This window comes from Mastigoproctus giganteus, chromosome 2, assembly GCF_048544385.1.
Source record: "Mastigoproctus giganteus isolate SK-2022 chromosome 2, ASM4854438v1, whole genome shotgun sequence".
Taxonomy (NCBI): domain Eukaryota; kingdom Metazoa; phylum Arthropoda; class Arachnida; order Uropygi; family Thelyphonidae; genus Mastigoproctus; species Mastigoproctus giganteus.
In genome coordinates, this window is record NC_143576.1 from 213945685 (window position 1) to 214089863 (window position 144179).

General features: G+C 37.0%; 2 protein-coding genes across 4 annotated transcripts; both read left to right on the forward strand.

Annotated features, from left to right (window-relative positions):
- Positions 1–4640: 4640 nt before the first annotated feature.
- LOC150090069 (uncharacterized) lies at positions 4641–20692 on the forward strand. The gene is made up of 6 exons (XM_090389742.1): positions 4641–6847; positions 13779–14021; positions 15785–15982; positions 19494–19841; positions 20079–20279; positions 20379–20692. The coding sequence occupies exons 1-6, from the start codon at positions 4906–4908 to the stop codon at positions 20570–20572; spliced, it is 3126 nt and encodes a 1041-aa protein (XP_090245868.1). The 5' UTR covers positions 4641–4905; the 3' UTR covers positions 20573–20692.
- Positions 20693–21310: 618 nt separating this feature from the next.
- LOC150090070 (ninjurin-2-like) lies at positions 21311–105912 on the forward strand. 3 transcript variants are annotated; one of them, XM_090389743.1, is made up of 3 exons: positions 21311–21412; positions 85424–85618; positions 105631–105912. In XM_090389743.1, exons 1-3 carry the CDS (start codon positions 21314–21316, stop codon positions 105892–105894), a joined length of 558 nt encoding a protein of 185 aa, XP_090245869.1. In that variant the 5' UTR covers positions 21311–21313; the 3' UTR covers positions 105895–105912. The 3 variants fall into 3 exon arrangements, with proteins under 3 accessions (XP_090245869.1, XP_090245871.1, XP_090245870.1); XM_090389745.1 differs by lacking the exon at positions 21311–21412 and adding an exon at positions 38915–38987; XM_090389744.1 differs by lacking the exon at positions 21311–21412 and adding an exon at positions 59192–59431.
- The last annotated feature ends 38267 nt before the right edge of the window (positions 105913–144179 follow it).

Sequence of the window (144179 nt, forward strand, 5' to 3'; positions counted from 1 at the left end):
ACAAATTAATCAGCTATACTTACTGGCCAAAAATTTAGAAACCTTTTGCAATTGGCATCAATAGATACTTAAACGTACGGTATACAAATATAAATTGTCACATGATATGATCACAAGTTCCTTGTTATCAGATGTTATGCTTTCCTGAGGCTTCTTAGGAAACCCGATCATGGGAAAGACAGGTGATCTTCCCGATTTTTCAAAACAGTGTTATTCTTGGAGCAATTTGAGCAGGAACCGCAGTTGACAACGGAAATCACTTGTGTGTCAAAAGTAATCATCTTAAAAGTACACAATGAGCTGAAGACGAAAGGAGAATGCAGCTGCAAAAGTAAAAAAAAAAACCGGCAGAAACTTAATACTCCAAGAACGAGACCGCAGGAATTGTAAAGCAAATTGTGTGTCAGAACAGAACGTCCAGTGTCCAGTAAATGACTGAAAACTCACATTAGTCAAAGAAAGACCAACCGAATTATGTGGGAGTTCAAGAATCTGGAATTTGGTAGTTGAGTACCTATATAAGTATATAAAACCACATCTTTCTACAAAAAATCAGAAGATTCGACTGGACTTTGGAACAGTGTAAAAAGATCATGCTGTCTCACGTCTCGATTTATTCTTTGTTGCATCAGTGGTAGGGTGAAAATGTGGCGTGAACCTCATGAAGCCAAGCATCCAGTCTGTCTCGTGTTCACTACTCAAGCGGCTGGAAGTGATATCATATTATGCAGTATGGCCTAGGTCCACCCAGACTGCAATCGATTCTTTCCAGACAACAACGCAATTATCCACCGTGAAAAAATTGTAGCTGAATGGTTCGAGGAACATTAGCATTATGCCAAGATTTCCGAAATCTACTCTGGCCGCCTAATTCTCCAAATAAGAATCCAATTGAGAATGTCTGGGATAGGTTGGAAAGAGCAGTTCAGCTTGGCAGTTCTCTACTGATTAAAGTACAGCAGCTGACAAATATCCCGATTGGAAGATGATCAATCTGGTGCTAAACTCCCTCAAGCACCTAGTGGAATAATCTTGTATATTCTCAAGCAAATACCTGTACTGGCTGTAATTCGGGAAAAAAGTGGCCCTAGTAGATATTGAAAAAAGGTTTCTAATTTTCCCAGTAAGTGTATTTTTAAGGCAAATATTAATAACAGTGATGATTAGACTTATTTGATTTATACTAAGGTGTACCAAATACGAGTGAGATTTTATCTTTATTGCCTGTTCATAAAAACAAGTAAGAATTCAAAGCATTTAATGTCAATAATGATAACAAAATATCATATTTGAACTACCATCGTAAATTATTAGAGGCTTGATATCGAAAATCTAATCTTGCTTGCAGATACAAACTTAACCCACTGCTTTTTTCGTTCCAGCTGTTCATTGTCAGCCCATGTCATCGACACCAGATGTCACGATGTACACCCCCTACAAGCAAGTATTTCAAAACTCTCATCCCATTTCCACATTACATCCGTTAATTTGCCGAAATGGAAGCATAGCAGATACAAACCTCACTGCGATATGCTTAGCATCAGGTCGATGGTCACATGACTTGCCAAATTGCGAAATAAGAGGTAATAATCTGATAAAATATTATAATTTTGAAAAATAACTTTTTTGAATAAATATTGGGTTTGTTTTAAACATCTGAAAAGGTTTGCCAGAATTCAAATACAAAGAGAACGTTTGTCTTTACAGGCTGTTCGAGACCGGACATTACAGATCGAGACAATTTGCTGTTAAAACCCGACAAGATGATTTACGAATATGGCGAGACTGTCAAATTTCGCTGTACAGGAAGGGATTTGACTTTGACAAGGGGTTATAAAAAAATACGATGCAAAAGCAATGGTACTTGGAGTCGAGATTCATCAGGCTTTCCGTATTGTTTATAAACATTCCAACAAGCAATGGATTTCAAAGTGAAGGGCCCTGTATGTAGAAAATACTGTCTTTGTAACTTTCAGTTGAGAATTGACACTTTTTGTTAACTCCTTCCTCTCCCCTTCTGGAAATATTTTTCAGTGAATAAAATACTTACCATGTTTACAACCATAAATAAACATTTTAAATAAAAGTAAAAAATATGAAATGGGAATTGTTTATGAACCTCCTCTAGGTACCTATAGAATATACGCTGAAAATTTGGTGGCCATGGATGCTTCTGTACCATCAAAAAAGATGGTACAGATGCATCCATGGTCAGTTCCCACTTTTAATTCGTTTTCATAGATACACACTCATTAATGCAAGGATTCAGGGAATCAGCGAAAGATTTTATTATACTTTGCATTGTGGCAAAATTTAATAAAATCTTTTCTAATGAAATATCGTGATAGTGCATTATGCATATGGTGTTTATATATTGCGAGCATCACTCTTTTGTCTGTTTTAAGGAATGAAAAACCGAAGTTTCAGAGAGAACACAATACGTACGATTCCTACTATGTTCCCAAAATGTCTTCGGGGTAGTGTACTGATTATACTCACCGGCTGATATAGAAAATAACCAAATTAGAATCCCGTCAATGATTCCAAGGACTTTATGGACTTTTTTTCACTTCCTGGCTGAGTTAGTTTTCCTCAGGAGAAGATATTAAGGTTGTTTCTCGCTGAAAATCGGGTTTTTCATCCCTCAATCTTTATGCGAATTAGATATAGCAAAATACAAAACTGACCAGAGAAAACACAAAATTTAAAGATATAATGCACAATTTATATAAGGTAATTCTAGGATGGCCCTAATATAACAGGTTTTTAGGTTTTTTTTAGCATTTCTAAAGTTCATCTGATGTTATTTTTGATCTTCGTGAAATGTAATGACGACTTCTTTAAATAAAACATTTTTGTCAAAACGGTGTATATTATCCGTATCGATATTGTGGCGTACCGAGTACATGGGTGCGTCCAAGGTCAGGACACTTTGGAACAACTTTGTTTATACGAACTTCTTCCCTTATTTTGAGCTTCTGGTTGCACGTTGTGAAGTCAAGCCTTGTATTACTCGTGTGCAAAATTTACACAAAAAAGGCAAGGAATATTTCAGGGAATTGTAGAAAATATATTACGCTTTTTTTAACCATTATCTAAAATGTGTTTTTATGTAAGTGAATGATAAAGCTAGAATGATATGTTGGAGTAAGGAAATGAATCAGCGGAAAATACGATTTGAGTATTGCAGTGACATTCTAAAAATGATTAGATAACTCCTCAACTTACAAGCATCCGATTTGCAAAGGTAAATAACTAAGCAAATAATACTATAGTATTTTATTTACACAAAGACACCAAGTTATTAGGTACGAATATTTGATCAATATGTTTAAACCTGCAGGGCTCGAATTGGAAAATTTTACGAAACGGAAGCTCGTTGGGACAATAGAAAAGAAGGCAGTTAACGCATTGCTTTGTCCATTACAAACCAGGAACAGTTACTTTGTTACTTTGCCCATTACAGGCTCTGCTTAAAAGTTAGATTTGCACGTATTATTAAACAAAAATTTAACATTTTGAACTCGTTAATAGGTGCTACCTATACGTGAATTTAAGTAAGTCCCTTAGCTCAGTGGCTAGGCGCAAGGGTGCATAATTACAGGCACTGAGCAACACTGGTTCAAGCTGCGTGACTGCTAAATACTGTGCTGTTTCTTGTATTCTCTCTTGTTAATTTCTCTGAACGGGTGGTCATCCCGGAGTATAAACAAAATATTAAATAGATAAATTAATTATTTCAATTTAAATTTATAATACTGTACTGTATTTTGCGGTGCTTTTACGAATCAGTTGGTGTATATTATCATTACACCATCAGCATAAGAAGCAAATTATCCTAGCGGATAGCACAGTGATTATGATCTATCTCCTTGGGATTTGCAATCTGTGGCCACGTTAATCGGTCACTGGACAGGCTCATAAGGTCTATTCTGAAATATTTAGGTTTTTCATCAATTAAAGCCAACCAACCATGGAATAAAATAACGTTCACATTTTACAGTGACCACGAGTTGATTTTACTGTACATGTGTGGTGGAAGCACTATATACGAGTGGATATTGACAGTCGCGATTGCAGATTGCAGATTGTCCATTATACAGGTAATATAAATCAAGGAATAATGAGATCCTTAGTTCATTTTTATGGTGAGAGAGGTAGAAACAGCAAATCGTTCTAAACACATGTGGCTATAAAATGTTTTTATATAAAAAAATAATAAATAAAATGCGTAGAACATTTAATCAGCAGAACGGATATGAATGATTCAGAATTCCGCAATGTCACTGCTACCTTACGATGGAGATAAGGCCAAAATAATGACACAATATAACTCTAATCTCCCATTTCAACCAATATTTACTAACTTTCTGAGAACATCACAGGCAATCCCTTCACATCTCACCCCCTAATTATTTCATGCACAGCTTCCGCTCTCTGACCGAAACCTCTTAGAAAATATCTCATTATGTGGCTTCCTGCTGTCTACAACACACCACTACCCGGGTAAATACGTCACTGGAGACAAATAAAGACACCATTTTATCCCCTGCTTGCCCAGGAAAGTGAAGTATCACATTACACATTTAAAGTAAACGTGTCTTACATCTGTCAGCATGATGATGAAGAAGACGCGCGTGCCAGATACAGCAAGCCGATAAAGTCTGCAAACAGACCCGTATAGTCAGTAGGGAGTGATAATGTTTTGCCAGCCGTGAACGAACGATGTATACAGAAAGGGTATTTTGGAGTATCCTCAATCAATTCCCTATTTGTGTTTCAGTCAGTCTGAGAAAAGTTGCTTATGTGTGAGGAAGCCGCTTGGAAGTTCTTGAAAATTTCCATCTGGTATATGTCTTCTACCAGCTTTGAACATTGTTGCCAACTCGCTAGTGAATTTTTACGATGATTCGAAAATTAAGAATTTATTTCCTTGTGAATTTTGTGATTTGTCTTGACGTGAATGTTTCACAGTCTTTAACACTTGACGATCACTGTAAATGTGGGATGTTCATGTCGGAACTGCATTCAGTTGTGGTGAAATCCAGTTGTGGGTCTGATCATGTAATTGACGCACTATCGAAATGTGTGGCGAAGCAGTACGAAGTGAAGAAGTTGATGGATTATTCGTTTCATCTTGAAAAGCGGTTAAAGGATATTGAGAATAAAATGAAGCACCTAACATCAATCAATAGAGTGGAGAATTCCAAACAGTTGTGGCCACGAGACGAAGGGAATGAAGTTTCAACCCAAAACGAGAACTACGACCTAAAACGTAATGTGTCTTCTCTTATGGAGAAAGTTTCTGAAGAAGAAGTGATGATTAGCGCTCTGAACTCTGAAGTCGAAGTACTGCATATGAAAAACGATGAGCTGAACAGAGAACTAGAGGTAGAAAAAAGAGTTAGGAGATCACTAGAGTTTAAAATGGTAACTATGGAAGAAGGACTCAACGAAACCAAATCTTGGGTACCAGTAATGGAAGAAGTGACAGAAAAAGTACATCAGTTGGAAGGAAACATGACGAAAGATGGAGACAAGGTTAAAACACTAACAAAAGAATTGGGAACAATTCAGGTGAAGTTTGCAGAATTTGATTCACTGAACGCGACTCAGCTCGAAACTCAGATGAAGACAATGGAATACCAAATAGACCTTGTGACTGAAAAAGAGTCGAAAATATCTGAAAAACTAAAAAACATCGAAAATGCAACTACTGTTTTGTCCGAAGTTGTTGACAATGGACTTTCTGGAAAGATTCAACAGCTAGAAAACACTTTACAACTGAATGATGACATTGTATCAGTTTTAGCCGTTCAAGTACAAGCTTTAAATTCTACTCTGGAAGAAACAGTGGCTGATGTGATAGCCGTTGTAGAAGAATTGAGAAATGATGAAATTGAAGTGAACAAAAGTCTCTCTGCAGTTTACGAACAGCTCGTTAGCCTCAATATAACGTGGGCCAATAATTCAGTTGCTGTTGAAAATGCCTTAGCAGCACTCATAACGGATGATGTCCAGATGCAAGAACAAGTAGAGGAAATGACCAGAGACCTTGGAGATTTAGCACGTTTTGTAGTCTACATCCAGGAAGGAAAGAATACCAGCGAAATCCTTCTCAACAACATCAGCGTTATAGTTGATGACTGGATGCAGGTCAAAAATACGGTTGAAGAAATTGAGTCTACCTTGAACAGCACAGTAACAACTGTTGATCTAGAGATTTTAACTAAGAAGATGGAGGCCTTTGGTAATAACACAATGAGTTCTCTTTTAACAAATTTCTACCAAAACGTGTCGAAATCACTGAATTTCCAGGTGGAAGAAATGGATTTCCTCAAGGAGAGCATCGAAGGCGTATATTTCAACATAAGCAGTGGGCAGCAAGAAGCCAATGACCTGAAAAGCTCAATGAGTAAACTCAAAGACCACGTAAAACATATAAAAGAGGAACTATCGCGGAATAAAACAGAAGAATTAAAAGAGTTAACCTCCCTGAAGACAAATGTAGAGAATCTGCTGGATACTGTGTACACACTGCAGACTGATGTGGCAGCCATTGAAAGCTTACGAGAAGATGTAGAAGGCGTACGGGCGAAAGAAATCGAGAAAAACGAATTGCTTAACAGTATACGCACCACTGTTGATAGTTTCGTTGCTCGTATGAATGCAATGAATCACTCTCTAACTGAAGAAATTGAGTCCAGCAAGCAACAACTTCAAGAACTAAAAAAGTCCCAGGAAGACATATTAAAGTATTCTCCCGTAACGGTCTCCCCTATAGGGAGTACAGAGAAACTGTCAAATCTGTCGAAGATGAACGAGGTTGAAGATGACGTCGAAGAAGGTAAGTAATTTACGTATTTATATTATCAAGTAGCTTGAATATCAGTGCGATCTCGATGAAATGCATTGTGGTAATTTCAATTATTTACTAAACGACGCCATATTAAAAGAAAAGTCAACATAGAAGTTGAAGTTCAATTTTCTATGAACACCACTGACATTCACCCAAAATTATTCTGTTTAAAAATGTTTGTTCAGATTTTTTTTATATACCAATACATTCTATTTGAACTGGCATATGTACAATATGCCAAAATATGTAAAATTTGATTACACTTCACAATATCTTATCGTCTAATAGTCCACTGCATTGTGGGAATATCCCTGTAAAAATAACCTTTTTTTGCAGAATCCTCTAAGTTGTCTCTCACAGACCACTGCAGTTTGGTAGTATTATGTCAAATCAATCAAGATGATTAGCATCATTTTGATTGATTTGACGTCTATTTTAGCATCCTAGAAGAAGCTTAAATAATCAGTGAAGATCACAGTTTTGTGCACTGGATTTATGAAGCAAAATCTAGAGTATCAGGTGTGTTGTTCTCGGAATCTGCCTCCTGTATGCTTTTTGTTTGATTAATTTCTTCTTGTCAATCTCCAGCGTGTTGATAAATTCCATCGTGTTCGCTGGAAACATGCACTTTAGGTAACATAGTTTATTCAAACTGTACCTTAGTAGAGGTAGCTGATTGATTTGGTTTCTGTACCAAACTCGTGAACCAGTAACTAGATCATTTAGGTTTGGCATATCAAGGCATACGAGTAAATCTGCCATTTATTCAAGCGTGAGGATACATATATATATATATATATATATATACCCTCCTACCCAGCAGCAGCAAATGATAGCTATTATTCGCTGCTGCTGGGTAAGTGGGTGTTCGTATACCCGATCTAGAGATATTGTAGGAGTTTTCGGACCCTTTAAGGAGAAAAAAAACATTTAGTTGAATTTATGGGGCTAAGAACTGAATTAGACACCAACTAGTCATACAAAAGTAGTAATACAACTTTGAGTTGGTGGTGGTTTAACAAAATACGGTTGATGATAAATATTAATTGTCAAATTAATGTTTTATAATATTTGACAAGCGAGCTCCAGCCAAATTTTACCATATGTTTTATTTTTCGGGTACGGTTAAATATTGCTTGAGGAAGAATCCCTTGATCTGTATAATCCTAAACCTGTCTGGATCTTTACCCTTTTCAAGGAAAATTAGATCACCCCAACTCCTCGTTCCTGTTGTTTCTGGAATTTCCAAGATACGTTATGCTAGAAATACCGTAAATATTTTTCAGCTCTAAGGTGAAATCGTTAACGTGGCTGATTAGTGTACAGCCACTTCTGATTAACAATTTTGGCCTGTGAGAACTCGAAATTCCATTTAAATAATGAAATAAGCATGTTTATAACTTAACTTTTGGAGATCACCATAGATTAAATCTGAAAAATCCTATATATGAATGCAGGGCGTTCGTGTATCGAATTGAACAGGGGCTCACCGTTTGTCAATGCCTCATCAAGAATTTTTTTTTTGTTCCAGATCTCAAAGGGTAGTACTTCCTCTGGAATTGCATTGTGCAACAGAATTTCAATGGTCCCCAAATTAAGGGCTAACAGACCGTCACATTCACCAAAAAATATAAAATAATATGAATATGCAGTAAGAGAGTAAGAATAAAAAATTTAATCTTGTTTTGCTCAGGTTTCGTAATTACACTTCAGGAAGTCAAACAGACGTAGCAAAGCAATGATCATTGTGAATAAAAGAGTAATTCTCACAGAGCAGTTGTATTCTAAAGTGTAGTCGGGTTTGATGGAGTGTAGAAAGTTCATTGACGTTTAAATCTGACTCTAGTAATTGCGGGATCCCGCGCAAAGTAATTGTACTGGGTCGGCGATTAGGATTCAAATATCCTTTTTTTAAACCAAAATAAATAAAAATAGTAGAATATTTTTATTTATAAAAAATATTCTAATAAAACATTCAAAGCCTTAAACGGAATCAGACAACATGCGAGGTTATCTCATTCCGGTGTTTAAGGCTTTGAATGGATTGAGCAAGCTCAATGAAGGAGCATAAATTCATATTGAGGAAGGATGGTTGCAGAATAGACGTGCAGAAGTTTACTCTCAGCCAGCGGGTGGTTGAGTGTTGGAACAAGCTTCCATCTGTTGTGTTTGAATAAAATCAGGAAAAAAAATCTACAAACTATCAGATGGGATGGACAGGTGATGTGGAAAGATTGTTTTTTTCACTGATGCTGCATAAGCTTACTTTCTTGCATAATTTGCCGCTATTAGTACTAATACTATTTTAACATATTAATATCCCCCAAAAATTAAATGTGTCTTTCAGTAATCTTACGAACTGTGTTAGTAAGATTACTGATTCATTCGATGGTGGCAAAATTATTTTAGTTACAAATCCCATATCACCTATCCATGTTGAATTTATTCAGATTACCACTTCACAAGAACAGATGGAAGTTTGTCAATCAAACCAGTTGGCTGAAGGCAAACCTCCGTACATCTATCCTGTAAACACCTTTCTTCAATTTGAATTTATGCACCCTCATGTGCGTAGTCTGAGCAAGAGGAAGAAATGAACTTCCTACAATCCAAAAGAGTAAGCTACTCTTTTGGATTGTAGGAAGTTTTCTTTTAGCCAACGAGTCGTTGATTGCTGGAACAAATTGCCGTCGCAGGCAGTTGAGGCTGACAGTTTGAATAAATTCGAAGGTCAACTGGACAGTTATTATCTAAATGAGGAGTGAAGCATATAATTTGTATATTCTTATCTACTGTTTTTTTTTTTTTTTTTTTCAGTGCAGCAAAAACCTGTGGCTTCCTTACACTATATGATGAATACTATTACTATTACTACTCATTCCATTCAAGGCCTTAAAGCATCCCAATCGGATCACCTCACAGGTGCCTAGTCTCTAGATACTGCAATTTATAAAACCGAAGCCCTTCTTGGTGAGACCACCCCCTTTTGTTCCCTTCACCAATCTCGTTGCCCTTCTCTGCACCCGTCCAGCAGATCTACATTCTTCCTGAGATGAGACCTCCAGACCTGCAGGCAGTACTGAAGATGCGGCCTAACCATTGCCTTGTACAATGGGATAATCATTCCTTATCCTGCTAACAAAGTTCTGTATATCATTAAAAAATTCACGAGCTATCCTGGGAGCCTATCTGCATTGCTCAGAGAACTTCATGTCTGACATCCATTCAACTTCCCCGAGTGTAGTACCACACAGTTGGTACGTTAATATCGGATTACTGATACCCATATGCAGTCCCTTACATTTGTCAGTGTTAAACTTCAACTGCCATTTCTCAGCTCATCTGCCTAATTTTCGTGCGAATGATATCAGCAATTTAATTGGCAATCAAACTGTCAATCAGCCGGATGTCTCACTAAAATTAACAGAATCTGCATGACAAAGTTTTATTTTTAAAAATCTTACTGAACTAATGTTTTTATTTCAAACGCCTTTTTTTATTATTTTTTTCAAATATTTCACTATCTCACGTAAATAAATTTTTTCTACTTATTCAGGTCAGATTAAATGACCTTTTTGTAGCGAAATTTCAAAACAGAATCCTTCTTTCTGCGAAATGTAATCTAACCCAGCTATTAGCACAACTTGAAACAATAAACCTAATAGAGCCGAAATTTCTGGAAAAATAATCATTTTTTCTATATGTGGTTCTCATTATTTGGAATACTGAGAAACATGCGGAAAAAATACGGTTCTTTTTTCATAAATCCAAAAGGCTAACTGAATCTAAGATAAGCTTGTTCTGTAAGTGGATATTTCTCAATGTTTAAGATCAGATGTTTGTCTGCGATGACCGCGATTTCAATAGAATGTCTGTTCTTCGTTTATTTCTATTTTTAAAACAAGCGGACTCTTGTTACAAAACACTGGATATCTCTGAGTGTCAACTAAATCATCGTCTTGAAAAGGATTTCATATGATAGCTGCTTAACACTGTAAAGAAGAAGTCAGATTTTTTTAAAAATAAAGCTTCTAGATTTTTTATCAAAGCATGTGACTTACAAGTCAGCTAAAATAATTTTCTTATTGAAGTTCAAAATAGGAGTGGATGTGAAAGAGCATTTTATTCTGCAAATGTTTAAAACTTAAAAACTTGCAAACTACTGAAAAAGCATTACTTATCTGAAATGAATTCCAGAATAGTGCATAAAATAAAATGATAAAATGACAAAGCACCAGACTTTAAGAGATAAACCATGCTTTTCGAAGCTACCCTCTTTTTAATATAATTGAGTTTTAGCGGGATTCAGCTCAAGATTTCAATATGTGTAGTGTTCATAATCTGGTAATTTTGTCTAGCTTATATAGATCATAGAAGCTTTGATTCATAATTGTCATAATTGATTCATAATTGTCAACTATAAAAATTGTCATAATTGTCAACTATAAGAGTAGAACCTCACTGGCTATAATGCGAAAAATGCAGACCTGCAAAGCCCTTGCAGATAACACAGTGGTTATTATCACCATCTTCCTCACGTCAGGTGAAATAGACTTGGGTTCGAATCCCTTCAACGACGCGAGTAACTTTTATGGGCATTATTCACATCGTGGTTGAGTTAGTCGGTTTCAAGTGATATTACAATTAAAAACATATTTTTAACAAAACCGCTGATCTTGCGTCTGTGGGTTTGCGGTAGACTACCATGCCTGTGGTCTTGTCAGGGTTGTGGTAAAATCTTGCTTCAAAGTTCTGTAGAGTACTGCTCTTGTTGATTTCTATTTTAAATTTGATATCCTGATGTTGGTTGTTCATATTGGGGAACAGGTCTTCCAACCTCTTCAAGACATGTTCACAGATCAATAAAATATTATAAATGAATCTGTCTGACCAATAGCTTGGAAGAGGGAGAATAGAAAAGCTGGCAACTGTAGAAGTTCTCTATTTTGGAAACTAAAATCTCTGAAAGGATAGAAAAGTGTGGGTTGCTCATGCTGAGGCCTCTGATTTATTTGTAGTATTCATCCGGAAAGGTGAAGGCCAACAGAAACCCAACAAAAAGTCTATTGAATCAATAATATCTTCTACGGATAGAGAGAATATCCTATATGTATTTTGTTCCTATCAGGCTGTGTAGACAGTTTTAGCTTCTTGGAGCGGGACGTTACTGAACATGGCTTCAGTATCGAAGCAAATTAGAATGTCACTGTTTTTTCTCTATTATTGAATACTATAAATTCTGTTCAGGTCATTGGAATTCTTTAAAGTATTTGGATTACTGGGAAATATACTGGAAAATTGGAGACCAACCACTTGGCTGTTGCTGATCCAGGTGATCTTCACCGCTTAAATTGGGTCTCATAAAAAAAGTTATCTTTGCGAATCTTGACATTGACGAATACAATGGGGAGGGAAGCTTCGGAGTTGTTGGCAATAACTAACTATAAGTACGCCTCTGATACTAAATAACCTGACCAAAAAAAAAGGTAAACTGCAGCCATTATCAACCCACTGTAGGATGCAAGCCTCCTCAGCAATTCATGCTGAGGGAAATGGACCATAACCTGCCACGCTGGTCCAGTGCGGGTTGGCAGATCGACCGTATTTAGCAGTCAGTGGCTTGAACTCCCGTCTACTCAAAGAGCGTGTGCTATTGCACTCCCGCTTCTGACCACTCGGCCACGGAGACTATACCCTTCTTTTATGATCATGATGTGATCATGAGGAGGAGCAGTGGCTTGGAGGAAAGACAAGAAATTCGAGAGTAACTTGACTTCATTTGTTATTAAAATGCTCAGAGAGTTTCTAGTACATATCTGATGGAAGTTTGTCAAAATGCATCAGAGATTTTGTAAAAAAATTAATACTTTGGAAAAATTTTTCTTTTGGAAAGTTTTCTTTGGCTCACTCGCTCTGTCTATTCATAGATTGCACTCTATCTATCAGGTTTTCAAGTACTCGTTTCTTCAAGTACCTTCAAGTACCTTCACGTACTCGTTTCTTCTCCTGTGTGTTTTAATGATCTCCTATAGGAACCATCCAATCCATAATTCTTCCAGTGACAGTATTCTTCTTTCCAGTTTGACGAACTCTGTTTTGCACAAACAATCAATTATTCCAATATCTAATATCTATCACTAGTTCCTTACATGCGAGTTATTCCCTGATAGAAATGGTGGGGGAGGGGGTAATAACTTAGTTAACTTAGATAATATAAGCAGTGATACACTAAAAGTTACGCATTTATTTATGAATTCCGAATATGGCGTTAGTTTTTATATGGCATCAATGATTTTTCTAGAAATTAAATAAATGTAAATATACAATAATTCTTTATCTGATTTATTTATGAACAATATTTTAACTTCTGTTCAGAACAGAGAATTAATATTTGCTTCAAATAGCAGAGCAACAAGCTTTAAATCACAAATTTAAAATCAGAAATCCTCTTCGAGTTAATCAAAAATATTTTCTTAAAAATGCACGTCTTTGTCTCTTGTTGTTAATCATCCCGAATCCAGATATCCAAGATCCAGATATTAAACAATTTATACGTGCTTTTCCATTTGCTGAATTTCTGGTAAGCACGAATTTTAATAGCAAATTACTCTTTAGTTAAAAGATCTCTTGTTACATCTCCAAGTTCCAAATGTCACGCTTTAATCTGTGTCTGAGGAAAAGAAATTACTCACGGTGTTTAATTTATTCAACCATTTTAATTCAACCGCAAATGCCTAAATCAGGTAATGTACATAGGATTAATCTATGTCTACATTGGATTAATCTTCTCGCACATCTCTGTATTCTTTACAGCAGGCAAGTGTTGGGGCGAAATTTCAATTTATTATTAGTCTTTGTTACAAATAATAATAATAAATTATCTTTCTGTTTCTTTCCTCCAAATACCCTCCATCCCAAGGCATGTCCTGTTCAACGGTGAAGATGAAAGCACACCAAAATGTGATAGTTTCGTACCATGGAAGGCCAGTAGACCTCAACAATCTACCTGCGACTATTCCTTCAGGGGATGAACTAGTGTTCCGCTGCGTACATATAGGAAAGTTTCTGTTAGAAGGCAATTCCAGGATAACCTGCATCAATGGAAAATGGAGTGGCAGTTCCCCTATATGCCAACCCCTTCAGGATGAGGCAAAAATTAAAGGTATATTTATTATCTATTTACACTTACCAAGAGAGTAAACAGCCAATCTGCCCACTGATTCGGTTGCATTTTTTTCTAAAGAAATTTTAACTACTTGCGTCTCACTTTACTTGTTTCTTCTTATTTTTTTCTTTTTTGTTGTTGTTGTTTTACCATCTGCACGAGAATTTTGCACATTCATCCATTTCTTAAGAAAAGAAGCTCATTTCTCATTTCTAGTTACCACCCCATAAAAATTCTAAAGTAATGCATAAATCCATTAACCATCCTCTATGATAAATGGTTGACAATATGAACTCCATCAAAATCGATCCACAAGAAATCTTCTCTACTGCAGCATCCAGTTATCTTCAATTGCATGTGTTAAGTTAGCAGAATCTCAAACTGATTCCACCGCAGAATGAAAAGTTTATAAATACTCGTATCCTTTTTACTACGATTTTTTTTTATTAGCAATATAGAATTGAAATAAACAGTTAACTCAAAGGGAATATACACTGAGTGATCATTGAATTATGACCACCTACCACAGTTCGTACCGATAACAGCCGCTATCCGCCTAGACATTGACTCCACTAGATGTCTCAAGACGTCTGTAGGGATCTGAAGCCATGCTGCCTGCAAGGCTTTACAGTGTCGGAATAGATTACGGTTGCGCGTGTCCATACGCCTTACTTCCCGTTCCAAAACATTCCACAGGTGTTCCACAGGTTCAATTGGGTTGAGGCCAGACGAATTTGGAGGCCAATCAAGACAGGTGATTCAGCGAATCACTTGTTTTCGTTTCTATCCGAGAAAGAATGAAATATGGCAAAATGCACATGGTCTCCTAAAAGCTGCCTGTAGACCTTATTAGTCAAACATTGGTCCTTACGCACCAGAAGTTTTGCCCAACATTAAGTCAAACATTGGTCCATACGCAGCAGAACATGCCCAACATTAAGCAACCACCGGCACCATTATTTTAGCCAGCTAGTTATAAATTACTGGAATAAGTTACCTACATGGGTGGCAGAGGCTGATAGTTTGGGAAAATTCAAAGGTCAGTTGGATAGTTATTTACGGGAGGAGGAAATTCGAGTGGTTGATCGAATCCCTTGTCAACAAGAACTTTCGTGAGCTTTTTTCACTCCTGGACTGTGTTGGGCGTTAATTTTTCAAAACAGAAAAACCGACCATAGAAAATACATACTGACACCTCATGGCTTTAGTTCCCCTGCACTTATTCTAAATAACTAAGTCTAGTTCATCCCGTGATTTGCTGGGTGGTAAGTTTTTTCTCCAAATGCTCACTGAAAGCGATGACAGATGTGTTTCTTTGCCTTCAAACGTCTCAGCTGGTACTGGAGTACCTGAAATTGTGTTCCTGGACTTCCTCTTACCTTGTATACCAATAACCTTCGTTCATGGACTGACAAAACCCTACCACGGTTTTAGTAATAATTCACATTTACGTTGATGATTCCTGTTTCAGTTTCTTTTAAATGTATATTTGTTGGTATCATCTGATTAGGATTAAATCCAATTTTGCAAATGATTCTGTTACATTTTAATTGACATTTAATAACTGCAGTAAGTGAGATTATTAAAAACCAGAAGTAGAACTATAATCTATAAGCATATCAGTGATAATTAATTAATAGTAAAATACACATCTTTCAGTTTTGATATGAAAAAGCTGCGTGTTGAAAGACAATTGTTATGCGAAGTTTGTAAAAAGCTCACGAGAAAGTAACCTAATCTTAAAACTTTATTCGTTTCAGATTATCTAAATTTCAAAACTCAGCCATGCCCATTCCCTCAAGGGCAGTTCCCTCATCCAGAAGACTGCACCAAATTTTATAATTGTTGGGAAAGTAAACCTTACATTCAGGCATGTCCAAACAGTTTACATTTTAATCCCACTACCAGAGAGTGTGATCTCCCTTCGGTTGTTGATTGTCAACCTTCTTTTATTGGAGGTAAGAACCGTAATTTTCAGCATTTTTTATTTCCTCTATTGCAATTATATTATATTTTTTAAAAATATCAATCAAAATTATATTACAAAAAATAGTTTATTAAATAGAACAGTACACTGCCCTACCATTAACATTTGGACACCCATTCATGGATGGGAAACAGGTTCCATGCATACAACACGTCACAGAACCTGCTATAAATATGCACACTGGGCTTCGAACAGACAATTGCAAAAGTGGGCATGCAAGATGACGCGTTCAACAGAATTGCCTCAACAGTTCAACAGAATTGATCACCTCAACAAATTCTTGCCGCCGATTAACATGGTGTAGCATGGTGTAACGAGGACTGTAGAGCAGTGGAAAACAGTTCTATGGACAGACGAGTCGAGGTTCGCACTCTACCAGTCTGATGGCCGTTGCTGTGTGTGGCGAATTCCAGGGGAACAGTTCCTTCCTGATTGTATCCTCCCTACAATAAAGTTTGGTGGAGGCAGTGTCATGGTATGGGGTTCCTTTCATGGGCCCATTAGTCGTTATCGACAAAACCATGAATGCTGTGCAATACCAGGACAACCTGGACAATTATGCAACTCCACCATTATGGCAATACTTCGGGGAAGGCACTTGTATCAGCAAGACAACGCGTCATGAAATTCTGTTCGAGTCATAACAGAGTGGTTTTACGACATGGGTGTGGAAATGTTGGATTGGCCAGCCCAGAGTGCTGATCTGAACCCTATAGAGCATCTTTGGGATGTATTGCATCGTCAGGTACGTGCACGTGGAGATCGCCCAAAGAGCAATGCCGAACTGATGGCTGCGTTAAAGGCCGAGTGGAGGAACATATCGGGGATAAACAGAAAAGTAGCAGAAAAGATCTTACACCTGGGTAGCAACAACACCAAAATAACTTATATTTTAGGAACAGTTGAGTCAAAAATACTGGAAAGAGTGTGTCAAAGAGAGAGAAAGAGAGATTTGAGGTTAAGATCCAAGTAATGTTAAGCAGTCCGTTAAGTGTAACAGGAGGTAAGGAGAGGCAATGTCTTTCCATGATTCATCGAAGACTTGCTTGTAGTGAGAGGGAGGACAAAATCCTACTTTATAAGGCAATGGTGCGACTCAATTTGGAATATTGTGTCCAAGTATGGAGACTGCACCTAAAAAGAGATATCGAGTTCTTCTTGAAAGGATCAAAAGACGGGCGACATGCTTGGCGAAGTCAAAAGAGGGCCTATATGTGCAAAGACTTCGAATATGTAGGTTACAGGACTTGCCAATTTTATAAGAGGAACATTGAAAGGTCAACTGGATTAGGACCTACGCAAGAAATTGAACATGTAAGTTTTTTGTTTATTTGGTAAAGCAGCAAAAGGTCGGGACATATTTGCACCGTATGACTAACGATATACAAATTGGTTATAGTTAAAGTTATTTCTAGATATTCCTGTATTTATATTTCTATCTTTCTTTAGAAGTAGTGATAGAAAGATAATTTTTTTTTGTTTGATGTCTTGAAATCTTCATCGCAACCACACAATTTATTTACTTTTTTCATTGCAGCACTGAATGAAGTGAAGTGTCACAAGGATAAAGTGGAATACAGATCGGTGATTCGGTTTCTCTTTCTGCAAGGGAAAAACCCAAAACAATCCACGAAGAAATAGTCGCTGTTCATGGAGAAAATTGCCCAGTTTGCAGTGTTGTTGTTGTACATTGATATAAACAATTCAAATGTGGAAGAACTCAGTGCACGATGAAGAAATCCCAGAATGCCCAGCAACTGCTGTAACAGAAGAGTTTGCAAAAACTGAGGCATTCAATCTGGAAGATCACTGTATTAGCGTAAAAGAACTAGCTGCAGAGTTCCAAATAAGTGTAGGGCCTGTGAAGGAAATCTATCAACAGTTGCATATGAGTAAAGTGTCTGCTAGATGGGTTCCCAGACTTCTGACCCTTACCAGAAGACGGAAAGAGCACAATGTGCACAAGAAACGACAGGCATTTTGTCGATGTGCTAGGAAAAGCAAGAGGAGTTTTATTCAAGGCTAGTCACCGTGGATGAAACTTGGATCTATCACTATGATCCTGAAACTAAACAAATGCCAAAACAATAGAAGCATGCAGAATCACCACCCCCAAAAAAGGTAAAGGTGCAACCAAGTGCTGTAAAGTTGATGCTTTCAGTTTTTTGGGATAAGCATGGTGTAATGCTAACAAATTACCTTCAAAAGGGCTGCACTGTGACGATGAAGTATTATTTCAACCTCCTTATAAAGCAACGTGCTGCTAAAAGAAAAAACACGGAGAAAGGTGTCAAAAGATGTGCGCCTGTTTCAAGACAATGCCCCTGCGCATTCCCCGCATGCTGCAGTAAGGTGTGCCCATAAATATGGGTTTGGAATATTGCTGCATCCTGCTTATTCTCCCCGATCTTGCACCCCTGAACTTGCGGGGTATATCTCTCTCTCATTTTTTTTTTTTTTTTCGGCTTCTTTCTTCTGTTTCCTGCCATCCGTTCTTTTACTCCCCCCCTCCTATTTTTCTCTTACAGAATGATTTCTTTTTTTTTTTTTTTTTTTTGTGGGGAGGTGGTTTTCGTCCACCCGCCACCCCACTCTTCTCTCTGGTGAGGCACTGGGCATGCCACACTGTCATCAGGGGCCGTCTTCCCTATTGGCCCCTTTCTTCTGTTTCCTACCCTCCAGTCTTCTGCCTTCCTCCCTTACTTTTCTCTTGCACAACGTTTTTTTTTTTTTTTTTTTTAGTTTATATATATATATATTTATATATATATATGTGTGTGCGTGTGTGTGTGTGTGTGTGTGTGTGTGTATATACATATATATATTTATATATGCACACACATACCCCACAGGTCTAAATCTAAAAACATCAAAATTACTGCCCGACCTATTTGGCCCTAGAACAAGTTATCAGCGAACAACCCTACGCTCTGTTAAAATTACAACCGTTGCTTAAGAAACAGCGATCATCTCATTCTCAAATGTGGTCCTAGCCACTGAAATCCCAGGAAAGTAGGTGGCAGGACCCGCCAGAGTACTCTAGCTACAGTGGTACACCCGGTCAGCCTCCCCGTGGCATGGTGTGGTAACGTCGGGTCCCACTAGGGGCTCGGCGGCTAATAGACCGGAGGAACAAAGGGCACAACACAATATACAGCACATGACCCCCACACACTTCAAATCTCTGGCCCCGATACAATGTACACCCGCGGAGATGGGAGAAATCCCAGGAGCCGTTAGACACTAACATACCTTATACCTTATACTCTCGGATTTCTTCCTTTTTCCCGTCGTGAAGTCTTTTCTTCGTGGAAAAAACACTGCTGCTGAGGATGAGGTGACTTCAGCTGCTGAAGAAATTATTAACTTATTGTTAAATCGTTATTGTTATTAAATTCTTTAACGTAATTAAAGCATTTATTCAGGACTCTTTTTTTAATTATTAATATGTTTTATAATAAGTTTTTTTTTCCCTGTTACAGCTCTTCATCAAAACATCCCTCCAGCCATTGACTTCGATCCGTCTCCTGATATTCCATATACTTTCCTAGGGGTCAGCGATGATGGAGCCCTGGTGGTTTATCCAGGCACTACATTCACTCTGCTATGCTTCTATCCTCGAGATGATGGTACCCCGGCGTGGACATTTAATAACAGCGGAACTCCACCCGCTATAAAAAAATTTAAAACATCGTGGCAACCAGAGCCACCTGGTGAGAAACTCTTCAGGTACCGAATTATCGTAACCTCTGCAACAGAAGAAGACAGCGGAAGCTACACGTGTTTAACACCCACCAAAGCGAAACACACAATCAGGGTCTCTGTAAAAGGTAAGAAAAGAATAGCAATAATTACAGGCAATTTTAAAATAGAATAGAATGCACCTGATGATGATGAGGTTAAATGAACTCAAAACGTTAACTTAGCCTTAACTTTAAGTTTAAATGTTAACTTACTGTTATTTATGTTACAGAGAGAATAATAATTGGATTATTGATCAGTATTAGTGACTGATCATAGACGCAGTTAGATTTAAACTCTACTAATAATTCTTTTATGTTCTTCAGCTGTCCATTGTCCGTCCATGTCCGCATCGGATGATGGCTCGGTGAAGTTGATCCTCCCAAAAGAAATTTCAACCAACATCGCGGTGTCCACGTTAGGCATATTTGCCTGTACCGATGAGGGCATAATAGAAGGATCCAATAACTCAACTTGTCTAGCATCCAGCCGGTGGTCACATGATTTCCCAACTTGCAAAATAAAAGGTGGTTATTTTTAAATCCTCAAATATTTGTATTTATCTACGCGTATGGAAAGGTTTAATCAAAAATGAAATAAATGTTTTTTTATGGTTTTTTTTGTAGGTTGTACAAGACCAGACATTACACATCGGGATAAATTGCTGTTATATCCGGAAAAAAGTTTGTACAAGTATAGTGAAACCATCAGATTTAAATGTTCAGGAAATCACTTAGTGAATGGGCCTGCCATGATTCGATGTATGAAGGATGGTACGTGGAGCAAACAACTATCAGATTATCCCCATTGTGTACGGTAGAGCTTGTTGATTTTTCACTCAAGATCTGTAAAAAGCATTCTTTAGGAAGAATCGTCTACCAGGCTATCAAAATAAGCGTTGTAAATAGAAACTTTGTTGCTAAACAACTTATGAACCTCGAGCAGGCCATGTTTGCTGTTAGGAATATAGTGGAACAAGGGTTTTTGAATAAATTGGATGCTGTTGGCTCTTTGCACGGTTTTATCAATTCTTTTAAGGAAACACACACAGGATATAATTTGTACCAAATGCTATAGCTTTCAGGTTAAAGCAAATATTTTAATTTAAATTTTCCTATGATTACAACAAGATTTCCAATGATCTACAACAGTTCTCCCTGGTTTTACATACACTATGCAAATAATAATAATAAATGCTTTCTATTAGGCACTTTTATTGATAGTTTGAGCTGTTTTAATTTATTAAAGGGTTGCACTGAGGGTTTATTTCAATTCTCCTTTTGCCACCTCAATACAAAGTTGCTTTCTTGACAAACCAGTGCAGGTGTTAGCGCATTAACAATTTATAAGCATCGAAAAATAAGAGCGTTTTATCCCGTTGACATTCTCTTTCAACCACGTGATTATTAACCACACCGCCACACCGTAACGCCAAGGAGAGAGAGGAGAACTCTAGTGAACACTCAAGCGCAGTTAACACGTCAATGGGCTGGCTGTTGACACCGAGTTGTACCAAGACGCTCCGTATGTTTCGTTGTCGACCATGTCAGAAGTGTATCCAATGGAAGAACGAGCCAAATCACCTTGGTTAGACGAGAGCTTCCATAGATACAAAGGATACTTGGTAAGGAACATGGGAGACAGGGACAGTAGATGTGCGGTAAGTTTTTATGTCTTTTCTTAGCTAGTAAATCTGACCATACACTTTTCACTGAATACGGTAGCTGTTTTTTCCAGAAATTGGACAGTTAGATATTGTGTTTATGCCGGTTTAGCTTCATATAAACAGATCGATATATCGGATGTTGCATGTTAAATCTCTCTCTCTCTCTCTCTCTCTCTCTCTCTCTCTCTCTCTCTCTCTCTCTCTCTCACGCTAGTTTCTAAATTTCACAGGCCCTCGATTGTAAACCGTAGATACCCAAATATGTTAAATTATTCATTGAAATCCAAATCGTCCATGATTTGTGATTAAGATTTGATGTTATGTATTTTATATTCAACTTTCTCTTTTCCTTTTGGGCACCTCTGAGCTCAGGGCCCAGGTGGAACTCCAGCACTTAACTTAAGACGTCAACAGAGATGCGAACAATAAAAATTGTTTATAACAAAACTGGGCGAAAAACCCAGTAAAACAAGTAAATTTATGGGAGAGGGAAAAAAACCTTACGGAGTGAAAAACGCCCATGCATGTTTTTTCCCCCTCATTGATGGGATTCGAAACCGGTCCTTTTCCACCCGGTGTGGAGAGGATGTTGATTATAATCATTTGCTATTCTCGAGGACGTTCTTGTGTAGATAATGAGTTTTTAAAGTACGCTTCTAGATCTTCCGAGTGATGTTGCCACTGCAGCAGCATTTTGGAAACATGTGCTCCGTCACCGCTTAATGAACTCTCGCTTAATGAACTCTCAGTTGGTATAAACACCGGCCTTTTCACACCAGGTGGAAAAGACTTCGGTTTTAATCCAGTCAATGACGAGAGAAATTTTTATGAGCCTTTTTCACAATGTGGGGGACTTAGAAGGTCTCATTGATGGTAGCGTGGTTTTTCCTCCCGGAAACTGGGATACAGTATTTCGTCCAGCAAACAAAAAATCGACCACAGAACACACGCAATTTAAAAACACATTGTATTCGGCCCAATATGTCTTATTTTCTGATGTGCTTAAAACCTTACAACAACAAAAACGCATATAGACATTATACGGCTCAATACGGTCTAAGTATCTGATTTGCCTAAAACTCTACAGCAACCGCTTCGCGAGTCAACAAGCTCCGTATGATATTCCATACAGTGGTTCGCGAGAAACTTCAGAGTTTCGAAATCAGTCTAATACGAAGTCCAATAAGGTACGCAACTACTTTTTCGGGGCCGAATTCGCTGATCTCAGTTCCACGTGGCATTTCGCTTGAAACTGAATTCTGCAGTTCAATTTATTCACGTGTTCCTCTGTATCATTCACACAACCGATATTTTACATCCCATTGTGTTCCACTACTTTGTTAACATCGTGCTATGTTGAATTGGTTGATGGGAAATCATTTAAAGTATTTGGTCACATGTTACAGAATCGAATATTAAGGAAAATGAGATATTGGTGGTGATCAATTCATTCTTTATAGAAAGTTTGGATGCTGTATTGACGAACACGGAGAGAGGTTCCGTCAAGATCTGCGATGGAACAGCGTTATCAGGGCATATTTTTATAAAGTAATCTTAAACTTCAAAAACTTAATTAGATGAATTTTGAATTTTCGAGAAATGGTGTCATGAATCCTTTTGATGCCACATAAAATCCGTAAGTTGATTTCATTAACTGAATGATAAATGGATAAGGGGTAATTTTGGGCCAATTGTTACTGCCTCTCAAAGATCTCCTTGAGGGGAGTACAGTGGTTATAACAATCTCCCTACACCGGGTGGAAAAGGGCCAGATTCGAATTTCGTCAATGAGGCGGAAAGCCCACAAAAGTTCCTTTATGGGCTTTTTCCAATTTGTGGCTGAGTTAGTCGGTCGCAGGCAAGGATAACAAGATTCCCCTCTCCCCAGAAACTCAGGTTTTCCGTCTAGTTGCTCGTACCGGGACCAACTTACAGCGCCGTATCATCCTATGGTACAGGTGCTGCAAAGGTCACGAGAACCTTCTGTGGTCTTTAGCATTAGTAGTGGCAAATGATTCAAGAAAGCAAGCTTATACAGCATCAGCCAATAAAAAAGACAACTTCCATTTCGCCTATTCATCCCCTCCAATAGTTTGTCTAGTTCTTCCTTGAATTTATTTGAGCTAACAACTTCCACAACTACAACAGATGGAAGTTTATTTCAACAATCGACCACCTGCTGGCTAAAGGCAAATTTCTGTTTTTCGGAAAATTTCTAAAGGCAAATTTCTGCACATCTGACCTACAGCTGCCTCAATTTGAATTTATGTCCCCCTCAGGTGCTTAATCTGAGCAAGAGGAAGAATCCCATCAGCATTGAGCTTGCTGAAACCATTCAAGGACTTATAAACTCGATCAGATCACCTTGTCTCCAGACGTTACAATTTGCAGAACTGAAGCCTATCTTGGTAAGAGTATACCTTCGATCCCCTCACCAATCTCGTTGTCCTTCTCTATACTCGTTCCAGCAGCTCCATATCCTTCCTAAAATGAGACCTCCAGACCTGTACGCAGCACTCGAGATGTGGCATGGCCAATGGGATAATCACCTCGTTGTCCCTGCTTTCAAAACTCCTGTATATCATTGACAAAACCCCATGAGCATCCGGACGGCCTGTGTACATTGCTCAGAGAGCTTCAATATGTGTGGTGGATGATAGTGGTACTTTACTCTTCCATTACTCATTTGTATGGCGTACGCTGTCAGCAGTTGCACGAATCGACAAGCCAGCAATGTGACATCAAAAAATAGCCAATAACTTCCCTCTCCAAATCATTCGGCTCAACTCTACTTGCCATGGTGAGAACAGCTAACATGTGTGGTTCACACGCCTTCCTTAAACACTGGCCCCAGTCACTGTCCTTAATTTTTCAGGGCATCCTTCTTTACATAGTCTTTTAGTTTGCGCGGGTAGCCCAGTGGTCTCGTCACCGCCCTCCCCAAACCGGGTTGAAAAGGCCCAGGTTCGAATCCCGTCGATGACGCGAGTAACTTTAATGGGCTTTTTTTCACTCCGTGGCTGAGTTAGTCTGTCTCAGGCGTAGATAGCAAGGTCCCCCCCCCCCCCAAAAAAAAAATCCGGGGTTTTTTGTTCAGCAAAACAGACAACTCGACCATAAAACACACGCAATTAACAGACATTAGACACACAGCACGGCATATGAATTTAAATATTCAGGTGGCCTAATATAATAGTTTGGTTGGTTGGTTGGTATATAGTCTATTGAATCCTCCCATACCCAGGCAAAGTTCAATGGACTATGAATGAAAATAGAGGTTTCCTGATATTTCTTGAAGGCTGCTGTAGTGCATATCAACTTTTTAATGAAACTTCGTTGCAAAGTAATACTTCCAAACACTCTTAAAGTTGCCATAAACGTTCCTAACGCGATTCTTCTGCATAAAAAATTGATTACCACGCTTTTTTTTTACTCTGACAAAACTGCTTTGAATCTTTAAGAGATCTAAGAACATATCTTCCATCACTAAAATGGAAAAAGGACTAATTTTCACATAAGGTTATTTCTTATTTGATGAAAGAATTCCATCAATGTCAAGACAATTTAAGGTATGTGCATTTTATTATAAACTGTATGTTCTAAGGCTCATTTGCCTCTACTAGATGAAAAACCTCAATTACCCGTATTTATAATCTACCCCTTTCCCGAGACCGTATAAATCGGCCAAGTAGGTAAAAAGGCAATAAAGGTTTCTTTCATCTAGATAGAACTTGAACTCAACACTTTCCTATACTGTACAGTGTAGAAGGATGGAGATTGTAGCCACTGTGTTTATCTGTGACAGTCCTGCACAAGGTCATGTTGAAAGGGAGGAGTAATTACAGTAACTATCCTTCCCTAAGATTAATCCAAAAGTATATTTTGATGCATGTTATGTTTCCGAATTATCTACAGCATGTGTAGTTTTAAAACTCTCTTAAAAACCCTGTTGTTGTTGTGGAGTTTTAGGAGCATCAGCGTCTAAGGCCATATTGCTCCGTGGATATTGTATGTAAATTGCGCGTGTTCTGAGGTCGATTTTCTGTTTGTTGGACGAAAAACCCGATTTTCCGGGGAAAAGTCCACGCAACCCTCGCCTGAGACCGACTAACTCAGCCACTTTGTGAAAAATGTCCATAACATTTCTTCCTGTCATCGACGGGACTCGAACTCAGGTCTTGTCCACCCAGTGGGACCCACGAGGGCTTAAGAACCCTGATTTCAAATATCAGCTTTTTATAGAATTGAGAAGTTTTGAAAATGGAATGCTTTTTATCGATAGTTTGGCTAAATAATACAAGTGTCTTAAACGCAAAGATTTCAAGGCTGAAATTAACCGTGACCCAATGAAAAGGAAAGGTTGCACACGAACAACCATCGCTCAGCAATACAACGCTTAATTTATTACCCGATCAATGATGAGCGCCCAACGGTTCTATCCCGTTCCGTGTTCTACCATCGTTTCCTTGGAGACCACGATAATGGTCAATAAAGCCTAATTAACTCTCAGTGTTTTCGTGTGGTAACTTCTGTGGTCTTTGGAAAACACGCCACTAAAGACAACCAAAAAAAGACAGCTGCCACATGAACGCAAAAATAAATATAGTAATTGAGACGCTACGCCTTCCAGATTGATCATTCATCTAAAAAAAAAACATAAAATAATTGTCCTAAATAAATTTCAATTGATAATATTTTTACTGGCTGTTAATACTTTTTCTAAAGAATATCTGATATTACTCTTTGGGCAGCAGGGGTCACTTCCCCACCCCGCCTCCAAAATAACACATTTTCTCCTACGTACGCAACAACATTAGTAAATATCGATAACATTTATTGAATTTTACTTCGATATCAGTTTTCGTAGGAGTTGTGGCGCCATCTGCTGTTAATCGTTTTCTATAAGATTTTACAAAGGAGGTTGTATATTAGCATTAGTTGAGGCATATAATGCAAGAACGACACCTCCCATTCCAACTATTCATCCCATTCAATAGTTTGTCTAGTTCTTCCTTGAATTCATTCAACTTCCACAACAGATGGAAGTTTGTTCAAGCAATCAACCACCCGTTGGCTAAAGATCAATTCCTTCACGTTTATTCTGCAACCAACCTTTCTCAATTTTTTGAATTTGTGTCCCCTCACGTGTGTAGTCTGAGCAAGAGGAAGAATCTCATCATCATTGAGCTTGCTCAATACTGATGAGATTCTTACAATCCATTCAAAACCTTAAACACCTCTATTAGATCACCTGCGAGGTGATCCGATTGAGGTATAATATAATACAATATAGCACGTAATATAATACAATATAGCACGTAATATAATAATATCATAAATCCTAAAATGCGCAAAGAAATATTTGAGTAGGAGATACGTTCACTAAGAATAAGTAATATTGTTTTAATGTTGAAAGTTAATTAATTAAGCAATTCTTCACACGGTAATTAATGAAATGTGAATAATAATAATTTATTAATTAAAATACTTAATTTTTTTTCATCTATGATATTTATTTCGTTTTAAGTTCAATGAAATAAAGCTACATAAAACTAATTACACTGTGCTGCCACTTTATTAGGTAAACCCCTGCTGTGCACACAAATGGTTTGTCCCACAACGTTGCAAGTCACATGACCACAGTTGTGGATATAAATGCAGCAGAACAACCTTTCTAGTATCAGTTAAGCGTACAAACCGTAGCAAGAATGGGAAAAGGAGTGATCTAACGGACTTCGAACGTGGCATGGTAGTAGGTGCAAGACGTGCTGGACAAAGCATCTCTGAAACGGCAGTTCTCCTGAACTTTTCACATGTTGATGAGAGAGGTCAGAGGAGGATTGCTAGAATTGTGCAAGCAAACAGGCGGTCCACAATGTCGCACATCAAGTCAGAATAAAACCTTGGTGCGCAGAACGAAATATCGCAACTGACTACTAGTCGCACTTTGTTGCGAATGGGCTACAACAGCCGACGGCCACATCGCGTACCTTTGTTATCAATGAAGAACAAGAGAGCACGCCTCCTGTGGGCACAGCAACACCAGCACTGGACTATCGAGGATTGGAAAACAGTTGCTTGGTCTGACGAGTCGAAGTTCCTGGTGCATCATGTTGATGGAAGGCTCAGAATTTAGCGAAAACAACATGAATCCATGGACCCGTCATGTCTGACGACTACTGTGCAAGTTGATGGGGCAGTGTTATGGTGTAGGGAATGTTTTCTTGGCACACGTTGGGTCCATTGATACCCCAAGATTCACGTCTGAATGCCACATCGTACCTGAACAACGTTGCTGACCACGTGCATCCGTTCATGTCGACAGTTTATCCTCAGTCAGATGGTTACTTCCAGCAGGATAATGCGCCGGTGAACAAAGCCCGAATCACTATGGAATGGTTCCAGGAACATGACAATGACTTTTCTTTGCTGCAATGACCCGCCCAGTCCACGGATCTCAATCCTATTGAACATCTTTGGGATGAGCTGGAAAGGGGTGTTCGCTGTAAGCCTACACCTCCGTCAAATCTCAAGGAACTGCGTGACACACTCATGTCTGCATGGTACTCCATTCCTGCACAACGTTTTCAGCATTTTGTTCCATCCATGCCTAGACGAATTCGGGCTGTTTTGAAGGCTAAAAGAGGCTCAATATGCTACTAGGTAGGTGTAAAGTGGCAGCACAGTGTATGTCCTATGTCGAAACCCAAATAAATTATTCACAATACAATTATGTTGTCTTTTAAAATATGTATTTATTGGTCTTGAGTGATTAAATTTATTAATATATTCTTGTATAGTCTTATATTTTTAACTTGAAGGCTAAAAGAGAAGAAAAGAGAAACATGGGTGCTGTTTTCATTCAAAGAATGAGATTCTAAAAATATCTTAATTATTCTTAAAAAAGTAGAATTTTATGATTTAATAAAATGTGATTCCTATTGTTTTGATTGTTCTATGTAACTTTACCATAAATCGACTTAAATATTCTTTATATTACTTTATCAAAATGTTTCAAGTCTCATAGTTGTCTCAACCCACATATTTACAGAATAATTCAAAGTTGAATCTATGAAAGCAAATTACATTATAAAATTGGATCTCTAATACAACTGAAGGGCAAGACCACCCAGCCTAAGCATCTGGAAGTGCTGCCTGCACAACTGCGCTAGTGAAAACCCAGGAAGGAAGAAGAAACCAAAGCATGAAGTGGAGCATCAAAATTAATATATTCATCATGAGAGCATACTATGAAGTAGGGAAGCTAGAGACAGACATGACAATGTACAGGAAGAAATTACACAACTAGTTGTTGGAACGGTTCCCGTCTGTTGAAGTAACCAAATAGCGAATAGCAGACCAGAGACGGACCATCGTCAAGAACAACCTGATAGCTCCTGCAATGTTGGAAAAAACCAAGCAGGATGTGGGCGACTAACTACAAACAACAACGAATACGGACACAACAGAATCAGAACTGGAGGAGGAGGAGTTGGCAATAGCAAGCACAAGCACTACAACCCGGAGCAGTCGAAATCTAAAATAGAAGAAAAGTGGAAGAAAGTCCTCACAGAATTCGAAGAAATGGACCTCATATCATAGCCTTAGCTAAACTTATACAATGGCCCCACATCATACTGAAGCAGAGACCAAACAGAACCCTGTGGCAAGTTAAAGGTCACCTCAACAGGCGAATAATACCGAATTATCTCAACAACAACGAAGTAAACTAGACATCATCCGCACAGCCATTTACTGTGCCGCTGTAGCAACCACCAGGTGAACGGAAGGGAAACCAGAGAACAACATAACACAAAAGGCAAAGACAAGTAACCACCAGCCTGGGAAAGAAGGCAACAGCAGAAGATAGTAGAGATAAGAGTGAAGATAGCCACTGATCCAGTACTAACGGGGTAACAGAAGTAAGAACATGATCAGAGAAGTGAAGGCCATCCTCAAGAAAGACAATATACACAGCAAACACAAGACCTGCAATCAGAGGATTGACGAATACCTTGACACCCACAAACAGAAACTCCCGGCACTCAGCAAGAGACTTCGTTGTTGCAGTGAGAGTGCTCAGAGGAAAAACAGACAACAGGATATTGGATGAAAGCCAAAGAGCGTTCTACAGGAAAATCGGACAAGTGAAGAAGGAAGATAATGGACCCCCCCCCCCAAACAGAAGCCAATAAAGGAGTTCTGGGGAAATCTGTGGAGCAGCAAAGTTAGCCATAAATGCCATGCCCCTGGATATATCTAGAAAGGAAGAAAACCAAGAACGTATAAGAGATGACAGAATGGAGATTCGGGAGAAAGAAGTACAACAGTCATCAAGAAATCCCACAACCGGTGAACTCATGGAATAGATAACATTCACAACTACTGGTACAAAAAGTTCAGCTGCACACACACAGGAACACAGCAGAATAGTTCTGCCCACCCAGATAGTAATGCACCCTGGCACAATCCCGGAGTCTCTGACTCAAGGAATCACCTACCTGAAGGTTAAGGACAAAGGCACTACAAACCCCGTAAAATATAGACTAATCACCTGTCTCTCAACAAGGCACAAGATCCTGACTAACTGCATAACTAAGAAGATATCATATCACCTGGAGAACAAGAACATCAGGGCAGTGCAACAAAGGTATGTAAGCAGGTGATCAAAGGATGCAAAGAGCAATTGGCCACTGACGCTGCAGTTATGGAGCATTTCTACAAGGAGCACCGCAACCTGTACACGCCCTACATCGACTACCGCAAGGCCTTCGACTATGTGCTCCATAGTCGACTGATAGAGACAATGAAGATCTACAAAGTCAACCTGACACTGATGTACTTCCTAGAAACAACCATAACAAAAATGGAGGACCACCATCAAGGTCGAGAACATTACGACGAGACCGATACCCATCAGAAGTGAAATGTTCCAGGGAGATTCCCCGAGCTCACTATGGTTCTGTCTAGCACTCAACCCACTCTCCACCATGCTCAAAACAACAAGTACGGATATACCCTAAAAGAAGGGAGGAAGAACCTATTCACCCTCTCTCACCAGATGTACATGGATTTGATTTGGCCTAGACAAATGCAAGACCGTGGATGACATGAAGTCGGACTAAACTACCAGCTGACGTCTGGTGAAGAGATCGAAGCCATGACAAAGGAATAGACATACAATTATCTGGGGATGATGTAGGCCAATAAGTTAGAATACAAGGAATCAATGCGCGCCTGACTGAGAAATACCAGCAGAGACTGAGAAGTTAAAATCGAAGCTGAATGGCAGGAACACGGTCACAGCCATAAACACTTACGCAGTGCCAGTACTAACAGACTTCTTCGGGATCGTAGATTGGACCAACTCCGAGCTGAAGGAAAATATGAGATCGACGGTGAAAATGATGACCAAGAGCCGCCAACACCTCCCAAAGTCGGCCATCGAGAGAACTGACCACATCCTGTAAAGAAGGAGGGAGGAGATTGACTGACCCCATTTAATAAGAGAAGAAAGCGATTAAGAATATACTCGAGATTATTTCCAAAAAAACACAGAACCAATCTACCAAACCATAAGAAAGGTAAACGAACGGCGGACAATACTCAACCTCAACAAGGAGACTACACTCACACCGACAGAAAAAACAAAGACAGAAAAATGGGCGAAGAAGACACTCCATGGCAGACACTACTATGACCTCCATCAAGACTACATAGATTAGATGGCTTCCAGCCTTTGACTCACGAAAGGAAAGCTCTTCCCCGAGACCGAAGGATTAATGATCGCCATTCAAGGTCAGGTAATTAACAGCAGGAACTACAGGAAATTCATCTCCGAGGACCTCGGAGTAAGAGATGGTACATGTCATCGATGCCACCTGGCCCAGAAACAATCCAGCACATTACGGCAGGATGCAGGGTGATCACCCAGACAGAGAACACCCACAGACACGACCAGGCGGCCAGGATAATACATGAGAAGCTAGCAAGGAAATACAAAATTATGATATTACGGTGTAAATGATTACAGTTACCCATATATTTATTGTCTTTAAATTGCGTGTGTTCTCTGGTCGATTTGCCTCTTTGCTGGACGAAAAAACCCCAGTTCCTGGGAAGAAAAACCTTTCTATCTACACCTGAGACCGACTAACTCAGCCACGGAGTGAAAAAAGCCCACTAAAGTTCCTCGCGTCATCGACGGGATTCGAACCCGGGCCTTTTCCATCCTGTGTGGGGAGGACGGTGACGATAACACTGTGCTACCCGTGCAGACAGCAAGGAAATACCAGCTGATCAAAGAACTTTGCCTTATTACAAGTACGAATCTTAGGCCATACTAGTGACCTCTACTCACAGACTATACTAGGACTTTGCCATAATAAGTGCCAAAGGCGATCCCACATAGCATTCCAGACATAACCCTCATCGAGAAGAAGCAAAGGGTCCACCGCCAGCAACCTCCAGAAAACATAAGAGGAAAATATCAAGAAGTACTAAGACCTAACACAGGCAATCAAAGAAATGCGACATATGGAACAAGTAATTATTATTAACTATATGCTGCAAGGAAGCCTGAGGCTTATGCTGCACCAGCCAAAAAAAAAAAAAAAAAAAAAAAAATTCCTCTGTTACCCTGAAAGACAGAGAGTCAAAAGTAGAAAGGATTCACCAAGAAAGAGAAGAAAGATGATATCTAGCTCAGGACCCTGGGTTTGCCAAGTCCATACTCACCAGATGTGAACCCCTGGGGTGGTGACCATCTCGATCACCGTGTCAACCACCTGCATGGTACCAAAGAGCGTCCCTAAGAACCCAGCAACAATGGGCCTCCAGGAGAACACTTACATGGAACTCCAGAAAGGCGAAATCCTAAACACCTGTAGGATAGTCACAAAGTTCCTCGACCAATAGTAAGTATAATAATAACAATAATAACCGGATAACCACCCCATGCACTTAGTACCAGTACCGGTCACGGGACGGAAAAAATCCCATAATCCCATTTTAAATAAAGGAGAATTTATTTATTATTATTTTTTTAATCTAATAATAATAATAATTCTCTTGGCTCGATTTCACCAAAAGACAAACTGAACTGGCAACCATAATTTGTGCTGCCATCTATCGGGAACAATATGCACTAAACTAATGCGATTTTGAATTTTTTCTTATCTATAATTATTATCAAGCGAATAAAATCAGTAAGGCTTGTGAATATACAGTCATCGGTTCTATTAGAAATAATTAATTTTATATTGATCGAACCAACTTCATATTGATGCAGTCACACGGCAATCACAGCACAAATTTATTAAGGGGTGGGGGGTTTTCTCTGACCAATTTGATTAGCTGCTATGATACTGTCAGAAATAAACTGGATACAAATAATAATTTTGATATTGTTGCGCATAAAATAATCTGTATAAACTGGAGCAGTGTCGCGTTAAGGGCAAGTTGCTGCTATCAATAAAGGGATGGTTGAGTGGGAGAAGGCAGCGAAAGATGTGGATCTTTTGGAAAGTGTGCGGAGAAGAATAACAAGATTAGTCAAGGACATAAAAGGGCAGAATGGAAGCTTTTCTCTTATCAAGAAAGACTTCAGTTCTGCAAATTTCAGCCCTTAGCTAAAAATTTCAAGAATAAGGCATATAAAAAATGAAATTTGATGTCTGTAAAAAAAGGCAAGCAGGCTGGATAGATTATCCATGCTACTTATTTATAACACCAATCACGCTGATGCGATACATTAATATTCTGCTGAAAGAGAAATTAAAATTCTCATAAAATTTCATATCTGCCCTTATTGGAATTCCCAGATCCCTTTCCTCCTCCACTGTTTTTACTTCATCCCACCAAGTGTATAATCTATTTGTGGGTTGCTATTTCCCAAGGGTAAGACCTCGCATTTAGCGGAATTAAAACATAGATGCCACTTCTCTGACCATCTCTGAAGTCTGTAAGTCATCCTGAAGGAGGGATGCTTGGCACTGATCATTATCGACTCTGCCAATCTTTACGTCATCTGCAAATTTTGACATCATCCCTTCGTCTACGTCAAAGCGGCAGAAATACCTCTTATTAAAAATGAAAATTTCACCTTATACCATTGTACTCACAACCCAACAAACAAGAAGGCATAAGCTTATGCGTGCAAGTACAATGCATGTTTTCAAGTAAATCATTATCAATGCAGTAGTTGAATTTGAACAGCTTTTGTCCATGACTTTCGCCTAGTACTTTGAGTGTTCCCCAAGGTAGTCCCAGCTGTTTAAGTGTTTTATCTATTTTCTAATCAATCAAACAGTGTATGACGTAATGCGACAAAAACAAAGATTACTGGGAAAAAAGCACGCCATGTGGCGTTCTTCCACTTAGCAACCACTCTTCAAACAAATAAACATTGTTCGCTTTAAGGACATCAGTTCCAAGTTCGCACTTGCAACTGTGAAAGCTAAATTCATCAATGGCGAGTGCTCCTGTTCAATGCAGTGACATTTCTTTCTTTACCGCCCCCTATTAGGCGAATTTGCTAACTGGATAAGTTTGTATCCCATTTGTCTGTCATGCTATTGGACCAAAACCTGTCATTTCAGGACCATCTGAAATATTTCCGTGAAAAAATAAGACGCTACGCAGGCATGGTTGCCAGGGTCACGCGTAAAGAATGGGGCTTGAAAAAGCGAGTCCTCCGACTGTTCTATAAAACTAATTTCACTCCGATCGTCACCTACGCATCCGGCGCATGGTTTCAAAAAACTACAACAGCAGTAAACAGACGTATCACAGACCAAATTCACAGATCCATCCTCCTAACCATCGCCCACGCTTGCCGCACGGTGAGCACTCATGCCCTGTAGGTGCTCGCCGGCACTCTCCCGCTGGACTTAGAAATCATACAACGCGGCCTGCTGTACTACCTAGACAAAGGTACCCCACAGACTTTTCTGGGGTTCACTATTGACCTAACCAGCAACAGAAATGTGGAAAAGAAGAGGATACAAACTCACCTGCAGCAGGCATGGCGGGAAAGGTGGAGCACCTCTCCAAAGGGAGACATCACAAAGACGTTTCTACCCAATATTGAACAAAACTACCCAACCTCACCAAACTGGTTCTCCCCAGGTCTACGGGTAACTTACCTCTTAACTGGACACGGCGCGATTAATGCCTAACTGTCTCTGCTTGGGATCCAGGATGATCCAACCTGCACTTGCGGGGGGCTGGAGAGGTGGCAGCACCTCATGTATGACTGCCGGCTCTATGAAGACCTACGTGGTGTTTTATTCATCAGGATCCACTACTTACCACAGGTACAAGAACATCACTTCCTAGACACGGAGGAGTATGAAGCCTTCTCGGATTACGCACAGACACTGTTCGCGAGGAGGAGAAACCAAATCGCCGCAGCCCACAACCCACTACCATTATAACCAAAGAACATCTGTTCTTCAGCTCGCTTGGACTGTGACACCAGAAATGACCCACCCCCAAGAATTAGAAAACTCAGGCAACAAACCATACCAAAGTAGACTAACATGGACGGGACCCATGTCCCATGAATTACAAATGGAGATGACTACCAAACTTAGACATCCCACCAGTTGGGTCTATGTGAACAAGACACATTCCTGAGAACTGGAAGGCTTAGGAAATAAACTACACTAAGGTAAAGGACTAACACGGACGGGACCCCGGTCCCACGGATGACAACTCGGACATGACACCAGATTGGACACCACCAGCAGGGTCATTATATAGTTTTCCTGCAGACGCCTGTTGGCGATCGCACCGGGCTCCCTGGCCTGGTGCCTTTCCACCCCTTTCCCCTGCGCCGGTAGTGGGACGATCCCCCCGGCACCCTCAAATTTCTCCTCAGTGAGACAGGCCCATGCCTCACTGACTTCTGGGGTTGCCTACACTATCATCCCCATATTTCTACCTTAACCCCCCAGCCTTCAGTCTCCCACCCACTCTATCTTTATGCCAGCGATTGCCTCACACACAAAAACTTAATTATGTCAAAATTACCCATAAATTCGCTCATATTTTCGGCCTTTATTATGCAAGCGGTATCCTCCTCACGTAACGACCATCAAAACGGACGATGATGGATATATGTATCGCATATATATGGATCTGTCTGTACGTACGTGCATATAAAAGAGCGCGCGCATTTTTTTTTTAGGCCCTAGCCACTGAAATCTCAGGAAATTAGGTGGCAGGACCTGCCAGAGTGAAACTAAAACTACTGGGTTCCTGGTCTGCCTCCACGGGGCGAAGGTGGGGCAACATTCGGCCTCAGCAGGGGTCCAGCGGCTAAATGACCAGATGAACAACGGTACATGACACTACACATATACAATATCCATACTCTTTTAAATCTCTGGCATTTCCAGTGAACTGGTACACTCACAATGAAAACTACGCGGAGATGGGGGGAAATCCCTGGTGCCGTCTGACACTAAATACACCTTGTCTGCCATGCTACTCCTTGTCAAACTCACCTTGTGCGCTTCGTACATTTTTTACAGTATAATCTCAGAGTGGTTCCATCAACGCTTCGGCTGGTTCCATCAACGATTTGGTTGCACAAGCTTTGAGATTATACTAACTGAAGCTGGACCGATTCCATCAATTGCTGTTTGCGGTCTCCATTGTATCCCGCGCTCCTTGGACTCAATTCTATTATTCGTGCATGGTGTTGTGATGACCTTGTATTTTTTTTTTTTTTAACTGAAGTTTATTTATGTTTCACAGGGAAATTTGACGATGAATATCGAAGACCCGGAGGCTTGTAAACTATTCATGAACAAAAGGAAATAAAAGATGTTTTACAGAGATCATCGTGAATTTTATAAAATATAGAGTATTCCATAAATTCTTTAAAAAAAAACAAAAAAAAAACACATTCTTCAGAAATATAAATACGGTATAGAAAACATAACTTACAATTAATTTTCAAGTACTTCAAATGTTGTTATTAATAAGATTGTACCTTTCTTTTTTTGCGCAGAATTAATGAAAATTAAATTTTAGTGTAATGTAGTATGTTTTTTCCTTCTTTTTTAAGTCCCCAGTGGACTGCTTATGGAAACGTTTCTAGAATGAAAGACTTCAAATCATGAAAACGTTGTCAAGTCATTGTTATGGTCCCTTACCTTCTCCTTTTTAAATGTATTATTATTATTTAAAACGCTTTCTCCTTTTATGGAATGTTTTCCGTCCCCCTCTTTACGGATATTGGAACCCATCAAAGGGTGGTTGGTTGTGTTCGGTTACTATTTTTATCGTTATTACTATTAGTGGAGGAACTCTCTTAGTGTCTTACAGGTGTTCAGGATCGCGGCTTTCTGGAGTTCCATGCAAGGGTTCTCTGGGAGACCTATTACCAATAATTATGAAGACTTTTTGAAGGCTTTCTTATGAAGGCTTTCTAGCACCATGCCGGTGGTTGACACTGTAATTGGGATGGTCGTTACTTGTTCCATATGCCATATTTCTTTGACTTCACATCTTATGTCTGTGTACTTCCTGACCTTTTCCTCGTACGTTTCCTGGAGGTTGCTGGTGTTATGCCCCGTTATGTCAGCCAGGTAGGCAGCCCTTTTCTTCTTGTCGATGAGGATTATGTCTGGTCTGTTGTGCGGGCTTGTCTTGTTTGTTAGGATGGTACGGTCCCAGTATAGTTTGTGAGTAGGAGTCTCTAGTACAGCCAATGGTTTGTACTTATAATACGGTAAACTTTCTTTGATCAGCTGGTATTCTTGCACTAGATTCTGATCCATTATCCTGGCTACCTACTGGTGTCTGAGAATGTACTTCGTCTTGGTGGTCACTCTACATCCCGCGGTGATGTGCTGGATTGTGGTCGATTTACCTGTTTGCTGGACGAAAAGCCCTAGTTTCCAGGAGAAAAAAAAGTACGCAGCTCTCGCCTGAGACCGACTAACTCAGCCACTTTGTGAAAAAAGTCCCAAAAAATTCCTCACGTAATCGACAGGATTAGAACCCGGGTATTTTCATCATCTGTCAGGAGCACGGTGCTTATATGCACCGCGATACTCCTTGAATTTCATTGCATATATTGATGTAAATGATTGATCAAAATACAATTATTTTTCAGTCCTTCCATCGACACTCCTTTAATGCTTGGGTTGCTATGCAGGCTGTGCCTTTCTTTATGCAACATATATCAAACGATTCGTAGCAGAGAGCAGACTGTTTTTTATTACTGCAGCTCTTCCCTTAAACTATGCAAATTTATTCACTTTTGGTCTTCTTTATTCTCTTCCGCATCCTCTGCAATATGCGGATGTAAATGAATACCATTCATCCATACGCTTATTCCAGACAAGCCTCAAAACAGAAACTTTAAATGGCAACACCCTGTACATTTGAATGTGCATACACTCCACAATAATATCGACATTACTCTAGGATATATGAATTATTAATTAATTTCGATTTTAACCAGATGAATTTTTGCGGAGGTCTTAGAAATTCATGAGGGTGGAGTCCTTTAAAATACAGTTGTTGTTGTTGAAGGTTTTGGCACAAGTGCAGCTCTTTAAAATACAGTATATACACAAAAATTGTTCAGATACAACTGACTAAACCTTTTTTTATCAAATATCATATTTATTCAATATTTTAAACAAACTGCATCATATATTTCAACACAAAAATGCTCTTACAGAGCGCAATCATATATTCTTCAGCGTTTTAAGGACTAATCAGAATCACGTGGGCGAAAACACCGCCTAAATGCAGCGATACCACACATATCAGCTGACGAGTGGGTGATTACCTATTTTAGTAAAAGCTGCTAATTTCTCACTCATTTTAAACGGTAGTGGATGATCAAATCATTGAAAAATGGCCTTGAACAGAAAGGTGACAAAACATGATGCATCAAAACAACTCTATTTATATTCGTGGTTCATACACAGCATCATTTAATCTCTAATCAGATATATTTACTAAATAATTACTATTTTTCATTCCTCCCATCAGACTTCGTATGCTGCTGCAATTCGCGAGTTCGAGCATACATTATGCAACAAATACGTGGTAAGCGCTCCAGCCAATGGGCGTATTTTAAAAGCACACCTGTGTTTTTTTTTTTTTTTTTTTAAATTATATCCTTTGAGAATACTGTTCTTTCATTTAGGTAACAAACTCTATTTGTTCGATCATGTCTCAAAGTATTTTGATATCTTTATCAATTCTGATATGATTATCGACAGCCTGGTGATATCAACTGATGGACTGTGAACGTATTTAATAGTATTCTCTAATAGACAGATTACTCTATGGTTGGTTTTGAATGCAATCATCTGTTTTCTAAGCGAGAAGTGGTCGTGCTGCAACTCAATTAACTCCTAGATTAATTTCATTTGTATATTATTACTGGAAAGTCATCAAGGACTCATCGAACTACAAAATGGATAATTTTCGAAGGTCTAAAGAAGACGAAGCCGACCGAACAGTTGCTCTTCGTGACTTCAGCGCAGACAACGATGATGGGAATGATCCAGACAAGGACATGTCAGAAGACAAAGAGGTAAGATCGTATTTTTGAATTTGGAACGATATCCAAGACATGCGTACCTCCCCCATAGGTGGTAGTTAAACGATAGCGTGGGATGTGCACTCTTGCTCTGTATTTCTCTGTTTATCATTCGACTGTTCTGTTACTATAGTAACCGAGTGTTGTCCAATAACGATAAACTAGGTGCGTGTTAGATTACCTCCACCCCTCTCAAACTTTTAGATCTATAAAGTAATGGAAAACTCAAGGAACAGCTATGTTTTCATTATATATAGCCAATATTCGTTGATGGAAGAATTGGTTTTGTATTGTGATGGTCTCAGAATAGAATACAACATTTGAATTCGTGGAACTGGAATTGATTCATCTTAGTTGGCTGTCATGGAAAGAAGACCGTATTCATACTTTTTAGGAGATTTTTTTTGCGCTTAATTAATGTTTTTCCGGAAATCTTTTGCGTCCTACCACCAAAGGGATGTACTTCCAGTATGTAATGAGAATCAAAGGACATTTATTCAAAGGACTTAAATTTAACAGTGAAAAAAAAAAATAGAAGGAAGCAGTAAAAGTCTTTTGTTTTCTATTTAAAGAAATACTAGCCAATACAAACTGTACAGATGATGGATTAATCCATCTAGACACTAGGGGGAATGGAGTGGTAGGGTTGAACTCGAAAGACACGCACACAGAGAGACTGCTTTTTTTCTTCTTCCCCCAGGTGCTTTCTTCAGTTCATACATTTCGCATGACACTGGAACATTGCACGTGGACTCGCAATACGTACCTTTACGCCACACCCCCATCGGAATTTTAAAAAATAACGAACCATAGAGAGCATTCTCTTGGTAGTTACAATCTAGACCTGATCCACGATGGATTCTCTGTTTCAAACTCCGGTAAGTTGTGTTGTATATATTAACCAATTAAACACGAATCCCGGAAGGGCGTAGTTGATAAAATATCATATGCGTGCTCGCGTGTATGCATCCTATTATGAAGGTGTATAGATGGTACGGGAAACTCGCAGGTCCCTTGAATTTCAACAGAAAATGAGAGCTATTAGAGTATTGGCTACCAGCGGGATGCAAACGATTCGGTTATTAAGCTCCACAACAACAGTCTGGAACAAGGGATGGGAGGCAACTTCCCCCTTCGTCTAATTTTAATAGGAACGCAATTAGCGAAAACAGGGGTTTCGCTAATAACGCTAACTAACGCAGAGCACACAATTATACTGAAAACTATGTGGTGACGTCACAACATAGATTTCTGTTTGTAGAAATGGCCGACGATGGTAAACAGCTTCTCCTTCTATACGTCTACTGTCTGTTTAATATTCTTGTCGATTCTTTTTGGGTCTTCCTTTTAGTGTGCTCAGAGACTCGCGTGAATAATATAAATTGGATGCTCACAAATCAAAAAATTAACAGTTCTTTAGCGTGAGCATCAAATATTCTTCCATGGACATTTTAACTCGAATATCCGCATCAGAAGAGACCACTAATTAAGTCCTCTCGTTCTCTGTAAGCGCGTCACTCGGGTGTAGTTCCATGAGAGGAAATGGTAGAAGGGGTGCAATGGTTTCAATTTTCATTTGTGACGTAACATACGAGAATGTTGTGACTTGTCACATATGCGTCACCCAAAATGAGCTCGTGCCGACACATGGGTGGTTTACTCACTGCTCTAAATAGTGACAAGTAATCAGTCTTCCGACATAATTGACCCCACCACTTAGGAATGTGGTAAGGTCACTCTGAGCGGTTTTGTTTCATTCATTATTTTTAATAATTAAATAGCAAACAGTAAGATGTAGAAATTTATTCCTGTTGTTCAACAGGACAATCGATCAAACCAGATATAAGCAGATATGGTGTTCAGAATATTATTGTTTGATTGAATATTCGTGTAAAATTAAGTATAGTAACGTATCTTCACCTTCTAATTTACTATGGTGATTAAAATATTTGCGAAACACGGTGGACACAAATCAAAATCTCCTTCTCCTCAGAGATATTACTGAGAATAATCCATTAGTATTTGCCATCGAGGCAGTGTTAATGGATTGTTTCTGAATAATTCAGTGGCTGTGGGCTGTTCTGCAAATGTACAACACTGGGTTTCTATGTGACAACATACTTCTGATAGTAGCGAAATGGTTAGTCACTTTATTAACAATACTAAATAAATAAACATAATGGACTAGTTGTGTGTTCATTTATCGAAAACAAAAATGCAAATATCAGCCAAAATTTCGATATTCAGTCGGGTGGTTATGTGTAGATCGAAAATATATAACTAAATATTACCAAAACTCGACCTTGTCTGGTCCACGAAATCCTAGATCACCATGTCCATCCGTCTGACCGTCCGCATGTAAAAACTCGATTCTGAGTAGAAGGATTTTCATGAAATTTTATATTTATGCCTTTTATGTATTTAAAAAAACAAAAACAAAATCTTAGTTCTTTTTTTTTCACAAATAAATGAAATAACGAACTTATTTCATTTATTTGTGTCCTTAAATTTTATTTCGTCTTGTAGTTTCTTTCCTGCTGGGTTTATTTCTTAAATTGAGCAAGTATTTCAGAAAATACACTTGTTTGAATTAACAGCTGTTGCTAACGGTGATTTTTGGCACCAAAACCCAGCGTAAACACTCAGTAAACATTCCTTTGTGTAATTATAAACAATAACTTCACGTAAGTTCGTTTATTTTTCTGTTTAGCTAAGTTATGCCTTAATATTAATATAACTTTTGTTATCGGTAATTTTTCCTGGAAATACACATCGATGACAAGTAAGAATTCTCTTGTGGAGAATTCTTAGTGAGACTGACGCATTTATTGTGGTAAATTGGTTGTAAAACATAAGATCATGTTGAAGAACGTGTCGCGAGATAGGGCAAAATGTTCTGCTTCTGTAATTCTGTGGATGAACCCTAGGCTTCAGGAACTCTACAAGGCTTAAGGATGAGACTTAGACTCTCTCGACAAGAATGGTACCTTGAATAGATCTCAGCATGGATTCGTTAAAGGGAGATCATTCTTGACCAATCCGTAAAATACTATTATCAGTTTATTTATCCACAAAAGCGTGGACCACCACGGGATGGCCATATAACAGGAGGGTGTGCTATTTACAGACTGTGGTACAAAGGTACCACATGTACAATGGATTACAAGTAGAGTGCATGCGGGCTCGACCCGGGATATTTACACAGAAATTTATTTATATGTAAAAGGTTGAAATGATATACAAAGTTTGAAATTATACATATAGTCTGAAGTTGAACAAAATTATTTGTAGAAAGGCATTCATTGGCCAGGTGCAAGTGTCCACCACAGATTCATCAGCTGATAACAGTTCTCTGGGGGTGTTCTTTCTGTAGAGCTTATATTCGCACAATTTATCTGGATGGATGTCTAATTTATTGAAGATGGCAAGGCTATTGGCAGGCAACATGTCCCTCAGAGAATTAAGATATGTCAGAGTTTTCCGCAGAGAAGGCAAGAATCAGGGTGATCTCGCCTAGCCTTCTTTGGACCGAAGATTAATGACGATACAGTTAGAGCATATATTCGCCTCGTGAGGGCATTTCTGGTATTCACCAATGTTTTCAAGGAGTGGTACCCAGATTTGCTTGGAGGATGGATTTGGAAATAGTAAGATGGTTGCCCATCACGCTGTTGATCTATCTTAGCAACCAATATTCCAATCCGAAGTACTTGTTTAGATAGGAAGCAGGAGCAGAGGACTAAATTTCAGAAGCGTGGAGCAGTATAGGTGTAATACACTTCAGGCTGTACTGGAAAATCAACGCTGGATTATGCACACCCATGAGCTCCTGTTGTACCGCCCGTACTGTTGCATACGTCCTCTTTCTCATCTTGTTAAAGTGAGCCCTTCATCCCAGGTGAGGCCATGGATTGCACTCGTTCACCGCTTACAAAGATTTGGATATTAGTATTAGTATTAGTATTAGTAACGGCCGCATGGTGCATGAAAGCCTATGGCTTATGCTGCACCAGCCAAAAAAAAAAAAAAAAAAAAAATCCGAACAAAACAATGATAAAAACAAAAAATAAATAAATAAAATAAATAACTAAATAATAATAATTAAAAAAAATAATAAATAAATAAATAAATAAATAAAATAAAAAATAAATAAAATGAAATAAAAAATAAATAAAAAGGAAATTAATCCTATCATCCTATGCGCTTCCCTTACCCGAAAGTACTATCCAGATGACCTTTGAATTTCCCCAAACTGTCGGCCTCTACCACCCATGAAGGCAACTTATTCCAGTAATTTATAACTCGCTGGCTAAAATAAAACTTCCTGCAGTCCAATCTAAACATTTCCCCCCGTTTTTAACTATCGTTTTTAACTCTTTTTTTTCTTTTTTTTTTTTTTTTGGTATTCGGTATTTGAGCTGATTTTGAAGGGTGACTGTAATATAGTCATTAAACCAATTGGAGGCAGGTAACAATTTTTAAGTTACATACATCTAGATTTCAATAAAGCTTTTTGGTACTGTCACTCATTGATGGCTACTACATAACTGGAAGACAGTGGAACTACTGATAAAATTCTCGCTGGATTTCAGGCTAACTGACAGATAGGATACATAGGGTTGTCTCATAAATGGTCAGTGTTCAGTGTGGAGTAGCTTGACAAATGGAGTCTTTGAAGGATCTCTGTTAGGGAGCCTCCTATTTCTAATCTTCATAAATGATATTGACGAGAATATCCAAAGGAAGCTATCAAGGTTTGATGATGATTTGAAGGTGGAAATGGTGGTAAACAATCAAGCGAATCCGTGTTACTTCAAAACACTTGGATCGGTTGCGTACATGGTCCGAAAAGTGGCAACTAACGTTTAAATCTTCTGAACGTAAGGTTGGGCATTGGGGAAGAGAAATCGTGGAGTCAGGTATAAGCTAGGGAATGAGGAGCTAAAGTGGTTCAAGACATCAAAGACTTAAGTGTAACGATTCAATCTGACAAAAAAATTTTCATGCAGTGTAAACAGCCGGCAAGGAAATTGGTGTGCTGTTAATGATTTACTGTATAGGCCCTTTGCTAGTAAGGAGGATGTAAGTATCTCTCTCTGTACAAGACGATGGTTACACCGTATTTGGAATATTGTGTTCAGGTCTGGAGATCGCACCTAAAAAAGACGCGAAACTTGTGGAGAGTATTCAAAGAAGAGCGGCAAGATTAGTGATGAGGGCAAATCTGCGCATAGTTTGACAAGTAGACATCTAAGGGGGGGGGGGGTACCTAATTGAGTTGTATATGAGACGAAAGGTGCTGTAAAGCTTGAGTGAAATTAATGAGGAAGGTGTTTTCTCATGGATGAGACACGAACCAGCGGTCACAAATATAAAATCTCAGGGAATAACAGAATATTGGATCTCAATAGTTTACCTATGTGCAGAGGTTTGTTCATTGTGATGAAAAAGCTAAGAAATTGTCTTCTCTTCGAACTAAACACCAAATTTGTTTCCCTGAGAGCTAAATTGATTCTCGGGATTATGAAAATCGGTCGAAAAATTTTTTGGATTTTTTTTTTCTTAGTTTTACTGCTGAAAATAAAACTTACTGCTAAAGGAATGAGGTCAGAAGCTTCTTTAATCTTTGAGTTATTCAAGTTCAAAGAGCTTTCCGGGCAAAGAGTCTTAATCAAATTATTGTATAGATTATTTCATTTGATGTTATTTTTAGCAAAAGGTACTGGTGCAGAAAAAGTTCGCTTCCTTGAATCCTTTCCGGCCTTATTAATACCATACCAAAATATGCGAAAATATAATGAAATACTTGTGGAGGTTTAAATTTAAAGAAGTTTAATTAATACTTCCTTTTTAAATGGTGTTACAACCACCAATTTCTAACTTGAAACTATTTGTAAGTTCTCGGTAATTAAGCTAATTAAAGTGGTTAGGCTGGTGTAGAAAGGAGATGAAGGAAACAGTCTGGTTTAGTAATTAGAGCGAGAGACAGAGATTAGAGTGTGAGAAAAAAAAAAAAAACTGTTATCTCTGCCTCGTGGGATATCCAGGTGGATGTACATACACACACATGCACTCACTAAGGACTGATAATGGCTTGACAAGGGACAAACATGCACGTCTTATAAATAAGTTTACTAATTTAATCGCTTAAGCGTTCAGAGGTCTCAAGGATGCAGGTGAGAGATAATCAGCGTTCAGTACAGTTTTCAATTTCCCTAATGACATTTAAAAGTTCTTAATTGCAGTACTTGGAAATATTATTTCTTGGCGCTGTTTAAGAAGAGTAGTAACCAAAAATCTCTATAACGTTCGACTTCCAGCATTGATTTTCATCAATTCATATAAAAATTGCACTTTGCTAATACGCGTACCTTACTACCCTGGTACTCAATAACCCAAGGAATGAAAAAAAAAAAAAAAACCCACAAACACACAAATATAGGAAGGGCGTTCAATACGCTGTCCACCTTGATTCTTATACATAAAAAAACTGTAGCTTTTATCATACTTCAATAGATACTTTCATCTCATTTGCTCAGGTCCAGCAGAGTACAGCGAAGTACGAAAGTCTAAGATTTAAAGGAGCAAACCCAAAGGAAACCATGAATGTCACGAAACTGGAGCATCGAGCCATCATCAAATTTTTGACAAAAGAAAGGAATGGACCAACATTATTCATCAACACATGACAGTTGCATATGGTTTGCCCATTCTGAACACCAGAAAATTTTCAGTCTGATATCAGTTCCAATAAAGCAAACTTATAAAACATCAGTCAAAAAAATTTTTCGTACATCACCTGTCCATTAATATGTCTAGTTCTTCCCTGAATTTATTCAAACTACCCTCTTCCACAACAACCGTTATCGTTTGTTCCAACAATCAACTTCTCGCTGGCTGAAGGCAAACTTCCGCACGTCTATCCTGCAACCATCCTTCCTCAATTTGAATTTATACTCCTTCATGTATTTAATATGAGCAAGAAGAAGGATTCCATTAGCATTGAGTTTGTTCAGTCCGTTCAAAGCTTTAACAGCTGAATCAGACTACCTCACAGAAGCCTACTCTCCAGTTGCTCTTGATTTGCCGAAATGAAGTCTTTCTTGGTAAACCACCGTTTTGTTCCTTTCACCAATCTCGTTGTCCTTCTCTGCATCTGTTCTAGCAGGCTACAGCCTTCCTAAAATGAGATATCCAGACCTGTATGCAGTATCCAAGATGCGTCCTAATCATTTCCTTATACAATGGGATAATCATCTCCTCAACCCTGCTAGCAAACTTCCTGTATATCATTGACAAAACCCCATGAGCTGTCCTTCCTAGTAACCTGTCTGCACTATTACTCCAAGTCTTTTTTCATTTTCCACTACCCTGAGTCTAGTACCACATAGTTGGTACGTTAATTCTGGGATTGCTGCTATCCGTATGCATTACCTTCCATTTGTCAATGTTAAACAATTAACGTAGGGTCCTGAATCTGAAAGATGGCTCGTCCTTGGGTCAAGCAAGGGCAACTCAAGAAATGTGCTAAAAATTGAAGACTGGTTATACAGGATAGACGTATTAAAGTGAGTATGATTGCCAGAGAACGTGATATTTCTGAGAGGTCGGTGTACTGACTATCTTCCACGAACATGGCCATATCAAAGGAAAGTTCACGAGTGCCAAGTTAATGTAATTATCGTCATCCCCGTCAACAGGGTTAAAGGTCCAAGTTCGAATCTTGTCAATGACGCGAGCAATTTTTATTGGCTTTTTCTCAATGTGGCTGAGTTAGTCGGTCTCTGATGAGGGCTTCGTGTTTTTTTCTCTCGGAAACTTGGGATTTTCGTCCAGCAATAGGAAAATCAACCAGAAAACACTCCGCAATTCACAGATGTATTATATACGGCACAATATGGTTTAAGTCGCTGATGGGCCTAAAACCTTACCTTACAACAATAAATTCTGAGCGAAAAGAATGCCTAAATCATTTCAGAATTAATGCTGGGTTCAGATTTGTGAAAATTTGCACATGCTTCATGTATATGCACAAGAGTTTCTTTCAAGGATTGTAACTGGTGGTGAAAAGCAGTTGCATCACTTGGATCGCAAAACAGGAATTCATATAACTGAAATGCCATATAGTCATCACCGCTCAAAAAATTTAGGACTCAACCCTCTGCTGGAAAGATCACAGCTCACACTTTTTTGGAAACTTGAAAATTGATGCCCACGCAGGCGTTTTTTTTTTTTTTTTTCAGATTTCTGAAGAGGAAAATAACTGAGGAGGGGACGGGGAAGGGTTGTAGGGAGGTAGTTTAATTTTGGAATCCGAAATCTCTCAGAGCAGCAATTGCATTATGGGATTTGTGTACAGAAGCATTGTCATGAAGAAGCAAGACACCTCTTGTCAATTTTCCTTTAAGGATCCTTATATTTTTTAAAACAGTAGCATAGGTATATCTAGTGGTTTTCTCATTTGACGTGAGCCATTAAAACCGAAATTAATCATGGATCAATCAGTCTTATATAGCATGTCAACTATCAAAAGAATTTTTTCCATGTCCGAAAAAAATTTTTAAAAAAAATGTAATAAAGGTCATAAAGGAACATAGAGGAGAAAAAAATCTAAACTATCATATTAGGATCACCGGGAAAATTACTTCAACTACCCATGTGTATTGTGTCTGTAAATTGCAAAACCCCCCAATTCTTTCAGGGGAAAAATCCTTGCTATCTATGCCTGAGACAGACTAACTCAGCCACGGAGTTAAAAAAAGCTCATAAAAGTTCCTCGCGTCATCAACGGGATTCGAACCCGGACCTTTTCCACCTGATGTAGGGGGACAGACACTGTGCTACCGCGCAGACCATAGAAGAGGGAAGTTCGTTGGTGTTTCGTAATATTCATAATACATACAAGTTGCGAGCTGGTGGTGTATGTTAGAAACACAGCTCGTATCTTTAAACGCTAAGGAAAATAAAACCAAATATTCGTCATTTATGAAACAAAACAATCTCTGTCTGACCCTGTAAATAAAAAAGAGCGCAACCTGTTCCAAAATACAAATCCAGCAATACCAGATAAAAAAACAGCCTGTTTTCAGAACTTCTGTATTTCGTGATAGCAAGATAGCAATCATTGGGAATTGTCAGAAAGACAAGGTCTGAATGATTCTTTGGATGAAAATCGCAGGGAAGAATGAACGCAATCTGATATTCTGGTAGGTAAATTAAAAATCTGTGCGAGGTCATTAATAATTGTAAACTCCTCAGCATCTTGACCAGCTGGGTCCGTGTGACTAGAAAACGGAAGCCAACTGCAGTTGTGAACATTCAGTTCACTAAGGAAAATTGCTTCACTGTTAGGAAAGTTGGACTGGAGAAAGTCAAGTTTCAAAGAGCGATATTCAAAGAGTTCCAAGTGTTTAGTGAGGTTGGGAGAATGATGGAGGCAACAGATGAATTTGACAGAATGTGGTAGAGAGATCTGAAGCCAGAGAAGAACAAAAGGAGGAGGTTCCAAATTATTAAGTCTCTGACAAGGAATATCAGAACGGATATATGCACAAGCACCAAATTTCAAGTGAAAGGAGTCAAACAGCGAATAATTGGGGCAACTGAGATGAGCATATGAGATGGTTGAATGAACTGCTATTTGGGATTTTGTCAGAAAACGTAAGCGGGGTTTGGTAGAGTGTAAGTGGAAATGGACATCATTGAGATTGTAACCAGGTAAATTTGTGAAATGAATGAGGAAGCGTTTGGGAGATTTAGATCTTTTTACAGATACGTTTGTCCGCTTACTTTGACTAATTACCCCCCAGTACAAGAACCGGTAATACTTTAAAACTGCATAGGGATTGAAGGCTGAGAAGACAGAAGATACTTGTTGAAATCACGCGAAATAATTGTAAGGTAGCTTAAAGAAGGTGTGTGTTCAGCATCAAAGCAACTAAGGATATGAGGCATCAGTATTATGTGCAACAGTATCAAAAGTTTTGCTAAAATCCAAGTATATTATATAAAAATTATTTTTTGGATCTAGTTCCTTTGTGATCGCATCGTAGTATCCAATCAAATTAGTCAGACAAGCTTTCCCATTAACAAACCCACGCTGTGTCTGAACTAGCATTAGCATTAGTAGAGGCATATGATGCAAGAAAGCAAGCTTATGCAGCATCAGCCAAAAAAAAAAAAAAAAAACACTCCCATTTCACCCCTCCGTTCGTTCGAAATACCTGTCCAGCTGAGCCTTAAATTTATTTAGGCTATCAACTTCCACGACAAGGGATGGCAGTCTGTTCCACCAATCAACTACCCGCTGGATAAAGGCAAATTTCCGCACATCTATCCTACATCTGTCTTTCCTCAATTTGAATTTATGCCCTCTCATGAATCCCATCAGCATTGAGCATGCTCAAACCATTCAAGGCTTTATACACCTCTATCAGATCATCTTGCCGGTGCCTAGTCTCCAGACACTGTAATTTGCAGAACTTAAGCCTTTCTTCGTAAGAGCAACCCTTTGTTCCATTCACTAATCTTGTTGCCCTTCTCTGTACTCGTTCCAGCAGCTCTACATCCTTCTTGAAATGAGGCCTCCAGACCTGTATACAGTACTCAAGGTGTGGCCCGACCATTGCCTTATACAAGGGAATAATCACCTCCTTATCCCTGCTAGAAAAATTCCTGTATATCATTGACAAGACACCATGAGCTACTCTTGCAGCCCGTCTGCACTACTCAGAAAACTTCATATTTGCCTGCACAATTACCCCCAGGTCCCCTTCATTCTCTAACAATGTCAGTGTAGTACCACAGAGTTGATACGTTGCTCTGGGGTTGCTGTTTCCCATATGTAGTACTTTACATTTGTCAATGTTAAACTTCATTTGCCACCTCTCAGCCCATCTGCTCAACCTTTCCAGATCCTGTTGCAGCAGCATAGCGTCAGTAGTGTCCTTAACAACCCTGTCAACCTTTGTATCGTCTGCAAAGTTGGACATTAAGCTTGATATACCATCATCAATATTATTTACAAATACAGAAAACAACAATGGACCCAATACTGAACCCTGGTTGACTCCACTAATAACGTTAGTCCACGATGAGCAGTGTCCATTGATTACCACTCTCTGTCTTCTCCCCCTCAACCATCCCTTTTTCCATAGCAGCAATTTGCCTCGAATGCCACACTGCTCCAATTTGTGCAGCAGTCTTCAATGTGCAACAGTATCAAAAGCCTTTCTAAGATCCAAGTATATAATATAAAAGTTATTCCCTGCATCCAGTTCCTTTGTGACTGCATCATAGTATCCAATCAAATTGGTCAGGCAAGACTTCCCCTTAACAAAACCATGCTGTGTCCGAGCTGTAACTGAAGTCTTGTCCAGATGATCCTGCTGTGCTTCTTTAACCAGTGCCTCCATTAATTTTCCTGGAACAGAAGTTAAACTAGCAGGTCTATAATTACTTCTGTCAGTCTTTGATCCTCCTTTGTGAATTGGGGTCACATTTGCACATCACCAGTCTATGGGTACCTCCCCTAAGTCCAAAGAAGCTTTCATAATTACGGCTAACGGTTTGCTTACTTCCTTTGCTGCCTCCTTTAATATAACTGGATAGATCCCATCCACCCCGGGTGCCTTTTTTATGTTTATCCTCAACAATTTCTCCTCCACTTTCCTCTCGATTATTACAAAATCTGCTAGCTGACTGCCAGAGTTTACTTCACCTCTGGCATTCCTCTTCCTGAATAACTCCTCATGTGTGAATGTAGATGCAACATACTTGTTTAGTTCGTTAGCCACCTGAGAAGGATCCTCAACTGTTGAACCATCAATATCCAGTGGACCAATATGATTGATCCCTTTCCTTCTAGAGTTTTCATAGGTAAAGAACTCTTTTCTGTTTTTCTTTGCATCCTTTGCCAAGGATTTCTCATAATCTGCCTTTGCTTACCTAACCTCCTTTGTGACTTGGTTACAGACCAGCTTATATCTATCATAGGCTTCCATGTCACCCATTAAATTATATGTATCCCATGCATTTTTCTTCTCTGCCATATGTCTCATTAGTTTATCTGACATCCATTTAGGCCTAAACTTTGAACAATATTTCTTAGTTGGTATGTAAAGCCTAGTAGCCTCCAAGATTAGTTCCTTGAATGCTTCCCATTTGAGTTTGCTGTTGGTAACATCATCAGTTGGTCCCACACTGTATAGAATTTAAATACTGTCTCAGGCCATCGTAGTCGCCTTTACGAAAGCAAAAACCCTTCCCTTTACCCCTGATGGTAGTTACCTCTTTGAGTAAATCCCACTTCAGCACACTGTGATCACTGCCACCTAGTGGTTCCTCTATCTGCAGATTCTTAGTGCATGAAGAATCACTACTGATAATCAAATCAAGAGTATTACTCCCTCTAGTTGCCTCCCGAACATGCTGATGTTGAAAACAATCATCCAATAAATCCACAAAAGCCTTGCTAGTGTGTGAGTGACCAGCCCCCAAATTCCAGTCAATATCTGGGAAATTAAAATCCCCCATTATAAGACGCTCTGATTTACTGGCCCACTCTATTTCCCTGTACAGCTTATTATTATACTCATCAGAGTCATTAGGCCTATAGCACACTCCTACTCTCAATTTTGATCTCCCATTGCTTATGTCACATAAAACTGACTCGACACTGCACTGTTCAGCGATGTCGACTGGCTTCACTTCCTTGGATTTTATGTATTTCTTAACTAATAGCATAACCCCTCTTCCCTTCCTATCCTGTCTATCCTTTCTGTACACATTGTACTTCCCAACTTCCAGTTCTGCATTCCTTATATCTGTGTGACACCACGTCTCTGAAATCCCCACAATATCTGCCTTTGATGTTTTGAGCAATACCTCAAACTAATCAAATTTATTTACCAAACTCCTAACATTGGTGTACACGCAAGTATACATGCACCTGTTCTTTTGCTTAGCTACCCTAACACAACCCATGTGTTTACTTGTACCGCAATGACTCCCAGCAGTCTCTGAAATACCCTGCATCTTGTTTTCCAGGCTGCTTCTCATTCCAATAGAAGCAGTGGAAGAATCACTTTCACCTCTGCCTGTGGCTACTGTTAATCTATTAGTCCTTGTATCCCCCCAAACTAGTAGTTTTCCGACCCACCTAACACTGCCTCGATAGCATCAGCAAATATTCTTGCACCCTTTCTATTTAAGTGTATCTCATCCCTGTAGAAGCAATCTCTCCTGTTAACAAGTACAGTCCAGGCTGAAAAAAATTCTACCCCTTGAGCCTTGCACAATCTTTCCAGGGCCGAATTGATCGACAGGGCTCTCATCATATACTCCCTCCTATCGTGTCTGGGCAGAATTGCAGACACTTTCAAATTCAACCCTAATTCACGGGTTTTTTCTCACAGTGACCTGTACTTGTTAAGTAATTCTGCCGGTCTCCTACTCTTAATATCATTAGTGCCAGCGTGTACAACTATATCACCTTTTGTGCCCTTAAAAGATTATATCCGCTCTACAACGTCATCAACCTTTGCCCCTGGCAGACATACCCTGGTCCTGTTCCACCTATCCTTTTTACAAACCATGTTTCCCGTTTCCCTGATAATAGAGTCACCAAAACTACTAGTTTCTGTGGGACCAGCGCATTCTGCCTTGGAAGTTGCCGCTGTGTTGCTTGATGACCAAATGCAAGCTCTGGCTTTGATGTGGGCAGCTGAGAGCTTGATGGGCCCCTCAATTTAGATCCTTCGAGGGCATCCACCTTGTCCTTCAAGCTCTCATATAGGCCCATAACAATGCTGAGTTGTCGCCTGATTTCCTTACACTCCTTATATCGCGCACACACAAAGACATCGCCCATGGCAATATCATGTCTAGTACTATTACTAATCTTTTCCATATGATCCTACAATGCTTCTTTAACCGGTGACCCATTATTTTCCCCGGAACAGAAGTTGAATTAACAGGTCTGTAATTACTCGGGTCACCCCCTTAGACCCTCCTTTGTGAATTGGAGATATATTTGCACATCTCTAGTCTGTGGGGACCTCCCCTGAATGTAAGTGAGCTCTCATAATTATGGCTAAGGGTTTGCTTACTTCCTTTGCTGCTCCATTAATATAACTTGATATATCCCATCCACCCCATGTACCTTTCTTATGTTTAACTTCAACAATTTCTCCTCCACTTTACTCTCCGTTATTACAAAGCCATTTAGCTGCCTGTAAGAGTTTGATAAACTTCTGGCCTCTACTTCCCCACAGAATTCCTCATGTGCGGATATAGATGCAAAATACTCCTTCAGTTTGTCCGCTAGATGAGCAGGATCATCAACAATAGAACCATCGATATCAAGTGGATCAATGTGACTTATCCCCCTTCCTTCTAGAGTTTACATAAGTAAAGAAATCTTTGCTGTTTTTCTTTGTATCCTCTTCCAAGGATTTCTTGTAATCTGCCTTCGCTTGCCTAACCTGCTTTCACTGCCACGAGTCTCATTAGTTCATCTGACATCCATATAGGCCTAAACCTTGAACAACATTTCTTAGCTGGTATGAAAAGCCTAGTAGCTTCCGACATTACTTCATTGAATGCTTCTCATTTAGAATTTGCTGTTAGTAACCTCATCAGTTGGTCCCACTTTATAGAATTTAAAACCTGTCTGAAACCACTGTAGTTACCTTTACGAAAACAAAAATCCCCGATGGTAGTTACAACTTTGAGAAAATCCCACATGACTACGCTGATCACCGCTACAAAGTGGTTCCTTTATCTGATTCTTAGTGCATGAATAATCACTGCTAATAATCAGATCCCCCATTATACGACATTCTAATTTACTGGCCCACTCCATTTCTCTTTACGGTTGTTCTTTGTACTCACCAGAGTCATTAGGTCCATAAAACACTCCTACTCTCATTTTTTTTCTTTCCCGTGCTTATGTCACACCAAACTGACTCAATACTGTACTGTACACCAATGTCAACTGGATGCACTACCTTAGATTTTATGCTTTTCCTAACTAACAGCATAACCCTCCTCCCTTCCTATCCTGCCTATCCTTTGTATACACATTGCACTCCCCAAATTCCAATTCTGAATTCCTTATATCCGTGTGACACCACATCTCTGATGTCCGAAAAATATCTGCCTTTGATGTCTTGACCAGCACTTCAAATTCATCAAATTTATTTACCATACTCGTACCATTAGTGTACATGCACCTGTTCTTAGTCTTAGTTATCCTAACACAGCTCATGTATTTACTTGTTCCACGATCAATTCCCAGCTGTTCTTGAACCCCCAGCAATTTTCTTTCCATGTTGCTGATCATTCCAATACAAGCAATGCAAGAATCACTTTCGGCTCTGCCTGCGGCCACTGTTAATCATTTAGTCTGTGTATCCCCTCCCCCAAAAGTAGCAGTTTTCCGACCCACCTAACATTGCCTCGATAGCATCAGCAAATATTCTTGCACCCTTTATATTAAAGCGTATCCCGTCCCTGTAGAAGTGAAATAAGACTTAAGAAGATTTTTACAAAACTTACACAATGACTTAAGTGTAGTGGACAACAGAGCTTAACTATTCTTACAAACGTTGTTCCAGGTCCGAAGCAGTCATCCATTTAAATATACCTATTAAAAAATACTACTACTAGGCAGTGGAGTGATAAAAATCTCCATCGGGCAGAAAAGCTGCCAACTCTCAAACTGATCCACGGATTACAGTGTTCAGAAATGATTATAAGTCCACACATTTTGATGAATCTGTTAATAGTGACTCTTACCAAACATTTTGAAGGGGGCATTATAAAGTCACATCGATGAAACGCCTTTAAGTTAAACAACTGTTTCTGTCTCCCGGTACAATTATGCTTCCCCTCCTTTTGGTAGCGTAGTCAAGAGAATGACTGAATGAGACCATTAGGGAGTAAACGAACAGAAGTAATTGTGCAGTTGAGTGCCCACCCGAAGCGCCCAGTTTGCTCCCACTTGATTTCTTTATTTGCGAATATTTGAAGCCCGTTGTTTACACAGGCAAATTTCAGACAATCAACCATCTGAATCGCAACTCCTCAGAGAACAGCAACGTCCAACCGACTGTAGAAATATTGGCAAAGAAACTTTTAGAGGTAGACGAAAAGATATATGGCAATATTATTTGTCCAACTCTAAATGAATTTCTTTATGGCAACGGACATTAACACCCAGTACGTAGAATTCCATTGGGCAGAGCAAGTACAAAAATAATCGCGGAAAAAATAAAGAAAGAAGGAATAATAGGAAGAAGGAAAGAATAATATTGAAATGGGAGAGACATGGAAGAGGAAAAAATACTATCAATTATGATGTTTTTGATTTATTCTGGAAACAAAATTCGTTACGTAAGAAAGTGTATAATTTGGAATTTTCTCTGGAAAAACTGGTATTTATCTCTATCGAGAACTCTAAGCTCAGAGTTGGTTCTGAGTCTTTTATTGAGATAAAAATAATCAATATTTTCAGTTTATTTTTGCTTCCTTTACACGAAGAGAGATAGCATTGTGCTTCAGTCTGGATGTAAGAGGGTGATAAGAGCCAGAAATTACCAGGACAGCTGGGTTTGATCACGGTTCTGATTATTCTGGTTTTACACGAAAGGAAACAAAAAGGGGTGAAGAAACCTTCTTTGTTGTGAGACCTCTTGTATTGTTTACCCTAGTTTACTCACCTTGCCCCAAAATTGCCACAAAGTATTTCTTCCGCTTTAATTTCGCGTACATTGAGACCGTTTTCAAAACCTTGGCCTAGTTAGTAAACCCGTACTCTGTAATTTCCATCGATATAACTTTAATTCTTCTGTGGCACAAAATGCTGGCATTCAACTCAATATGTCCAAAGCTAAATCTACGTATTGATATGTGGTAAATCGATTTAGATTATGAAATAGACTGTGTGGAGTTCACTTCGAGTTTTGGTTAGAGTACAGGCGACGTCAGTGATGTCAATCATGGGGAGCAGCTGGACTAGCCGGATACAGTTAACATTTTCCAGACAACATGTGTTTCTCATTGCTTAACCTCAAGTCACTTCCTTCAGTAAAGTTTCAATAACAGCAATGTTTCCGGATGTGCTAGAAAACATCCATCGAACGGATGAAATGCTGAAGTATTAATTAATAATAAATAGTGAAATACAATAATTTTAACGTACTTTGTTGCAGGTGCAATTTGGTCAAGGTAGCCCTTGGGCATTAAATCCCATCTCAACAACAAATTTGTTCCATTAACAGCCCCTACATCAACAAGAGAACGAGTTATTTTACTACTGTAGTTTGTATATAAAACAAAGTTTAATAAAAATGGTATCTTTAGTAAATGGATGGTTGGAGAGAGAGAGAAAAAATACAAAAATAAATGAACGTAGATTATTAATAATAATGATGAAAGAAAACTGATGAAATGCGCAATTATATTTTCATTTCCGCCTCACTAATCACCTGGTTGCTATAGCAACACTTTTCTTTTGGAGAAATCGCGATGACATTCCTTTTGAAGGAATGAAAAGACTTCTAATAGGAATCGATTGCGCTGAATGCTTTGTCCAACCAACTGTCGGATACGGAAGGCTTGTTAAAGAAAATTAATTGACTTCCATGGTTCCACTCTTTTTAAGTAACTTTCTGAGTTGTTCCGGGCTGTAGGAAATATTCGCCATTGAATTACGCAAAAATTTTAGAAAGAATTTAATATCTTTTTTTAGGGTGTAGTTTGGGATTGGAAACTGTCCAATGGTTTTTCCCTGTTTTTGCTTTAAGACCGGATTTAGCGACATTACAAACAAAGTTAAAGCTTTCCCATGTGTGTGTGTGTGTGTGAGAGAGAGAGAGAGAGAGAGAGAGAGAGAGAGAGAGAGAGAGAGTTTGCTTAGAACCGAAAAACAAGTCTGCCCTTACCAAATTTGCAGAATAAAGTCTGGAACGTCGAGGAATGAGTTATGGACAAAATTATGTTCCCATCTGCAAAAATATAGTTGTATATAATGAAATATGTAAAATACACAAATACAAATAATCAATTATCACAAAAAACACATTAAAATATAAAAACATAATTGTAAAATACAAAGAATCCATAGTTGTTGTAATAAGCAATAATAACAAGAGGAAGAAGACGGAATGAATGGCCCTGGTGGGTAGCACAGTTGGTAAGATCGCCATCCTCCCCACACCTGGTGGTAAAAAACCTGGGCTCGAATCCCGGAGGAATTTTTTATGGGTCTTTTTCACAACGTACATGTGTTAGTCAGTTTCTGGCGAGGGTAGCACGGCTTTTTCTCCCGGAAACTCGGGTTTTCGTTCAGCAAACAGGAAATCGACCACGCAATTTACAGACAATATACACTGAGCAACGTGACCTTAGTTGCCGATGCTTCTAAAACCCAACAACAACAGTGGAATGAATGAGAGAGAACACATGTCGACGATTACACCTTAATCCAGCAGGTCACTGCGGAATGAACGGTAATCCCCCAGACTGATTGCACTCACAGACACGACCAAGTCACCAGGATAATACAAGTACAAGTTGATCAAAGAAAATGTACCATATTACAAGTACGAACTTCGAGCTGTACTTGAGACCCCTTCACAAACCCCTAGCCCGTACTAGAGACCCATTCTCCAACAACTATAATGCTAAAGAAAGCAAATATTGTGCCATTTGCGTCAAGATATAGTCATAGCTTTGTTTGACGTTATTGGAATGGTTTATCAGCATGGTGTGCACTCTATTCAATAGCTACTGACAAATATTATATTTCTGTGCTTAAAAGCCTGGAAGAACGCATTCTCTAGAAATGTCCCGATCTCCATTTGGATTATGAGTGTCCAATTATGCTCCATTGTGCGTATCAGACCATCGGTATTGTAGTCTCCATTATGAGTATCCAACCATCTATTGTCGTGGAGTTCCTGGTTTTCATTGTGTATAGATCTTCCGATAAAGCATACATGTCCCGCTTTGAATTTTACCTCTTTCTTCATTAAAAAAAAAGTAATTTCTAATCTTCAGAAGCACCAATCATAGCGGTGGGAGCAAATATGGAGAAAAGCAAATAATAGAATTAGGTGCATTACATCCAAGAGGAGTATCTCTAAAAGCATAATGAAAATCTAGATTTACGTCATGGTTAATAAATAAACTGAAGCAAATTATTGAAATACTGTATATTTTTATTGACAACAGCCCTCGTAAATATAAGTACCAAGCAATCCCTAACGTTTATCCAACAAGCTTATCCAAAATATTTGCCAAATAATATACGCTTTGCGTAAGTTACAATACTGGTACTATCTGTACTGGACTTTTTAATCCATGTCAAAAATTGCTAATACATTATAAGAAGAAATTAGGATTGGACAATGAAACAACAAAAGGATCGATTATTATTATTGGGTTATTATTTGTACTGAACAAACACCTAGAGCGGTTCGAAAAATAAGTTAAATATTGTCCACAATAAAGCAATTTTGCTCTCTGTGGAAACCAAAGGATCTGAAGGTGTCGAGCTAATATTTTATGTCCGATAAACTGTTCAAAGTTGAACTATATTAATCATTTGATCAACAATATTCTTCCAAGATTTTAATGTAATTAAAAAAATGTTGGGTCAGTTCAGATGCGTGTCGAGCATATCAGGAACCAGCCCAACACAATGATGCTTCCTGTTCTGAGTTGCCTTGTGCCAATTAACAAAAAACAGCGTCTGATTTCAGCCAAATATTCAAAACGAGAACAAAAAAAAAAAAAAAAAAAAAAAAAGTGGCAACTTTTTTTTTCTTCTGTGGGACTTTTAATTAATGACCAGTTTCAGAATCTAAAATGTGAACTAATAAACTTCCACCAAGAATCACTGCAGATGCTGAGCATCGTTCGTATCTTCCTTTCCCCACCTTTCTATCCCTCCTGCATACCTCTCTTATAACAGCGAATAAGACCACGTGGAGGGAGGGTAAGTGTGACGTTATGGCTTGCTGATAGAGCGCATCGAATAACATGCGCCATTGCCCAACCTACTCTACGAGTCGTTACCATAGAAACGCATTACGCTGTCTCGCGCGATTTTTTTTTTCCTTCCCTCCCTCCCTCCCTCTCCTTTCATTCCTCCTCGGAGTAATCAATGCAAGAAGTGGTGGTTGCAAGAGCTGAAAAGAACTTAGCAGAAGCGAGAAACTAGTTCAACTTAGAACCAACGAACCGTTCAAGGTTGACGTGGAACCAACGTAAGATCGCAGCTCGTTTGCATGTTCGAAAGTAACGCACCCCCACCTCGTTGAAAAGTCGGCGGTGCGCCGCGAAATTCCAGCCTTTTCAGGTACAACCAGCCAGCCATACAGCTCGATGCTGGGTACTCAGTAATGGCTGCAGTCAGGCCCGCTGCTACAATGGTAAGTCTTTAGTTTTGTTTCAAAGCCATCGAGGTGTTTTAACTTTAAATGTGAAATTGAGGGAAGAGTGAAGTTTTGTTTTGTTTCTCCTTTCGATTTCTCGTTGATTCTTCTTCCTATATTCTTCCCCAGAGAGCGTATGTTTCCTTGCTGAATATTTCTCCATAAACATCTCTCTCTCTTCTATTGATGCTCTGTTAGCATAGTCATGGATCAACACTTCATTTCTTTTCGAACATTTGTATTTAAGGGTAAAATCCAAAACTCTTCTCTAACCATAATTAACTATTTGTAGATCAAAAACCCAACAAATCAGATGAGTAATTTCACAAATGAGAACACAAAACAAACATTTTAACCAAAGTGTCCACACGGAAGATTATATGAATCATGAACACGTAGTAATTTAAAAGGTAATTTAAAATTTTAAAATATATTTCACATCTAATTTAATTAATGCAATTCAGTCTGATTATTGTTTTGATTTTAAAGATGTTGACAGCATTTTTGGAGTATTCTTACTATCGTGGGGATACTGATATTTATTTGAAGTCTGCCATGAATCAGTTTTAAAAATAATACATATGCAAATATATCACATTTTTGGAGAACATTTTATCTCGACATATTTTAATACTTGTTATATAAATGTTTAATTTAAACGAATAACATCCTAGATAGGTTGATAGTAATGTGTAATTTAAATATAGGCTTAACTAATAATATAATTACCACGTTTGCTTATTTAATTAGATTATTGGGAACTAAATGATCCCATCATTTAGGACTGTTTTGGCTTGATGACAGAATTCCATAATGGATTCTATTAACGTAAAACTATATAACCAGTTAGTTTATAAATCTGTTCATCACAGTCAGCATGTGCTGGTAAAAATAGATAGAGTTGAAGTCGAAGTTTTCATGCTCATTTGTTATTGTTTACTGAAGTAGCCGCTGTGTTGGGTTGCTCTAGTGTAAATAGAAATGGCGACATACTTGTGTCTAAAGAACACAAAGCATTTTTTTTTTTTTTTTTTTTGGATGGAAGAAACAAAGCCTATGATGAGAATTAAGCGGAAATTTTGTTAAAAGGTTCAGCAAAAGGACCACCCGGAAGTCATTCGTTCTACGTTGCCATAAGACGTTTGTTGCTAAACTATTGGATGGCCCCAGTAAACTGAGGAACCTGCTGAGGAAATAAGGAGTTTCATCCACATTCTACAAAAGTCAGTGTATCAAGCCAGCATAGAAGTTGGTGGGAAGTGTTGTGGTTGCATCTAAAACCATACAGGTTTCAGATGGCACAAGCCATTACAGCTGACGACAAGATCAGACATTCTTTGTAAATATGTTTACTAAGGTGTCACATGAAAAGCTGCTTATACCTTTCCATTTTTGAAACACATCACAGATAGTTCCAAAGGTAACGCGCTTTGTGCTTAAAGTTGCAGAAAGGTATGCTGCTCCTTCTTCACAGATAGAAATATCACCAATCCTGTGTGTGTCGAGACATGTTGAAGAATTTTATGGTCCCTCAAATTGCTCAGGCTGACCCCGGAAGCAACCGTTCTGTTCCAACGATGGCATACCTCATCACTTTCATAAGGATGCTCAAAAATGTCCATTTTCCTGGGTATGGTCTAAATTTCGCATCCGCTACTGAGACCATAGCCGCTTTCTTCCAGTAATCTAGTTTAGACTGTTTTTGTGTTATCTGTTCAGGTGTGTGTTCACAGCGGAATTTAGATGTTGTGTGGATTGAAAGATCTGGAATAAATCACTGGGGGCCCAATCCCTCTGCCGAAATCGGAATGGAACAAGTGGAGTGAAAAGTTACTCCCAGATGCAACCTTATTTACATATATAAACCATCCCAGGAGGTTGATCATCTACGCTATCCAATAAACAAATTGGGAATGGCACAAATTTTGATTCGTGTAGATTTGGAACAAGAGGAGTCCATTATAAATCCCTGCTGTGAAAAGACTGGAAAAAAAAGTTCACAAAGCAGTATTCGGCCTTTTTACAAGGTAACTCTGATCCAAAACAATTCGTCACTGCCATAAGTAAAGAGATTGGTTTATAGTAGGAGATGGTCTCAACGGTTGAAAACCTTCGACAGTTCCGTGTGGGTGACGTCCACAAGAGGTGAGGTGAGGAGACAGAGTCCATCCAAGGCATTTGAAACTTTTCCCTAAATGAACAGGCAAACGTGTAATGATATACATATTATTCTCTCTTGGGCAAGAAAGGTTTTATGTTGGCCGGAAGTTTGGCTTCTCTTCTGGGAGAATGGAACCATTTCCTTGTTCTGAGTGGTTTTATCCGTTGAGGTTATCCTCATATTTCGTTATATCTGTTTATGTACAGTTTTTAAACTTAATTTTATATAATTTTAAACATTAACTCTCATGATACAATAGTGCTATTGAAAAGCAGTTGGGTTCAAAATGCTTCGGCATTTTGGCATTTAGCACACCAGCTAAGAAACAAAGATACATAAAAAGTGGAAGTACTCTTCCGAGTAAATAATGGAACAGTACTTCCACGTTTCTATATTTACTTTCTCTTACCGTGCTGCTAAAAGAATATCTAAGATATTTACTTTCTTCCAACCAACGCAGTTTGTATTTACTTTCTTCCGACTTCCCAAAAGCAAAACGTTTTTATTCTAATGCTCATTCACTTCGATCGTAAGGAACTCAAGAGCAACGATTAGAAGCCAGTTGTGTTTGTGCCATGAAAAACTTGAATAAACTGAGTTTGTAAAGAAATATGATGGTTTTTCGCTCTCGTTCTCATATTTCGATTTTCATATGGACTTTGGCCAGGGTCCGCGGGTTCATCAGGATTCATATACAGTACTGCTACTTTCGCAGGTGTATCCGCAAGTAATGAAGCTTTACTAATTCAACGCGTTGTATTTTTTAACGAACTTTATTCTCTCATAGTATCATTTTTCAGTCTGTTATACCTGACCATACCTTCTAGTGGGGAAAACTCGAACTAGGCACTTTTTGTATTGGAACAAGAACCAGAAATATTTCTCCAAAAATTTAGTCCGATCGCTCCAGTAGTCCCAAAGCTGAAGCTTGAGATTCCCTTTATATATTTTATGTTCTTCTTCTGTCTATCGAGAGAGAGAGAGAGAGAGAGAGAGAGAGAGACCATAACTGTGCTTGTGAGTCTGCAGAGTTGAAAAGCAAGAATGTCACTGGATTCAGTGAATCGAAATATGTGGCAGTGTTAAACGTTGCTGGAACAACACACCATCTAATTTTGCATGAGAAATGAGTGGTGAAATTCCGCGAATACCTCTAATTGTTATCGTATATACAACTATTTCTAAAACACTGACCTCTGGAGAGTCTATTAGTAATGTTAATAACAGTCCCATGCTGAACCATACACCTGTCGTTAGCGTTCTATGTAGAAACACTAATTAGGACATCTGGTGGAAAGTGTAATATCCAGCATGACACGTTTAGAATTAATTGTATATAACGATTATGATGGAATGTCAAGTTCCTGTGAAATCCATCATGTTCTTGTTTTCGGCAGAGGCTAAAGGTGATACGGGCTGTTTTGCAACACATCATTACTAAATTACGTTGTTCTGAACACCTGACCCGCATGGACTTAGGACAAAGGATGACTATGGCGCCACCTATTTTCATTTCATAACTTGGGCCTCGAAATACCCTCTGCCAGTGACAACTCAAAGCTATTACGTCAAAGGTGTTTGCCCCACCTCCTCTGAGATTAAGAGGAAAATGTTGAAGGTTTAATTGGTTGTTTGCATGTACTGGAACAAGCCTTAGCGAAAAAAGTTTCTGTTAGTGTAAAATTAAAGAGATTATCTGCGTTATACATCAAGTAAATATCCTTGGCACACATTTTATTCAGAGCAAGTGGAAAATAAGCATTTTCTGGTACATTATCTTTTCTTTTATGTCCTTCTCCGTTTATTTAATTTTCTTTATTTATTTCTTAGTTTTGTGTATTTACTAGCATGTGAAAACCGGTCTCGGATAATCATTTAAATAACTGCATAGGTTTCCAACTATCCCATTGATGTATATCTTTAGGACGAAAAAAAATGAAACAAAAACAATTTTAAAAATTCTTATAAAACCCTGTAGAGTTAGCTGCCACATTATTGGTCGACTTTTCAGTATAACGTGAATGTTATTAATGGCCCAACGCATCCGGCCAGCGATTTGGCTCGTTTGATACTTGACATAGCATAAAACGCAGTTTTGGCATAATCGTTAGAACCCAACTGTTAATGGTATTGTACTTTGGGATTCAGTAATAAAAATATATACATACCACCAACATTTCTGTCATCGAGCAAAACCATTAATTTGGCTCGGCGATTGGAAATGAGAAGAAAAAAATATGCGTCGCCCAGTCATAAAATCAATATTTTGATTAGTGCTGCCATCTAGCTAAAAATACTTAAAGCAATATCGATTAATGAAGGTTAATGTTAATCATGGTTAATCATGGTTAATGAAGCATTTATTACAATCCCGAATATATTTTAAAAGCATTTGTTTTAAAATATCAAATTTATGGTTTTGCATGATCCTTTATAGAAAATATTATTGTATATATTAGAACGTGTATAAATTAAGAGCTCCTCGAATGTTTAATTAACTTTTTAACTAATATAAAATAAACTAAAAGAATTATTTTAATGTTCTTGAGCATGACTATTTAGAGGACTATATTATATTCAAAATACAGATCTACAGGAGTGTAAATATAAGAATTCTCGTCTTTTAAAATATACAAGGCCTTCTACATGCGAATACAAATTATTCACCTTAGCCTCTTAAAATTTGGGATTCTATGAGATAAATTATAAAAATATAGAATAATTCTATTTTTAGAAAATTATTTATTTATTTTTATTTTATTTTTTGTTTCAGTACGTGTTATTAGATGCATTAGCATATATGCATAATGCGCCTATTGTCTTCGCCATGTCTGTCTGTCCGTCCGCATGCAACAGCGCCTCCCATTGCACCGATTTTCATAAAATTTTATATTATGAAAATTTTAAATTATTTATAATTATATATATATATATATATATATATATATATAAAATTTTCATTTACTCTGAGAAGCTGTAGCTATTACGATACAGCTCAGCGGAAACTTCATTTTCAAAATACAAAGCAGACTATATTGTATACTTACACTCCTTAAAACTTTTTAAAAGGCAAATTTCGGTAGAAGCAGTATATTGAAGTTTCGCCTATTAAAACAACTTTATGATTAAATAGGAGTGTAAGTTTTATCCAGAACATAAAAGTTTATGATGACCTTGGACTGAAAAGCCTTCTTTCCGCTCAATAAACCTTGAAAAGCTTGGTCCAAAGAGCAATCGCAGATTACTGCTATACAGAGAAACTACTTCCTGAGTAACAACACCACTGCTAGCTCGTGAAGCAAAGCACTAAAACACTATATAGAAGAATCCGAGCTAGTAAACAAGAAAAACAACTACCAGAGGAAAGCCGTGGACACTGAAATGAACAGTAAAGAACAGCAGCCATTTTAAAGTGTTTGAGAATTTTTTACGTCAACATTGGTACCTCAGGAACTACATCCCATGAAAATTTATAGATGCATACGGAAGTCAAAAGTTGGCATTTTGGTGTTAGGAAGTGATAACTGATATCTGGAGTATAGTTTCTGGGAAGGAGGCGGGAGTCTGGCTGGCAATCCTCCAGCCTAGAGCATCTCAGTTACGTTGGACTGATGTTTGAGATCTAACTGGCCATTCTATACGGGTATACTCAGCCTCTTAAAGTATTGATTCGCTGTGGGAATTCTGAATGTTCGAGAATTCGTACGTGCATTGTTGTCCATTAAAATAAAGTTTGTGCCAGCAAAACAGTGAACACAAGGTTCAAGAATATCATGACGATTTCTTGGAGCTGCTAAAGTTCTTTGAGTGAACACACAGAGGTCTGTGTGGCCACTCATAATGATTCCTTCCTGCACCATTAAACCACTACTTCCAAACCGATCTTTCCTGATGTTAACAGGAAATAGTGGAATCTAATTTCTTGTCTGAATGGAAGTGCTTCGAGAATCCTATTGAAGAGAGGTATCTGGACTCGTTAGTGAAGATTGCCATGGCCCATTATACTCATAGTTGATATGCTGTTAGCACCAATTGAAAGAAGCTCTCTGCTTATAGGTGTCTCGTAAATATAGACCTCGTGAAGCCTTCTACCTTACCTCAGACAAAATTCTTGGCCCTTGTAACAGGCATAGTCGTTACCTTTAGTCTTCTACGATGTGAAGCAAAATCCGGTTCTAATTTCATCAATGGCGCTATGGCCGAGTTAATGAGCTCTGGAGAAAGTTTCAATATTTTTCTCCCGGAAATTCGGATTTTTCATCCAGTAGAGACACAACGCCTCATGATTTCAGTTGCCTTGACTCAAAATAAAAATAATGTGACAGTTCACACTAACTAAATGGGCATAAGTCACATTAAAAAGGTCCTAGACTAATAAGATAATGAAATTAATTAAGCGCCACGAAATGAATCCAGTGGAAAGCAAAGTGGACTCAAAATAGTACATGCATTTCATGCTCACAATAATAACACTGTGTTCCCTGCATTGCGAAATATTCATATTAAAATGTTAATTAATATTAATAGCAGTTTACTATTAGGTTAATGGCCTGAAATACGTGTTAGCGACAAACATAATCTCATTACTCGAGAGTGGTGTTAATCCATCTTCCTTTCTGTAATTGCAATCAATTACCTTATGAAATGTCGGTACAATAACGACCTCTCCCCTGGCTCCAAAATTATTTCTCCTAAACGTAATAATATTAATTCTGTTCTGTAAATTTTGTTCTCCTCGCTCTAATTCTCTAGAACTAGATAGAACAATATGAAATAATTATTTGAAGTGTAGGAATGAAACAATTTTAAATCAACAAAACCTGATAAAACAAGGGAAAACAAGAGATTTAAATGACTTAATGAATGAAGTACAAAACAAAGTAAACCAAGATTTAGAGGAAACACAAACGTTAGCAGATGGTTGGACGTTCCTGGGGCAACCATTCTTCTCAAGGCTTTGGTCTATCTCAAATATCATTCAAATATTGTTTTGTTATGTTATTTTTCTCCCAGTAACTGGAACTTTCAGCCCTCAAAAAAGATTAGGTGAGCATCAAAGCAACTAAGGCATCAGTATATTGTACGTATTGCATGTTTGCTGAACGAAAAAACCGAAATTCCGGGAGAAAAACCTGCGACCCTTTGATCTGCCTAAGTCTAACTAACTAGCTCACACACGTTCAAAAGCCCATAAAAATTCCTTACTTTATTTACTGGATTGGAACTCAGGCCTTTTCCATCCGGTATAGAGAGGACAGAGGTTATATATACTGTGCTACCGCGAAGTCCTGGAGAAAGATAAAACCCAATAAAAGATAATTATAAAAAGATAAAAGATCTTAGAGATGATATAACTTATACACCTTACAAACTGACACTTATGACTTGAGTTGCCTGGCGAAAACCTTGAACCACCAAGTGCTATTGTTTCTTCATCTTTTATTAAACTATCTTTCATTTATCGATGAATTCAAAATCTGTCTACCACAGTCTAAAACGCGGCATAGGAGCACACTGTGATTTGTGCATTTGCATTTCATCCTGTAATGTTTTCTACACTTTTCCAAAAATATACACTGCTCGACAAAATTAACAGAACACGCAGGAAACGTGATGTAACTCGTGCAGCTTGCGATGAAGCAGAACAAAATTTGATATGGTGGTGTACCAAAGAATAACGATGGAATTAGGAGACAGCAAGAAACTTCGGACAGGTATTATACCTGTCCGAAGGGGGTTGTATTCATAGGGGTTGTATTATCATCATCAACCATTTTCAATCCACTGCAGGATGAACGCCTCTCCAGCAACTTTCCAATTCCTGCTGTTTTGTGCAGTGGCCATCCATTTTACTACCCACGAACTCGTGAATTTCATCTGTTCATCTCCGCTGTATAAGAATTACCAAAAAGGTCACATTACAGAAGTCGATACAAGACCTCGAACTTACAGCCACATGACATCAGTACGGCGTATGAATCCTGTCCAAGGCTAAACAGCCCTGACAGCGGTGACCATTCTCGATGTAAGGGTATTTATAAGATTCTGTGACAACAAATCCAATTCTTCCACCAGCGCAGACCTTAGCGCACCAAGCAACCGAGGGGTTGACTGTCGACGTGCAATGGCTTCCTTACGTAGAGTCCACTTGAGTTGAGCCTTCTTAACACAGTCCGGTTGAAAATGTTTTCACCTGTGGCTGCAGCAACCTCAAGAGACAGCTGATGAGAAGACAGCGTAGTTTTGCTGTTCGAGTCAGATAGCTGTCTGTTCTGGTCTGTTCACGTAGCCCTCGGGCGACCTTGACTAGCTCTCTTGTAATGGTTCCTGTTTCCTGAAACTACTTCCATAGTGCCGAGACGACACTACGCGAAACATTAAGCCAACGTGCCACATCCGCCTATGACTGCTCGACTTCAAAGCGTCCAACGGCCCACCATCTCAAAGAATCATCTAGAGTTAAACGACGATGACTTGACCTCCTGAGTACTGCAGATGTGACTGTCCCAATGATCAAGCCAAAAAACGGGAATGAAGTGAAGTTGTGGCAACCCGTGTTTTTGTAGGCATGAATAATTTGCATAATGTGCCGCTCTGTAAGGTGGTAGATCGATTTCTATTGAATACTCGGAATTTGCATGCCAGGATGCCTATTATATCAACTATTCGCCTTCAGCGACACTCTTCACAATAAAAAAATTCATGAAAAAAACATTTTGTTCTGTTAATTTTGTCGAGCAGTGTAGATGAAGTTCATAATGGAAAGCAACGACTTCTTGAAAGTTTCACGAGCTTCAGCTGGCTGTTAGCTTTGTCTGATTTCTCAAAACACGTTTTATTTAAATGAATGCATACTCGTGGTAGAATGAAGTAGACGAATAAATTCTGTTTGTATGGCTTCTACTAGAAAGTAATTGGCTTTTTCTCCGCAGCGAATCTTCGCTTTAATTACCTGAGGCGGACTTATTAAAGCTATCACGAAACGTTCTGTCCTTCAGAATTCCCAACAAGCTGTCAGGTGGTGGAATTCCGAAACTGTCTAAATATACGTGTAACAACCAGGAAGTTTTGACTTAGAGGAAAATTGCACTTGAGTAGGTTTAACGACTAATGCTGAATATTTTATTAGACGGGGTTGTCTCTTTGGACAATCTGTCATGATTATAATGAAGCATTTGCGCCAACACCTAAAACTAAGATGGACTAATATCAACCTAACTTCTATCTGACTTTCCCCCAAACATAATTACCTTAATTTTACAGTACGACTTGCCTTCTTTGGCTGGTTTTACCACTTTTTGTGGTTGCGTGCTATTTGAAATTTCTACATTTTGATAACGTATTTTTGTATATGGGACACTTGTATTTATTACAAAGACGTACAGTATATTTATTCAAACAAAGTAATGGCTTCTTGGCCCATCTTTGGCTGTAATGGCTATTTCAGTACTTTGCGAAAGTCTTTCTACTAATTTCTGGTAGAAAATTGATGGAATTGAGCTCCATTTCTCCTTTAAAATATTCGTGAGCTCCACTAACGAAGAGAGAGTCGTCTTGGCCTTCTTCTAATTCTGCGTTACAGTTTATCCCAAAGATATTCAATTGAGTTGTGGTGTTGAAGGTCCTTGCTGGCTATTGCAATGTTCCAGTGTTATTCTCTTCAATATGCTCTGTATCTTGAAGTGTAACTTGTACCATGCATTGACGGTGTATATTTATTTTTGTTATGAAAGACTTGTACTGTACATTTTCCATGAATATTCATAGCCTACAGCTCTTTTTGTCTTCGAAACACAGGTTTACCTGTGGTCGCTGATTCTCAGATTTTCTAAGATCTGGACAGCTATATGAGATAACCCAATGGCGCGCAAAAAATTCCAGGATGATCACACGGTCAGAGGAGTTCACAAGATAGAGAGAATACAAGCAACAGCACCATATTTAGTAATCAAGCGTACTGGAACCACGGTCATTCAAAGTATTTGTACCTATGTACCCTCGTGCTTGAATACTGAAGAAGATGCGCCATAATGAAGCGATATAGAGCGAATTAGTTAATGTACGCAGTGCATGACATTTCATGTGCGTTAGCAAATAATTAGCGATTAGTGATTAATAACAAATAACCAGTGATTTAAAACAAAAATGAGCAAAAAGCAACTATTTTACGCGTGAACCGATAAAATTTCGTTTCTGGGCATCCGCAAACTGCCCATTCATTCACCCAGTCATTGCACGGAAATAATCATAATATCCTGCTTCTACTACAATATATGGTATATGGTTAGCCAATGTGATATGAATGAAAAAAAAACTATATTAATAATTGTTAAATTTCTATTGGTCCTTTTGAATAAAATTTGGAACTGCTCGACAAATCTTTTTTAACTTCCCAAATATAAAATTTCATGAAAATCCATCGACTGGGAATCGAGTTTTTACATGCGGACGGACGGACATGATGAAGACAATAGGCGCATTAAGCATACATGTTAAGCGCCTCAAAAGCATACTAAAAATGGACATTTCAAAAGTCAATGTGAAACTGTAATTTGTGACACACGCTAGTCTTAGATTCGGAGGATGGGAGTCTCATAATACTTGAGGGCTGCACATCCCTGAGATAACCAGTCTTCTCAATGCTTTGGTTCCTGTCAGTCAGAATGTTATGCCTGCTTGGTAATTTCTTGGGGTAATGTTACTCTGGCATTTCACTAAATACATCTGAATTAAAAGTCCAGATGTACTGAATTAAACTAGTACTGATGACATACTGTATCAAAAATAACGCCACTAGCAAGGGCCGGGCCAAGACTTTCAAGCCTCCTGAATACAAATATGAAAATTTCGCCTTACCATCTAGACAAGTTAAGATCTCGGTGTTCTTTCGCCCCTATCCTCTTTAAATATGAAAAGATCAATGCTTATTTTGCTGCCCATAAGAGCTGCTTCCTGAATGCGATCACTTCTGGGTTTCCATGCTAACTGGGTGGTCGGGAAAGTCTTGTTTTAATACCATCTCTCGAGAGAAACTGACGTAACTATCCACAACGAATTTTACCAACAAGAAAGCCTTAAAAATCGTTAGCCATCTGATAGTTAATCATGTTACTGTTCTAATGCACGGATAGGGGAACTTTTCAAGTGCTGCCTAGCCTGACTAGTTTCTTTCATTTCAACGATGGAAGCAGTACTAAGTTCGATTTGTGCGCATGGCAATTAATTTTAAAATTTTCCTGGATAGGCTTGTCTTAAAAATATCAAACGGTTGAAAACTATAACTGTTCCACTGTCCAGTGTTTTCTGTGGCTTAACCCAGCCAGCCAGGTACTCACCTTTTATTCCACTTAGTGCCAAACTGATAAAAGCATTTTTAATTACACAAAAATTTGCATTTTCAGGCGCGGCCTGAGATGTAGCACATTAGTTGTAATCACGATCCTCACGAACCGCATATAAAAGATCTGAGTTCGAATCTTATCAATGACAAATGGAATTCTCATGCCCTTTTTTTTCACAGTGTGGCCCAGTTAGTTGGTGTTACGAGAATTGAATGATTTTATCCACCGGAAACTTGGGTTACGTTCAGCAAAGAGGCAAATCGATTAAAGAAACATGCAATTACAGACACAATATACTGAAGTCTAAAAATGTTTTGTTGCGCTGTTGACAGAAGCTGTTTTATTGACATTTTCAAAGCAGTTCGACATTTGCGCCCTGAGTACATTTAATCGATTCATGCGAGTTTGTTGTCAATGTTCCAACATGGACACTCTCATTTGTTGTGGCTTCAAGTCATTAATGTTTGCCACGAGAGTTATATAAACGATATCCTTGACTTAGCCCAAAAAATAAGTGGATCAATGTTAAAATTAAATCAATGGAGCAACGTTCAAATTAAAAAAAAAAAAGGAAAAATTATAGCCGAGGGATGAAACTGTGGTCAAACGAAGCCAGTTCCTGGTACAAAGTAGTTATCATATTAGCCCCCCCTCTAGAGAACAACCTCATTCAAGTATATTATGTCCTTAAATTGCATGTATTCTCTGGTCTCTCTCTTTGATAAGTTCTTGCCTGTTTTAATAGATGAAAAACTAGAGTTTATCGGAGGGAAAACCTTGCTCTCCTTACCTGAGACTGACTAACTCATCCGCAGATTGAAAAAAGTCCATAAGTTCCTCTCGTCATTGGCGGGATTAACCTGTGCTTTTACTGCCATGATTATAAATACGTACAACCCGCGAGGGGATCCTGGTGCAAAGCGAAACTCCACTGTGGTATTGATGTTCACAAAGAAAATTTAGCCAGTCATTCGTGAAATGAAGACGTTAAGTAATCCTTTTTGGTAAAGTCTGGTATGTGCGCCTTTCAGTGTGCAGAATTATAAGCGGATACATATGTTGACTGATCCCGAAATACCTATTGTGTCAATGACAGACGTTTTCAATCGATAAACCATGCTTTTGGCGAAATCTTGCATGATTACTCTATCATCTAGCATTAGAGCTTGTAATGGCAGCTGCAATTTGTATGCATGAAAATGAAGGCGTAAAAGTTTATGTAATCTGATCGGAAGGATCCTTTGTACACTATAAAATCAAATGCAGGTAACTGAGTAAAGCACTTGTTAGTTAGATGTAGAAGTACCACTGTATTTTTTAGAATTATTAGCAACTGACCAATGAGAGAGTTTGCTAGCCACGTCGTACTTCTTTATGTCCCGATTAAAGTAAAAGCAAACCGACTTCTGTCCATTTATACTTCCGCCTCTTCTACAATCTGATTGTTTTATTGCATCCACAGCTAAATATAAAGTTAACTTACTAGCATCCCACATTCCTTATAACTCTTGTATTGACGATCTTGTTAATCACCTCAAGACTTGTTAACTCAACTCTTGTTAATTCACTACAAGAGTTGTTTCCTACGATACCAAATTCTGTCTGAAGACCAAGGGAGGTCCCTTGGTCTTCAGACAGAAGATATTAGGAGCATTTTGAACAGTCTAAATGCCAAGAAAGCTCGAAAACTTGATAGCATATGTCCACCATTCATTAAAAAGAATTTTTCCAAAAGGAGAACAAGTAAATCTGAAGTTAAATGAGAAATAAAAATGTACCATTTGTGTTGGTATACAGAAGCTTACTTGTATTTTTGAAACCAATCGCAACCTTTTCTTTGAAATATAGTTGGTGGATCTGAGGCTGCTCTATATATTTATATCCATTTATACTTTTCATAGACGCTGTTTCTTTATGTGCAATTTGTATGTAAAGAAGCTAATGTGTTTGTTGGGAGATATCATAAACTAGAAGGAGCATTTTACTGCGATAGTTTACTGTACAAAATGTTGCACTGCAGCTGAAATCGATTTATTTCTGTAAATTTTCTATTTCAGACCTGATACTTCAACCATTAGACTATCATTTCAATAACGGATTCACTACAAGAATTGTTTCCACTCCAAAATCGTAATGCATTCTAATAATAGTCAGTTCTCTGAAACAGTACCATACATATTTACGATATCAATATCTCACTGTTTATGACCTTCACATAAATAGATCTGCCAGCGTTGAACATTAAGTGAAATGACTGGTACTTGCAGTTAAATTACCACAGATCCATAAATATTCCGTACCAAATATATAGCCCGATTTAAAATCTGAAACTGCATTTTGAAATTGTCAATTTTAAATAATAATTCACTTCATTTTGTGAAGCAAATAACATCAACTGAACATGAGTATTCCTCTCAATCATCAACACAGTTGAAATACGATACCTAAAAATTACACGAGTGAGGAGCGGATTTAAAGTAATCGTGGAAGTAAGCCATAAATTCTTCTGAGCTTTTATACATCATAAATTCCTCATGTCATTGGCGGGATTCGAACTCGGGTTTTTTCCACCTTGTGTGGGGAGGACGGTGATTATACCAACTGCGCTACCCACAGGCCTAGATAGTTGGCCGTGCTTCATGCTTTCCACGGTAGGGTCCTTTTCAAAGCTTTCTCCGAGTTAATGCTATATCTAAGTTATAAGTTATTCCATCTGATGTTGAGATTCGTCGCTCAAGAGAATCATTCTCCACTTTTCTAGAGTCCAGCTACTCCAAGCACAATAACAGTCCACTCTCCCCCCTCCCATCGCTGCCTTCTCTCAACTGGTAGGATCCACCTTGGGGCTGGTATCCACACTAGCTTTTGTGGTCATTTTGTAGGCAGTTTTTGGCTGAAATTCCCGAAACTGAACATCAACCAGAACATGTGATGTTCTGGTTGATGTTCAGTTTCGCATAACAAATTCCTTTCCGCTTGAGTACGGTGCTCTAGATGGAAGCATCAGAATGACAAGAAGTTTTGAAAACTGTTATCGTACGCAGCCTTGCCCTTTTTCAGTACTATATATGAGCTCGTTCGAATTCTTTGAGCTTGGTTTCTGCATGGCACTTAAATCGTAAATAGCAACACTGTCTTCTGCAGCTTCATATGTAACTATACTGCCGCAAAACGCCCAACGGTATTTGCATAACTAACAATTTCCTTAAATGTATCTACATGTATTGGTTTATGTCGCAATACTTTGGGTAACATAACAGTAGAACGCTTCCGAGCTACAGAACCTTCTCTCAACTGGTAGGATCCACCTTGGGGCTGGTATCCATACAATATTAATTACTCGAATATTATAAGGATCATATGTGTTTATTGTCGACCATTTTTTTTATTGATTTTGCCATTATTTCATGATTAAACTTTTTGACATTGATCGTTCTTTTTATGTTCTTTATATTATTAAAACGCTGGCCATACTTTAGGTCACTTGTAGCAATGCTCTCGTGGGTAGCACAGTTGGTATAATCACCGTCCCACCCTACACAGGATGGAAAAGATCTTAGTTCGAATACCGTCACGTGAGGAATTTTTATAGACCTTTTTCGCAATTTGGTTAAGTTAGTCGATCTCAGGGAAGGGTAGCATGATTTTTTTCTCTAGGCGACTCGGGTTTTTCGTCTAGCAAACATCAAATGGACCACAGAATACACGTAATTTACAGACATGGCCTAAGTTGTTGATGCGCCTAACCCCTGCATAACAATCAATCAGCAATTTTTAGAAGTGACCATATTTGCTTCATGTACAACGATGAAGTGCATTTATTTATTACTTAAAAATTTATTTATTTATATAACTTAGAGAAAGAGCTCCAGCCTCAGAAAATTTGATAAATACGTACATAAATAAAAGGTGGCATTGATTAAATATGGCATCATAAAATTGCCATCTTCCCTACCAAAAAATTCTTTTGCTACTAAGAATGAAGGCTTAACTTTAAATTACAAACTGAATGCACTATTAATAATAAAGATGTGTGTGGGGGAGAACCATACTTCCCAATTTGGATATCATGAGGATCTTAACGGGTTCTCCCCTTATCTGTACCACCGATCAAACTTTCAATTTGTTGGTCTGTGCAATGCGTAATTATTTTGTAAAAGAGTTAAATAATTGTAATCGTGTAGAAAACAAAATGCAAAAACGAAAACTTTCATCAGCATGAACTATTTACTATGAATAATGGCACTGAATAATTTTGTTATCGACAATTACCAACATCACAAAAAAGGGAAACGATTTATTATTCGAAAATGATCATCTTCCAATCTTGCAAATGCTCCAAAGAAAACAGCTTTTAAAAAGAGATACATATACAACCGAGCCCTCGGAGACAAGGTATTTCTGAACTCCAGACGGAGGTGATAAATTCAGAAAGGAATTTATCACCTCCTCCCTAACTAACTATATCATATGAATTTGCACTGCTAAATACCTCGTCCAGATACTTGAAGTTCCTACGGAAGGAAGGTGGAAAAGCCGAAAAAAAAAAAAAATCAGATAACGAAACATTTCGAAGGAAAATCTAATTAATAGAAGAGAACCCGGGCTGGGAGTTGTCACAGACCCTGCCAAATTATGGACCCTATACAATTGACTAGACGTAAATTCGAACCTGTGAATGATGAGGGGAACATTAATAAACCCAATTTTCTATTTATAAAGTGGGCGGGTAGGCATATAGAGCAATAGTTTTCATATGTGAAGCGCACCTACTGGTTGGGCGTGAAGACATTTCATGTGGGACACAGTATAATAATCTATGTTGTTACATACTATTGCAGTTTAAACTTTGACACCTTATATTCGCTGACGAATTAAGTATACATTTGAAACAAAGTAGATACAAACCGCAGTTACAGAATACTTTTCATTATTAACGGGTTTCCAACGGTAAAACGTTGGCTGTTTACTATTATACCAAAAAATTCCTAGTACACAAAATTCTCTAAAGAATTGTCCCATACAGTAAAGCTTCACAGTAATTCGAGAGGGACGTATCCCTCTTTGCTTGTGAAATCTCAGTAATTTGGTCTAATTGGTGGTCGTTCCAATTATAGAATACCATTATACAGGGTGTCTCAAAAATGTTGGTACAAACGTTTAGGGGAGGTAGGTAACATCTAAAGGAATGTGAATCGCATAGGAACCCATAACCGGAAACGTCACGGGAAAGTAGTAGCAGAGGCACAAGAAGCAGAAATGACACAAGACAGTAATTAGTGGCAAACATTTATTTGACATAATATTAACAATGGAGTACGAGATGGATGCATTTCGTGATGTTACAACAGATGCTCGAAGGTTCCACCATGAGACGCGATGCATGCGTGACACCGACGCAGAGTGGATTGGCGGACACGGTCGAACACACCTGGAGTTTCTTTGACAGTAGCAGCAGCGCAGACGAGTCTCGCCACGAGATCCATTCCCGTCTCCACAGGCGATTCATACACTATAGATTTGAGGGCCCCCACAGAAAGAAATCAAGGCTCGATAAATGAGGTGAGCGTGGGGGTCAGGCAAACAGGTCCACCACGACCAATCCATCGACGCCCAAAACGCCTGTTCAAATGGTCACGAACACACCTTCCACAATGGGCAGGCGCCCCGTCATGTTGAAACCAAATGTTGCGTCTCACATTTGCTGGAACATCATCAAGTAACCCTGGTAGAACTTGTTCAAGAAAGATCCGATATTTAGCGGAGTTCATGCGGGATGGTAACAGGTATGGGCTGACTAAGCAGTCACCGATCATACCTGCCCACACATTTATTCCGAAGCGATGTTGTGCCGCATGGGGGCGCACACCGTGTGGCTTGTCGTGAGCCCACACATGAGCATTGTGCTGATTGAATAAGCCTTCCTGAGTGAAATAAGCCTCATCCGTGACCAAAACATAGGCTGGAAAATTCAAGTCTTGAACACTTTCTTCAAACTACTGCGCAAAAGCCACACGTGCAGGATGATCTTGGGGGAACAGTAACTGAACCCTTTAGAGATGAAAGGGGTGTAAGGAATTGTCGTGCCAGACACGCTGTACAATGCAACGAGACATTCCTAAAGGCAGGGGCACTTTCTTCCATGGCGGGAGTTCGTGTCAAACGTGGTCTGCCCGCACTACTCCTGTTACCTCTAAATGATCCATAATCGCACAAATTTTGATGCACACACGCAAACAAACGGTGGTCTGGTACATGTCTGTCTGGGAAGCGTTCTCCATAAATTCGTCGAGCGGCTTGTCCATTGCCCTCTGCTAATCTATACACTAGATGCATCTCTGCCAACTCACAGTTCGTATATCGATGCATGCTCTTCGTGCGGCGACTACTGCTTGAATGAGTAAACCAGAAATTTTTCCTCTCGCGAACTGATGAATAGCGCCGTGTACCGACTTACGGTGATGTTTCCGGTTATGGGTTCCTATGCGATTCACATTCCTTTAGATGTTACCTACCTCCCCTAAACGTTTGTACCAATATTTTTGAGACACCCTGTATATAAATACGTATTTTGAAGTCGTATTTCATAAAAATGCCAAATTTATTCATAATGTAGCAACGCAACAAAATCACTATCCGAAAAGTTCGGATAGTGATTTTGTATCTTGAAATTGCAAGGTGGCAGCAAGTTGTGACTTGTCACAAAAAGTTCATATAGACATAATTCATAAATAACCAGCTTATCTGTAGTTAATCTGAATTAATGCGTATTGAACAGAATCATATTATGTGTTTATCGCGTTGTAAAATGGGCGATTTTATTGAGCAGCGAATTTGCATCAAATTTCATTCTAAATTAGTGCAATTTTAAAAAAAAAAAAGTGCAGCAAAAACCCAAGAAATGTTAAAAACATCTTTTGGAGAAGATGCTATGTGTCTGTTTGAAGAATTTTCATTATTTACAAATTGAAAGAGAAACGCTTGTCCGTCGAAGATAATTCTCGCTCTGGCCTGCCCTTCAACTTAAATAATGATTCAATCGTTTGTGTTCGTGATCCGATCAGCAGTGAGGGACGTTTAAATACCTGCGAAGTTGCTAATGACATTGTTATTTTTTTAATGAGACGTGTCAATCAATTTTAAAATAAGATTCGGGATTGCAATACATTTCAGCCGAGTTTGTGTCTCGTATCCTCGCTGGTAATCAAAGAGAGCGGGCGCCTCCGTAGCCATGGGAGCAAGAACAGCAGTGCGTAGCACACGCTTCTTGATTAGACCGGGGTTCGAGCCCGTGGCCACCAAATACGGAGGATGCGGAAAGGTCAGGGAATGACCAACGCATATCCTCGGAGCAATATGGCCTTAGTTGCTAATGCTCCTAAAAACCAAATAATAACAACAACAAAGAGAGCGGAGGGATTCTCGACGAGGACCCCTCCGCTACGAGAACGTACGAGAACTTCTCGTACATAAGGATCGTCATCAACCTGCTTCCGCTGACCTACACTTTGTTTCTTCCATTATTACTTGTGATTAATCGTGGATGTATAGTTATAAATGTATAGACCAAGAAACAATGGTCCAGTCTTTTCAACAGAAGACTCCAACTCTCAAAAGACAAGGCGATCTCGATCAAATGTAAAGTTCATGCTTATCGTATTTTTTGACTCGCAGACCATTATGAATTTGTTCCACACGGTCAAGCAATTCCAGGAATACTAAAAAATATATCCATCATGACAATGCCTTCTGAATACTTGGCGCTTTTAATTCAAAATTTTCTTGCGAAGCACTCCATCAGCTAATCAGCACACAGCTATATTTAGTGGATTTAGCTCCTTGTAATACATATATATTTGTTTTGTTTCCCAAGCTTCATGCCCCTTTAAAGGTCACTAATTTGCAACGACTGAGAAAATTATTCAGAATTATTTAGAACGGATTGATTAGCAGTTCCAATATAAACCAGCTAGTTTCCAATATAAACCAGTCTTTCAGATGTTGCAGAGCCGTTAGAATCGTACAGTCTCAAGTAAACTACCTCGAAGAGATCCATCCGAATGGCCGATAAGTGTCATAATTTTCCAAATATTAGTTCAATCCTCTAAACCTTTTTAAATTACACTTTGTATATAAATTTCGATGGCATTAGAACACAAATATGACGAAAATAAATAGAGAATTTTATGAAAATGCTTATATTCAAAACAAAGAGCTGAAATGAAACACGAATAATACGATTTTTTAAACCAAACTATAATTAATACCTTAAAGGTTAATAACTATAAATTTAATCATATGTAGATGGTCCCTTCCACAGCGAATTGTGTTTTTGAAGAAATTGTAAATTTGTATTGCCGTTTCATAACGAAATTTTTTATTTTCTTTAGAGCTCAAAATCATCCTTCGAATTCCTCGTAAGGATTAGCAAATTTAATAAGAATATCGAGGGAGCACCACCATTGTGTAATTTAACTTTTTCTCATCTTCTTCCTTTTCTTCATTTCCTGCTTCGCTTACAGATTTTCCCCCTTGAAATGCTGTTGCTATTTCTTCTTCCGCAATCATACGATATGATCCATCTTCATTTCCTTCCAGCCACGTTCTTACATCCACCAAATTAATTGCTTTTTAGCCACTGTTTCCCAACACACTTTTCATCTTTTATTCAATCTAAATGAATAAGAATTGGTATTGTTCAGCTCTTTGCGCCCACTTACTATTATTACTTTCTCTCTCTCTCTCTCTCTCTCTCTCTCTCTCTCTCTCTCTCTCTCTCTCTTTCAGAATCGTGAAAGAAAAAAAAAAAAAGAAAACCCAATTGTTCCTACGATATAGATGTTTACAGCTGAGTATGGTTTACCCTGGGCCACAAGTTTCATGAGAATTGTGGTAGAGATAAATAATAAAAAGCATTCGATAATGCCATCGTTACTTCATAAATTTTAATAGGTGTGCAGGTGCATTATCTAACATTAGCAATGCCTTTAAAGTGTTCATTTGCATTTAATTTATGCAAAATGACGCCCAAGTTTAAAGTTTCAGAAACATTGGCATAGAGAATACAGACAGTGCCACTGGTAGGCTATAGCAACAGTGAAGATAATGGTTCATTAATTATGTAACGCAAGGAGAGAAAACAAGTCAGGTAAAATGTTGCAGGGAAGGTTATGCTGACATTATTATTATAACACGTTTTTCGACAAATAAATAGTGACTTCCTAAAATGCAACGCTTGATGCCGTGCATTTCAGGAAGCATCCGCTTCAGTACTGTGTGTAGCAGAAAGTATTATTATTATTAGCTATATGGTGCAAGGAAGCCTGGAACTTATGCTGCACCAGCCAAAAAAAAAAATTCCGGAGTTACCCTGAGAGAGGGAGAGAGTCAAAGTAGAAGGTAATCACCAAGAAAGAGAAGAATGATGATATCCAGCTCAGAATCCTGGGTGTGCCAAGCCCATACCTTACTACTCCGTGGTGTGTAGGTGAATATGCAGTTTCATAATTTTCGAATTGCGTTACATTTTTGAATTAATTTTTTGTTTGAAATTTATATCAAGCTACACAGAGGCCGTAAGGGTTATATGGTTTTATCTTCGAAAATGCAGATTTTTCATCCAGAAGACTGGAAAACCGACCAAAAAGAATAAATGCTGTTAAAGACATAGGAACTTTTTGTACCCGAGTACCAATATCCCGCGCTCCCCCCAGATAATATTAGATAAATTAAAATTAATCTGATTCTGTACCAGAATGAGGATGAGGTGTTTCTGCTGTAGAGGCAATTAGTCATGTCTACATCCATCCAACTTCATCGTTATAGTGGAAAGTACGAGTGAGGAAACACCATTAGCAGAAATTCTGAGTGGAGCGTAAGTTTGAAGTTACCATATTAAAGTTAAAGCATTGTTCCCGAGTCATCCTGAATTGCAATGCATCACTGAGTAGGATAATCAAGGTGCCCTAAAAGTAGTATACTATTTACTTCAAAATAATAATGCCAGTTATAAAATCTTTAAAAGAAGTGTTTGCTTTAAGGTTTTCGGATGTAGAAGTATGAACATTATGCGATTAATTTATATTTTGCATTATATTTACTTTATCTCTTTCCAAATCTTTTTATTGATGCAAACATTTTTATCTTCGATCACTTGCAGTAAAACCAGAAAAGCAATGATACTTGCGTTATTTTTAGCAACGCTAAGAGAATCCAAGGCTCGAAGTGTTGTCGTAGCTAACTATAGCGAGACAGTTTTCGACTTGCTGTCACCCATCGATCTGCCCTGTCCTAGTTATTTTGCTGGCATTGGTGTGCTGCTGTATGATTTCTCCACATGCCACCTTATTATTAATGCCCTCTTGCAAGCATTTCCTGCCATCATTTTCATTTTAGTAGTGTTCTAGAACTTTTCTGCGACATTTATTATTAAACAGCTGTTACGACGACAAAAGATAAATCCCCTAATAAAAATACTGTATATTCAACCTGCATTAAAACACTTAATGAATTGAGCAGAACAGATTACTTTGTACGTGAGAAAATGAATAGTAACCACAATGTTGTCCATTTACTAGTCTGATCTTAAGAATTGATGCACCCCCCCCCCCTCTTTTCTGGAAGTCACGTCGTATTATACAGTACCTCAGAAACTGCTTGTTTTGTCTTTAGCTGCATACTGTTCTTTTTTTTTTTATTATATATACCTTTGGAGGACAACTATGATCCTGATAATTTTAGGTAAGCCAATATGTTATCGTTTCTTTGTTTTGCAATCTATTCACGTTTTCTACGCCCTGATTAAATCGGGGTACGTTAATAAAATAAGTCAAAAAAAAAAAAAAAAGAAGAAAAAATGAAAGGGCATTCATACCAATGACCTACTTTAGTTTAATTAAAAACCTCACTATTAATTTTAAATTTTTACTGGGGGCAGCAGAAGTTAGCCCTCTGCACGTTGTTTACATTTTCCATCTTCCTCTCTGCAATTCAGTTGCTGAGGTTAGATGGCTAGGTGTGTTAAACGCCAAAGCAATTAAGGCTATGAGGCGTCGGCATATTATGTAGGTGATTGCATGTTCTTCGGTCGGTTTTCAGTTTGCAGCACGAAAAACCTGAGTTTCATGAGGGGGGGGGATATAACCCTCGCATGAGACCAACTAACTCAGCCACCTTGTGAAAAAGGCCCATCAAAATACCTTGCGAAGTTGACAGGATTTGACCTTTGGTCTTTCCCACTGGGTATCAAAAGCCGATAATTATATCCACTGCTCTACCTGAGAGGACAACCTGAGATTGTTTTTAAAAGTTGGTTTGTTTATCAACATCTTTTTAAAGCAGTCTGAAATGATTTTTTTAAAAATACTTCATCTATAGTGACCATTAATGTCATTTGTCTATAGCGATGAGGTATTACCCTATACATTCTGCTAACACTGCCACGTAATGAGTTAAGTATTTATTCTTTAATATTCATAGTTATTACAGATTAAGTGCTAAAGTGTAATGTTCTACCGATCATATTTACAAGTTTTATCTGCAGCAAAAATGAATCGTAATGAGACAGAGGAGCCCATTTCTCAAGGAGTTAGCGACCCTTTTCAGAAGTGGCTCTATATGCTTATAATTAATTAAAAGGAATGGCGATGTCGATAGCTCTCGTGAGATAATATCGTCCACTGGTGGCAGGACCAACTTGAAGTGGATGTCCTCCTTACTAAATAGCAACTAAACCAACCATGAAATTTGGCAGAACATATGAAACAGTAAACAAAAGATTGGCCTGTCTGTTTATCGGTAAACAATGAGAAATACACTGAGTGATCACAGACTTATGACCACCTACCTAATACTTCATAATAAGTCCTCCTTTTTGCCCACAGTACAGCAGCTATCCGACGTGGAATTGATTCAACAAGATGTCGGAAGCGTTCAGGAGGTACGTCTAACCAAGCTGCATGTAATGCAGTCAGCAATGCAGGTATGGAGGTGATTGGTATATCCAGACGCTGATATGTCTTTCCATAGTGTCCCACAAGTGCTCTATGGGATTGATATCGAAAGAGTTCAGAGGCCAATCGATATGCTGGGTCAGAACTGTGTTCATCAAACCATTCCTGCACAAATGCCCGATGGCTCGGCACATTGTCATCTTGGAAGACACCATTGCCATTCGGGAAAAAGTGTAAATTATCGGGGTGTACACAGTCAGCAAGCAGTTGACGATAGCAGAGATCACTGATGCATTGTTTCACATGCACCAGGGGTCAAGTTCCTGCCAGTGAAACGTGCCTCACACCATACAACCACCTCCACTGGCCTGCACTTTTGATACCATTCATGATGGATGAAGAGCCTCATGTTGTTGATGCCAAATCCGTACACAGCCATCCATGGTGTGGAATAAATAACGTGACTCATCCAACCAGCACACCTTCCAGTCTTCTAACGTTCAACTTCCATGCTGTTTGCACCACGTGAGTCTTTTATGCCGATGAACCTTGGTTAGGAGAGGATGCCATAGATGTCGCCTGCTGGTATAGCCCATACGCGTGAGCATGCAACACATGGTCATGCCAGATATTGTTCCGGGTTGCCCCATGCTGTATTGGGTAGTCAACTCTTCAACAGTGCTGCACCTGTTCGCTTGTACCAGTCATCGGACCTGGCACTCACCTCTAACATCAACCTTTCACTGACCTTTGCAGTTTTGCCGTCGGGTCATTGTTTGACCATTTTGACAGAGTTTGAGAAAGAATGCCAAAATGGATAACATGTCACTGACAGGATTAGTTGAGCAAAAGTAAAAAGACCATTATGGGCTATCTCACAACACTGATACATACTAGCTGTGGCAAGTGTGGCCACATTTTATATTTTAATATATCTGTACTAGATTTACAAAAAGAAAAAAAATTCATATCATTTCAACTAAAATACAGAAAAATATTATCTTGAATACAGTTGAATACAATTGTCTTGAAATATCATCTTGAATATTTGGCAACCTTTCTTGAGCTATGCACCGTTTGTTTGGTTGGTTTTTAGGAGCATTAGCAACTAAGGCCATATTGCTCCGCTGATATGCGGTGGTCATTCCCTGATCTTTCTGCATCCTCCGTATTTGGTGGTCACGGGCTCGAACCCCAGTCTAATCAAGAAGCGTGTGCTACGCACTTGTCCCTACCCACCTGGCTACGGAGGTGCCGCTATGCACCCTGTCACACATGATGACACTAGACATCGCCCTTTGCTGCATCTGTTGGGAAATAGCAGCTACAGTATCTCTTCTCAGATTTGAATTTTTAAATCCTGCTTCACAGAGAGATAGGACTAATAAACTCTGGTTTTCAACATTCTGTACAAAAAAAGAAGTCAAGCACTGTCAAGTCTCGTTTTGCCTAGAGTGTGGTCCTCACCAGAGGCCAGACTGACCCTAAGACTTACTGGGGAAACCCTGGTGGACTGGAGGCCAGTGTGATTTTCAATATTACACTCTGACCTCCAATACATTGTATTTGTTTTTCCCAGTAAGAATTTCTGACCCAGTCTGCCTGTGGTCCTCACGTGTACTATAGTGGTTACAATCACTGTCTTCCCAAGCCGGGTGAAAAGTCCTGAGTTTGAATCCTGTTAGTTGATCTCCAGCAATGGTTTAGTGTCTTATTTATTATTTTTTTTCTTTTCTTCCTTTCGGGAACTCAAGTTTTTCATCCAACAAACAGCAAAACAACCAAAGAATACACACAATTATAGGCACAGTATACATAGTCTTACTTGCTTTGGGATTAACACACACAGCTATATAAATATTATGTAAAAAAGATTATATATAAATGCTGAAAGTACTCGATTCTCTTCATTTAACTCTCAAAAGGTAACAGTGTTGTAATTAAGCAAAAGATTGTACAATTGAGTTTGTTTCCTCTCCTTGCTTCTTCCTGGCATTGAGTTGGAAATAAGGACCATTGTATGAGTTATCTGGGCTAAAATAGTAATGACCAGGGGCGTATGCAGGGGTGGGCAGAGGGGGCATATGCCCCCCAACCAAAAATTTGAAATTAAAGAAACAGGAGGTGTTTCAAAAAAAAAAACTCAAAAGCCTGGTTACCATGCTCCCCCTTACGATGTTATTTGGACCTGGTTGCCATCCCCCCCTTACGATGATACGTGAATACGCCACTGGTACTGACAGTCTGCTTCTAATCAACACATCAAATATTTTATTGCAACAAAAATTATAAATTATTGGATCTTTGTATAAATTATGGTAAGAAAACCCAACTAAAATATATTTTGCCCAATCTTTCATGTACTGTATTTATAGTTTAACAAAAATAAAAATAAACACACTTGAAATGAAATTTCAAGGAGATTGTGATACTCTAGAGTTTTAATATATATTTTACTTATTTTTAAATAAAATATAAACTTTATTTATAATTGTGTCTTAATTGTTGTTCATATTCTTTTCACAAACACTTTTAGAGTGCAACTAAATCTCCCGGGTTACTGGATCCAAATGCCTATGCCACAAAGAAAACTATTGCCCAAGGGCTTCTTGATGTAGCACTGTTAACAGCTAATGCTTCCCAGTTGAAATATGTACTGCAAATGGGAAAGGAAGAACATGAATTTTATCATATTATGATGACACTAATATCTCTCTCTATTATTCTTCAAGTGAGTACAGATAATACTATTATTTATTTATTTATTTCTTCTGTTCTTATTAAAAACTTAAACTCTTAAAGCAGCTATAAAGCATTTATTATTGTAGATATTTTAATTGAACTAGAACCTAGTACATATGGTGTAAAGGAAACACTGCATCATCATATATCAGCAGAGAAAAACATTGGTTAAATTTTTATGGGTGATTTGCCAAAGATGAAATGCACATAAAATAAAATAACTCATTCACTAACCGATTACACAAAGTCCACTAAACTGAAAATGAGTAACTCAATATGAATCACATTGGTCCACTAGATACAAAGAGCATAGCTGTTGATGATCCTAAACAGAATGCTGACAAATTCAATAAATATTTTTCATTTACTTCATTCACACAATTATAAGTTTTAATATTGCATTTACAATTTTCATTCACACATGAAGATGTTTTCAGGTGTCAGATATATACTTAATTCGAAATAGGAGTTAATGATTTTATGATAACTTTTCAGGAAGTTTAAAGAGAAATTGCTGAAACTAAAGGGAATAAGCTACTTAGCGCTTATACATCTAATTATATTGACAGAAGCAGCAAGTAATCTCATAATTATTAATATCTGTAAATGGCATATGATGCAAGAAAGAAAGATTATAAAGCATCAGCCAAAAAAAAAGAAAAGAAACTTCCTACATCACCTGCCCATCCCCTCCAATAATTTATCTAGTTCTTGCTTGAATTTATTCAAACTACCCCACTTCCACAATAGCAGATGGGAGTTTGTTCCAACAATCAACCACCTACTGACTGAAGGCAAACCTCCAGACATCTATCCTTCCTTAATATCAATCTATGCCCACTCGTGTGTATTGTCTGAGCAACAGGAAGAATGCCACCAGCATTGAGCTTGCTCAATCCATTCAAAGCCTTAAAAACACATCAATGAGATCACCTTACACCTCACAGGTGCCTAGTCTCCAGATGCTGTAATTTGCAGAACTGAAGCTGTTCTTAGTAAGACTACCCTTCTGTTCCCTTAATCAATCTCGTGTGGCCTTTTCTGCACTCATTCTAGCAGATTTCATCCTTCCTAAAATGAGGCCACCAGACCTGTATGCAGTACTCAAGATATAGCTTAACCATTGCCTTGTACAATGGGATATTCACCTCCTTATCCTTACTAGCAAAGTTCCTATACATCATTGACAAAACCCTGAGCTGTCCTGGCAACTTGTCTGCATTGCTCAGAAAACTTCATATCTGACTGCCCAATTACTCCCAGGTATTATTCATATGACAGTTGGTACGTTAATTTGGGATTACTACTACCCATGTGCAGTACCTTTCATTTGTCAACTGCCATTTCTCAGCCAATTTACCTAATTTTTCTTGATCTTGTTGCAGAGGCATATCTTGATTACTGTCAATACAAACTAGTATCATCTACAAACTTAGACATTAAGCCTGATATACCTTCGTTACTGTATCATAGTATTCAATCAGATTGGTCAGACAAGACTGCCTCTTAACAAATCCATGCTGTGACTGCAGTATAATTGTATTTCTGTATAGATGGTCCTGCATTACTTCTTTATTTTTTTATTTTTTTTTTTTGGCTGATGCTATATAAGCTTGCTTTCTTGAATCAGGTGCCAATGCTAATCAATGACTCCATTATCTTCACCGAAACAGAAGTTAAGCTAGCAGGTCTGAAATTACTCATCACCTTTAGACATCCCTTTGTGAATTGGGGATATAATTGCACATTTCAAGTCTAGATAGACCACCCACAAAACAAAGATACTTTCATAATTATAGTTTAACTCCTTTGCTGCCTCACTTAATATAATTAGATAGATCTCATCCGTCCCAGTTACCCTTTTTTTTATGTCTAGATTCAACAATTTCTCTTTCACTTTCCTCTCAAGTTATCACAAAATCATTTAGCTCTTTGTTAGATTTTAACAAACTTCTGGCATTCCCCTCAACTACAGCACTCCTCATGCATGAAAGTAGATGCAAAATGCCTATTCAGTTTGCCAGCAACTTGAGCAGTATCAACAGTTAAACCACTGACATCAAGTGGACCAATGTGATTTAACCCCTTCCTTCTACTGTTAATATAAATAAAGAAGTCTTTGCTGCTTTTCTTTGCATCCTTTGCCAAAGATTTTTCATGTTCTGCATTGCCTTGCCTAACCTCCTTTGTGACTTGATTGCAGACTATTTTATATCTACCATAAGAGTCTGTATCACATGATACTTTTATATGCACCTCATGCACTTGTGGCTGAGAAAAAAACATGCATTTTTTTTTGTCAGCCACAAGTCTCATATTCATCTGACATCCATTTAGGTCTAAGCCTGCAATGGTATTTCTTAGTTGGAATGAAGAGCCTAGTAGCTTCTATAATTACTCCTATGAGTGCTACTCATTTAGAATTTGCTATTAATAACATCATCAGTTGGTCCCACTGCATAGAATTGACCACTGTAGTCACCCTTAAGAAAGCAAAAGCCCTTCCTTTTACCCTTCACAGTAGTTGTCTTTAAGTAAATCCCACATCAGTATACTGTGATCACTGCCACCCAGTGGGTCATTTACCTGCAGATTCTTTGTGCATGAAGAATTTCTGCTGATAATCAGTTGAAGAATATTGCTTCCTCTTGTTGTCCCTCTATAACACACTGCTGTAGAAAACAGTCATTAAATAAATCCACACTCATGGCTAAAGAAACTTTTAGCCATAATTATGAGATCATCTTGGAATCAGGAGAGGTCCTTATAGACCGGAGAAGTGCACATGTCTGTCTTATACATAAATGGAGATCAAAGGGCAAAGTGAGTAATTACAGACCTGTGCCACAGAAAGCAATAAAGTCAATAGTCAAAGTAATGCAGGATTGGATCCCATATAACTGCATTCCTTGTCAGAAATGCAGTTATATGAGAAACACTTCATGAATCATTATGGGGAGTTCTTCTGTGAACAATCTGATTTGCTACAGTGAGGTAATCACAAAGGAACTGAATGGAAAAACACAATTTTAACATCATGTACTTAGATTTCATAAATGTTTTTGATACTGTTACACATAATAAAAGTCTGCTGTACAAACTTGAGCAGTGTGGTATTAAGGGTGAGTTACTGCTATGGATAAAGGGATATCGAAATTATTTTTTGATATCCCTTTGTGTTATTAAGTGACAGGAAACAAAGCATGGTTATTAATGGATACTGCTCTTCATTGATTAATGTTATGAGTGGGAATCTTTGGGGGGTTTGTACTGGGCCCCCAATACTGTTTTAATATTTATCAATGATACTGATGTAGACATGTCAAGTTTAATGTTTAGTATTAGCATTTGTACGGGCATATGATGCAAGAAAGCAAGGTTATACAGCATCAGCCAAAAAAAAAAAAGGTTCCCATTTCACCAATCCATTTCCTTCAAAAGTTTGTCCACTTATTCCTTGAATTTAGTTAAGATATCAACTTCCACAATGACAGATGGCAGTTTGTTCCAGCAATCATCTACCCACTGGCCAAAAGCATATTTCGGCACATCCATTCTTCAACTGTCTTTCCTCAATTTGAGTATATGCCCACTCAGGTTCATAATCAGAGCAAGAGGAAGAATCCCATCAGCATTGAGCCTACTCAAACCATTCAAGGCTTTATAAACCTCAATCAGATAACTTTGCAGGTGCCTAGTCTCCAGATGCTGCAATTTGCAGAACTTAAGCCTTTCTTCATAAGAGCACCCTTTTGTTCCCCCACCAATCTTGTTGCCTTTCTCTGCACTCATTCTAGCAACTCAACAATACTTCCTAAAAAGAGGCCTGCAGATCTGTACACAGGATTCAAGGTGTAGCCTGACCATTGCCTTATACAAAGGGATAATTACCTCCTTATCCCTGCTAGCAAAATTTCTGTATAGCATTAGCAGAGGCATGTGATGCAAGGAAGCAAGCTTATACAGCATCAGCCAAAAAAAAAAAAAAAAAAAAAAAACTGCCCTTCCCATTTCAATGATCCATTAATGTTTGTCTAGTTCTGCCTTGAATTTATTTAAGCTATCAACTTCCACAAGAACAGATGGAAGTTTGTTCAGGCAATCAACTACCCCTGCCTAAAGGCAAATTTCTGCACATCTATTCTACAATTGTCTTTCCTCGATTTGAATCCATGCCCCCTCAAGTTTGTAATCTGAGAAAGAGGAAGAATCCCATCAACATTGAGCCTGCTCAATTCATTCAAGGTGTTATATGCTTCAATCAGATTGCCTCACAAGTGCCTAGTCACCAGAAACTGCAGTTTGCAGAAATTAAGACTATCTTTATAAGAGCACCCCTGTGTTCCCCTCACCATTCTTGTTGCCCTTCTCTGTACTCATTCTAGCAACCCTAAATCCTTCCTAAAATGTGGCTTCCAGACCTGTATGCAGTACTCAAGGTGTGGTCTGACCATTGCCTTATACAATGAGATAATCACCTCCTTTTCCTTGCTTGCAAAATTCCTGTATATCACTGACAAGACCCCCATGACCTACTCTGGCAGCCTGTCTGCACTGCTCAGAAAACTTCATATCTGACTGCACAATTATCCCCAGGTCTCTTTCATTCTCCACTACCCTGAGTATAACACACCACCCAGTTGGTACATTTCTCTGGGGTTACTGCTCTCCTTATACAGTACTTTGCACATGTCAATGTTAACTTCAGTTGCCACTTCCCAGCTCATCTGCCCAATTTTTCCAGATCCTGTTTCAGCAGCATACTGTCATTACTAACCCTGCGAACCTTTGTATCATCTGCAAACTTTGACATTAAGCTTGATATACCTTCATCAATATAATTGATAAATATGCAAACCAATAATGGGAACAACACCGAACCCTAGGGTACACCATTAATAACATTAGTCCAAGAAGAGCAGTATCCATCGATTACCACTCTTGTCTTCTCCCACTCAACCATCCTTTCATCCATTGTAGCAACTTGCCCTTAATGCCATACTGCTCTAATATGTATAATAGTCTTCCATGTACAACAGTATCAAAAGCTTTCCTGAAATATCAAATTTTTTTTTTTTGCATCCAGTTCATTTGTGATGACATCATAGCATCCAATCAAATTGGTGAGACAAGATTTCCCCTTAACAAACCCATGCTGTGTCTGAATTATTACTGCAGTCTTGTCTAAATGATCCTGCAATGCTTCTTTAATGAGTGGATCCATTATTTTTCCCGGAAGAGAAGTTAATCTAACAGGTCTGTAATTACTCGTGTCACTCTTTGATTCCCCTTTGTGAATTGGAGATACATTTGCACATCCGTAGTCTGTGGGGACCTCCCCAAATCTAAGGATGCTCTCATAATTATGGCTAAGAGTTTGCGTACTTCCTTTGCCACCTCTTTCAATATAACTGGATAGATTCCATCTGCCCCAGGTGCCTTTCTTCTTCTTTCTTCTTCTTCTTATTATTATTATTAATAACCATGTGGTGCAAAGAAGCCTGAGGCTTATGCTGCACCAGCCAAAAAAAATTCACGAGTTATCCTGAGAGAGACAGATTGACAGAAGTAGAAAGGAATCACTGAAAAAAAAGAGAAGAATGATGATATCCAGCTCAGGACCCTGGGTGTGCCAAGCCCATACTCACCAGATGTGAGCTCCTGGGAAAAATATGTTGAACTTCAACAATTTCTCCTCTATTTTGCTCTCAGTTATTATTAGAAAATTGTTTAACTTCTGTCCTGCATTTCCCTACAGAATTCCTCATGTGTGAATGTAGAAGCAAGATACTTATTCAGTTTGTCAGCTAGCTGAGCAGAATCATCAACAGTCAAATCATTAATATCAAATGGACCAACAGTCAAATCATTAATATCAAATGGACCAATCTAATTCATCCTCTTCCTTCTAGAGTTTATATAAGTAAAGAAGTCTTTGCTGTTTTCTTTGCATCCTTTGCCAAAAAATATTTCTTGTAATCTGCCTTCACTTGCCTATCCTCCTTTGTGACCTCACTACATACTAGCTTATATCTACCATAGGTTTCTGTATCGCCTGATAATTTATATGCATGGCATGCATTTTTCTTCCCTGCCATGAGTCTCATTAGTTCAGCTGACATCCATCTAAGCCTAACCTTTAACAACAGTATTTCTTGGTTGGAACAAAAAGCCTAGTAGTGTCCAAGATTAATTCCTTGAATGCTCCCTATTTAGAATTTGCTGTTGGTAATATCATCAGTTGGTCCCACTGTATAGAATTAAAAACTGTCTGAGACCACTGTAGTCACTTTACGAAAGCAAAAGCCTTCCCTTTACTCCTGATAGTAGTTAGATCATTACGTAAATCTGACATCATTACACTGCCATTACTGCCACCTAGTGTTTCCTTTATCTTCAAATCCTTAATGCATGAATAATAATTGCTGATAATCAGATCAAGAGTATTACACCCTGTGGTTGCCTCTCGAACATGCTGCTGTAGAAAACAATCATCCAGTAAATCCACAAGTCTTGCTAGTGTGTGAGTGACCATCCCACAAGTTCCGTTACTATCTGGGAAGTTAAAATTCCCCATTATAAGACATTCTGATTTACTGGCCCACTCCATTAGGCCTATAACACACTCCTGCCCTCATTTTTGCTTTTGCGGTGCTTATGACAAACCAAACAGACTCAACATTGCACCATCCACCATGTCAACTGGATGTACTGCCTTAGATTTGTGTTTCTCAACTAACAGCATAACCCCTCCTCCCTTCCTTTCCTGTCTATCCTTTCTGTACACATTATACGCCCCAAATTCCAATTATACGTTCCCTATATCTGTATGACACATCTCTGATATCCCAACAATATCTGCCTTTGATGTTTTGACCAGCACTTCAAATTCATTTACTATACTTCTATCATCGGTGTACATGCAAGTATAATATTTGACAACAGGGTAGTTTGTAACTGTTGCCCATTGTTTATGGTGTGGCCCCCATGCAATTTTTATCTCTGAAGTTATCTCAAAGACAGCAATTCAGAAGAATCCACAAACCATTCCTGCGTTGAAGAAAGTGATTGAAGATGAAATTTTTTCTTTGTCAGAGAAAACATTGGAGCATGTTCTTTGCAACCTCACGCTTGAACTGTAATGTGTCATAAATAACCGTGGCATACATAATGAACATAAAAGGTAAAGATAAACTGCAGCCATTATCAACCCACTGCAGGAAGGAAGCCTCCTGAACAATTCATGTTGAGGGAAATGGACCATAATCTGCCATGCTGGTCCAGTGCAGGTTGGCAGATCGACCATATTTAGCAGTCAGGGCTTGAACCCTGGTCTACTCAAAGAGCGTGTGCTACTGCACTCCCGCTCCTGACCACTCGGCTACTGTAGAATAAATTTCCCAGTACTGCTGAATATGCTTCAAGTGTTAATTTCTGTTTCTAAACAATATTTTATGTTCTTCAGATGAATCAAATGGTACAAATAAAAAATCATCCCGTATAAGATCCCTTCAACAGAACATAAATGATTTCAACATGTGAAGATTTTCAGCCCTGTCATCCATGATCAGCAAGGGTTGCTAATTCTTCCTAGTGATTTTTTGCAAGGCTTCAGATAGAGGGGAATCATTATCTCTTAAATGAAGGTTGCAATTATGTAACCTTCTTTTAAGAGCCAGTCCTCCATTTGAGTAACAGTAATCCCAAATAACATGCCATTGGATAGTAACAAACTGAAGGCAGTTGATAATGAAAAAGACTTTGAGTAATTGTACAATCTGACGTGAAGCTCTCTGGGCAATGTAGACAGGCTGCTAGACAACTCATGGGTTTCCACCAATCATATACAGGAACTTTTCCAGTAGGGACAAGGAGGTGATTATCCAATTACATAAAGCAATGGTTAGGCCACATCTTGAGTACTGCATACAGGTTTGGAAGCCTCATTTTTAGAAAGATGCAGATCTCTTGGAACGGGTGCAGAGAACAGCAACCAGATTAGTCAAGAACACAAAGGGGTACTCTTACCACAAAAGACTTTGATTCTGCAAATTGCACTGCTTGGAAACTAGGCACTTGAGAGGAGACCTGGCTGAAGTGTTTAATGCTTTAAATGGATTCAGTAAACTTAATGATGTTAATCTAACCCCTTCTCAGAACAATGCACACAAGGGAACATAAACTCAAATTGAAAAAGGATGGCTGCAGGATAGATATGCAAAAATCTGCTTTCAGACAGAGAGCAATTGGTTGCTGGAACAAACTACCATCTGGTGTAGTGGAAGTAGCTTGTTTGAATAAATTTAATAGATATATTATTAGATGGGATGGAACAGATGAGATGGGTAGTTTTGTTGGTTTCTTTTTTTTTTTTTTGTTGAGGCTGTATAAGCTTGCTCCCATGCATATTACTACTATTAATAATAATAAAGGGGTTTTCTTACCAAGAAATCTGTAAATTTAAACATCTGAAAACTAGGTATTTACATGGAGATCTGGGGTGTTTATGACTTTAAAATGGTTGAGTAATCTTAATGCTGATAACATCTTCACTCTTTCTCAGATGCATAAATTTAAATTGAAAAGAGTATGGTTGCATAAATTTGTCTTCAGCCAATGATCAATGATTGATGAAAATGCCCACCTAATGTGTGGAGGCAGAAAGCTCAAATACATTTTAAGGAAGAATTAGGCAAATTATTAGAAGGGAGCAAATGAAATGGGTAAAATTATTATTTTTTTATTTTTGCATTGCTGTATAAGCTTGCTTCCTTGCATAATTCTGCCAGTGCTAATACCAATCTACAAACATTTACAATATCATAATGCACATCTTGTTCAAACCATTGGGTAGTGAACAACAATAATGAGTTAATTTTAATACTTGATAAAATATGCGATAAATGCTCCATCCACCTTTTTTTAGAATAATCCAAAAGAAATTATCTAAAACAGACAATGATTACTATCTCGGTAAAAATACTGAAGTAACTACTTTAACTGCTAGGTAAATATAAAAGTTAGGATATTTTGTAAACAAACGGGGAACATACATTCATAAAATTTAGATTTATCTTTGTTTCAACTTATGTAGTCCATGTATGGACTACATCTTTTCATAAAGTTTATAGGTTATATGGGTAGCACCATATTCTTGCTTGTAGCACTAAGCACTACAAAGGGGATGCATTATTAGTGGTTCCTTGCTTTTGTTCTTAATACTTCGCATATTGCTTTAGCCATCAAATAGGAGTTTTCAATGAAGCTGTACATGGGTTTCTTCTCCTTATAGATTGCGATTGGTATAATAATTGTGCTGAAAGGCCGTTACAACATCAACAATGAGTCACAGCAAGGACATGCAGATCTTCTCAACAATATTTTGGTGTGGCTGGTGTTTGCTGTTACCATCGTCAACGTTTTTCTTTCTGTGTTTGATGCAGATCCTCCTAAAAAGGGTTCAACAAATTCAAAGATACAAAAGCAAATTAATGAAACACTAAATACTTTGAATGTGACTTCAGTAACTTAATGCCATATTTGGTTAAGTATTATTTAATAACAGGAAAAATTGATTAATAATATTTATGTGGTGCAGTGGTTGATGGGCTGATATACAAACTGTAATGAAATACCTTCAAGTCTTCAGGACTTTACTTCAGCCAAATTATTATTTTTAGGATACCTGTCCCTCAAAGGGAATATTGGTATTCTAAAATTGCATTTTATTACAGAAGTATCCAAACTTGTATGTGCTGTTACAGCATTTTAATGAACTATATTTGCTTTTAAAGTAAAGTAAAGTAAGTTAATATTTAAAAAATATAGTTCAGTTTATTTTTGCAATATAGCTTTGGAAAAATTTATAATTGGAAACAAAATCATTTAATAAAAAAAAATGAAATCTGTACAGTTTTTATATATTAAAGTTATCGCTCACTTTACTAACATTAAACTTATCACTCACTAAAAAATATTCATTGTGGCTCACCATACTGCATGCATGTGACTTTACTGTACTATAAAATTTAATTTTTTAACAGAGTTTATAATATTTATTATACTAGTACCTTTGTCTACTTTAAAATTTTTAGCATGCCACATTAGTAAAATAATTGTTAATAATTCACACAGTTTATCTTTTATTCATTTATATTTCACAACTTAAGTTAAGCTGCCTGGGTAAGGTGAAAAATATTTTATTTATAACCCATGAAGGATTTTGTGTAGCACAGTGGTGAGCTGTTCAGTGAGTAAAACTAGCTATTTGCTCTCTGTACTGTAGATCGTAGTTGGAGGACTCATTTTAGTGATCGCCAACTTGAATTTGAATGAGGTGCCTAAGCAACGAGTGGCTAACATCTTGAACAACATCATTACTATTGGCATTTTCTCCATATCGATTGTCAACATTTTGATATCTGCCCTTGGTATGAAGAACAGTGATGATTCGACACAAAAGTAGACTTAGATGTCTAATTTAATATTGTGCTGATTATTATAATAAACAATGTGGAAAACTATATCAACAAAGTTATATATGTAAAAAAAAAAGCTACCGAAATAGCTTTTTTTTTTTTTTAGATAAAACATTTGGAAAGAAATAATTCATAATAGCTTTCATGATGTCACTGTTTAGAGAATTTTTTAAAATAACAAACTGTGACAGCTAAACAAAGAAAAATGACAAACTTTATGTATTTACCGACAAACAGTAAAGTAGAAGAAATTCTTTTTTTTTTTTTGTTATATCCAGAACTTCATGAAATTCTCTCTGGAACAAAGAATTTAACTATTGTGTAAAGCTGAATATCATAAATCAGTGATATTTTAATTTTAGACTATATTATTTTGAATATTAATATAAGGTGACCAAAAAATATAGCAACCCATTAGAGCTGCAGTAGATTTTTTATATTTATTATACTCTATTTCTTATATTTCTATGATAACAGTGTAGATATCCAGCTATCAAGATGTTTGAAATGTAGATTCTTATACATTGCATGAATTAATTCTTTGGACATGTCTGAGGAGAATATATCAAAAGTTCCTTGTGTTATGTTTGAAACATACCTCTCAATATTTTCATGCAGTTCTTATGTGAAGATTGAATACACATTTTATTTTAAATAATTCCAAAATCATAAAGAGCCAGTTGATAAGGTGGATATGTATATACCAAATATGTCAGAAAAGAGAATGGTCAGTACTGTTCACATCTGATGGGAACATGGTCATGTATTTCCTATGTCTCACTCTTATTTTCCAAAGCAGTGTGTGGAGTGGAAACCTGGTTCAGAGATAAAAATGAAGATCTAAGCTTACAGATAAAAAGTGTGTGTGTGTATATATACATACACACTTTATAGTATGTCAGAGTGTTATATATATATAACGCTCCAACTATCCTTCATCCTATCGTAGGCTACTTTCACCTTCTTTTAACTACTTTTTCTCCCCTTCCCCATCCTCAAGAATTTTTACCCTGCCTTATACCATTTGCTTGGCTACACTTTTTTTTAATCAAATTACTGTTTTTTCCCCTTACGGCTTGGTACACACCTTTTTGTATATTTGTATTATATTTAACTTTATATACTTAATTTTTTACACTGCATATCGCTGCATGGTACACACCTTTGTATAATTTTACTTTCTTTTACTTTATTAGTTACACTGCATAGGGACTACCATGTCTGATAGTATTAAGATAGGGGCCGCATATTTGCTTTTTTTCTTTTCTTGTACTATAGACAAGTTTGGAAATGCAGTGCCTGATACATGGTCAGGAGTAGTCCCCTGATGAAATGCCTGGCCATGTATAATTTTTTCTTTTACTGTACTCAGATTCTGCATATTTGCCATCCCTATATTCGACCTGCTTTCCAAAAATTGCCCTCCCATATCTGAATACAGTGAAATCTCTTTATTATTTATTTGGTAATTTGTAATTTTTCATATATTGTTTTCTTTCATAGTCCCATTTCATTATTGCACTAGGTTTTTAAAATTCTTTCACTTTTTCACAACTACTTTACTTCCTTTTTCTACTTTCCTTTAAACCTCTTTTAGTTCAGTCACTCTGTGTACTTCTCTTTTCTATCTTTTCAGACTCTATAGTTATGTTAGAAACTACACATTTTTATATACTTTTGCTTCCTTTACTGCTGCCCTGCATGTTTTTGGGCATTTGACATATAATCCCTTTCATAAAATTTTCCTCTCAACTGCTTAGTTTGCTTCTTGACAATATAATATTACTGCTACACACACACACACACACACACCCCAAAGATGCCAGACAAGGGAGGGGGAACATCACTGTTGGGCTATTGGACACTACTGGTGGTGGTGGTGGTGGTGGTGGTGGTGGACTATTGCAAAAATGTCAAGAGATGAAAAAAAACTAAATTAAAGGGAACTGAAGATGAAAATATACTGGCAACAAGCTGGGATGACAGCATTTCATTTCTGTTCTGCAGACTGGTTAGAGTATTCATGATGTCTGCACTTTTAAACAAAATTTCTAAGGCCACTGGCAGTATCCAGTTCTTTTCCCTGTAAGGTTCTTTAACATTGCAATAATTTTATGTGATAAGTGTGAGAATGAAACTTACTCTGATGGGCATTACAAATATTTCATTACTTAACATTCCTGGTCAACCAGAATACTTCTTATCATTTGACAATGTCTCATGGAAATGATTACCAAGAAGATAACATACTGTTAATTTATTCACGCCAGAAGAAACTAACAAAAAATAATATTTAAAAGTAAAGAGGTATCTTTACTCTCTGATGACTCATACACAACTGTAAACTGATCAAAATATATGACAATCCTATGCACATGCTGGGTGCAACCTTAAGTGCACCTAACATGTGTATAGAATTGTTATGTACGTTTGCAGTTTATAAATATTTAATGCTAAGCTGTATTTGTTTTCTACAAAAAAAATTTACACTACAGTATTATTATTATTAATTATTTCACATCACTCATGGCAGTCTCTCTCTCTCTCTCTCTCTCTCTCTCTCTCTCTCTCTCTCTCTCTCTCTCTCTCTCTCAATTCTTCTCCCAACCCACCTCTTGACATAAGATAGGGCTGATATTCCCAGACCAGCCTGCTTTAGTTATCAGTATCAATTGTTTATTGTCAGGTCAATACAGAGTGCTTAAACACTCTGAACTGATCTGACTATAGTGAAGGTTGCAAAAACACAGGTTGGGCAGGAGAAATCTTAACCAAGTATATAATTAGAATCCTCACAAATAGTATAGCACAAAAGCTATGAACAAGAACTCTAAAAAGACTATGCATAGCCCTGTTAACAGCCATGAACAATGATAGTGGGGGTGAACACTATAAGCATTAAACTAAGTTTATGAAATAACTAACTACTAAATAAGTACTAAATAACAAATAATCAACCCATTAGATCTGAAATTTACAAGGAACAGATAAGGTGATCAAATATGTCATATACTGTACAACAAATATGTCATATACTGAAGGAGCAGTCACCATCAAATTATCTACACACTTCCCACTTATCACTATTGGCATAAAACATTCAAATAAAACCATACATATATATATTTTTTTCTTTTTTTATGGTAGACTATATATATATATAGTCTAGTATAAAATCAGTATAGAGAATATTCATGCTATTCTCCATTTAGCTCATTATAAAACTAAATGATAGGTTGTTTTTTTTATACAAGAAGACATGGCAGTTTTTGTTATTTTGACATTTGAATACCAGTGTCCATCTCATGTGGAAGATCAGTAGAATATGATCTTCTACATGAGAGATGATCTGACACTTATGCCACAAAACTCAACAAATGAATGTTTTAGAAAAATTTTCCTCTTGTAGGAAGTAATGGAAGCTAGTACTCTTATAGTGTAGCATTTTATTCACCTGTTCTGTTGATACAGATTTTCTGTCTAATTAATTGTCTTTGAATACAATAAGTAGAGCATAAAATTACACTTCTCAAGAAATCACTTAATGAAAATGCAGACATATAGTACTGTATATAAATAATTTAATGCAATGACTGCATCTGCATATATTTCTATAATTCAGATTACAGGATTCTACACTGTATAAAAACATAAACTTATTATATATTAAAAAAAATACCAAGTCAGATTTAATTTCTCTTTCACATTTATTGAAACAGTAAGTGAATGTCTGAACTCTTAATCCTTGATGCACAATCATACAGTTTTACTTAAGATAAAGAAATTAGGTAGTTCATAGTTTTTATCTGTGAAATCATTTCCACGTCAACACATTTAGATAACTGTAAAGAACAAATTGTGGATAACTATTTGCCTTTGTCATTCAAAATCATTTTAAGTCTTCTAATGCCCCAACATTTGACCATTACATCAAGAGCATTTTAGGTACAGAAAGACTTCCAAACTATCCAAATTCTGCACTTCCTCAACTAACAATAATGGTTCAGTAACTTACAGTATTTTAAAAGCAAAAAATCATGTTGTTTTTAGCTTCTCCTCAAGGAATGTGTCTTGAACTACTAACTTTTCAATGACTCTTCCTCAAAGAATGGTACATTTTCATTTTAGTAAAAATTAAAACACCATCGCCATGATATAACCAGCAAAAAAAATTTCTTTATTCTATATCATTTTACAAAAGCATATAAAAATGGTAAAATTAACAGTATTATAGTGAACTATCCTTGATGCACAATCATACAGTTTTACTTAAGATAAAGAAATTGGGTAGTTCATAGTTTTTATCTGTGAAATCATTTCCACGTCAACACATTTAGATAACTGTAAAGAACAAATTGTGGATAACTATTTGCCTTTGTCATTCAAAATCATTTTAAGTCACTATCACTATAATACTGTTAATTTTACCATTTTTATATGCTTTTGTAAAATGATATAGAATAAAGACATTTTTTTTGCTGGTTATATCATGGTGATGGTGTTTTAATTTTTACTAAAATGAAAATGTACCATTCTTTGAGGAAGAGTCATTGAAAAGTTAGTAGTTCAAGACACATTCCTTGAGGAGAAGCTAAAAACAACATGATTTTTTGCTTTTAAAATACTGTAAGTTACTGAACCATTATTGTTAGTTGAGGAAGTGCAGAATTTGGATAGTTAAGTTTAACTAAGATTAACATTATCTTTCCCACAAAAATCTTTGGCTGCCTAAAGATTGCTGACTATGCAATAATATATAAATTAATTACGTTATCTTAAAAATATAGAATTTATAAAATATATCAATATCGAAGGCCTGAATATTTATGTGCATTTTTAAAAACTATATGCATTTTCAAAATATTTCCATGCCCCCATTAAAGTATAACCCTACAGTCTTTACTACAATCATTTTTGTAAAATAATAAGAGGAGTTTACCTCAATATAGTACGTAGAACACTTCCGTATGATACCCTCCATGAATATTTTCGTTAGATTCTTTTAATTTGAATTGTGTTAAATTGGTTTTTTAATTATTTATATTTTATTCTAATGTACCGGTAAGTTGTCGTTTTTTTTGTTTTTTCCGTTTTAATTTCTGGAGGGTATCATACGGAAGTGTTCTACGTACTATATTGAGGTAAACTCCTCTTATTATTTTACAAATATTATTATCAACGTAGAACGTATAGAGTATTACAGCTCTGATTCATACTATACAATCATTTTTATATTATTTCTGATATATATTTTTCATTATTTAAAATAGGATGCATTTAATATGGATCCTATTTTCAATAATTGCTTTCTTGCATCATTTGCCACAACTAATGCTAATACTGCACATAATACAAATTCACAATATAAAATATACACACACACACACAACAATGTGGACTTTTAAATAACTAATATTAAATTAAAAGAAACATTTAAGGCTGTGAACCTGCATGCAAAGGAACCTCACTGCTCAGAAAACTTCATATCTGATTGCACATTTACCTGGGATTGTGCATTCAGATATGAAGTTTTTCTAAGCAGTGCAGATAGCCTGCATGAGTAGTTCACGGGGTCTTGTCAATAATATACAAGAATTTTGCTAGCAGGGATAAGGAAGTGATTATGCCCTTATATAAGGCAATGGTCAGGCTACACTCAAAGGCTACACTGCATACAGGTCTGGAAGCCTCATTTTAGGAAGGATGTAGAGCTGCTGGAACAAGTACGGAGGTGGGCAATGAGATTGGTAGGTTTCTTTTACCAAGAAAGGCTTAAGTTCTGCAAATTGCAGTGTCTGGAGACTAAGCACCTGCGAGGTGATCTGACTGAGATGTATAAGGCCGTGAATGGTTTCAGTAAGCTCATTGCTGATGGGATTCTTCCTCTTGCTCAGATTACGCACATGAGGAGACATAAATTCAAACTGAGGAAAGACAAATTGATAAATTCAACATTGCAGAATAAATGTGAGGAAATTTGCCTTTAGCCAGCAGGTGGTTGATTGCTGGAACAAGCTTCTGTCTGTTGTTGTGGAAGATGACAACTTAAATAAATTCAAGGCAGAACTAGACAAACTTTTGGAATGAATGGATGGGTGAAAGTTTTTTTTTTTTTTTTGGCTGATGCTGTATAAGCTTGCTTTTTTGCATCATATGGCTCTACTAATACTAATAAGTGTTAATACAGTTTTCACACCTTTAAAGAACATTTTAGAACAATCCGTATTAAATCATGTAGTCAATTAACTTTGTGCCTTAACCATTAAATTTAACATTAATTTCTTAATCTTTGATAAGATATATATAATAGTGAATAAGCAGTATTATGTATACCTAAACCATATATCACTCTTTCTTTACTAGTGATACATTTTTATTTTCATGAATGAAAATTCAAAAAGCCTCAAGGATAAATTACTAAAAAAAGGCAAGAAAAAGGCAAGCAATACATGGTCTCCAAACAGAATTAAAACCATAGTCATTTATTTCAAGTATTGTGAATGCATATTTATTTCAAGAAATGAAATAATATGTAATTTATTTCATTTCTACCTTATTCAAAGTGACCCTGTAGTCCTAACTAATAATGAGAATTTCTTTTTATTTCAAGCTTCAACTTTCTGAACTGGAAACAATGTTGTATATTCTACTTGATTTCAGTTGTTCTATTCTTTGCACTTATAACTTGTAGAAATGAATTCTAGTAAGTTTACAACTTCAGTATTTGAATATAAAGAATTTCTCATTAGACTTTTAAACTGCTGAGATTTCCATATAGACTTATTATCACAGTTCATAAATTTACGTAATTTCATAAACATAGTAATTTTAATCATCACAACCACTGGCTGTTGTGGAGGATGGGGGGGTAAACTAAAAATATTATTATTTTACTGATTGCAGTACAAAGGTCTTGATAAACATTTTGACATATGCAAGTGGGACAGTCTGCTGCACACATAAAATGAATTTTAAATGTTAAATAATCTTAAAATGGAAAATTTAAGACAACTCTTGAAAAATCCAGACTGATAAGCACAACTTCCTTTCTGTACAAACAAGTAAATAACAGCAAAAGAAAAAAAATATATTAAATCCAAACCACTTTGAACCACTTCTACACAAATGGATGAAAGGATATAGTAATACCTAAAACAACTACATAGACTGAAGACATAACTCTAGACCAGGGGTCAGAAACCTGTGGCTCTTTGAACATGTAACTGCAGCTCTTTAACTTTAAGCCCACATGAAGCACAATTTAAAATGCAGTTAGAGGACTTAAAAATCAAGAACATGTGGAGTGCAAGACTAAAAATGCCTTAAAACTGAAATTTAGGATTTGGAAAGGCAAAAGGCTACCCTTGCAATTCTACACAAATGGACGGCAATAGATGAGTTGAAAAAGCAAGACCAAATTGTGTTTTATGCGTGGAGTAGCTTACTGGACAAGTATATAAATTTGAAAATATTTGTGTCTGGACTTGTCTCAGATTTTTGTTCAACATATTTCTGCAGGAAAATATTTTTGAACACGAACTATATTAAAAGTAAATCAAGAAGCCCTCTGAACAATGCGAGTCTCTCAGCATCTTTAAAGATGAAAATTATGGCATACTCACCTGATGTTGAGAGACTCGCTCAAGAAGTTCAGCAGCAAAAGTCACATTAATTCGTACCTAATTGGATGTTTGCTATGTTTTTTTAAGTATTAATATATAATAATTCAAAAAATATATATTTTTAATAAAATACCTTCCCACTCTATTCCATTTCTTGAAAAACTCCCCCCAATTTGAGGTGAGGTGCAGCTCTTTGGATTCTCTTTTTTTAAATTTGATCAAAAATGGCTCTTCACTCAAAAAAGGTTGCCGACCCCTGCTATCTTAGACAATACCCATGGTGTTTTCTTTTAGATGAATGCCACACATCTCAGTCACTGCATCTCAATAAAAAATATACCTTCATAATACAGACATACACACCTTTTAGGATTTTTATTTGTTCATTTTTTAAACTGAATTAAGTTATTATTTTCTTCATTCCTAGCATTAATAATAATTCAAACTTTTTTTTTAATGATGTTAAAAAATTATGAATGCAGATGATGCCTTTTAAATGCCAGTACCTTCAATCTGTGCCAAAATATAGTTATATATGATATTATATTAAAATAGCTATTATAAGGCCCTATCATTATATCAGTTAAGACTCTGTTAGCTCATACAACTGTTTATAAAAGCATTATATCATATTCAACATCACTATATATTAGTGTATGTAACTATTTGCATTGCAACTGTTTACTCTCAAAAATCAGATTTATCATATTATACTGAAAGGTATAAAACCATGAAACCGTTTTCTCTTTCACAGAAAAGTGTGGCATGTTTCAGTTTTAGAAAGAGTAGAAGAAATATTAATGAATATATTAAAATCATTGGAATGGTGTGTGAAATGTGAAAAATAGTCTTACTGTACTTGTTAAATGAAATCTAAGGTTACACATGCAAATAATTTATAATTTCATCACACTGTACTAAAATATATGATGATTAATAATTCTTAAAATATTAAATTGAAACTTGTTAAACCAGTGCCTAAAAATTATATATTTACACAGCATCTATGGTATTAGCCAATCTTTATTAACGGCTGCTGTTTGTCATTTACAAAATTTTATTTATAAAACCAAATAAAATAATAATTGAGAAATGTATATATTTAATGTGCTAAAAAGAAAATTATGCAGCTGTTCATAAAGAATTAATATAAAGCATGAATACCAGTAATTAAACTATATGAACTTTTTTTTTTTTAGAAGCATTAGTAACTAAGGCCAAACTATATGAACTGTTATCAAGCAAATTTTATTATGTACAAAGTGTTACAGTTTACAATAAGTAAGCTAAACTCCCATAAACAGAACTACTTAACAGTACATGTCTGGATTCCATTTTGAATTCTGTCATTTGGCATAATCTGTTCCAACTTCCATTCTTTTTTGATTAAGTCTGATGACATGATTCACCATGGAATCCAGAAATATTGCCAATTGTTAAGTTGATCCATTGTGTAGGAGTTTGGCTTATGACTTATTGTAAAATATAATACTTTGTACATAATAAAATTTACTTTGAATCAGAACACATGGTTTAGTTACTGTTATTCATACTTCACATTAATTCTGTATATATTTATTTATATATATATGTGGCTTTTTGATGTGTAAGCATACGGTTAATACCTCAAATAGTTTGTCATAGTTATCTGTCAGACAGCTGTGCCCTAATCTTTGTTATGTGGTCATCATTTGTATCATTGCTATTGTATGTCTTTTGCCCAGTTACAAACATGCTTTCTTGCAGTGTTCTTCAGAATGAATCTCCTTTCCTACCTGCTATTGCACACCAATTTATATGTCCATCTTTAAGTGCAGCTCCTTGCTTTGTGCCGTACTTGTCTGAAATCTCAACTTGTTTCATTATATAAATTAATGTATTATCATTGATAATTTTAACAGATTATCTATGGAATTGTCATCATATTATTACTGGGACACAACATCAACCTACGCAGTGACCAAAAAAGAGCCAACATTCTCAACAATATCAGTACCATAGCTGTTTTTATCGTTGTTTCAGCAAATGCTGTCATCAATGCCTTAGGTATGGCCTTTTATGGTGAAACTTTTCCACAGACAAGGGATAACTGTCCTACAATCTCTCCAACTGACGATAACATTATTCCTCATTTGTCACCAAATTTCACAGGTGAAGGTAAATGACAATCCATGCTTTTTACTCTAAATACTGTAAATAAGAATATGATAGAGATAGCACAAAAGATATTTGTTTTATAAATTGCTCAAATGTATTTTTTTCTTAATCTAAAAAAAAAAAAAAAAAAACAGATCAACTGAAATATTATCACAATATCAATATAATTTTTATTATTTTTATTTTGAAATAAACTGTTTCAGACACTTCGTTCAAAAATAAATATTGGCAACTGATTGCCATATATACATTTTATTAAAAAATAGTTTTAAATAAAATACGTAAAATTAATTTTATTGCATTAAAATTAATACAGTGAAAATTCAGTAACCTGAATTGCCATATAAATTTTAGATGCTAATTTAAGATAATTACATGACAAGGAATTTATACCATTATAAGTTTATAAGAGATCTCCAATTTATGCCTCTATTTAACATATAAGACTTGACTGAATATAGGCACACACACATCATAGGGTGTTTTTAAAAATACCCTGATATTGAAAGATTATAATATATATATATAACCTAGATTGTAATTCAATGTAGAGTACATTTGCAATAACTTAACATATTTATTGAGGGAAGGGAAGGAAGAAATGAAGAATTAGGTTGGAATGTATATTTTCCCCACTATCTAAAAAAGAAAGAAGCCCAGCTTGTTTCAATGTTTTTAATAGGCTTCACTATAAAATGCAATTCATTGTTACTTAAATTCAGTACTGAAATAAGAAATGGAGAAAATTAGCTAATTGAACTGCACCTACTAGCAGCATTTATCATTATGGAATTATTGTTAAGGAATATTAGACATTCACATTAGAAAATGTGTGTGTGTGTGTATGCAGACAAACTTTCTTACACTCTTTTTGCTTCCTGATCATTAGTTTGCTTATGTAACTGATCATTAGTTTGCTTATGTAACTATTTTTTGACACGCTCTTCCCCCATTCGAACTGGTTACTCTGCAGAGAACAATATTAATATTTTATCATAAACTACAGATCTGCAGATATTCACAAACATATATATAAATAAAATAAACAAGATAATCACAGAACATGGCAATACTGCTAAGCAAAAGTAAAATTACCACTTTGCATAAATATTGTATTAAAAGAATACTGAATTTTTAATTAGCATTAGCATTAGCATTAGTAGAGGCATTTGATGCAAGAAAGCAAGCTTATGCAGCATCAGCCAAAAAAAAAAAAAAAAAAAAAAAAAAAAAGTAACATAAATAAATAAAAATAACCACTTCCACTTCACCCCTCTGTTCGTTCGAAATACCTGTCCAGCTGAGCCTTAAGCTTATTTAGGCTATCAACTTCCACGACAAGGGATGGAAGTCTGTTCCACCCACCAACCACCCGCTGGCTAAAGGCAAATTTCCGCACATCTATCCTACATCTGTCTTTCCTCAATTTGAATTTATGCCCTCTCAGGTGATTTTTCTGAGCTAGAGGAAGAATCCCATCAGCATTGAGCATGCTCAAACCATTCAAGGCTTTGTACACCTCTATCAGATCACCCCGCTGGTGCCTAGTTTCCAGACACTGTAATTTGCAAAACTTAAGCCTTTCTTCGTAAGAGAACCCCTTTGTCCCATTCACCAATCTAGTTGCCCTTCTCTGTACTCGTTCCAGCAGCTCTACATCCTTCCTGAAATGAGGCCTCCAGGCCTGTATACAGTACTCTAGGTGTGGCCTGACCATTGCCTTATACAAGGGAATAATCACCTCCTTATCCCTGCTAGAAAAATTTCTATATATCATTGACAATACACCATGAGCTACTCTTGCAGCTCGTCTGCACTGCTCAGAGAACTTCATATCTGCCTGCACCACCACCCCCAGGTCCCTTTCATTCTCTACCACTGTCAGTGTAGTACCACAGAGTTGATACGTTGCTCTGGGGTTGCTGTTTCCCATATGTAGTACTTTACATTTGTCAATGTTAAACTTCATTTGCCACCTCGAAGCCCATCTGCTCAACCTTTCCAAATCCTGTTGCAGCAGCATAGTGTCAGTAGTGTCCTTGACAACCCTGCCAACCTTTGTATCGTCTGCAAACTTGGACATTAAGCCTGATATACCATCATCAATATCATTTATAAATACAGAAAACAATAAAGGCCCCAATACTGAACCCTGAGGGACTCCACTAATAACATTAGTCCACGATGAGCAGTGTCCATTGATTACCACTCTCTGTCTTCTCCCCCTCAACCACCCCTTTATCCATAGCAGCAACTTGCCTCCAATGCCACACTGCTCCAATTTGTGCAGCAGTCTTCCATGTGCAACAGTATCAAAAGCCTTTCTAAGATCCAAGTATATAATATCAAAGTTATTCCCTGCATCCAGTTCTTTTGTGACTGCATCATAGTATCCAATCAAATTGGTCAGGCAAGACTTCCCTTTAACAAAACCATGCTGTGTCCTAGCTATAACTGAAGTCTTGTCTAGATGATCCTGCAGTGCTTCTTTCACCAGTGCCTCCATTAATTTTCCGGGAACAGAAGTTAAACTCACAGGTCTATAATTACTTGTGTCAGCCTTTGATCCCCCTTTGTGAATTGGGGTCACATTTGCACATCTCCAGTCAATGGGTACCTCCCCTGAGTCCAAGGAAGCTCTCATAATTATGGCTAAGGGTTTGCTTACCTCCTTTGCTGCCTCCTTTAATATAACTGGATAGATCCCATCCACCCCAGGTGCCTTTCTTGTGTTTATCTTCAACAATTTCTCCTCCACTTTGCTCTCAGTTATTACAAGATTCTCTAGCTTACTGCTAATCACACAACTAACTTGTAATCACACATTAAAGAATAGCTTTGATTTTCAAAAATATTGCCAAATTACAGTTATGAGTAATTATTATTGATTGATAACACAAATATGAACAAGTGATTTAAAAAATATACTAACAGCTTTCCACCAAAATACTTTAAAAGCTTCTAAATACCATTTCAAGCAGTTGCTTTAGAAAATGAATAAAGACTGGGTTGGACAAATATGTTGTTTGTGTTGTTGTTTTTTTGTGGGGGGTTTCATGGTGCATAAGCAACTTTGGCTATAATGCATGTTTGGACAGATATATTCCAACTTTATCAAATAACTGATCCTGTGATTTGCAATTTGCCACTGCACTCATGCAAGAGCAAATTGCAATGTAATGGCTTAGCATGGCTGCTCTTTTATACCAAGTGGAATGGCATGAGTTTTATTGCTATTGTGAACCAATCAACAGTACCAATCAAGGGTTTCGGGGGTACTTCTGTCAGGAATTGGAAAAATCTTTATTTGCTATTTTCACTTATTTGCTATTTCACTTATGTAGTCAATTATTTGACCCAATTGTGTGAAATTTGGGTTTTCTGTCCAGCAACAGGCAAACTGATCACAAAATACAACACATGTACCTTGAAAACAGATTTTTTTTTTGGCAATAATAAGTCAAACTCTCTTCTAAGTATAGTTGTTAAATGCTACACTGATCCACACACTAGATTCTAGTGAAAGATATTGCTAATAATCAAGTTAAACTAACATTCAATACCAATGGGGTTAAAATGGTATTGAGTATTAATTGATATGATATATAATGTTACGTTTCATCTGGGCTTGATTTTCCAGACGCAAACACCATAACTTTGTGCATCCATGTGGAAGGGGGGAGGGTGAAAAACTTCAGCCATTATGACTTTGCTATAACCATGTCAGCCAAGGAGTTTATAGCATATGCTTCCAATGAATATTATTTTTACTTCAACAGATTTGATATGAATCAATTTCTGTGATATGACAAAGCACACAAAACTAGTATTTTTCATGGCATTTTCAAAATGTGCAATATTGACTTTAACAAATATACTTCTGTGACCCCTTAACTTGCAGGCCATTTGCAGAGTTAAAGGTTGCGACTTTCTGAATTCATGTGATTTAGTTTAATTCATACTTTTATAAATAACAAATTTTAAATTTGAATAAATAAAATAGTGTTTTATTTATATATATATATATATATATATTTTATTATTTTTTGCCTTCCTTCAGCAGTATGCCTGGAAAAGTTCAATTCAGGGTATATCCCTGAATGGTTTTGTGCTAGCACGTACTCAGTGTATTATATCTAGACATTACTTCCAGGCTATGTTAAAGCATTTAAAAATGGTTATTATTATTACTTCTGAAGGAAGGGAGCACACAGAATAAAGCAATTACATTAGTTTTTCATTTGTTATTACATTTTTTATTTAGATGTGCTAAAATATGAAACTTTTTTTTTCTTTAAAAAAAGGGAGTCACAAAATAAATTAAGTCACCATAGAAGGGATTAACTGTTCATTTTTTTTTATTGATAGATAATAATTTTTCTAATCTTGATTTGGTAAGAAATATTTTTGAAAAGTTGACTATATTCAAAAATATTTTGGAATGTGTGTAATAGTAAATCTTAAGAATTTTTCAAAAGAAAATGCTCCATGTCTGGGGTTCATTTTGATCACATTTACCAAGAAGCAAGTGTACCTTTCAAAACTCATTTACCCATCCTGCCTGTCACACTATGCTGCTGGTTGTAAACTCTGCTACTTACACTGTGATACCTCTATCACAATCTACTACCACACCACAACACTGAGCAGTCAAAACAACTTGGCAACAAAAGCAATTATTCAGTTATGTTAACTTCATTATTAAAAATTATAACTCAAGGATAAAAAAAAAAAAAAACACTGTGTACCAATGCAAATTCAAGAATGTAATTTATAACTAGGGTTTTTTTTTTTTGTAAAACAAACTTCTGGAACACTGAGGAAGAACTTCCCCCAGGAAAAAAATAATCATTGTGTCAAATGTGCCAATTTTTTTAATTGGTGGGGGGGGGGAGTACAAAGCCTTCAACAATTAGTTTTGAATGATTTTTTTTTTTTCTGAGATTTCAAGAGAAAAACTTATTTCGTAATTTTGGCCACATTACTTTAGCCACTCACCCTGCACTTCCACTTCTTTGATTCAGGGTGTTTAATTAATAAAGTCATCTTTTTCTTTATTTGATACTTCAATAATATCACACTTATACAATAAACAGTATGCATTCTCATTCCCCAGCAATGCTTTTAAATAATGGTATCATAAGCCGTAATTTGATATTACAAATTACAACAGTATAGTAAATTGGACAAAACTAATTTAATAGGTATTATTATTTATTGTTCAAAATGTTTTTATAAAGATTTCCGCAATGAAAGCATATTATCATTATATTTCTTTTTGCAATTTCGTTTTTCACTGTTTATTCTATAACTGCATGATGGCCCTGAATAAGCTATGTTTTTCCATATTTGCTTGCAACAAAAAGTCCCAGATGTGGCCCTACCATTCTTATAAACAATAATGCCGACACAGTAGACGTCAATATGATTTTTTATTTTTATTTCTTTTTTAACTTCCAGAATGTTGTTCCAGTGCATTCCAGCAAAAAAATGCCTGTGTATAATGGTTTTTAAATAAATCTAATACCCATATAAATTACTGCCTTGTTAGATTTAGAATGTAATTTATTAATCCAAAAGTTTAAATTATCCGCAAGACATGAAATGAGCAATACACAAAACATGTACTAGACATTGATTGGCCTTAAGTAAAAGTCAGTAAACCATCGAGGGTAAATCACTCTTCCATTTTAAAATAATAACCATCCCTTTTTCTTAATTATGAAAAGTTGGGGGATCTCATCATTCCTTACATTTTTTTGGCTGGAAAAATTTAAACTGCATAGTAAATGCTTTAAATAAAGCTTAAACCCTACCAGTCAACAAAATCAGAGAAGAAGAAAATTAAAAAGCCCTCCTACTTTTTTGCAATTTTGAAAAGGTCAAAATAGCTAATGCTATTTTGAAGAAACCATAATAACATTAGCTATTTTATAATTACAAAGTTTTAAAATTGTTAAACCTTAAAACTATGAAATTACAAGTATTCTTTTAACTCTTTTTTTATAGAAAGTTTTAGAAAATCTTTAAAATTTTAAATGTTTTCCCTATTTCAACTTGTGCAATAACTTTCATGACATTCTCTCTCTCTCTCACACACACACATACAAACCTACTCTATAATAAGTGTTATTTAACAAAATACATAAATAGTTAAACCAGTACAGAACAATAAAAAATATGAAATTGATTCTGATGATTGACACTATCAGTATCAATTTCGTTCTTAATTAAAAATTCTGTTTTTTATATTTAAATTACTTGTTCTTTTCTTGTTTTCAATAATATTACATTTCAAAGAATTAATGTTTCTTTCACATCACTTGTTATTCATCCTATGGGATTTCTCCCCTTACCATTCTGGGGAATTAGCATGTTGGCTTTCATCTTTCAATAAACTTTTCAGTTTTTTCCAGTAGATGCAACATGTGGAATTTCTTGTGGAATAGTAGACAAGATTCATACTGACTGGAGACTTCTAGGTAGCACTATGGTACCAGACCTGAGTGTGATACTTTAAAAGTAGTTTTGATTATCTGGAATCATCAACAGCATAGAACAAGTGGACTAAACTTTGGTTTATCATAACCTTAATTTTTCCACTTTTCTTAACCAACTTTCCTACTTTTAACTTGTACCTAAAACATCATTTAAGTGATTTTCCCTTTTCACAAGCGTCATCACTTCTGCAACACTCCCTCCCACCCCATCTCTTCTGGTTAAATCTGGTTAGTTCTTAGTTTAGAGTAATTCTTTAAGAATAGTTATTTGCCAACTAAACCATCTGTATTTCAATACTCAAACTTATTTACTAGTTAAGCACGTTTGGTTATATCTCTCAAACACAGTAAAAGAATTCTTGTATGAATATCTAAATTCTCAACTGGACAAATGTACATTTAAAAATTCATTTAATGGAAATCAACAGCATAGAACAAGTGGACTAAACTTTGGTTTATCATAACTTTGAAATATATGTGATATATATAATGCAATGAATAGTACAAATAAGCGTGCACAATTTAAAAAAAGAGAATAAATGTAAAGTTATCTTCTGCTTAGACAGTGTTGGTTAAGATGTTATGATATCAAATTGGCTAAGAACTTAAACATTGGGGATGATACCAGAAAATAAGACTAGATGAAAAATTAGACTTCACATCCAAGAATGGCTGAAAGGAATAAAAACTGATAGATGTCTTCATATTTTTGCTTTTTTTTAATAAGAAATCAGCAGCAAAACAACATAAGACTCTCGAGATTTAAAAGAAAACCTTTACTGTTATGACATCTTTTATGATTGTAAATATCAATGTTATGCAGATATTCAGCTCAATAATTAAAAAAAAAAAAACGTTCATTTTCAAAATTTGTAAAATTTTACCACTATATTTAATTTTTTAAAGTTGCGCTTTATTACAAAGTAGTAAAGGCTGCATGGTTATATTTCAATAATAGCATTGAATAAGTTGAAATTATTTCTAGTTGCATATAATTTTTTAACATGCTAATTTAGCACGTTGAGAAATTAACACAGCACAGTAATGTACACAATTTTGAAATTAAACAATATTACTTGTATTATTAAAAAGGCAGTGTATTTATTAATCAATAAATACACTGCCTGTTGGTGAACAAAATAAATGTAGCTTCAAAGATCCCTTTTGGAATTACAACAGCTCTCTTGACTGCTTATCAATATTTGAAGGGAGGTTCAGATAATGACATGATAAAAACACCACTGCCCACTAGCTAATTGCTAATATCTGTTTAAGGTTTATTAGAAATTAGTCAAGTCAGAGGCCGTTTATTTCCATAAGTACATACGTATATTTTCTTAACTAGCTTACATTACTTTTTTTTTAAGTTTTAATTATTTACAACATATCTATTGTGAGGAATGAAGGGACAAATTAAGTAGATTAATGTGCAGTAATCAATAACATTTTTGGTGAAATCCATGTAATAGCAAGAAACAATTTTATGATTACAGTTTTGTTTTGAGCTTTGAATGGGATTTTTTTTATTACTTGATTAATGCAATCTGATTTTCATTTATTACCTACATATTTAAACTTTTCCACCTGTTCTATATGAGATGCCATAAATTTTAACTGTTTAAATAAGTTATTTAAATATAATTACATCAGTCTATATGGAGAAAAACAAGTTTAAAATAAAAATTATGAAAAGAGTAATAAATATTATAAAAGATCATTGTAAACTTTACAATAAATATAAATTTAATATAACACTTGATTGATTTCAGTGATTTTTATTTAAATTGATTTAACCAAAAAAGAAACCAATTTAGCTTATAGTTGATGTCTGTCTCATTGATTAGGAATCTCATTTGCCTTTTGTATAAAAAACCCAGCATTGTGAGAAAATTTGTAAATTTAGAACAGTGCTTCTCATCTGGAGAGTGAAAAAATTGTTTTGTTATGAAAATTTCACACCTTTCATAAATAAATTGAAACCTTTAGAGAACTCACTTTCATGCTGCAAGTGTCTGAAATATCAGTTAGTTATCTTGCCACATGAAAAATGATTTAGAAGCACTGATCTAGAAACATACATTGTCTTTTAAAAACTGTTCTATATCAAGAGACAATTACATGTAAATATTATTTTTGAACTTTCAATATTTAAAATTAAAAATCTTTGTTGTGTAAAGTAAAGGAGTCATTAATATGTGATCAGCAATAGTAATATATTAAATTTAATTTTTGAATGTTATCATTGATGAAAGTGATAATATAATTTATGTATACTTTTGGTTGTGATTATAAAAAATAAAAATTCCCAGTAACCATACTTCTTTGATAATGTAAGGGATCTAATGTCATATTTTTGTATAAATTACGATTTCATATGAACTTCACGTGAAGATATTTCCACAGAATGTTTATGGATATGATTACTTCTTATGTTTATGCATACTCATGTAGAGAGATTTGAGGATAAGAGTGCATTTTGTAAAAATTCAGACTATGTTGGTGACTGTACAGTTAAAAACTGACTATATACAGTACATGGGCTTTTTTTAAAAGCAATTATCTCAATCAAGTGATATAAAGAGAACAACTAATTTTAAGACTAGTGATATTCATTCGTTGTAGAAAGAAGAGAAAAAAATCTTCTGGAGAGTTACAAAAAAATGCAAATATATTCTTTGTATGTTAACAGTGACTTTGAAATGTAAAATAAAATTTATAATTAATAATCATATTTATCCTTTTTTTGTATGTTTCTTAATTGGTATCATATTAATAGTACTGTAATGATTTTAAACACTATGTAATAAATATATAAGGGTTATTTAACTTCATGAATGCATGGAGTAAAAACTTTTATAGACATATTAAGCAGTAACCCCATAAGTCCATTTTTGGAATATTTTCTGCCAATTATTTTTTTTTTTACAATATAATTATTTTACTGAATCTAATACTAAAAATATTTCTTCATGACTTTACCAGTAACTTTTAAAACATCATTTTTGAAACCAAATGCTTGTAATTAGCCATTTTCATAATAGAACTGTTGAAAATTTATAGGATTGTTTCAAATATATAATTTTCAGAAAATTATATATTGGAAGCAGTTTTCAGTTAATAAGGGATATTCACTATAAAAATAAAATGCCACATTTCATAATCCTAATTTTTTTTTGTAAATTAGGTAATCGCTATGCTTTTGTAATACTGATGTGTATTAACTTCCTTTTCTATTAATTTTGTCATATACCCATCCTGTACTGGCAGCATCATAAATATAAAACTGCAGATTCATAGCTATGATACTGTTTATTCCAGCTTACAAACTGACTATTTTTTGCCTTAAAAATTCATTCTTTATCACATATTTTCTATGTCAACCTCCCCCCCCCCCACCTTTTTAAATCAATTTCTGCATTTCACAAAGTGGCTTATTACAGTAAACTCTGCATTAAGAACCACTGTCTATATTTTAATTCAATTATTTCTACTCTTCCTTTTAAAAGTTTACATTGGAACATGTAAAGAAAGCTCCCTCATGCAGAAAACCACACAACCAAAACATGTAGGCATAAGTATCATGTGATATTGTTCTTATTGATACCATATGAACCAAAGCCATTCCTTATGCCCCATCCAGTACTGTATTGCAAGTTGGTTCCTCTGCAAAAAGGGTGCCTCAATATGGAAGTATATCTACTATAATAAGAAATTAACAATCTCAAAAAGTAAACTCCCAATGAAATTCCATTAATCTCTTTTTTCTTATTGAGATGAACAGATTCTTGGGTTTTAAAAGATGAGCAACATGTGTATTTGTATAAAATTATATATGTAATAAATTTAAAATATATTATTTTATGTCTTAATTCATGTCTTCCTAACCATAGCACACTTTTTAATTAAAGTTTAGGATATTATATTCAGCATATAAGTCAACTTTAAAACTTTAGTGCTAGTCAACTTATATATCAGAATATACTATAGCAATATTTTTAGGATTTTTTGTAAATTCTTTACATTTTTACTTTTTAAAAAAATTTATTTATCACACTCTCATAAAAAGGCCGAGCCATTTTCACAAACAAATGAAAATAAAAAAATATATAATAATGATGTTTCTCTGATTTGTGGTACAGGGGAAGCATTAGTCTCCGTACGTGATGGGAGGAAATGGGCACCACCTGAGATGAAATGAAGTGGGTGAAATCAAAAATCAGTAAATAATTGGAACTCCACCCACACAAGTAGCTTGCTGGCATCAATAATTGTGTATCAATTGTAGAGATTATGAAATAATGGCACATTTATGTATAGGCACGCACCTGAGACATCACTATTTGGGTGGGGACAAAAAAGTTGAAATATTTTTTGGCGAAGGTAAAGAAAACCAACACGAGAACCACGGGAAACTTCGGTAAACTTACCAGTCGCTCGTTTCCTGCTAACGCCGTTTCTCCCTGCATTCTCAGTAAATAGATGGTGCATGTTATCAGTAGTGGCAGTAGAAGTCGATAACAATATATTGATTACTTTTTTTCTCATTATTCAAAGCAGATTATTGCAGTTCACGAGTGGGCTGAAATTTACTTATGGTACACCCTCCAGACTGCCTTAGTCTTAAGGTGTTTATTCTCCCCCCTTCCCGCTGTTTTAAAATAGGAAAACAACTTCTACAGATGGTGTGTGTTATAGGTAGTGGCAGTAGTAGTCATTTTCCTATTTTAAAACAGCAAAAAGGGAAGATAAACACCCTAAGACTGAGGCAATCTGGAGGGTGTACCCGTAATAAATTTCAGCTCACTCATGAACTGCAATAATCTGCTTTGAATAACGAGAAAAAACTAATCAGTACATTGTTATAAACTTCTAATGCCACTACTAATAACATGCACCATCTGTTTACTGAGAATGCAGGCAGATACCTGAGTTAGGGGGAAACGAGTTTGACTGAAGTTTCCCGTGGTTCTTGTGTTGGCTTTCTTTACCTTAGCCTATTTTTTTTTTTTTTTTTTTTTTTTTAAGAATTTTATTTACATATCCCAACAGTAGGAAAAAAAAAAAAAAAAAAAACAAATAGAGAAATGAATTAACATAATTAAATTAACGTAAAACATTTCTAGTCCATAACCATAGGAAAAAGTAAACAATTTGCTCTTCATTTATTTTCAAATTTCATGTCATTAAAAGCCACACATGTATAAATTCATATACAGGGTGATTCAAAATTTGTGTAACCCAAATGTCAGTAATTATAACAGTTATAATTATAATAAATGTTGAAAAAAAAAAAAAAAAATATATATATATATATATATATATATATATATATTTAGCTTTGATGTTCACATATGACTTTGAACAACAGTATTGTATGACCGTACATATCTTGATAGGAAACACTATATTTGCTTTGTCACAAAAATCCAATATGGATGGGTTTGTTAAATACGCAACATTTATAATCACTGTTCTGCATGTACAAAAATAAGTGTATGGTTGCTAAAATGAGAGGGATTAGTTCTTTTCATTTTGGATTGCAAAATTTGATTACCCTGTACAAATGGTTCTTTGAATGTTTTTCAAGAAATGCTGATGTTTAAACTTTGCATTCCAAATGCTTTGAATTCTACGTTAGTGCTTTCAAAATATAATAGTTTTTTGGTCAGAACATTTGGAACAATCTGTATTAATTAAATACTTTGTATCTGAATAGCCATTGCTTGGAAGACAGTGTGCCACAATATTACCCAAAAAATACTGCTGCTAGTAATAATTAGTTCTCATACTTCTCATCACTGAGTGCATTCAGTCTGGAGAATACCCAAAAATTTTAAAGAAACTTAAATAAAAAAAAAAACATGGGAAATGTGGTTCACCCATAATTTTTAATTGTTCTTCACAGTGAAGTTAGCTCTATCGAAGGACTAAGCTGGGGAACAAAAGTAGCCATGACCACGATGGAATTGTATACCATACTTTTAGATTACTGGTATCAATAACAACCATTTATTTATATAACAGGAAAGCTTCACTTTCCACAGCAGACAATTTTATAGAAAATGCAAAACTAATTGAAACAGATTTTTCCACAGGCACAATGTTATGAATCAGAATTACATTCTGAGACAATTACACTCTAATTGATCAGAGAATATATTTTATGGAAATATACAAGTAAAACTCTTCCAAATGAAAAATTCCTTAAAGGGAAAAAAAAGCCAAAAAAAAAAAAAAAAGTCATGTAAACATCAAAACCAGGTGGAGACATACAAGAATCAATGGTCCCAATGATTATGTTGACAGTGTATCTTCCTATAGCACCAGCTTTCTCAGTGGAATCTAATATTTTTACTGACAACTTCATGCATAGCTATCTGTAGAACAACAGCATACATAACAAGTGTCCAGTTAATTTTTTATTACTGTACACCCACTTCCTTTGTGTATTTTTAGAAAAAATCCTTTGTAGGTGTTTTCCAAATGCCAAAGAAGAATGTTGGCATCAATGAAAGTTTTGCATGAATCAAATGGAAAATCAAGATTACTTGCTGGAAGCAATCAAACTGAGTAATTCACAAGAATTTCTTTAGCTTGAAGAATTACAACCAAACATTACCTCCCAACATGAGAATGTGCTTCCCAAATGTAACTGATTTGTGTAGATTTTTCTGAATAAAACTTTTCCTAGATAAACCAGGTTTGACAGATTTCATCGTTAACCCCCCCCCCATTTATTGAAAAAAAAAAAAAAAAGGGTGCAAAAGGTATTCATATATCTATTTTTGTGAAATAAATAATAACTTTAATAAACAAATAGATTTTTTATTATTTAATTTTTGGACCCTACACTAGACTGAAAAGTGACAATCTTATAATTATTCCATAGAGCAGCATAAAAGGATAAAGTAGGTAACTACAGATCAACCAGTCTAACTTCAGTGCTAGGGAAAACCATGGAGGAGAAAAAGATTAAGAACACAATATAGGGAAATCTAGATAGAAATGATATAAGACTGCTGAGGAAACACAGCAGTCTTATAAACAAAAAACTTGCTTAAACAGCCTAATAAACTAGTATAGTATAGATGCAGGAAATATGAAACATGATAATGTTTAATGTATCGAATGAAGGAAATCAAATGGTTTATTGAATTCTGTATGAAATTAACAAAATAATTAATTTACTGATATCTATAATAGCAAAAGGAAAATTTACTGCAACAAGCATATATATAATATGCTGAATTAATTGCTATTTACTGACAACATTCAACTCACTCTGAAATTCTGTTAAGTCTGATGAAATTAAGATTGACTTCAACTGGGACACAAAAAATAAATCTAATGATTTGTTAATTTCACATGGAGTAGGTCAGTCATTTTTATTTAATTTAAGATACTATTTATTTGGAATTCCAGAAGTGCAATCCCTCAAGAGAATTATTGGGATAACTCCTGTTTCTAATTTGCCTAATTAATGAAGGGATGCAAACAATGTCAAAATTTGTAGTGATTTATTTCACCATCCCTGAAACTCAGTGCTAACTTGAGTTTCAGGGTAGCTTTGCTTTAATGATGAAAAATTCAGTCCTTTCTCATGGGAAAATGAGTCCAGAAATATCTTAATACCTTGAAGGGAACTGAATTAAAAATAGAAGAAGAAAGGGTTTTAGGGATTACAGTCAGTTAGACATGTAGTTTTCTGTGCAGTGCATACAGGTGAAAAGGAGAGCCTCTGTGGTGTCCTATGAATGATTTATCAAATTCATATGGAATCGCAATATATGAGGCAACTGAGACTACACTTGCAAAACTGTTCAGGTATAAAGTCTAAGCACCTGAAAAAAAAATTGTCTTGAAAAGGTTCAAAGACAGGCAATGCACCTGGTTCAATTTGCCAATTATTATTATTAGTTGTAGTGGCAAATGATGCAAGCTTATACAGCATCAGCAAAAAAATAAACAATTTCCATTTTACCTGTCCATCACATCCAACAGTTTATCTAGTTCTTCTTTTAATTTATTAAAACTATCCACATCCACAACACCAAATGGCAGTCTGTTCCAACAATCAACCACCCTCCGGCTGAAGGGAAATTTCTGCTCACCTGACCTGCAACCATCCTTCCCCAACTTGAATTTATGCACCCTCATTTCATTAGCAATGAGCTTATTCGATCCATTCAAAGCCTAAAAAACCTCAATCAGATCAACTTGCAATTGCCTAGTCTCCAGATAACTGCAATTTGCAAAACTGAAGCCTGATAAAAAAAAAAAAAAAATCTTTTTCTCCCCCTCACCAATCTTATTGCTCTTCTTTATCCATTCCAAAAAATTAATCCAAGAAGAACAGCAGTGCCGATTGATAACTAATCTCTGTCCATAGCAGCAACTTTCCCTTAATGCCACATTGCTCCAATTTGTATGGCAGTCTTTTATGTGCAAAAGTTTTCCTTTGTAGAATAGATGTGCAGAAATTTGCCTTTAGACGGCAGGTGGTTGATTGCTGGAACAAACTTCTGTTGTAGAAGTTGACAGCTTAAATTCAAAGCAGAACTAGACAAACATATTTTTTGGCTGATGCAGTATAAGCTTGCTTTCGTGTATCATATGCCTCTACTAATGCTAATGCTAAAAAAGTATCAAAAGCTTTACTGAAATCTAGGTATACAATGTCGAAATTATTTTTTATATGGAGAGAATTTGAATATGTGTGCCACAAAGCTTAGTTTGCTACATATCACAAAAGGAATACAATTGAGGTTTATAAAGCTCCAAGAAGTGATATTAAAATGAATGAAAATTAAATTTATGCAGTATTAAATAATACTAGAATTGAGGGACATAAATTAAAACTAAGGGGAAGGAGTAATAATCTGTGTTGGAGGAAGTTTTCCTTTAGCCAGCAAGTTGTTAACTGTTGGAAGAAGAAATTGCCTCCATGTAGTAACTTGGGGAAATTCAAAGGCTAGCTGGATCAGTACCCATACATGGCTATTATGGTGACCAAAATTTGCATGGATTCAAATAAAGAGAACAACCCCATGAACAGCAGTTTATTTATATCCATGAAGTAAATGCTATTTATTTGAAGGGTAAAAGTAGTGGAATTCATCATGATTTGCTTCACAAATTGAGATATAAGATGATGACGATGCTTTTCTATGCAATTTTTGTTGCTATACAGCTAAACGATGCTTTTTACTACTTGTACAATTAAGAAGTCTTAAAAATCAAAAGTAAATACATTTATAACAAGACATTACAAAATTAGTAAAAATCATGCATATAAAGTATATAAATTTATTTGTACTTTTCATTTTTGTGTTTTTTCTAATCTTATTATACAGCAAATGAAATGACCAGGGACCCTATAACACTGCCACTACTATTATAGGCTGGATTTTATCATGTACACTTCATACTATTATCTAGTCTTTAAACTAACCTACATGACAAAGATGTATGGTAACTATATCAGATATATATATCTGCAGGTGAAATACAGCGTGTGCATGGGTCAGGACGCAGTATAAAAAACACCTGATACTGAGCTTCATTAATCAGTGTTACTCTTGTTCTTCAGGTGGGAAAGGCAGCAGACTTAAACGGGTTTGACAAAGGCCAAGTTGTAATGGCCAGACGACTGGGTCAGAGCATATCTGAAATGGCACGGCTGGTGGGGTGCTCATAGTCAGCCGTGGTTAGTACCTACCGAAAGTGGTCCAAGGAGGGGGAACCCATGAACTGCCGGCGAGGTGTTGGATGACCATGGCTCAACGATGCTTGAGGTGAGCGAAGGCTCTCCAGGATGGTACGTGGCAACAGAAGGGCGACTGTGGTGCAGCTAGCTGGTAATTGGAATGCTGGTGACGGGAGTAATGTGTCACAACACAGAGTACATCGAACCCTGCTGAAAATGAGGCTGCATAGCCGCTGGCTGCTCCGAGTGCTCATGCTAACCACGGAGCAACAGCAATGGGCACACGAGCATCGAAACTGGACCTTGAGTGATTGGAAGAAGGTTGTCTCGTCCGATGAATCACATTTCCTGTTGCACAATGTGGACAGCCGGGTACTTGTGTGTGGTTTACCTAGGGAAGGGATGGCACCATATATGCACCGTGGGACGAAAACAAGCTGGTGGCAGCGGTGTCATGCTTTGGGTGATATTCTGCTGGGATACCCTGGGTCCAGTCATCCATGTGCTAGGCACTCTGACAATCTACCACGTACCTAAACATCATTGCTGACCAGTTACACCCTTTCATGGCAACGGTCTTCCCCTCTGGCAGTGCTGTCTTTCAGCAGGATAATACGCCATGCCACACCACCTGGATCGTTCGAAACTGGTTCACGGAACATGAGGAAGACTCAGGTATTGCCCTGGCCTCCAAATTCCCCAGACATCAATCCTATCGAGCATCGGTAGTTTGTGTTGAAACAGCAATCTGCATCTCAATCATGGGACCTTACAACAGTTAAAGGATCTGTTGGTTATGTGTTGGTACGAGATACCACAAGACAAGTTTAGAAATCTTGTAGTGTCCATGCCTCGCCGGGTACGAGCTGTTTTGGCTGCACGTGGAGGACCAACATCATATTAGGTAGGTGGTCATAATGTTTTGGCTCGCGCACGCGTGCGTGTGTGTGTGTGTGTGTGTATAAGATGACTCTTCAATAAAGAATGAACATAAATTTTTTTTCACAACACTTTATTAACCATCCATATTTTGATGGTCCTTTTCAAAGTAGTTTGATGAAATGCACTTACCACAACATTTCTACCATTCTTCAAAAACATGGTGAAAGTCATTTTTGACATGCATTTTTCTTGCACCTCCTCCTCTAACTTTGGAAATTAAAAAAAAATTGCATGCAAGGTCAGTGCTGTAGGGCAGATGAGGAACAGATTTGACATTAATGTTAACTAAATACTCTATGTCAGTATGAGCAATGTGAGGTCTCACACTGTTGTGATTCAGCATCCATCCACCTGCTTGCAGTTGTGATTGTTTGCGATAAATGTAATTCCACAAGTGTGAAATACAGTTCTGTAGTAAGGTCCTGTAATAGTCATGTGATGCAGTACAACATGCTGGTAAACCAGTTTTGAGTGTCAAAAAAAAAAAAAAAAAAAAAAGGAATGACCATAACATTTCCTGCAGAAGCCACAACTTTTGCTTTTTTCAGCATTGACACAGACTTCCAAACATAGCTTTGTTGCTTATTCCCTATGTCGAAATGAAGCCAAATCTCATCCACCATTATCACCTTGTGCAGAACATCACCATCTTCAACAACCATCCACTGCAGCTACTGAAAAACCTCCATGCAAAACTTGCAACCCAGCATGCACAAACATGTGCCATATGCAAATGGTCATGGAGAATACAGCACATGCTTCCTACTGATATTCTCGACATTTCTGCCAGTTGCCTTACTGTTATATGACAATCTTCTCTCATGATTACAGAAGCAGTGTTTATGGTTTTTGTGGTGACAGCATGGTTGGAGCTCCAGGACTGCTGATTTTTGTGATTGAATCATGTCCATCTTTAAACATACTAAACCACCTGCGAACTGTACTATACTGAAGCACAGATTCTCAGTAAGCCACTTTTAACATTTCGGATGCTTCAGCTGATGTTTTCTTGAGATGAAACTTGATCGACCACCAAGGTCACACCATGAGCACGAATCAATTGTGCAGTTGCTATGTGATGTAGCTTGGTTTGGTCTTACATTCCATAGCTCAGCTAGAAATAACAAGCAGTACAATTGTTCAGAAAATTATAATCATTCTTTACTGAACTATGTATCATGCCTGAAAAATTAACGAAAAGCCCTCTTTATTTTTCAGTGTTTATGTTACTATCTTTTTCAATAAAATGTACAAAAAAGAAATCATCACATAACATAAAGCAGAATACAAACAACACTTATTCAATACACCCCAAATGCAACCTGGACACATAAGTTGATGTATTAAATCATTGCTACAGTGGTCTTAGTCAAAGTTGAAAAGGGGGTATGAATCTGAGAGGAATGAAAATCACATACAATTTCAGCTATACAGTAGAACCTGTATAATTTGGACTAAAGAGTGTGTGTGTGGGGGGGGGGGGAATTTAAACTACCTATTAAAAACAATGCTTATAATGCTCATAGCAGAACAAACTTCATTTTACTTTACCACGAATTCTCTTAAGCTGACTTTTCATAATTTTGAAAATGCCAAAATAACATTAGCTAGTTTATATAATTTCAAAGTTCTAACTTTACATACCACATGACACTCACGCCAAACAACTTTGTTACCTCTGTTTTGTCATGGAATTCTTACTAACTGCTACCTGATGAGGAAACAAAACCCAAATTCAGCCTGCCACAGTGGTTCCATCTTCAAAATAAATTACAAATTAATTTTGAAATATGCCATTTGTTTAAAATTATTATAATACCAAGGCAATTCTTGGTTAAGCAAAGTTTGTTCTACTGTTACCACTATAACAGGCAATTTAAATTCTGCCAACCACATAAAAATAAAAGAAAGTACAGGCAACCCCCATATACCATGGCATTTCTATGACACAGTTTCGATCTAACATGACTGATAAATTGCAGAAATCCTCGCACAACACAGTACTCATGGCATTTTTGAGCTTTTATGCAGAGAAAAAAACCCTACTATTATGTTGGATGTAATTTTTCAACATTTCCATTCTTTTTTTGAAAATCCCAGCTGTTGACTTGCTAGTTGTGCAAAAAAAAGTATTGGGAAATCCCTGTATTTTATTTTGTTGGGAAATCCATGTTAGGTTCCATGCTATTGACCTTGTGCTTGTTTGAGACCATAAAAAATTGTGACTTCGAAGCATGAAGTTAGTGACTTTTAAGGTTTTTGTAAGGTTATTTTGGCTTTTGTGTAATCGTTTATAAATTTTTCCAGGTATGTATTACTAAACTTTGTTCTTAAGAACAGAATTGGAATAATTTCTTTGTTGCGAATTAAATTCCAGCCCTAAATTACACCTAAGGAACTTAGACATAATTTCGGTAACTGCCAGTTTATTTAAAGAATTGTTTCTAAATTGTTTTGTGTCAGTTATAGAAAACTATTTAAAGCAGAAAAATTTAGATTTCAAAGTTTTATTACTTTGGATGACCCTACATTATCTGACCTGGTGCATTGGATAATGCACCAGGTCATCCAAAATGTTGAAGTAATGTTCCTACCACCTAATGCAACTTCTTTAATTCAGCCATCAAGGCATTTATATCTACCTTTAAAACTCATTACATCAGAAAATCATTACAATGGATTTTGGGAAAAACTGATTCCAAATCTACCAAAAGTGATGGAGGTATGGAAACATTTCTCAATTGTGGACTGTATCAAAACCATAGCTTTATCGCTCAAAGAAGTAAAATCACCAATGTGTGCGAGTTGGAAAAATGTACGGCCAGAGTCAGTTCATTCAGGAAATATGGTCAAACCGGCAGAAAATGGAGAATCAGTGTGATAGTAGAACTTGTTAAGTCAGTAGGAGGAGAAGGTTTTGATGATACGACTACTGAAGAGGTTCAAGAATTACTAACAGAAAAAGAGGCTGGTAAAGCAGATTTGGTGAAAATGGCATTGCAGGTAAACCAAATCAATTCAGAGGATGATAGTGCAGCTGAAAATTCTGAAGTTCCAAATTTTACACTAAAAAGCATACAGGAAGGCATAAACTTAGCTGAGCAATTAGAATCTTATTTTTTGAATGCAGATCCTTCGACTGAAAGGAGCACAAAGTTCAAAAGAAAGTTTCAAAAATGCTTAGCTCCATCAATTTACAAAGATCTATCAAGCAAAAGCAAACAATCCCATATTACTGATTTTTCAAAGAGAGCAGAAGATACATGAAATCTAGATGCTGCAGAAGAAAGTTCAAAGGGTGAAGTTATTCTGCAACAGAGAAAATGTTTTCATTTGATTATGCTTAGCAGCAACAAAGAGGAAGAAAATTAAATGAACATACATTATCTGACATATATGTATCACAGTTTGTAAGTTCAGTTATTACTGCTTTTAATAAAAATTAAGTTTTTGACAGTTATAAAAAAAATGGTGCATTTTTGTTAGCTTCTGAACATAACCCCCCTTTTTTTGTGCTAATTCTTAGTCCCGTACAACACAGTTTCTCACTACACGAGATTTTATAGGAACCTAACTACAGTGTTATATGAGGGTTACCTGTACTACTTTTCATTCTGTTAGCTGTGTTTTCAAAAACACAGGCACAATATGTTATGTGAAAACTAGTATTTTAAAGCCACTTAATATTTAGTAGCCAGTTTATTAGGTACATCCTCATAATTCCAGGAATGGACTGCTTCATCAGACATTCACATATCTGTACCACACTATATAAAGTTGGATGCCTTTCTTTCAACAATGCATCTGTTGAAAGAAAGGCATCCGGGGTAATCTTTACTTTAATTGTATACATTGCAAAAATCATGAACAGTGATCTATTCTTTCCAAAAAAAATAAATAATAATAATGCCTTGGGTAGTTCAATACTCTGTGTGTGTGTGTGTGTGTGTGTGTGTGTGTGTGTGTGTGTGTGTGTGTGTGTGTGTGTGTGTGTGTGTGTGTGTGTGTGTGTGTGTTTTCAATTCAATGAGAGAATAAGTCAACAGTGCAACCTAAGCGAGTATAAGTCAGTATGATAGTGACAGATGTGCAAATTATAATACTTGTTGCCCTGCTAAGGTGTTGTAAGGTGCACATACAACAGTGCCTAGAACGTACAAGGAATGGTCCAACAATAAGTAACCAGCCAATGGCAGTCCTGTGGCTCAAGACAGCTTGTCAACATAAAAGAACTTTGTTATTTTACATTGTACAGTGTAAAGAATCACAAAATCTTGGACAGACCACAATTGGTTAAATGACAATATTACACAACAGTAGTATGTAATGGGCTGTATTAGAATGAACAATGTGTTGGGTCCTATCATGGATGGGGCATAAGTAGCCAACAACCTTACTAGGCTCCACTCTTGTCAACTAACAAAAAAAAAAAAAAATGCTAACTGCATTAAGCATACCAAAACTGAATATTTAAATGCAGGCACTGCATGAATCCCTTTGTGCTCACTTTATCCATCTGGTAACAGTTACTTCCACCAAGGGGCAGGAACATTGTCAAAAATGTTACCTGATTAAAGGAATCTGTTCCAGTTATTTAATGCTGACAAATAGGAGCATGGTATTGTGACAGCAGTATGAATCAATGAACCCATTATACAAGGTGTCAACACCATAGGATGGTAGATGTGTGATGGTATGGGGAGTGTTTTTGTGGCACAAGTTAGGACACCAATACCAATGGATCAACATCTGAATTCCACAGCATACTGATAAATCATTTTACTCAGTTATTATAGTAGTGATATTAATAAATGGCATGGGGCCAACCAGAATGTAATGCAAAAATACATAAAGCAGAATACTAATCATCCATATAGGCATTTGAATACTTAAATGCAGGCACTGCATGAATCCCTTTGTGCTTACTTTATCCATCTAGTAACAGTTACTTCCACTCAGATAACGCCCCCATGTTATAAGACATAAATTTTTCAAGAATGGTTTTCAGAGGCATGAGGGTGATTTCACCATACTTCAGTAATTGCTCAATCATCAGATCTCAACCTAACTGCATCTGCAAATTAACCCAGCAGTGATTACTTTAGTATATTCCATATACCAAATTTACTTAGAATTTAAAAATAAATTTCGTTAAACTGACATCAATATGAATTTTAGTATTCCTTCATTGTTGGTCTGACTTATGATCTGTATCATTTATTCTTTTGTTAAAGAAAAAATTTGGCCATGGAAAAAAAAAAAAAAAAAAAAAAAAAAGGAAAGTTTTTGCTAGGTTTCATGAAGCCTATTTTTGCATATAATTATCAATTGCTCAAGAACAAGAATTTAAAAATATCAGCATGTGCAGTATCCAATAAACACACACACTAGCACAATCTTTGATTTGAAGCAAGCAACCACAAATGCTAACTAGTGTCAGATGGTTGCACCTACAGCAAGCACATCTCTGTGAAATCCAATCACTAAAGCATGCAGGTATTTTTAATTCTGTTTCTTTTAAATTTCACTCACCAACAGTGAGGATGAGGACATTCCCCAATGTCGATAGTAAAAAATAATGTTATAAGAAACACATCACAGGAGATGTTATGTTTTTTAAATAATTAAGAATATGTTTACAATAAAAAATGTATTTTTTCATAGTTGTATTCATAAAAAGAAAATTAAGATGACATCAAAAAAGTGAACAATTTTGAATTATTTCCAGCAGTTTTTTTAAATCACAGAGTGAGTGGTGTACAAAAGGCACAGTGCCTGTTGATGCTATATCTCTAGCCACCATCCAATCTGAGGCAGCTAATGGATACCACTGAGTTTGCAAAAGCCAGAATCCCTGTGGAATGCCTTCAGCACCAATGACCTGATGCCACTCAAATGTATAAAATCAATTATTTTTGCCCATAAATTTACTTTAATGCAATCAGCTGCCTAGTCTCTGCAGTAATAAGTGAAAATGCAACAAAAAAATCTGCATTAACATATTATTATTATTAGCTATATGGTGCAAGGAAGCCTAAGGCTTATGCTGCACCAGCCAAAAAAAAATTCCCGAGTTACCCTAAGAGAGAGAGAGAGGGAGAAAGAGAGAGAAGGGAGTCACCAAGAAAAGGATGAGAAAAACGACGATATCCAGCTCAGCACCCTGGGTGTGCCAAACCCATACTCACCAAATGTGAGCCCCTGGGGTTAATACAAACCACTGTAATGTTACATGATGAGAAATTATGGGAGTGAAGCTGAAAAAAAAATGTAATTAATGATGTTAAAATTTCACATGTTTATTTAATGAAAAAATTTTCAAGCCTACAGGCCAGTAAGGCTGCTGGGGTTGATGGCATATATCCAATAATCTTAAGGGAGGCAGCAAGTGAGTGCACTGAACCACTGAGGCTAATTATGACAGCATCACTGGACTTGGGAGTGATTCCGTTGGACTGTAAAAGTATTAATATAGCCCCAGTACATAAGGGTGATCCTAAGAATGAAGTGAGAAATTACTGGCCAGTTAGTCTTAACTTCGGTAGTAGGGAAAATCATGGAGACAATGATTAAGCATGGAATTCAGGATCATTTAGATAGAAATGGAATTCTGAAGGATACTCAGCATGGTTTTGTAAAGGGAAAATCATGTTTAACTAACCTGGTTAGCTATCTTGACAGGGTCACTCAAGAACTGGACTCAGGGAATAATTTTGACATTGTTTATTTGATGCATTTGACTCAGCCCCACATGAGCAGTTACTTTATAAGCTGGAACAGGTTGGAATCACAGGGAAAATCCTTAGATGGATAACTGGATGGCTTCAGGGTATGTTTGTTATTTGGTTTTTAAGAGCATTAGCAACTAAGGCCATATTGCTCCGGGGATATGCAGTGGTCATTCCCTGACCTTTCCGCATCCTCCGTATTTGGTGGTGACGGGCTCGAACCCCAGTTTAATCAAGAAGCATGTGCTACGCACTGCTGCTCCTTCCCACCTGGCTACGGAGGCGCCTGCTTCAGGGTATGAGACAGAGCATTGTGATAAATGGTTATTCCTCAGATTGGGTTGATGTAAGAATAGGGGTTCCCCAAGGATCAGTATTAGGACCACTGTTGTTTTTGATTTTTATAAATGACATTGATGAAGGGATCGAGGGCGTGGTGACTAAATTTGTAGATGATGTAAAGATTGGTAGAGTAGTTAATGATCACCGCCAAGCAGAGCTTCTTCAGAGTGACCTAGATAGACTTCAGGAATGGTCAAAAAATGCCAGCTATGCTTTAATCTAGCAAAATTAAGGTATTGCACCTGGGGTACAGTAATCCCAAAATAACTTATACACTTGGCAGAATTGAACTACAGCCGGTAGTGGAGGAAAGGGACTTGGGTGTTATGATACGGTCAGACATGAAGTTCTCCGAGCATTGTAGACTGGTTGCAAGGGAGGCCCATGGTGTCCTATCGATGATTTATTGAACAATTGCGAGTAGAGATAAGGACGTCATAATCCCATTATATAAGGCTATTGTTAAACCACACTTGGAATACTGTGTTCAAGTATGGAGACTGCACCTAAAGAAAGACATTGTGCTAGTTAAAAGGGTCCAAAGATGGGTAACTCACCTGGTGAGATTGGCAAAAGGGCATCCATATGAGGAAAGACTTCCAATATGTGGGTTACAGAGTTTGGAAACTAGGCACCTTAGAGGAGACTTGATTGAAGTGTTTAAGGCTCTGAGAGGCATAAGCAAAATGAATAAGAATGAAATTTTCACGGTATAAATGATTCTAGAAGGGGCCATAATTTCAAGTTACAGGGGGGAGATGTTTAGACTGGATTGCAGGAAGTTTTATTTTAGCCAGCGAGTTATAAATTAACGGAATAAGGTACCTACAGAGATGGTAGAGGCTGACAGTTTGAGGAAATTTAAAGGTCAGCTGGATAGTTACCTACAGGAGGAGGGAAATGCATATGTTGTCTATTTCCTTTTCTCTTATTATTATTTTTTTTTTATTATTATTATTATTTTTTTATTATTATTTTATTGTGTTTTTTTTTTTGATTGGTGCAGCATATGCCATAGGCTTCCTTGCACCAATGTGGCGATTGCTAATACTAATAATCATCGATGACACAAAATCCTCATTCTAATAGTTTCTGAATCAGAACTGGCAGATGAGCAGCCTGATATCCTCAGCGGGAATTGAACTCTTCTGGCTCACTAATTAGCATTAGCATTAGTAGAGGCATTTGATGCAAGAAAGCAAGCTTATGCAGCATCAGCCAAAAAAAAAAAAAAAAAAAAACCACTTCCACTTCACCCCTCTGTTCGTTCAAAATACCTGTCCAGCTGAGCCTTAAACTTATTTAGACTATCAACCTCCACCACAAGGGATGGAAGTCTGTTCCACCAACCAACCACCCGCTGGCTAAAGGCAAATTTCCGCACGTCTATCCTACATCTGTCTTTCCTCAATTTGAATTTATGCCCTCTCAGGTGATTTTTCTGAGCTAGAGGAAGAATCCCATCAGTATTGAGCATGCTTAAACCATTCAAGGCTTTATACACCTCTATCAGATCACCTCGCTGGTGCCTAGTCTCCAGACACTGTAATTTGCAAAACTTAAGCCTTTCTTCGTAAGAGCACCCCTTTGTTCCATTCACTAATCTTGTTGCCCTTCTCTGTACTTGTTCCAGCAGCTCTACATCCTTCTTGAAATGAGGCCTCCAGACCTGTATACAGTACTCTAGGTGTGGCCTGACCATTGCCTTATACAATGGAATAATTACCTCCTTATCCCTGCTGGAAAAATTCCTGTATATCATTGACAATACTCCATGAGCTACTCTTGCAGCCCGTCTGCACTGCTCACTTCATATCTGCCTGCACAACCACCCCCAAGTCTCTTTCATTCTCTACCACTGTCAGTGTAGCACCACAGAGTTGATACGTTGCTCTGGGGTTACTGTTTCCCATGTGTAGTACTTTACATTTGTCAATGTTAAACTTCATTTGCCACCTCTCAGCCCATCTGCTCAACCTTTCCAGATCCTGTTGCAGCAGCATAGTGTCAGTAGTGTCCTTGACAACCCTGCCAACCTTTGTATCATCTGCAAACTTGGACATTAAGCTTGATATACCATCATCAATATCATTTATAAATACAGAAAACAATAATGGACCCAACACTGAGCCCTGAGGGACTCCACTAATAACATTAGTCCACGATGAGCAGTGTCCATTGATTACCACTCTCTGTCTTCTCCCCCTCAACCACCCCTTTATCCATAGCAGCAATTTGCCTCCAATGTCACACTGCTCCAATTTGTGTAGCAGTCTTCCATGTGCAACAGTATCAAAAGCCTTTCTAAGATCCAAGTATATAATATCAAAGTTATTCCCTGCATCCAGTTCTTTTGTGACTGCATCATAGTATCCAATCAAGTTGGTCAGGCAAGACTTCCCCTTAACAAAACCATGCTGTGTCTGAGCTATAACTGAAGTCTTGTCTAAATGATCCTGCAGTGCTTCTTTAACCAGTGCCTCCATTAATTTTCCTGGAACAGAAGTTAAGCTCACAGGTCTATAATTACTTGTGTCAGCCTTTGATCCTCCTTTGTGAATTGGGGTCACATTTGCACATTTCCAGTCTATGGGTACCTCCCCTGAGTCCAAGGAAGCTCTCATAATTATGGCTAAGGGTTTGCTTACTTCCTTTGCTGCCTCCTTTAATATAACTGGATAGATCCCATCCACCCCGGGTGCCTTTCTTGTGTTTATCTTCAACAATTTCTCCTCCAGTTTACTCCCAGTTATTTCAAGATTCTGTAGCTTACTGCTAGAGTTGAATACACCTCTGGCATTCCCCTTGCTGAATAACTCCTCATGTGTGAATGTCGATGCAAAATATTCATTTAGTTTGTTAGCTACCTGAGCAGGATCATCAACAGTTAACCCATCAATATCAAGTGGACCAATCTGATTCATCCCCTTCCTTCTGGAGTTTACATAAGTAAAGAACTCTTTGCTGTTTTTCTTTGCATCCTTTGCCAAAGGTTTCTCGTAATCTGCCTTCGCCTGCCTAACCTCCATTGTAACTTGGTTGCATATCAACTTGTATCTATCATAGGCTTCTGTGTCATGTGTTAATTTGTAAGTATCCCATGCATTTTTCTTCTCTGCCATATGCCTCATTAGTTCATCTGACATCCATTTTGGCCTAAACCTTGAACAATATTTCTTAGTTGGTATGTAAAGCCTAGTAGCTTCCAAGATAAGTTCTTTGAATGCTTCCCATTTTGAATTTGCTGTTGGTAACATCATCAGTTGGTCCCACTGTATAGAATTTAAATACTGTCTCAGTCCATCGTAGTTGCCTTTACGGAAGCAATAACCCTTCCCTTTACCCCTAATGGTAGTTACCTCTTTGAGTAAATCCCACTTCAGCACACTGTGATCACTGCCACCTAGTGGTTCATTTATCTGCAGATTCTTAATGCATGAAGAATCACTGCTGATAATCAAATCAAGAGTATTACTCCCTCTAGTTGCCTCCCAAACATGCTGATGTAGAAAACAATCATCCAATAAATCCACAAAAGCCCTGCTAGTGCGTGAGTAACCAGCCCCCAAATTCCAGTCAATATCTGGGAAATTAAAATCTCCCATTATAAGACTCTCTGATTTACTGGCCCACTCTATTTCCCTGTACAGTTCCTCATTATACTCATCAGAGTCATTAGGCCTATAGCACACTCCTACTCTCAATTTTGATCTCCCAATGCTTATGTCACACCAAACTGACTCAACACTGTACTGTCTAGCAATGTCGACTGGCTTCACTTCCTTGGTTTTTATGTGTTTCTTAACTAATAACATAACCCCTCCCCCCTTCCTATCCTGTCTATCCTTTCTGTAGACGTTGTACTCCCCAAATTGCAGTTCTGCATCCCTTATATCTGTGTGACACCACGTCTCTGATATCCCAACAATATCTGCCTTTGATGTTTTGAGCAATACCTCAAATTCATCAAATTTATTTACTAAACTCCTAGCATTGGTGTACACACAAGTATACCTGCACCTGTTTCTATTCTTAGCTACCCTAACACAACCCATGTGTTTACTTGTACCGCAATGGCTCCCAGCAGTCTCTGAAATACCATGCATCTTGTTTTTCAGGCTTCTGCTCATTCTAATAGAAGCAGTGCAAGAATCTCTTTCACCTCTGCCAGTGGCTACTGTCAATCTATTGGTCTTTGTCTCCCCCCAAGCTAGCAGTTTTCCGACCCACCTAACACTGCCTCGATAGCATCAGCAATGGGAGGTGAATGAATGACATTCATACTTTCCTTAGCTGTTCTATGTACTGATAAATGGCATAAGGCTGGCCAGAAAGTGGTATAACAATACATAAATCAGGATACTAGTTGTCCACACTGGAAAATTCAAATACTTAAAGACAATACTGCATAAAATTAAGAGTATTATTCTGAACATCTAATACAGCAAAATCTATAACATGACACAATATACTGAGGACAGTCTTTTCCTATGTATTTGGCTGCAAAGAGAACTTCAACTAATATAAGTAATGCTATGGTCTTAATGTGCAAGACAGGACAAACTTCCTTAACCACAAGTCACCTTTAGCACTGCTTTTAAACAAATAAAATCACTGAAAGGCTATTCTGTTATTTGTTTAATTATGAAGCAATAACCTGTTTCAAGCCTTGATGGTCTTGAAACAAGTGTTTAAGGTGTGCTTAACAAGGGATTATTTTTGTTAATACTTGTCTCTTCTCAAATAGTGGGTACTCTAAGTAGCAACTCTATGCAAACCTATGATAATGTAATAGTAGTATAGGAATAGTCGTATTCCTATAGAACCATTATTATTCATTCATTACATAAATGAATTGTATTAATTAAGGAATTAATACACCAAATGTTAATGACTTACAAAATAAATTATAAAATTAAAGGCAATCTTTTCCTTCATTATATAAATGTCATAGTATTACTTACGCAACTGAAAGTCTGTGACCATCAAACACACAAAAAGAAATTGTCTTCAATTTACTGATGTATTATACATTATTAAAACTGTTCTTGAGTATGAAATTGTTTGTAATTGAGTATGTAATTTGTATTTTTTTGACTGATGCTGTATGTTTGCTTTTTTTTTTTTTTTTTGCATCATTTGCCCTACTAAAATTAATAGTGTGCTAGTAGTGGCAAATGTTGCAATAAAACAAGCTTATAAAGCATCAGCCAAAAAATAAAAACACTACACACTTCTCTCATCCATACCCTCAAAAAATTTGTTTAGTTCTTCATTGAGTTTATTCAAACCATCCAATTCCACATCAGATGGAAGCCAGATCCAACAATCACCACCCACTGGCTGAAAGCAAACTTCTGTATATCTATCCTGCAACCATCCTTCAACTTAAATTTATGTTCCTCATGTGTGTAGTCTCTGCAAAAGGAAAAATGACATTCACATCCAGCTTACTCAATCCATTCAAAGCCTTAAACACCTCAATCAGATCAACCCACAGGTGCCTGGTCTCCAGAAGCTGATTGCAGAACTGAAGCCTTTCTAGGTAAAAGCACCCTTTTGTTCCCTTCACCAATCTGGTTGCCATTTTCTGCACCTGTTCCAGCAGATCTACATCCTTCCTAAAGTGAGGCCAACAGACTTGTATACAATACTCAAGATGCAGCCTAACCATGGACTTGTATAAAGGATAATCACCTCCTTATCCATGCTATAAAAAGTTTCTGTATATTATTAACAAAACCCCATAAGCTGTACTGGTAGGATGTCTACACTGCTCAGAAGATTTCATATCTGACTGCACAATTACCCTAGGTCTTTTTCATTTTCTACTACCATGAGTGTAGTACCACACAGTTGGTACATTACTCTGTTGTTACAGCTACTCATATGTGGTACTTTCCATTTATCACTGTTAAACTTCAACTGCCATTTCCCAGAGAATCTACCTAAATTTTCTAGATCTTGTTGCAGTAACTCACCCTGATGACTGTCATTAATCAGCCTGCCAACCTTCGTATCATCTGCAAACTTGCACATTAAGCCTGATATACCTTCATCAATATCAGTGATAAATACTGAAAACAATGGACCTAGCACTGAACCCTGCGGAATATCATTAATAACATTAATCCACAAAGAGTAGTGCCTGTTGATAACTACTCTCTGTCTTCTTCCACTTAACCATCCCTTTATCCACAGCAGTAACTTTCCCTTAATGCCACATTGCTCCAGTTTGTACAGCAGTCTTTTAAATGCAACAGTACCAAAAGGCTTCCCGAAATCCGAGTATATGATGTCAAAATTATTTTTTGCATCCAGTTTCTTGGTTACTGCATCATAGTAACCTATCAGATTGGTTAGACAAGACCGCCCCTTAACAAATCCATGCTCTGACTCCAGTATAATTGCATGCCTATCCAGATGGTCCTGCATTACTTTTTTAACCAGTGATTCCATTATTTACCTAAAAGCTAACAGGTCTGTAATTACTCACATCGCCTTTTGATTCCCCCTTTACAAATTGGAGATACATTTGCACATCTCCAGTCCATAGGGACTCCCCCCCCCACCCCCGAATCCAAGGATGCTCTCATAATTATGGCCAAGGGTTTGCTTACTTCCTCTGCTGCCTTCCTTAATATAACTGGATACATTCCATCCACCTGTGAACTTAAATGCCTCTCCTGTGAACAAGCACAGACTATGCAGGGAAAAATTCTTCCCCATGAGCCTTGCACAGTCTCTCCACAGCTAAATTGATTGACAAAACTCTCAACATATATTCCTCCTATTGTCTCTGGGCAGAATTTCAGACACTTTCAAATTCAATCCTAACTCAACTTTTTTACCAACATTGCCCTGTACTTGTTAAGTAAGTCCTCAAATCTCATACTCTTGATATCATTAGTGCTAATGTGTACAACAATATAACCTTTTATGCCCTTAAAAGATATCTGCTCTATAATGTCATCTACTTTTGCTCCCAATAGACACACCCTAGTCCTATTCCACCTATCCTTCTTGCATATATATTTCCTGTTTCCCTGACAATAATCACCTCGTTTGGGACCAGCATGTTCTGCCTTGGAGATTGCCACAGTGTTGTCTGATGCACAAGTGTGAGTTGCACAACTCTGCCATTGAGTTGGGCCCCATTTTAATTCTTTCGAGGGCATCTACCCTACTCTTCAAACCCTTGTAAATCCCCATCAGAATGCCAAGCTGGTGCCTAATTTCTTCATAATCCCTGCACCTAACACACACAAAGACATCCCCCTCGACCTGGATCCTGTCCTAATCCAGAAAGGTCTGTAAAACTTTCACAAGTTGCACATTTTGTTAGGCTGTGATACGTTAGAGAATCATCCCCTTCGGTTTTCCCAAGCCACAACACTCCCACTATTTGAGAGAGCCCATTCAATGTGCCATAATTTTTGGAATATTGAGAAATAGCAATATTCTGAAATCCTCAACATTCCAAAAATTTGTAAATAGTGGTTTAAAATTTATAGATAAAAGTGTACACACACTTGTGGGCTTTACTATAAATCAAAACAAACTCAAAATTTTATCAAAAGTTCATTCTGTGTACATAAACTATCCTCAACACAAACAAAAAACAAATAAAAATATGTACCAAGCTATAAATGACAAAAACAAATCATTGATGCTAAAAGCTCCGAGTTCAATAAGTGTGCAGAACCTAGGTTAGTGTCATGTGCCTTTACTTTTATACCACTCATATACTGACCACATAAAAATGACCATCTATAGGTCATTCTGTGTGCAATATGGCACAGCATTTGGGGTACTGCTAAAAATTTATAAATATCAATGAAGCAAATTCAACTTAATGAAAGACATTTTGGAACAGAACCGATTCATAATTCATACTATGTCAAATGTAATAAAATGTGATATCCAAGCTAAAATAAAATTTCTCAAATATTCTTGAATTTTTAAAAAAATTCAGGAATAAGTATTCTCCTGTAATTTTATCGCATATTACAGAATATGCTAACAGTTGAAGAAATTTACTAGGAAGTTTTGTGCAAATGAGTAGCAAGTTGATTTGGGAATGTACAACTAATAATGACTTAAATCCTTGAGAAGCATGAAATGCACATACATACAAATGGTACTAGGAAAGTTTTGCAATATGACGCAACAATGAATCACAGGAAGCTGCTTGTTGCTGCATGTTGAGACATGTTCATACGTGCATAGTAGCCGCCGCGACAAGTAGATGGGCTCAGTTATTCATTAGTAGTGAGAGTGTAAAGTGCTTGCGATGGCATCGTGGTCACGAAATGAGATAAGGACAGTTTTGTGGTATAATTTTGTGCATGGTTTAACCATACACCAGTGCTTAGAAGAAATGACTCTTGCACTAGATGATGATTGTCCACATCGTACAACGATATTCAGGTGGTATAGAGAATTCCAAAGGAGAAATTTCACTCTGGAGGATTCTGAGAGGCCAGGAAGGCCACGAACGTCAGTTACGGAGGAAAACGTTACTGCTGTGAGGAAAATGCTTGACGAAAACAGGCGAGTGACCTACCAATAGATAGAGGATACTTTGGGCCTAAATGCACCAGCAATTCGTTCGATTCTGTTTGTTGTTTGTTATTTGGTTTTTAGGAGCATTAGCAACTAAGGCCATATTGCTCCGGGATATGCGGTCGTCATTCCCTGACCTTTCCGCATCCTCCATATTTGGTGGTGACGGGCTCGAACCCCGGTCTAATCAAGAAGCGTGTGCTACGCACTGCTGCTCCTTCCCACCTGGCTACGCAGGCGCCCGTTCGATTCTGCAAGATCATTTGCACGTGAAGAAACTTTGTTCTCTCTGGGTGTCGCATCAACTGACTGAAGAGCAGATGACACGACGTGTGACTTGGTGCCGGGAGATATCAAAAAGGTTTGATAAGGGACAATCTCGGTATGTGAACAACATCATGACAGGTGACGAGACTTGGCTGTACTATTACGATCTGCCGACCAAGGCTCAAAACAAAGTTTGGGTCTTTGATGATGACGACACACCCGTAATTGTCATAAAATCCCGATCTGTAAAGAAGAAAATGATAGCTGTATTTTTCAAATCGAGTGGAATTGTGGAACGTGTCGTTTTGGACACGCAGAAGACAGTCACAGCTAAGTGGTATACTGAACAATGCCTGCCTAAAGTCATTGGATCTATGAAGAACCTACGGCCAAAGTCAAGAATGGACACCTGGTACCTCCATCACGATAATGCTACAGCTCACCGCACCAAAGCCTGCACCGAATATTTGACCACGACAGGATTGAAACTTCTCGAACACCCTCCCTACAGTCCAGACCTTGCTCCCTGCGACTTTGCACTGTTCCCGCATGTGAAAATGAAGCTAAAAGGGAGGCGGTTTTCCAGTGATGAGGACCTTCTACGGACTTGGGACAACGAGTGTGCTTTACTCCCTAGTGAAACTTGGCAGAACTGGTTTAAAGATTGGTTTCGGAGGATGGAGAGGTGTATTGAATGTAGAGGAAATTACTTTGAAAAAATTAAATAAACAAAGCTGTATTGCAAAACTTTCCTAGTACCCTTTGTATATATTATTATCTTTATTAAAACTGTTAACCTCACCACAGTAAAAATAATAATTTAAGAGCAATGACTCTTTCTATTCCTCATTGCCACAAAAAATTTTGTCCACCTCACAGATTCCAGGGTGCTGTTCTCAAACCTAAAAGCAAATTGGCCCCAAGTTTCTTTGTATATGTAAAGAATATGAAGTGTAAAACAGGTTTTTTTTTTTTTTTTTTTTTTTTTTGAAATAAAGAGTTCTAAAATTTCTAGTTTTCCTTTGCTTTTTTTTATTTGTTCTCCTGTCAATTAGTTATCCTTTACAAATATTTTGCTAATTTCACATTATATTACATATCTGCATTTCTCCATATGTTACCAGTCCATATTGAATATGTAGATAAGAGTCAATGTAACAAATCTGTAATGACATAAGTTTCTTTCAAGCATAACTTTAATACCCTAATCCTGATCATACCAACTACATATTAACCCACTAGAAAATGAAAACATGCAAGATGTACCTACAAAGTAATGAGAACTGATTTTTATTCTATTTATGCTGCCATTATTCAAAACATTTCTAGAAGCCCTCTTCTGGATTAGACTTCAGAATCTATATCATATTCTTTATTCTTGGAGGACAGATTTAATTTCTGAATAAATAGCCAACTCATTCAGAGATAAATATGGCAAATAAAGTGAGTAACCAAGCTGAGTAATATCATTACTGTTTCACAGAAGGTGCATGATCATGGTAAAGAAGACAATCATTGGGCAACAGTTCACTCCATTTGCACAAAATCTCTCTATTTTAGAATCTCTATAAAATAAGCTGAGCCTTACTGATAATGTCAGAAAATGGAACCAATAACTAAGAAACAAATTAAATGGTCTTGTAATTATTACATACATTCTTTCTTGAATCTCAGGGATATTCAAGTTTTTCACTGCCAATGCTAACTCCTTCATTTATGGGTCATAATGGAAATACTACATTTCATCTGTGGTCTATTTTTATTGAAAGAACGTTATTTTGTCCAGTTTCCCCTTGCAAGATCAGAACAAATGCAAAGTTTCAGCTATTCACTCAAAATGCATGGTACCACCTCTGCAGAAACTCAAGTTCAAGTTTCCTTTATCTAAATTCAATCCTTCATCCATCATTTAACAGTTAATTCAACATCTTCAATATTTTCACCATTTCTGTGACTGATGGCTTCATGCATCATCACAGACATTTTCCCTACCTGCTTTAAACCCTCTATGCCAGTCAAATACCTTTTTCTGTTTTTAACATCACAGGACTGACCATCTGACTCCTGAATGTACTATTGCTAAGTAAAAACACATGCTAAATGCCCCTGCTATGACTGGCCCTCCTCCGTTTCCACAAGCCATACAAAATTCATTCTCATTACTTCACAGTTGTACTTATTACATACCTTTATATATTATGAAAGACATAATTGTGACAAAAATAAAAGAATGAAAATTACACTTATAAAAAACACCCAACTAAATTCCAGAACATAACATACCACTAGACTATGTGCAAAATGGAAAGGAATGTAAAATAATCCCATCCTAAGTTTAATGACTTATTAGTAACCTATATGGCCATCCTGAAAAATATGTTATATATCCACACATTAAGCATGAAGTTTTTTCGCCTACATTCCAGACTTTGGCAAAACATTGTGTACATGTTAAAAAATTTGAAAATAAAACACAAAACTCATCTATACATTTACAATTTACCTTTGGTTTAATGAAACAACCTCGGCAAATTCTTCACACTGAACAATACAAGAACAATTTATCGGTGTTTTGGAGGTTCTCAGAGTTCTTTTTTTTTCAAGAATATACAGAAAGGAAGGAAATAATGAGAATGATTAATTTCTATATAGTAATCCTGTGGCTGTAAAAATTTCGAACTAGTGATGCCTGACATGCAAATACTTCAAACATTTTAGCTATATACTAAGTTGATGCAAAGCATTAATTTATATATGTTCAGGGGCAGGCCAATCCCAAGGGTGCAAGGCGTGCACTGCACCCGAACACCAACATTTAAGGGGCACCTGAAACTTACATACACATATGAAGAAAATTTTAAAGGGGAGCACCAAATTTCAATTAGCACCCAGGCACCAAACTGCGATTGGCACCTGGATGCCATATACCCTAGGAAAGCCCCTGTATATGTTATCCCTAATAATGGCATTTATCATCAAATTCTATCAAACCAAACTAAACATTAACTTAAATTCTTATTATTCATTGTAAAGTATGAAATTGGGGTACCTAGTATAAACTGGAATAAGAAACAGAATAATGGAGTCCCACCATGAATAGAGCAGAATAATATAACCCAAACACAGCGGGTATGAATGATCCAAGTACATACTATATAGACCAGCAATCTGTAAAAAAAATCCATATTTTATTCTTCTAACAACACAGAAGTAACATCTTTTATGAAAGAAACACCTATTCCTATACATGTACCTCAATTGAATACCTTCAAAAAATAACAATTTATTTGAAGTAATCAATTGGTGTAACATTAGAAGTGTGGTCCCCAAAGATCAGTTCTTGGACCACTGTTGATTTCCATAAATGACACAGATTAAGAAATAAAGGGTATAATGTCAAAACCTGCAAATGATGTAAAGATTGAGAGAGTTGATATGATCAGTGCCAAGCAGCACTCCTTGAGGACAACTTAAACAGACTTCAGGAATGGCAACACCAAAATAACTTTAAACACTTGGTGGCGGTTGAATTAAAAACAGCAGAGGCAGAAACAGATCTGGAAGTTGAGGCAAAAAAATATGAAGTTCTCTGAGGTGGACAGGAAAGCCCATGGTGTTGTGTCAATGATTTGTCGAACAATAGCCTGTTGATACAAGGAGGTCATAATCTTACTGTATAAGGTAAATGTAAGACTGCACTCAGAATACTCTTAAACTTGAAGTCTCCCAATATGGAGACCTCATTTAAAAAAAAAAAAAGGCATTGGCTTCTTGAAAGGGTTCAAAGATAAGCAAATCACATGGTGAGATCAGCAAGAGGATGACCACATAAGGAAAGACTGATTATATAAGGCTATAGAGCTTGGCAAACAGGCACCTTAGGTGGGTCCTGACTGAGGTTTATAAAACCCTGAGGGGGGGGGGGGTTAGTAAAATGAATGAAGACTAAATTTTCACTATTATAAAGAATTTCAGAATGAGGGGCTATAAATTAAATTTCAGGAGAAGAGGCTCAGACTAGATTGTAGAAGGTTCACTTTTAGCCAATGAGTTGTTGATTACTGGAACAAGTTGCACTGCTTCTAATGAAATGAGCAGCAACCTGGAAAGCAAGTTGCAGGAGATTTCAAGAAGTGCTGGAAGTCATCATGAAACAAGTAAATACATGGGCTGTGTTAGGGTAACTAAGAGTGGGAACAGGTGCATGTATATACTAATACTAGGAGTATAGGAAATAAATTTGATGAATTTGAAGAGATGTGGTGTCACACAGATATAAGGCATGCAGAATTGGAATTTGGGAAGTACAATGTGTACAAAAAGGATAAGCAGGACAGGAAGGGAGGAGAGATTATGCTGTTAATTAAGAAATACATAAAATCTAAGGCAGTTGACATAGGTGGACAGTGACATTGGTTGAGTCAATTTGATGTGAAATAAGCGCTAGGAAAGCAAAAAATGAGGGTAGGAGTGTGTTATAGGCCTAATAACTGTGATGAATATACCAAACCACTATACAGAGAAACAGAGTGGGCCAGTAAATCAGAATGTCTTATAATGGAGGATTTCAACTTCCCAGATATTGACATGAACTTGTGGTTAGGTCACTTGCACACTAGCAAGACATTTGTGGATTTACTAGATGATTGTTTTCTACAGCAGCATGTTTGAAAGGCAACCTGAGGGTGTAATACTCTTGATCTGATTATCAGCAGTGATTATTCATGCATTAAGAATATGCATATAAATGAATCACTAGGCGGCAATGATCACAGTGTACTGATATCAGATTTACTTAAACATGTGACTATAACCAGGGGTAAAGGGAAGAGTTTTTGCTTCTGTAAATGTGACTACAGTGGTCTCAAACAGTTTTTAAATTCAATACAGTGGGACCAACTGATGAAATTCTAAATGGAAAGCATTCAAAGAGTTAATCTTGGAAACTAGTACGCTTTTTGTTCCAACCAAGAAATACCGTTCACGGTTTAGGCCTAAATGGATGTCAGATGAACTAATGAGACTCGTAGCAGAAAAGAAAAATGCATGGGATGCGTATAAATTATCAGGGTACACAGAAGCCTTTGGTAGATATAAGATAGTCTGTAATTAAGTCACAAAGGAGGTTAGGTAAGCAAAGGCAGATTACAAGAAATCTTTGGCAAAGGATGCAAAGAAAAACAGCAAAGACTTCTTTACTTATATAAATTCTAGAAGGAAGAGGATGAATCAGATTGGTCCAC

Excerpts from the sequence above, each read along its gene's own strand:
- LOC150090069 (XM_090389742.1), top strand. The coding sequence starts at position 4,906 with ATGATTCGAAAATTAAGAATTTATTTCCTTGTGAATTTTGTGATTTGT. Across the intron at positions 6,848-13,778 it reads TGAAGATGACGTCGAAGAAG|GCATGTCCTGTTCAACGGTG; the intron begins GTAAGTAATTTA and ends CTCCATCCCAAG. Across the intron at positions 19,842-20,078 it reads AATCAGGGTCTCTGTAAAAG|CTGTCCATTGTCCGTCCATG; the intron begins GTAAGAAAAGAA and ends TATGTTCTTCAG.
- LOC150090070 (XM_090389743.1), top strand. The coding sequence starts at position 21,314 with ATGGAAGAACGAGCCAAATCACCTTGGTTAGACGAGAGCTTCCATAGA. Across the intron at positions 21,413-85,423 it reads ACAGGGACAGTAGATGTGCG|AGTGCAACTAAATCTCCCGG; the intron begins GTAAGTTTTTAT and ends AAACACTTTTAG. Across the intron at positions 85,619-105,630 it reads CTCTCTCTATTATTCTTCAA|ATTATCTATGGAATTGTCAT; the intron begins GTGAGTACAGAT and ends TAATTTTAACAG.